The 144,179-nt window shown below is 42.6% G+C and overlaps 4 protein-coding genes and 1 non-coding gene across 6 annotated transcripts in view; 4 read left to right on the top strand and 1 right to left on the bottom strand.

The window, feature by feature from the left end:
• The first annotated feature begins 58,679 nt into the window (after positions 1 to 58,679).
• Positions 58,680 to 89,248, top strand: LOC120063207 (serine/threonine-protein phosphatase 2A 55 kDa regulatory subunit B alpha isoform-like). Of its 2 annotated transcripts, XM_039013426.1 has the most exons (10): positions 58,680 to 58,950; positions 59,457 to 59,534; positions 80,900 to 80,997; positions 81,112 to 81,277; positions 82,347 to 82,459; positions 82,607 to 82,784; positions 83,064 to 83,228; positions 83,448 to 83,617; positions 83,925 to 84,016; positions 86,225 to 89,248. In XM_039013426.1, exons 1-10 carry the CDS (start codon positions 58,944 to 58,946, stop codon positions 86,511 to 86,513), a joined length of 1,356 nt encoding a protein of 451 aa, XP_038869354.1. In that variant the 5' UTR covers positions 58,680 to 58,943; the 3' UTR covers positions 86,514 to 89,248. The 2 variants fall into 2 exon arrangements, with proteins under 2 accessions (XP_038869354.1, XP_038869355.1); XM_039013427.1 differs by lacking the exons at positions 58,680 to 58,950; positions 59,457 to 59,534; positions 80,900 to 80,997 and adding an exon at positions 81,406 to 81,488 and having other exon boundaries at positions 81,261 to 81,277.
• A 414-nt stretch (positions 89,249 to 89,662) lies between these two features.
• On the top strand, positions 89,663 to 102,570 carry LOC120063206 (BCL2/adenovirus E1B 19 kDa protein-interacting protein 3-like). The gene is made up of 6 exons (XM_039013425.1): positions 89,663 to 89,741; positions 95,782 to 96,037; positions 96,148 to 96,229; positions 96,360 to 96,466; positions 96,668 to 96,817; positions 100,307 to 102,570. The coding sequence occupies exons 1-6, from the start codon at positions 89,687 to 89,689 to the stop codon at positions 100,353 to 100,355; spliced, it is 699 nt and encodes a 232-aa protein (XP_038869353.1). The 5' UTR covers positions 89,663 to 89,686; the 3' UTR covers positions 100,356 to 102,570.
• A 2,338-nt stretch (positions 102,571 to 104,908) lies between these two features.
• LOC120063205 (dihydropyrimidinase-related protein 2-like) lies at positions 104,909 to 125,166 on the top strand. Its single transcript, XM_039013424.1, has 14 exons — positions 104,909 to 105,224; positions 112,057 to 112,145; positions 113,741 to 113,925; positions 115,080 to 115,244; positions 115,424 to 115,485; positions 116,267 to 116,347; positions 116,644 to 116,712; positions 117,000 to 117,120; positions 117,351 to 117,507; positions 117,709 to 117,850; positions 118,100 to 118,270; positions 119,030 to 119,209; positions 119,356 to 119,545; positions 122,923 to 125,166. Exons 1-14 carry the CDS (start codon positions 105,183 to 105,185, stop codon positions 123,012 to 123,014), a joined length of 1,746 nt encoding a protein of 581 aa, XP_038869352.1. The 5' UTR covers positions 104,909 to 105,182; the 3' UTR covers positions 123,015 to 125,166.
• A 7,516-nt stretch (positions 125,167 to 132,682) lies between these two features.
• Positions 132,683 to 132,739, top strand: LOC120063596. Its single transcript, XR_005478529.1, has one exon. It is a non-coding gene; the product is annotated as a U7 small nuclear RNA (small nuclear RNA).
• Positions 132,740 to 140,558: 7,819 nt separating this feature from the next.
• LOC120062733 (alpha-1A adrenergic receptor-like) overlaps positions 140,559 to 144,179 on the bottom strand; it is a 7,299-nt gene continuing 3,678 nt past the window's right edge. Inside the window, exon 2 of the mRNA XM_039012794.1 lies at positions 140,559 to 141,070. Coding sequence (XP_038868722.1) covers positions 140,559 to 141,070 — 512 coding nt within the window. The remainder of the gene's footprint in view (positions 141,071 to 144,179) is intronic.

Below are 144,179 nucleotides of genomic sequence, written 5' to 3'. Positions count from 1 at the left end.
GTTGTATTTTTTCTCTATAAAAAAAAGGTGGGATTTTAAGAGTGAAAGTCTGAAAAATCTATAGGTAAACTCATTGAATTTTTGGGGGGAAAATATAGGATTTTTCACACCGGGTGCCTTTCCTACGCTGGGCGGGCCGTTTGGGAGCTTTTTGGCAAAATTTGAGTATACCCAATTCTCTAGGCACCACTAAACCACTGCATAGGGCCGATGGAAAGACAGCCGTCACACACAGCATGATGTTAAAGAATAAGCAGTCCATAAACACAGACATAATAAGCCAATAGGTCCCAATCATAAGAATACAAAACACAACCAATCGAAATTTACAACTATTAATTCCCATTGCAAAAAACATTTAATGTTTAGCACACAAAGTAACCGGTCACCTAAAGTTTAAAATGGAACTGATAGCGTTTTAACTGCTTTGCAGATATAAAACAGACAATTATAATATCAGTCCTAAATATCAAATTCACAGTTTATGCTACAAAGCCAACTTAATAAGAGGTTTGAAAAATAAGTTCAATTTGTCTTACCTTTATTTAACTAGGCAAGTCAGTTAAGAACAAATTCTTATTTTCAATGATGGCCTAGGAACAGTGGGTTAACTGCCTTGTTCAGGGACAGAACGACAGAGTTTTACCATGTCAGCTCGGGGATTCAAACTTGCAACCTTTCGGTTACCAGTCCAATGCTCTAACCACTAGGCTACCTGCCACCCAATGACTCAATGTTCCATGACGTACACTAAGGCATTGTAAGCAGAATAGATGGATACAGTTCAATGCATGATTCATATAATTCACCAGTACATTTCTTGGTAGTCCAAAAAACATTGCCATCAGGTTATAAATCACAGCTGACCTGGTACATTGTTTGCTGCCTCCATTCGGGATGCATTGTTTCAGTTTCAATGACTCAATATTCTGGACAAAAACAAACGAATGTAACTAAGGCTGGGAATGTCAATAAAATCAAGCTAGCAGGGATAATGATCACAAGTCAGTAATAACGTGGTTAATAGGTTAGCGTATCTATTTATGTAGCAAACTATAAACACAGACCCTAACTTTAGCTAGCTAGCTGCTCAGAGGTGTCATGTCATGCTATTGGAGGAGTGGGTGGGTGACTGACTTTTTCCCCTCATATCGTTTTTTCAGTGGCAATACACAGCTAGATATGCAGGTGTCATTTGGTTAGCTAGCAAGAACTTGAACGAGTGTTATACAGTTAACATATCTCTTGCGTTCACAAATTCACTCTGATTTCAGAGCACTCTCATCTAAGTGTGCCAGAGCGCAGAACAACTGATTAATTTACCAACGTGCAACACCTGCTGAATATGACCGGTGTCAGTAAACGTAGGCAAATAAAGTACTAGTTAGTCAAGAATGCTCTAAATAACATGTAAACAGCCTAACCAGCTCTGCTAGGGCGAGTAAAATGGTGAGAGTGAGGTGTTCTCTCATTTGTGTCTGGAAGTAGCTAGCTAGCAAGCTATCCAACTTTAGCCAGTTAGCTTAGGTGTTTGGTTGATACAAGCATGCATTGGCAGGCGAGCTGCAGAAGGACGAGGAGGCTACAATTCTCCATCATGTATCGGTGCAATATTTGTCGGCCAAATAGCTGAAAAAGTTTAAGAAGGTTTATCTAATGTTCCTTTGTTAGATTTTAGCTCATATTGCTCTGGCTAGCATTAGTTGTTGATCTTGTTGTTGTTGATGTGTGTAACCGATGTGAAATGGCTAGCTAGTTAACGGTGGTGCGCGCTAATAGCGTTTCAATCGGTGACGTCACTCTGAGACCTGAAGTAGTTGTTCCCCTTGATATGCAAGGGCCACGGCTTTTGTGGCGCGATGGGTAACGATGCTTTGTGGGTGACTGTTGATGTGTGCAGAGGGTCCCTGGTTCGAGCCCGTGTAGGGGCGAGGGACGGACGAAAGTTATACTGTTACATGTGCCTAACTGAGGGAGAGAGAGCCTACCTTTTCATGGTTGATTGATCAATAGGAATGTAAGATTCTCAAATGTAACAGGACTCCCTTGGTGTTTACATAATTGCAGAAATCCATTCAGGTGTATTTTGTGGCTTTTAGCAAATATGTTCTAATGATCTAAATTCAGGCTGTTGAAACTGCCTGTAAACACACAGTCCAGTTCAAAGTGAATGATAACAGGCCCGTGTGGCAAATGGCTTGTTTGTATAAAGGTCTACTGTAGCTCTGATTGACTATAGTGCAACGGTCTGTGTAGATTCCAGTCCTGTACAAGACAGATGTTTTTATTCTGTTTTATTTACTGCAGTGTCTATTCCAAGATGGCGTAGCAGTCAGACATCTTTTGTCCTCGTCTTGTCGTGTCCCGTGTATATATCTTTTAATATATTTTTCTTCGCATATCTTTTTTAATATTTTTTCTAAAACTCAACTTCAAAACACTCTCCTGCAACCCGCCTCACCCAATGTGGTGCGGATCTGTTTTAAAAAAAAGTATTATTCACCTCGGATCCGTAATCCCCCAACAGAAGCTAGCCAGCTCACTAGCTACTAGCTAGTAGTCAGCTAACCACTGCTAGCGGTCATCAGCTAACCCTTAGCTCGGAAAGCTCTCGCCAGTTTGTACAACGCAACTCAAACCAGAGCATACTGGACCTATTTTCTCTCCATAACCCCGGATTCCTACCGCAAGTTCTGGACATTTTCACCTGGATCTTCGCAGCTAGCTAGCTGCTATCCGAGTACTGGCTAACGTCGGTCCCGGAGCAAGCACCAATTAGCTTGGCCCTTTCTCCTGGCTAGCTAAAGAGGCCCATCAGCCACTCCTGGGCTACAATACCCAGACCCCTTCTACCGCCGGTACAGGGCACGAAACCCCACCGATCCTTCACGACTGGACCACAACGTAATCTGCTCGAGGGGGTACTCAACCGGCCTCTACATCGCGTCGTCCCCTGAATGCCCATACACTAGCCGCTGCCCGCTAGCTGCTATCTGGCTAGAGCATATTGGACTGTTAGCTGTATAGATCCATCGGCCAATTTCTTGGGCCACTATACCTATTTTGCCAATTGGACTTGGACCCCTCTGCTACTCGGAACCCTACTAATCCATCACGACTGGTCTATCGACGTCACCGCACACGGAGGCCAAAACAGACTTTCCTCTGTCGAGATGTCCCTCTAAGGCCCTTCTGCTAGCTTGCTAGCCCCGGTCTGCTAGCTGTCTGAATTGCTGTGTCTCCAGCCAGCCCAACCATTCACTGGACCCCTATTGATCACGCGGCTACGCATGCCTCTCCCTAATATCAATATGCCTTGTCCATTACTGTCCTGGTTAGTGATTATTGTCTTATTTCACTGTAGAGCCTCTAGCCCTGCTCAATATGCCTTAACCAACCATTTAGTTCCACCTCCCACATATGCGGTGACATCACCTGGTTTAAACGTCTCTAGAGACAATATCTCTCTCATTATTACTCAATGCCTAGGTTTACCTCCAATGTATTCACATCCTACCATACCTCTGTCTGTACATTATATCTTGAATCTATTCTCTCACGCCCAGAAACCTGCTCCTTTTACTCTCTGCTCTGAACGCACTAAACGACCAGTCCTGATAGCCTTTAGCCGTACCCTCATCCTACTCCTCCTCTGTTCCTCTGGTGATGTAGAGGTTAATCCAGGCCCTGCAGTGCCTAGCTCCACTCCTACTCCCCAGGTGCTCTCATTTGTTGACTTCTGTAACCGTAAAAGCCTTGGTTTCATGCATGTTAACATTAGAAACCTCCTCCCTAAGTTTGTTTTATTCACTGCTTTAGCACACTCTGCCAACCCGGATGTCCTAGCCGTGTCTGAATCCTGGCTTAAGAAGTCCACTAAAACCCCTGAAATGTCCATCCCTAACTATAACATTTTCCGACAAGATAGAACTGTCAAAGGGGGCGGTGTTGCAATCTACTGCAGAGATAGCCTGTAGAGTTCTATCTTACTATCCAGGTATGTACCCAAACAATTCGAACTTCTACTTTTAAAAATCCATCTTTCCAGAAACAAGTCTCTTACTGTTGCCGCTTGCTATAGACCACCTTCTGTCCCCAGCTTTGCCCTGGACACCATATGTGAATATACTGCCCCCCCATCTATCTTCAGAGCTCGTGCTGCTAGATGACCTGAACTATGACATGCTTAACACCCCGGCCATCCTACAATCTAAACTTGATGCCCTCAATCTCACACAAATTACCAATGAACCCACCAGGTACAACCCCAAATCCGTAAACACGGGCAAACTCATAGATATCATCCTAACCAACTTGCCCTCCAAATACACCTCTGCTGTTTTCAACCAAGATCTCAGCGATCACTGCCTCATTGCCTGCATCCGTAATGGGTCTGCGGTCAATCGACCACCCCTCATCACTGTCAAACGCTCCCTAAAACACTTCAGCGAGCAGGGCTTTCTAATCGACCTGGCCCGGGTATCCTGGAAGGATATTGACCTCATCCCGTCAGTAGAGGATGCCTGGTTATTCTTTTAAAGTGCCTTCCTCACCATCTTAAATAAGCATTCCCCATTCAATTTTTTTTTAACCAGGAACAGATATAGCCCTTGGTTCTCTCCAGACCTGACTGCCCTTGACCAGCACAAAAACATCCTGTGGCGTTCTGCATTAGTCTGGTTAGACTGTAAACTCTCCTTCCAGACTCACATTAAGCATCTCCAATCCAAAATAAAATCTAGAATTGGCTTCCTATATCGCAGCAAAGCATCCTTCACTCATGCTGCCAAACATACCCTTGTAAAACTGACCATCCTACCGATCCTCGACTTCGGCAATGTTATTTACAAAATAGCCTCCAACACTCTATTCAACAAATTGGATGCAGTCTATCACAGTGCCATCCGTTTTGTCACCAAAGCCCCATACACTACCCACCACTGCGACCTGTACGCTCTCGTTGGCTGTCCCTCGCTCCATACTCGTCGCCAAACCCACTGGCTCCAGGTCATCTACAAGTCTCTGCTAGGTAAAGCCCTGCCTTATCTCAGCTCACTGGTCACCATAGCAGCACCCACCCGTAGCACGCGCTCCAGCAGGTATATCTCACTGGTCATCCACAAAGCCAATTCTTCCTTTGGCCGCCTCTCCTTCCAGTTCTCTGTTGCCAATGACTGGAACGAACTGCAAAAATCACTAAAGCTGGAGACTCTTACCTCCCTCACTAGCTTTAAGCACCAGTGGTCAGAGCAGCTAACAGATCACTGCACCTGTACATAGCTCATTGTAAATAGCCCATCCAATCTACCTCATCCCCATACTGTATTTATTTATTTATCTTGCTCCTTTGCACCCCAGTATCTCTACTTGCACATTAATCTTTTGCACATTCTACCATTCCAGTGTTTAATTGCTATATTGTAATTACTTTGCGCCACCATGGCCTATTTAGTGCCTTACCTCTCTTATCCTACCTCATTTGCACATGCTGTATATAGATTTTCTCTACTGTATTATTGATTGTATATTTGTTTATTCCATGTGTAACTCTGTGTTGTTGTATGTGTCGAACTGCTTTGCTTTATCTTGGCCAGGTCGCAGTTGCAAATGAGAACTTGTTCTCAACTAGCCTACCTGGTTAAATAAAGGTGAAATAAAAAATAAAATAAAAATTGTCCAAACGCACGGCCACTTTTGTTGCTATAGAATTTTCATAAATGCCTTAATGTACGTAATTCCCAAACATTCTAAGAATATATGAAAATATGTAATATTCCTGGGGGTGTATATGAACAGATTTTAATACAATTTCATGTTGCTAAAATGCTGTCAGTTCCACTCTCGGTCTTGATTCGGTCTCAGACCTCTTGTTCCCCCTCCGGTCTTGGTCTTGACTTGGACTCGATTTTCTCCGGTCTTGGTTTTAAATCTGTCTCGCTTTAGGTGGTCTCGAACACAACTCTGTGCCAATGACAAGCATACCCGTAACATGATGCAGCCACCACCATGCTTGAAAATATAAAGAGTGATAGTCTGTGATTTGTTGTGTTGGATTTGCCCCAAACATAGCACTTTGTTTTCACGTTTTGCAGTTTTACTCCTTTCCGGCAACTGAGTTAGGAAGGATGCCTGTATCTTTGTAGTGACTTGGTGTCATCCAAAGTGTAATTAATAACTTCACCATGCTTAAAGGGATATTCATTGTCTGCTTTTTTTTACCCATCTACCAATAGGTGCTCTTCTTTGCGAGGCATTGGAAAACCTCCCTGGTCTTTGTGGTTAAATCTGTGTTTGAAATGCACTGCTCGAGTGAGAGACCTTACAGATAATTGTATGTGTGGCGTACAGAGATGATGTAGTCATTCAAAAATCATGTTAAACACTAATATTGCACACAGAGTGAGTCCATGACAATTATTTTTACTCCTGAACTTATTTAGGCTTGCCATAACAAAGGGGTTGAATACTTATTGACTCAAGACATTTCAGCTTTTCATTTTTTATTCATATTCTTTTTGAACATAAATCCACTTTATTGTGTGTAGGCCAGTAACACAAAATCTAAATTGACATTAGCCGATGAAGATTATCTCAAAGAACAAAATGTATAAGATTTCCTAAACCTGTATTTACACACAATACTGGCCTACACACAAAACCCCATGAATGTCAAAGTGGATTTATGTTTTTTTTAAATTCAAAAGTCATTAAAAATGTTAAGCTGAAATGTCTTGAGTCAATAAGTATTCAATCTCCCTGCAACTCTGATTATTTTCAGCGTTGATCCCAACATTTTCCCATAGGCTTTGTCCAACAAACCACAGCGGATTTTGTGCCTACAAAAGATGTCATTACTATTGCTCTCTATAGTAGGAAGCTGCATGTATATACAGTACCAGTCAAAAGTTTGGACACACCTACTCATTCCAGGGTTTTTCTTTATTTTTATTATTTTCTACATTGTAGAATAATAGTGAATACATCAAAACTATGAAATAACACACATGGAATCATGTAGTAACCAAAAAAGTGTTAAACAAATCAAAATACATTTAATATTTTGGATTCTTCAAAGTAGCCACCCTTTGCATTCTCTCAACCAGCTTCACCTGGAATGCTTTTCCAACAGTCTTGAAGGAGTTCCCACATCTGCCCTTATACAGCCTGGAGGTGTGTTGGGTCATTGTCCTGTTGAAAAACAAATGATAGTCCTACTAAGCGCAAACCAGATGGGGTGGTGTATCGCTGCAGAATGCTGTGGTAGCCATGCTGGTTAAGTGTGCCTTGAATTCTAAATAAATCACAGACAGTGTGACCAGCAAAGCACCCCCACACCATCACACCTCCTCCTCCAAGCTTCACGGTGGGAACTACACATGCAGAGATCATCCGTTCACCTACTCTGCATCTCACAAAGACACGGCGGTTGGAACCAAAAATCTCAAATTTGGACTAATCAGACCAAAGGACAGATTTCCACCGTTCTGATGTCCATTGCTCATGTTTCTTGGCCCAAACAAGTCTCAAATCAAATCAAATCAAAGTTTATTTGTCACGTGCGCCGAATACAACAGGTCATTTGTGTAGACCTTACAGTGAAATGCTTATTTACAAGCTCTAACCAATAGTGCAAAAAAGGTATTAGGTGAACAATAGGTAAGTAAAGAAATAAAACAACAGTAAAAAGACAATGAATGCATAGTTAAAGTGACTATGCATATATGATAAACAGAGAGTAGCAGCAGCGTAAAAGAGGGGTTTGGGGGGGCACACAATGCAAATAGTCCGGGTAGCCATTTGATTACATGTTCAGGAATCTTATGACTTGGGGGTAAAAACTGTTGAGAAGTCTTTTTGTCCTAGACTTGGCACTCCGGTACCGCTTGCCATGCGGTAGTAGAGAGAACAGTCTATGACTGGGGTGGCTGGGGTCTTTTTTAGGGCCTTCCTCTGACACCGACTGGTGTAAAGGTCCTGGATGGCAGGCAGCTTAGCCCCAGGGATGTAGCTTTGTATGCGTCTCTGTGTGTGGAGTACAGGTGATCTAGAATTTTTTCCCCTCTGGTTGCACATTTAACATGTTGATAGAAATTTGGTAGAACTGATTTAAGTTTCTCTGCATTAAAGTCTCCGGCCACTAGGAGCGCCACCTCTGGGTGAGTGGTTTCCTGTTTGCTTATTTCCTTATACAGCTGACTGAGTGCGGTCTTAGCGCCAATATCTGTATGTGGTGGTAAATAAACAGCCACGAAAACTATAGCTGAAAACTCTCTAGGCAAGTAGTGTGGCCTGCAATTTATCACAATATACTCTACTTCCGGCGAGCAAAATCTAGACTTCCTTAGATTTCGTGCACCAGCTGTTGTTTACAAATATGCACAGACCGCCCCCCCCTCATCTCTTCTTCTTTATTGGTGTTCTTTAGTAGTGGTTTCTTTGCAGCAATTCGACCATGAAGGCCTGATTCATGCAGTCTCCTCTGAACAGTTGATGTTGAGATGTGTCTGTTACTTGAACTCTGTGAAGCATTTATTTGGGCTGCAATTCCTGAGGCTGGTAACTCTAATGAACTTCTCCGCAGCAGAGGGAACTCTGGGTCTTCCTTTCCTGTGGTGGTCCTCATCAGAGCCAGTTTCATCATAGTTCTTGATGGTTTTTGCGACTGTACTTGAAGAAACGTTAAACGTTCTTGAAATTTTCAGGATTGACTGACCCTCATGTCTTAAAGTAATGATGGACTGTTCTTGTCAAAATATGTACTTGGTCTTTTAAACCAAATAGGGCTTTCTTCTGTATACCAACCCTACCTTGTCACAACACAGTTGATTGGCTCAAACACATTAAGAATAAAAGAAATTCCACAAATGAATTTTTAACAAGGCACACCTGTTAATTGAAATGTATTCCAGGTGACTACCTCATGAAACTGGTTGAGAGAATGCAAAGAGTGTGCAAAGCTGTCATCAAGGCAAAGGGTGGCTACTTTGAAGAATCTGAAACCTGAAATATATTTTATAAAACACTTTTTTGGTTACTACATGATTCCATATGTGTTATTTTATAGTTGATGTCTTCACTATTATCCTACAATGTAGAGAATAGTAAAAATAAAGAAAAACCTGAGTGGGTGTGTCCAACTTTTGACTGGTACTGTAGTGAATTTTCATATTTACCACCAGGTCCTCCAGCCAGGGGAGGGGGTGGTAGGCACAAAAATAAAAGGGGGATCAGAAATTATGCAGTGTTATTTGATAGACTCAACTGTCTGCTAGTTTCATATCTGATCTACTCCCCCCCCCCCCCCCCCCCCCCAAAATATAAAAAATAAAACACTGGAAGTTTGAATTCCGACAGATTTTATTTCAACAAAAGTATCCTGCCGCAACACAGTGAACATTTTTTAAATTAATTTACTGTTCGCACTCACTGGTCGCACTCATTTTATGTGCTTCATAGGCTGCATTAATGAAGGATAGGTAGGTCACTTCATGTCACTTTAGTGGAGGAAGGGGAGATGAGTATCATAAATGTGAATCACAAATCATAAAGTTTTAACTCCTGGAAAGTGGAAGGTTGGCCGAAACTCTGGGGAGATTAAGTGAGATTAAAAATGCTTAATACCTGGCAGCTCTTCATTGGGCAGCTTTCCATGGAGCAGTGACATGAAAGGTGACTTTCAGGCAAAGACTAGAGCTTTATAATGGACTAACTGTCATGTTGGACCAGTTTCCTCCCCAAGAGCATCAACAGGATATTCTCCATCTGTGGTCAGTTCACGAAGCATCTTATTCATGCTTATTGGGATTAAGGGCCCACAAGCAATTGACAACACTTTACGGTTTATTCGTGTATAGTCGTTTTCGATCGTGAATAGTCTATACACATACAGTGCTCTAGACTTAACTTCAATATGTATGGTTGTGTTTTGTAATCTGTTTAATTTCAAGCAGTTGTGAAATAATGCTGTGGGAGGATCCATGTGGTGATGAGCCTTTGTGACTCAGCTAGGAAAGTCACAAGCCAAATGAAACAATGTAGAAACAAAATGTTCCTAACAGATGGGTAAGGTCACCCCTCAAAGTCCTATAATATACAAACACAGGAACACTGACAACTGTTCTGAAAACAAGTGGCTCTGACTCACATTACACTTCCTGAAACCATACAGTGTATTACAAAACACAGCTACATGACAAATTATTGGTACTAGGAATGGTTATGAAATATTAATATTTTACAAAATAGATGTTTGGCTTTGATAACACCAGCTCTACTGTAACCAGTGGTGTAGTGATGGTTATATGCAGGTATAGACCATATACCCACTTTTTTTCAGTGGGCAGTGCGTATACTCACTTCTTAATCCGCACGATGCGTATCAAAGTAGTGTAGTCGAGGTACGCCATATCATTAATAAGGTTGATGGAACAGATCAGAATCTTTAGCTTAAAATGTTGATAAACTGTTATTTTTTCACATTTTAAGCTGCTGAGCAGGCACGGGTGGGCCAGGCCACTGTGGAGCCAGGCCCACCCATTTAGATTAAGCGGTAGGCCTAGGTGTGAATGTTCCGAAATGCAATTTGCTGGAAAATACTGTTCTAAAATGCACCGCACATGCGAGCGGTTTCATGGACAGAAATGGAAATATCCATTCGAAATTTAGAAAGACGGGAGATCTAAAGATGCAAGAACTATCATGGGTTTCTAATATGACTAGGAAAATGCCTTTGGCTGCTGGACAATGAAATAAAATTGATTTGAACGTCAATAGAACAAGAAAGCACATATGAGGAAGTCATTATAAAATAATTGCCTCCATGTTTCTATGGTGGGATTTTTGCTAGGCTACTTTGAAGCAAGATAAGACGCCTCATAATATGAAATAAAACATTTTGTAGATGGAAAGGCTTTCCCAAAAACCTTCTTAATGAAATGTTAACTAGCTACAACTAGCCTACCTAGCAGGATGATATCATGATCAATCCAGTGACCATTTTTTGCATCCTATGTGTGCTACAGAAACATCACTAACCAAACAACAGTGCTAGGTGCCTGTGCAATTGAATTAAAGGGTAACTACAGAAAAAAATTAAAAGTGGTCTCCTGATGTGGTTTAACCATTGTTGTGAACTTATAACATCCATTTATTTTATTTTATTGTTATTAGATTTTTATTTTTTATTTTTTTAACCCTTATGTGATGTTCATGTTTTTGTTATTTACCCAATGTTCGCAGGTCTGATGGACCCACAACATTATTGGGTTTTTAAAACAGTACAGTCATAACAGTTTACATAAAAATACTTAATACTTAGATGTTGACTTATATCAATTACAAACAATATAGACAGCATACATGGTTAATATTTGCCATTTACCTCTGCTAGATCACATTTATCAATAGAAGCGCTATTTGTAATTTTTGCAAAGAAAAATCTATTATAATCAAGACATGGGTGGAATAAATCATGTTTATCTTGAACAAATATAAATGAAACAAGGTTTTCATCATTATTGATGTTTATTGCTTTGAACTGAACAAAATGGAAGGACACATTTTATGGAAATTATAAATGTTCCCCATTGAACACAAATTAAGGCCGGTCTACACACCACATGAGGGATAAAGTTTTGCTGTATGTTTGTTGCAAATGTATTTCTTGCACTTGATGCATGTGTACTGTGTCTTCCTGTCCTTCTTGGGTCCACACACATCGCAGCGATTCATCTTGTTGCTACCGGAATAATGAAAACACTTAGTTCAGGAATTTTACTAACATCTCACTCACATATATAGTTACAGCAGGCCAAGGTAGGAAAGTCAGACACACACTGCAACAACATCACTCACACATACTTCCAGTATTGGAGTTGTTGGTTCTGTGAGACAGGCAGATGGGGCACCAGCATCATCCTCCTGAATCCTCCTCACGATGGCTGGAGAAGCTGGGGTCCTTCGGATATGTTGCCTCCTCTGGATTTGAGGTCTTAACAATGCTTTGCCCAGCTCCTCTGGAGCTTCCTTCTGTTCCAATCTAGGTTTAACGCCATCTAGATGACAAACGTGTTGTACGCAGAGATGTCCAATATGTTGAAGAATATCACAATTGGCCAGCATATGTGACAGGTTAAAGGAAATACTAATAGCCTGTTATACATTAAAAAGTATTAGTAAATTCATAGTATGTGAGGATCTTTAAACATCTAAGGTTAAGAAGATCATGCATTCAGTATTAGTTGATAGATTGATAACATTTATATAATTGTGTTAAAATCCGTCAAGCATACAAAGGGTACGAATTGTGAGAGGAATGTGTAAACGTTATGTTGATTACTTTATGTTGTCGTGGGTAAAAGTGTTAATCTGTGATCTACTAAATGCTCTTAATCTATGAGCCTGAGATCGATTGCTCTGGTCTCCACTCAAGTTCACGGAGAATTCGCGGTCTTTTTCTCATTGCACTAAAAGTTCTCAATGAGTAAACATTAACCTATCACTCTCGTGATTCTTTCTCCCCTTTTTCAGGTACGTTATTGATGATAAAAAAGAGTAATTTAAATGTAATAACTCGCTAACATGTCAAGAGTGTTTAAGGTTTGTCTTAGTAACATATTGAGGAAGTTAGTTAAGTTTGCAGAGAGAAACATGAGCCCTGCTCGGTTGCAGCTAGCTTCGTACTGCTAGGTACTGCTACGTAGCTGCCATTTTATGTCAAGCTTTGTGCTTGACAGTTATATTGAAAATAGTATTTGTTTCAGTGATGTACAAAAAATGATTTGCACTAAAAGTTCTCAATGAGTAAACATTAACCTATCACTCTCGTGATTCTTTCTCACCTTTTTCAGGGGTGTAACACATAGGGTTCTTCTTTTGCAGCTGTAGCCAGTCACCAGCTTGTCTAAATTGTCCACCCCTCCCTTTGTGGCATTGTAATCCATTATGATTTCTGTTTTTTGATGTTCCTGGCCACAGATTCTCCCATCCCTATGCAGCGTACTCATGAGTACCACATTTTTGCCTTTCTTTGGCACGTAGGACACTAGAGACGTGTTTTTTCATACTGTTCCTACCGTCATCAGCTTCCTCTTGAGGAGGTCCTGTCCCAGCTTGTGTGAAGTAAAAAAGTTATTGCATGTGATGTTGTGGCCACGGAGTCCCTGATCTGGCAGCCCAGATCTTGATTCCATATTTTGCAGGTTTAGACGGTATGTACTGCCTGAAGGGGAAATGGCCCCTAAATAGCATAAGCTGCTCCTCAACAGTAACGTTGGGCCCAGTGTTGTAAAACAGGGCAAGGCGGTCCAACCTCTTGTCCCTGTACCAACTTCCGCCGAAGTCGACTCCTCTCCTTGTTCCGGCGGCGGTCGACGTCACCGGCTTTCTAGCCATCGCCGCTCCATTTTCTCATTGTTCCATTTGTTTTGTCTTGTTCCCTGCACACCTGGTTTATATTCCCTATCACACTGCATGTATTTATTCTTCTGTTCCCCCCCCATGTCTTTGTGTGAAATTGTTTTGTTACGTGTTTAGTGTGATGCGCCAGACTGGTTTTTCCCCCCGGGTATCGTATTTTGACACGTTGTATGTATTTGTCATACATTTGTATATTTGGGAGTGTTTTCGAGCTGATTGACTTTTACCTGTGGCTGGAGGATTTTTGACGCAGTTGCGTCTGTCTTTTGTGCTTTTGCCAAATAAAAGTGCGCCTGATCACAACTCACTGCTCTCCTGCACCTGACTTCGTACCAGTAGCGCACAAGCCTGACAGTCCCTCATTGACCTGATTGCAGCTAGCTTGTCTCTCTGCCGCCGAGCTGGTCTGGTGTCTCGGTTATCGAAGCGGATAATCCTGGAAATAATGTGGAAGTTTTCAAGAGACATTGTTGCACGGAAAAGTTCTCTGCCAGTTTCTGCATCCCACAGGGATTCTGTGGATCCGCCATTGGATTGGAAAACACCAGCCATGATAAGAAACCCAAAGTATGCATGTAAATGAGTTTGGTCCATCTCCTTCCATCTCTCTCCAAAAACAAGCCTTCCTTCCAAATTAGTGCAGTCCATAATGATTTTCTGGATGGTGTCTGGGATGAACAGTTCAAAAGAAGACTTTGTCCTGCCCATGAGTAGTGTATGTAAACTTCCGACTTCAACTGTAGATGTGTAGGGGTGTGCACATTGTGCACTCAATTAAAATGTGTTATTTTACATGTTATTCTCAGAAAATGAGCCAAGGGTAATGAATCTCAGGTTGAAAAAATGCCAACCTCTTCTTCTTGCTCAGGGACGAGCGGAGGCTGATACCACCAGGGTTACACTCAAAGGGGGATAGGCCCGTGGCAGAGCAGCAAGGGTGTTGCGGGCGTTTGACCCACACAAACTGCTGGCTCTAGGTGGTGGGGTTGGCGGATACCAGGCAGGGCAGATTAGTCTCTAGGTCCTGGTTGGCCCGCTCCGACTGGCCATTGGACTGGGGATGGAACCCTGGCCGACGAGCCAGGACAGGCTGGCCGACAACCCAATGAGGGTGCCGAACACCTTCCAGAACCATGACGAGAACTGAGGACCCCGGTCAGAGACCATGTCTACTGGTAGTCCATGGATCTGGAAGACGTGCTGCACCATGAGCTGGGCCGTCTCTTTGGCAGAGGGTAGCTTGGAGAGAGGAATGAAGTGGGCAGCTTTGGAAAACCGATCCACCATGGTCAGGATGGTGGTGTTACCATCAGACGGGGGAAGACCCGTGTCAAAGTCCAGGGAGATGTGAGACCAGGGATGGTGAGGGATAGACAGAGGTTGGAGGAGACCAGCCGGAGTTTGCCGAGGAGTCTTGTTCTGTGTACAGACCGTGCAGGCAGCAACGAACGCGGAGACGTCAGAAACCATGGAAGGTCACCAAAAGTGCTGTCGCACAAAGCCAGGGTCCGACGGGAGCCCGGGTGGCAGGCAAGCCTGGAGGAGTGGGCCCACTCCAGGACCGAGGAGCGTCAGGAACGAGCATTCGGTTATCTGTGCCCCCCCCCCCCCCCCCCGGGGTTCAGTTGGGAACGCTGTGCCTCACGAACCTGTTTTCTTATTCCCCAGCTGAGTGCCGTCGCCTGGCATGAGGTGTGTAGGATGGTCTCAGGTTCCGGGGTAGTAGTCGTGGGGCTATAGCGGCGTGACAGCGCATCTGGCTTGACATTCTTGGATCCCGGCCAGTATGAGAGGGAGAAGTTGAACCGGGTGAACAGTAGGGCCCACCTAGCTTGCCTGGAATTGAGGCGCTTGGCAGTACAGAGATATTCCAGGTTCTTGTGCTCGGTCCACACAATGAAAGGGTGTTCTGCCCCCTCCAGCCAGTGCCTCCACTCCTCCAATGCCATCTTCACCGTGAGAAGCTCACGATTCCCCACATCGTAGTTCCTCTACATGGCGTTGAGGCGGTGGGAGAAGGCGCAGGGATGTAACTTGAGGTCCAGGGCAAACCGCTGGGACAGGACAGCCCCCACTCCGATATCCAAAGCGTCGGTCTCCACCATGAACTGGTGGGATGGGTCACGTGGAGCATGTGTTCTTGGGTGGAGCAGGAGAAGACGAAAATGTAATTGAGGTAGACGAAGACGAACCGGTTCAACATGTCACGGAGAACATCATTAACCAGAGCCTGGAACACAGCAGGGGCGTTGGTAAGGCCAAATGGCATGACCAGATACTCGTAGTGACCGCTGGCCATGTTGAAGACAGTTTTCCACTCGTCCCCTTCCCGTTTCCGCACCAGGTGGTAGGCGTTCCGTAGGTCCAGCTTGGAGAATACGGTGGCCCCCTGGAGCGGCTCGAAGGCCAATGAGAGGTAGCGGGTAGCGGTTCTTCACTGTGATGTCATTGAGACCTCGGTAGTCGATGTACGGGCGCAGGGTTTTGTCCTCCATAAAGAAGAACCCTGCGCCGGCGAGGAAGGCAGAATGACGGATGAACCCAGCAGCTATGGAGTCCTCAATGTAGGTCTCCATAGCCTTGGTCTCTGGACCCGACAGAGAATACAGTCGTCCCCGGGGCAAAGTGGTGCCTGGAAGAAGGTCAATCCCGCAGTCACATGGTCAGTGTGGTGGCAGCGAAGTGGCCCGGGCCTTACTGAACACCTCCCGGAGGTTCTGGTACTCTGCGGAATTGGCAGAAAGGTCCAGGGCAACTTCCCAGGAAGACATCCTGGGGTATGCTGCACTGACTTTAGACAATGGGCGTGGCAGAACGGGCTCCAATATAATCCCAATAGCACGGGAACCTGAGGAGACTTAATGAGCAGGAACTGGGTCGTCTTGCTGTGGTTCCCTGACACACGTAGGTTGATGGGGTGGTATTGTGGGTGACCCGGCCTATAGAGCGCCCATCCAGTGCTCTCACGTCCATGGGAATGGAGAGGGGCTGAGTGGGGATATCCAGCTCGGCAGCCAGGGTAGCGTCCGTAAAGCTCTCATCAGCCCCAGAGTCGATGAGTACCCGGAGAGATTTAGACTGGTTCCTCCACAGCAACATGGTGTCATGACGTTGGCCTGGGGGTAGGTTTATGACAGTCATAAAAACCTCTTCCCCCCTTTTTCCCTCTCTCTACCCTACTGATGTGAAATTTGAAAACCTCTTTGTTAACATAGAGATTCTGGGAACATCAGAAAGGTGGGGGGAAATTAACTATATTCTGGTAATCCGACCAATTGAACATATGCGGTGGTACTTAATGTATATTATGTCAGTTCGGTTGTCATCTGGCACATTCTCATCAATGATAGAATGACAAACTCTACAGTGGAAAGTCTACACATCAGAGTTATCGGATTCACATGGAATTGTTGTTCAATTGAAATGTTTGAATATGAAATTATTCGTGATGGGAAGAAATGTGATTTTAGCTTCCAAAATGTGATAATTGGGTTTTCATGAGTGAATTAGGCCCGACTCAGTGGCCCGCCCACGTGAAGAGACATAGGTTGTAAATTATGAAACACACCCCTTTTCTCTCTCCACTATATAAACCCTTGACGGAAATGTAACCTTCCTGTTCCAAGTACGTGAGGTCTGCAGCCTCTGCGTTAAAATGGACTAACATGTCAACTACAGAACTAAGCCAACATCAGCGTGAGCTTTGGTTGCGAATGGTATGAACTTTGAACTTTGATACCTCCTAGACGTTGAGTTAGCAACAGCAGCTGCAAACGTAAATTAGGAAAGAACAGACCGAGTATCCCGTCTACTACACAATGACGTTACTACAACGTATCCAATTTACCAGCAGAGACATTCTTCAAAGGACAAAGGACTCGTTTGGGCAACACGGCCTTCCATCTACCACCAACCTACCGAAGCGCAGCTCAGAGTAAATATTTATTTCATTTTCCTTTTCCAAATGGGCGGTAATTTAGAATGCATAAGATACTGTATTTACGATAGCATGGCTTCTCCCTTGGTTCCTCAAAGTCTTCCCGCTCTTTCACTCAAACCCAGCCCCCTTTTCTTTTGTGTAACCAGCTGTCATATCTGTTCCGCCCGCTAGGGACGTTTTCCTTTATGACGTAATTTGTAATCAAGGTATGATTCATTCTGTGTATATGTAATTCTGTGTGATTAGTTAGGTATTTAGTAAATAAATAATTAAACCCAATTTTGTATTGCTGATTCAACTTGTTAGCCAGGGTTCGTGAAGATAACCAAGAATTTACAACTTTCAGATGAGACTGAAATAAGGTGACGATTAATATTGACTGCTATTGATGTAAAATATTACTAGGTCTTTAAGAGTTTATTCGGAAGATAACAGCTCTATAAATATTATTTCGTGGTGCCCCGACTCTCTAGTTAATTACATTTACATGATTAGCTCAATCAAGTAATATTAATTACGGAGAAACGATTTTATAGAATAGCATGTCATATCACTTAATCCGGCATAGCCAAAGACACGACAATGGCATGAAAAGGGATGCAGGTAAGGGGAGAGGAAAAGTTATCTGTATGGCCCACCAGAGTACTCACTCCTAACGGTGAGCCTCGTCTTTTAGTGAACAGGTGGAGACGGCCTGTATAGCAGTTCAGCTGGAGACAGCCTAGCTCTGCCTAGTTTCATGGGCTCGGGAAGAGGTGAATTGGCAGTCTTTGGAGGCTCTCAGGGGAACTCGGGTAGTCTCTGGTTCTCTCGGCAACGGAGCCGTCGGGGACTTCCGGGATACCTCGGAGGCGAGGTGGAATCCTTGGACGGGCGAGTGAAATTGAATCTCCTCTCCTTCCTTCATTCCCGTAGTCGCCCATCGATCTGAATGGTCAAGGCGATGAGCGAGTCGAGATCCGTCGGTAGTTCCCCGGCAGAAAGCTTGTTCTTTACTTCCTCCAATACTCCGTGCAGGAACATGTCGAACAGTGCTTCCGGGTTCCAGGCACTCTCAGCTGCCAACGTGCGGAAATCAACCGCGTAGTCTGCCACACTGCGGGAGCCTTGCCGAAGCTGGAGTAACTTCCAGGCAGCCTCTCTCCCGGACAATGGAGCATCGAAAACTTTATTTACCTCTGCCACGAACTCCTCCAGACTGAAGCATACTGCCGACTGTTGTTCCCATACTGCCGTAGCCCAGGCGAGGGCCTTCCCGGACATCAGCGTGGTGAGGTACGCTATCTTAGAGTGGTCTGAGGGGAAGGAGGAGGGCTGCAGCTCGAATGATGAGTGAACACTGAACGAGAAACGCCCGACAGATGCCAGACTCTCCATCGAAGCGCTCCGTTGGAGGTAAGCGGGGTTCCCGGGAAACCGGGGTGACCGGGGAGATGGCGCTGCTAAGAGCTGGGTTACAGAGGGGCTGGAAGGTTACCGTCGTGGTAGGCTGCCTAGTAGACAACCCATGGAAGTGCTCCAGCAATGTGTTCAATGCTTGGTTGTGGCGTTCGGCCAAGATCTAGAACCCTTCCATAAGACCACAAAGCAACTCCTTGTGCCTTCCAATGGTGTCTGTTTTGGAGGAGAGGGCATTGCGGAGCTGGTTCGGGTCTGCTGGGTCAGTCAAGGCCAGTTCGTACTATCACGTTTCAGGTATGACCCAGATGCAGACAGTGTCGAAGAAACAAACGTTTATTTCTAGTACAAGGGAAGGCAAACGACAGGTTAAAGGCGGGCAGGGGTCAGTAATCCAGAGAGGGTGCAAAGGGTCCAGAAAGGCAGGCAGTCTCAGGGTCAGGGCAGGCAGGGGTCAATAATCCAGTGAGGTGCGGCAAGGTATAGAACAGCAGGCAGGCTCAGGGCCAGGGCAGGCAGAAGGGTCAAAACCGGGAAGGACTATAAAACAGGAGCAAGAAACAGACAGGAGCAGGAGAACAAACGATGGTAGGTTTCACAAACAAAACGAACTGGCAACAGACAAACAGAGAACACAGGTATAAATACACATGGGATAATGGGGAAGAGGGGAGACACCTGGAGGGGTGGGAGACAAGCACAAAGACAGGTGAAACAGATCAGGGTGTGACAAGCCTACTTGCACAGTACAGCTTGGGTTGGCCTGACTGTGGAAGACCAATATGGTATATCATTTTAGGTCATTCAGAGTACATGTTTGTTTGTCATATTATTTTTCACACAGGGTGCCTTTCCTTTGCTGGGCGGACCGTTTTGGATTAGGGTATACCCACTTATTCAGGGACCACTACACCACTGATTGTAACTGTTGACTTATGTATATATCTGCATGATTCATTAAATACCTATCAATCAAATGATTATCTTCTCACTAAACTCACTTCATAGCTTGCACTACACCTTAACTTAGAACTCCATCCAAACTTTCATAGGATAGGATAGAGTGCAGTGATCTTATTTTCAATTTCTTCTGTACTGTTCCCTTGAATTAAATGGGTTTGTGCACTGGAGAATACAGCAAACCATTTCAGAGAAATTAAATTATTTTGGTACAGTAAGAGCAAAGCATATATCCACTTCTATGTCATTTCTGGGGGGAAATCAATAGCTTTCTGGGGGGAGGGGGTTTCTGCCAACTTGATGGAGGTAGTTGAAGAACAGGTACACAGATAGAACAAGTTTGAAATCAATCAAATTCAAACCACTCCATCTAAGGTGATGGAAAGGTAGGACACAAACTGAGAAGGAAAGTTAAATCAGGTTAGAAAATAGTATTTTCCACATTGTTTTGTGTGGAGGAGTAAACTAGTGATAGTAGGGTAGTAGGATATTAGTAGTATTTGTAATCTATTTTCTCCTGCCTACTCAATATGAACTGAGATAAACGGCGACACTAATTTGACATGTTTATATCACACTTGTTTGACATCTTTATACTGTATCTCTTTTGTGTCCAAGCAGTTGAATATACAAGGGTTGGGTGGTATGGACTTGACCCTTGTTGAGGCCTCTAACCAGATGAGAAACCCAACATTTATCTTTAATGTAGTGTCAGGGCCACTACCACCTCCCAGGTTGTCTATGTCGGGTTACACAGATTGAGCAAGCGAGTACATGACAAGTATGAATGGCTGTTTTTGTGGGTTGGCATAATTGCGTGGATATGAGCCATTAACTGTCCTTCCCAGGTGAGATTATTAACCCAATGGTGTTGAACTAATGAGCAGAGGACTGAGCCCAAGCCGTTGCCGCCGCCGCCGCCGCCTCCTGTCTCAACTCATCTGTATTGCACTTCAGCTCAAGTCTGTAGCACTAACGCAGACAATCTCTATCTGGTGTAATGTTGAGGTAAAGTAGAGCTTCTTAAATATACTAGTATTTAATATTTCGGGGTTTTTCCTAGGGTCCAAACAGAAAACAAAAAACAAGAAATAAAATACATTATATACATAACACTACATAATATAATACATAATGCAATTCAAAATTCAAAATTCAATAGAAAATATATAAAAAATGTCTGTCTCTTCACAGTTGAAGATATCCCTCTAGTGGTGTGGGGGCTGTGCTTTGGCAAAGTGGGTGGGGTTATATCCTGCCTGTTTGGCCCTGTCCGGGGGTATCATCGGGTGGGTCCACAGTGTCTCCTGACCCCTCCTGTCTCAGTGTCCAGTATTTATGCTGCAGTAGTTTATGTGTCGGGGGGCTAGGGTCAGTCTGTTATATCTGGAGTATTTCTCCTGTCTTATCCGGTGTCCTGTGTGAATTTAAGTATGCTCTCTCTAATTCTCTCTTTCTCTCTTTCTTTCTCTCTCGGATGACCTGAGCCCTAGGATCATGCCTCAGGACTACTTGGGATGATGACTCCTTGTTGTCCCCAGTCCACCTGGCTGTGCTGCTGCTCCAGTTTCAACTGTTCTGCCTGCGGCTATGGAACCCTGACCTGTTCACTGTGATTACTATTATTTGATCATGCTGGTCATTTATGAACATTTGAACATCTTGGCCATGTTCTGTTATAATCTCCACCCGGCACAGCCAGAAGAGGACTGGCCACCCCTCATAGCCAGGTTCCTCTCTAGGTTTCTTCCTAGGTTCTGGCCTTTCTAGGGAGTTTTTCCTAGCCACCGTGCTTCTACACCTGCATTGCTTGCTGTTTGGGGTTTTAGGCTGGGTTTCTGTACAGCACTTTGATATATCAGCTGATGTAAGAAGGGCTATATAAATACATTTGATTTGATTTGACAGCCCCCATCCAGCCGTAAGGTATTCTTTCATCTGTTTTTTGGGGTGGCAGAGAGTTCCATGTAGTCATCATGGCTCTATTTAATACAGCCTCTGTTCTGGACCTGGGAACTGTGAGTCCTCTGGCTTTATGTCTTGTGTGGTACCGATGAGCAATGTTCCCTCAGAAGAAAAAAATCGGCACTGAGCAAATTTCAGGTCTGCTGAGCGCAAGCTTGAGCTTTGTGAAAATTCTGTGCAACTTCCAGCGCCGTTTACTGTGAACACTGAGTTTATACCCGCTTTAAGTTACAGCTTTAACAGTGGCCAAGTAGGCTACTGTGGCTATTTGATCATAATGTAGGCCTACCAGACTGGCCTACCATCAAAAACAATGGATAAAATGTATCCCATAACATTTTAACATGGAAATACCTGTTCTATCATTCAGACAATAGCAGCTGCCAATGTGTGGTGTTCAATGTTGGCCTATATTCCATGAGTCCTTTGGGAAAAGAACATGCAGGGCTTGACATTAACCTGTTGTCACGTTCCTGACCTGTTTTCCTTTTTCTTGTATTTATTTAGTTGGTCAGGGCGTGAGTTGGGTTCGTTTGTCTATGTTTGATTTTCTATGTTGGGATGTTTGTGTTCGGCCGGGTATGATTCTCAATCAGAGACAGCTGTCAATCGTTGTCCCTGATTGAGAATCATACTTAGGCAGCCTGGGATTCACGTGTGTTTTGTGGGTGTTTGTATCTCGTGTCTGTATTCGTGCCACACGGGACTGTTTGTCGGTTCGTTTCTCTTTTGTCATTTTGTTTCATTAGTGTTCCGGTTATTTTTGTTAATAAATAATTATGGACACAAACCACTCCGCATATTGGTCTGATCCTTCTCGCCTCTCCTCCTCGTCCGAGGAGGAGGATTACGACGACCGTTACAGAAACACCCACCACCAAAGGACCAAGCGGAGTGGAGAAGGGCGGCAACAGCAGTGGAAGAAAACACAGGACTCGTGGACTTGGGAGGAGATCCTGGACGGCAAAGGACCCTGGGCTCAGCCAGGGGAATATCGCCGTCCCAAGGCGGAGTTGGAGGCAGCGAAGGCAGAGAGGCGCTGGTATGAGGAGGCAGCGCGGCGACGCGGTTGGGAGCCCGAGAGTCAGACCCAAAAATTTCTTGGGGGGGGGGGGGGGGGGCACACGAGGAGTGTGGCAAAGCCGGGTAGGATACCTGAGCCAACTCCCCGTGCTTACCGTGGAGTGAGAGGGCGTCGTACTGGTCAGACACCGTGTTATGCGGTAAAGCGCACGGTGTCCCCAGTACGCGTGCTTAGCCCAGTGCGGGCTATTCCACCTCGCCGCACTGGTAGGGCTAGGTTGGGCATCGAGCCGGGTGCCATGAAGCCGGCCCAACATATCTGGCCTCCAGTACGTCTCCTCGGGCCGGCGTACATGGCACCAGCCTTACAGATGGTGTCCCCGGTTCGCCAGCATAGCCCAGTGCGGGCTATTCCACCTCGCCGCATTGGCAGGGCTACGGGGACCATTCAACCTGGTAGGGTTGGGGAGGCTCGGTGCTCAAGAGCGCGTGTCCTCCTTCACGGTCCGGTATACCCGGTGCCACCTCCACGTACCAGTCCACCGGTGGCAGCCCCCCGCACCAGGCTGTCTCTCCGGGTTCTCTCTCCAGCTGCTCCCACCTTCCCAGCGCTGTCTGAACTGTCTGCCTGCCCAGCGCTGTCCGTCTGTACTGAGCCTTCAGAGCCGTCCAGCCAGGACCAGCCAGAGCCGTCCAGCCAGGACCAGCCAGAGCCGTCCAGCCAGGACCAGCCAGAGCCGTCCAGCCAGGACCAGCCAGAGCCGTCCAGCCAGGACCAGCCAGAGCCGTCCAGCCAGGACCAGCCAGAGCCGTCCAGCCAGGAGCTGCCAGAGCCGTCCAGCCAGGAGCTGCCAGAGCCAGCCAGTCAGGAGCTGCCAGAGCCAGCCAGTCAGGAGCTGCCAGAGCCAGCCAGTCAGGATCCGCCAGAGCCAGCCAGCCAGGATCCGCCAGAGCCAGCCAGCCAGGATCCGCCAGAGCCAGCCAGCCAGGATTCGCCCCTCAGTCCGGTGCTGCCCCTCAGTCCGGTGCTGCCCCTCAGTCCGGTGCTGCCCCTCAGTCCGGTGCTGCCCCTCAGTCCGGTGCTGCCCTTTGGTAGAGTGGGATTGACATGGAGGGTGGCCATTGGGAGGAGGCCACGGAAGCGGGGTTTGACTATGGTGGGGTGGGGACCACGACCAGCGCCAGAGCCGCCACCGTGGACAGACGCCCACCCAGACCCTCCCCTAGAGTTTATGCTGGTGCGCCCGGAGTTCGCACCTTAAGGGGGGGGGTTATGTCACGTTCCTGACCTGTTTTCCTTTTTCTTGTATTTATTTAGTTGGTCAGGGCGTGAGTTGGGTGGGTTTGTCTATGTTTGATTTTCTATGTTGGGATGTTTGTGTTCGGCCGGGTATGATTCTCAATCAGAGACAGCTGTCAATCGTTGTCCCTGATTGAGAATCATACTTAGGCAGCCTGGGATTCACGTGTGTTTTGTGGGTGTTTGTATCTCGTGTCTGTATTCGTGCCACACGGGACTGTTTGTCGGTTCGTTTCTCTTTTGTCATTTTGTTTCATTAGTGTTCCGGTTATTTTTGTTAATAAATAATCATGGACACAAACCACTCCGCATATTGGTCTGATCCTTCTCGCCTCTCCTCCTCGTCCGAGGAGGAGGATTACGACGACCGTTACACCTGTTTATCTACTTGTCCTTCAGACAAGGTGACTGAAAAAGTTGTGTTGTTTGATTCAAGAAACCATTTTACAAAATAAAATGCATTATTATTCCCATATTATTATTAAAAATAATCTGACAAATTATGCTACCCTCTGCCTATTGGCTACTTAACTTATTCAATTCTGTCTCAAAATACAACACTGCCCCTTTAAGACATAAAAAAGCTCTTTACCTGACTTGCATTTCAAAGATGTTTAGAAATGTACACGTTTTGTGCTCTTGTAGGAAGCAATCACTCCCCTATTGCTGACTTCAAATGATCTATAACAGGGCTAATAACTCACTAGCAAAGGATATGAACAAAATGTGCACATGTGGCTACATGATTATTTGATTTAGCTGTGTAGTGCTAGGGCAAAAACCAAAACGTGCATCCAGGGGGGCCCCAAGACCAAGTTTGGGAAACCCTGCTCTATAGCAACTTCCTATGAGAATAGGATTTCGGTGAAGCAGATGAACCTGTAGCCATATTACTTCCACATCATCTGATATGAGATCCTCTCTCAGCCTAACATGAATTTGACTGTGGACCTACAGTACCAGTCAAAAGTTTGGACACACCTACACATTCAAGGGTTTTTCTTAATTTTTTACTATTTTTAGAATAATAGTGAATACATCAAAACTATTAAATAACACATATGGAATCATGTAATAACCAAAAAAGTGTTAAACAAATCAAAATATGTTTTAGAATTTAGATTCTTCAAAGTAGCCACCCTTCGCTTTGATGACAGCTTTGCACACTCTTGGCATCCTCTCAACCAGCTTCATGAGGTAGTCACCTGGAATGCATTTAAATTAACAGGTGTGCCTTGTTAAAAGTTAATTTGTGGAATTTCTTTCCTTCTTAATGCGTTTCAGCCAATCAGTTGTGTTGTGACAAGGAAGGGGTGGTATACAGAAGATAGCCCTATTTGGTAAAAGACCAAATCTATATTATGGCAAGAACAGCTCAAATAAGTAAAGAGAAATGACAGTCCATCAAATTAACTTTTACTCCACGATTCCATATGTGTTATTTCATAGTTTTCCCAATTATTCTGTGAGTAAGTGTGTCCAAACTTTTGACTGCTACTGTATATAGCAACACCTCCTGCATTTCCATTTCTATCTTTCCTGTAAATGCTATAACCATGTATAGCTACTACTGCATCATCAAATAAATGATCTAAGTGTGTATCAGCGATGGACAGAATATGAATGTTTTCTGATGTTAGTAAGTTTTCAATTTCATTAACCTTGTTTCTCAGGCTGCATATGTTAATATGGGCTATTTATAGTCATTTTCTAAGGTCGCTTGTTTGTTTTCAGTACTATTCTGAGAGGCTGATCTGAGCTAGACATGTCCTTGACATTTACATTTGAGCCAATGGTACTGAGTGGGCTGCCCAAAGTGAACCTCTTCCTAAGGCATACAGTTTCAGTGCAAACAGTGGAATTCAATTCAATGGGCATATGATTATTGCTGACAATACCCTCAGAGCTAACAGTTAAAGGAACACTGATTAGGTTACTTACATTGACTGCACTTCTATTTCTCCGGGATATAGTATGATTTCCATTATGACAGGGAGGACTGGAGCGCTACCAAACCCATACTACAGCCTGTTTTCCACCAGAATAAGGTAAAATGCAGTCTCAAATTGATTACTCAACTAAAAAACACAGATCGAGCAAACCATATATATTATATGTTTATATACCTCATTGGTGCAAACCATGCCGCTGCCATGTGTGCTGACAGAGCTGAAGATGATCTGGTGACTTACCAAGCCGATGGAGTGAAAAAAGCAGTCTTCATGTCTGGCAGGACTTTAATAGCACCCACACCTGCTCACCTCCACAATCATTTCGAGCCATAATCTCACACCTGCTGTTGGCTTTTCCTCAAGTGGCTACAACAGGCAGATAAATCAGCAGGCCTGCCACACACACCCACCAGGTGCTGTAGCACACTTTTACTACCTTCCAGCCACCTGGAGCTAATGCTCATGGGAGGAGATTCTTCCTTCTTTATTGAATTATTTGTCTTCTCTATTTAGAGAGGGAGTTCTTTAGAGGAGAAAGGGGAATTGAGATTTAGGCTACTTCACCCTGCGGTGGCGGTACTGGAAGTATGTCGCCGTCCCTTTTTTTAAACCTAAAATTATTATAACGTTTCCAAGGCAATCCTGTTAGCTCTTCCTAATCCGGCTCAGAGCGGCAGACTTGTAGATTGATCTCGGAGTCAGAGGCAGGGTGGGGATTACAGAGTCATGGGAATAGATAACTATGACTTGGACACACTGCTCAACCCCTACACCTAACAATAACACTATGCCAAGCACACTATATAGTTTGGACAGGTATGCATGTATACAGTAACACAGACACTCACATATCATACTACTCAGCAAAACCTACAATCTATCAACCAAGAACATTGCTTCCTGTAAAATGTACACATGTTTAAAATAAATTCACAGAGAAGGGTATGAAGACAATCACATAATCTCAGGCAATCCACACAATTTAATAAAAACAAATATAAGCACTATTAATTGACTGAAGAAACATTGTGCAGGCAGAGTAAGAGCAAGAGAGAAAGTCAATACAGTATAAACATCCAATTCCGGAAAACACTCTTGGAGCCTGGAGACTCACATGGCTGCTGGAGTCTGTCCCTGTCACGCCCTGACCGTAGATTGCTTTGTATGTTTCTATTTTTAGTTTGGTCAGGGTGTGATGTGGGTGGGTATTCTATGTTGTAGGTCTAGGTTTTCTATTTCTATGTGTTTGGCCTGGTATGGTTCTCAATCAGAGGCAGCTGTCTATCGTTGTCTCTGATTGAGAGCCGTACTTGGGTAGCCTGTTTTCCCACTTTTGTTTGTGGGTGGTTATTTTCTGGTTAGTGTTTGTTGCACCTGTCAGAACTGTTCGTCTTGTTGGTCGTTTTGTTGTTTTTGTTCGTGTATTCATATTGATTAAAAGAATTATGGATATGTACCACGCTGCACTTTGGTCCTCCTCTCCTTCAGCCCGCGACGATCGTTACAGTCCCCTTTTATTGTTTATCAGTACTGTATATTCACATGTTCCTCTTGTCAGTCTGTATATGGCACACAGTTGAAGTCGGAAGTTTACATACACCTTAGCCAAATACATTTAAATTCCAGTTTTTCACAATTCCTGACATTTAATCCTAGTAAAAATTCCCTGTTTTAGGTCAGTTAGGATCACCACTTTATTTTAAGAATGTGAAATGAGAGAATTTCTTTCTTTCATCACATTCCCAGTGGGTCAGAAGTTTACAGACACTCAATTAGTATTTGGTAGCATTGCCTTTAAATTATTTAACTTGGGTCAAACGTTTCGGGTAGCCTTCCACAAGCTTCCCACAATAGGTTTGGTGAATTTCGGCCCATTCCTCCTGACAGAGCTGGTATAACTGAGTCAGGTTTGTAGGCCTTCTTGCTCGCTCACGCTTTTTCAGTTCTGCCCACAAATGTTCTATGGGATTGAGGTCAGGGCTTTGTGATGGCCACTCCAATACCTTGACTTTGTTGTCCTTAAGCCAGCACCAGACCCTCCTGCAGCAAAGCACCCCCACAACATGATGCTGCCAGCCCCGTGCCTCACGGTTGGGATGGTGTTCTTCGGCTTGCAAGCATCCCCCTTTTTCCTCCAAACATAACGATGGTCATTATGGCCAAACAGTTCTGTTTTTGTTTCATCAGACCAGAGGACATTTCTCCAAAAAGTACAATTTTTGTCCCCATGTGCAGTGGCAAACCGTAGTCTGGCTTTTTTATGGCGGTTTTGGAGCAGTGGCTTCTTCCTTGCTGAGCGGCCTTTCAGGTTATGTCGATATAGGACTCGTTTTACTGTGGATATAGATACTTTTGTAGCTGTTTCCTCCAGCATCTTCACAAGGTCCTTTGCTGTTGTTCTGGGATTGATTTGCACTTTGTGGAGGTCTACATTTTTTTTCTGAGGTCTTGGCTGATTTCTTTTGATTTTCCCATGATGTCAAGCAAAAAGGCACTGAGTTTGAAGGTAGGCCTTGAAATACATCCACAGGTACACCTCCAATTGACTCAAATGATGTCAATTAGCCTATCAGAAGCTTCTGAAGCCATGACATCATTTTCTGGAATTTTCCAAGCTGTTTAAAGGCACAGTGTCACGATCGTCGTAGTGAGGAGACCAAGGCGCAGCGTGAGAGAAATACATTCTTCTTTTTAATAACGAAGAACACTTAACAAACAATACAAAATAACCAAACGAACGTGACCGCTATAATACTGAGTGCAAACATGCAACATCACATAGACAATTACCCACAAAAGCCTACTGCCTATGGCTGCCTTAAATATGGCTCCCAATCAGAGACAATGAATGACAGCTGTCTCTGATTGAGAACCATTCAGGCAACCATAGACTTACCTAGACACCTACACTCAACACAAACCCATACACTCTACCAAAACCCCCTATACCATACAACCACCCCAGACGAGACAACTATACACAAACATCCCCCCTGTCACACCCTGACCTAACCAAAATATTACAGAAAACAAAGATAACTAAGGCCAGGGCGTGACACACAGTCAACTTAGTGTATGTAAACTTCTGACCAACTAGAATTGTGATACAGTGAATTCTAAGTAATTAATAATAATCTGTCTGTAAACAATGTCCTAACCGACTTACCAAAACTATAGTTTGTTAACAAGACATTTGTGGAGTGGTTGAAAAACGAGTTTTAATGACTCCAACCTAAGTGTATGTAAACTTCCGACTTCAACTGTACCTAGATACATATATATTGGATCTTTTTTTCTGGTTGCTGATCCAGTCTTCATCTGTTCTGCTTTGCTGGCAGTTCCTTATTTCATGCTTTACATAGCCATTCCCTGGAGGCAGCTGTATCTTTTCCAGACAATCCATCTTAGTGCCCATGGCTTATGTTGACACCAACGGGAAAAGGTAAGCATTCACATGACAAATGGAAAGAGGAGGAAAACAATTGACAAGGATCCTGCTTACACTGCTGCTCATTGCAACTATGACAGGTTACGGTGGACCAATGCGTCAGAAAAAAATAAAATCATCATCTTCATGCACTTGCTCTGCATTCATCAGAGAGTAGAACACATTAAAGCTAATTGAGCATATTTGCCATTTGGGCTGTATTAATTGAAAAGCCATCACTGCCAGCCATGCACTAAATGACCACATTAAGTGTCAGCATTATGTTTGACATCGTGCTACATTCAGCCATGCTTGGGGAGCTCTGAGTGGGCTCTTAGCAGCACTAGAACAGAGCTAAGAGTCACAGAGTGTGCCAGTGTGTAGGTGGTCAGGCATTAAGTGATATAACAAGTGGTCCAACTGCTAAAGCCTCCCATTTGATAGTTGAGAGGTGGATTTTGTCATTTCAATTATTCTTTCCAGAACCTTTGAACAAGTTAAGAATCACTCTGCCTACAGTCAAATAACACATACTTGCAAAATGGATCTATCTAGGGAATGTGGTAAAAGGAAAGGAGCTCTCCAGGGTGAAGTAATTGAGTAGTGACAGGAAAGTAAATCAGATATCTGTAAGTCTAATTGACCTGATTTCAGTTCGCTCTCTATCATATTCAATAATTTCACCCTCTTTGCTCCTCCAGTCTTGCAATGCTCCAGTGTCATATCTGGTGCTTTTCAGCTGAGGTACTGTAGCTAGGAAATAAAATGCAGATTACTGTCTCCTTCGGTCTGTCCTACAGTCACTCATGTGCTTGTCTGTGCAGGGTGGTGCTTGTAAGATGACAGCAGTGCTTAATTCTAACATAAAAGTATTAGCTAGATCCTTCTTGATACACTTTAAGTTATGTATTTGTGCAGGCATGAAGTAGAACTGTTCTAATAAGGCTATACTTGTCTCAGAGTTTATTAAAGGGGATTGCTAAACGTCTGGCCTGAAACAGGAGCCATTTCCTCTTACTGGTATGTAGTATTGGACAAAAGGCTGTTTTAGTCTAGTCTAATTAGGGAAATGTGACATAATTTATATGAATTTACTTGACTTACTCAGGCTGAGTTCTGATTTGTTGTATCCATCACTGTCAGTTTGCATAATTGTAATGAAAATCTAAGGTGATGGAACATTTTTGAAAAATTGGAAAACAATATTGCAAGAAAAAGGTGGTGTTCACAAACAGAAAATGTCAACCTATTTCGCTAGCTTGGTGTGTTGAAAGTCAATTTATTTCCCAGTACACATTAGCATACGGATGTGTCTCAAATCAAATGAATGAAATCGTAACGGTACTTGTTTGACTAGGGAGAATAGGACTTATTTTCAAATAGAGTTTGAGCTATTTGGAGTACATCCCAGTGGATGTGCACTTCTGAACTGGGTTCAATCTGTCCCAGCATGTGGACATTCCTGAAGCTGCTGTCCCTCCCAGGGGATCTACTGCATTATACCACAGGGAACCGGGGAGGGAGTCTGAAAGCAGATCCATTGCAAAGACTCTCTTTTAGTGTGGCTTTGTTGCTGTTAACAGGTATACAGCACAACATGCTGCATACAGTATCTTCCTTGGCTGCCTATAGCCATGGTTACTCTCATGCCTTTTGATTATCGTCTGAGATCTGGTTCAGAGAATTAAACTGTTTCGTGTTTAGATTTTATGCTGTACTGTTTATCAGGATATTGCCTACACAGGTCAGTTAATCAATTTAACTGCTGCCGATCCCCGGGCAAATATGGTCATCCTCTTTTCCCAGGGGACATTATAACATCATGTGGTTTTGTTTTTCTAACAGCCAGATGATTATAAATGCTCTAGCTTTTTTCCAAACTGATAGAAAGGAAATAGGTACATGCCTTCATGGGTTAAGAAATGTGCCCAAACGTTCAGAGGCAGAGATACACAGACAATGCTTATTTCCCAACAGCCAGGTTGTAATCCTATTAAATCAGCCACACTGCTCAGACAAATGAAATCATCTGCTTCAACTGGAGGGAGGCCAAGTTTACATAAATAAATTAAGAAAGAAATTCACTTCCACCCCCTCTGTGATTGCACCTGGATTCAACCAAGTAGGGACATAACATATCAAACACAATAACTGACTTTTAATAAATTCCTCTCACGTGGAATTAGTTCTCACTGGGTCTTTATGTTTTGGCCTATGGTGTCACCATTGCCAGTGATTTGCTTCTTATAAAAGACTGCAGTTTGAAGCCAACAAGTATCTTGTGGTTTATATCAGATAACATACCTGGTAGCTTATTTGTCTGTTTTTGTAAAGGTAACCATTTTATGTCATACATAATCTTACATTTAATGTCCCTCTTCTCCCTTAGTGTCTCGTTGACACTTTATTAGCAACAGTTTGCCTTTCCAAATGTGTACCATTCTCACAACAGTTTTCTTTGAACACTCTCAAAATGGTTAAGTAAGTATATTGGAAATGGAGATAATGTCCTTAAAGTGTAATTGCATCTCTTTTTAGGTCCATTACTTATCCATGTTTGTATTAAACACACAAGATAAATTGAGGGACCACATCTGTCTGTGAAAGTGCTATGAAGCCTCTATTTTACTAGGCAAAGTCAGTTAAGAACAAATTCTTATTTTCAATGACAGCCTAGGAACAGTGGATTAACTACCTTATTCAGGAGCAGAATGACAGATTTTTACCTTGTCAGCTCGGGGATTCGATCTTCCAACCTTTCAGTTAATAGTCCAACGCTCTAACCACTAGGCTACCCTGCTAGGCTTCTAGGCTCCCCTACTTTCAATCAGGTCACATGTTTAAAGCAATCATGTGTTAGTCATGTGATATTTTAAGAAGTGCAGTCCAAGGACATGCCTGCAATCATGCCTCTTAGTGCTTGCCTAATTGTAAACAGTCACAAACATAGCCACTATCATAGGCTTGGCAAGGATTGTACCTCCCATCTGCTAACTAAATTCCCAATCTGGCCCTCATACCATCATTGCCACCTAATCATCCCCAGCTTCCAATTGGCTCATTCATCCGCCCTCCTCTTCCCTGTAACTATTCCCCAGGTCATTGCTATAAATGAGAATGTGTTCTCAGTCAACTTACCTGGTAAAATAAGGGTAAAAAAAAGCTTGGATTTTCTCACTGTCTCCGTGCTCTGGCAAAGAGCCACTTCAAAGGACTCAGAAGTCAATGTCTCGCCAAGTAGAGACCTTGCTTGAGAAGAGAACCGTGTGTTGGCTGGAGAAGCTGTACATTTACATTTAAGTCATTTAGCAGATGCTCTTATCCAGAGCGACTTACAAATTGGAAAGTTCATACATATTCATCCTGGTCCCCCCGTGGGAATTGAACCCTGGTCCCCCCGTGGGAAATGAACCCACAACCCTGGCGTTGCAAGCGCCATGCTCTACCAACTGAGCCACACGGGACCACATTGTGTAGTGACACAATATTAATGCTTTCTTCTGAAGTATTATCAACTGATGAAGAATAATGAGAGTGATCAATACCCACTAGCTTGGAAGTATTGAATCACTTAGAAATTCATTAATACAATTCTAAATCCCCTGTGGAACATTCTCCCAGTGAGAACTAGGAGGGCCTATAAACTGCCAATAAAGGGTATTCAGATCGCTACAGTGATTTCCTCTGACATATAACACTTGCAGATTAAGCTGGTCATTCACAATGGGAATTCTATCATAGGGATATCTAGGTAAATAGTGTTGTTCATTCCCTGCATTGTGTACAGCCTTTTACACCATACTTTTGCTCTATGAATAATTGTCATCAAGTGCAGTAAATACATCATTTGCATCTGTGTTTAAAGGTCTTGTAGCTAGTTGTTCTGTTGGTTTGTTTGTTGTTTGTTGTTTTTTTCAAGGGGCCTGGCATTGTGCCTGTGTCTATCCTCTTGAAGTTAATCTATACTTGTGTGTGATTGCCAATGATTCTGGTGTGTAGACTGTGTAGTGTTGAACCTGCAATGACAGCCCTCTTTTTTCTCTGTTAAACACCCCTGCTTCATTTCCTGAATAAGATATGATGAGTGAATCACATTTTCAGTTTAAAGCCCTGCAAATGGGGGAATATATTGGCAAACATTTCATTATCCTAGCCCTGAAGAAATGATCCAATAAATTATATAAAGTGGGATTGAAATGAAGAATTGGCTGACACAGTGATAATTTCTGTTAGTGGGCAGGGGAATGAAAGACATATGATCAATGCCCAGGATGAGGACGCTATGTCTTTCACCTCTTTCACCAAGGTCTTCTTATGCATGAACTATGGATTAAAGCTTTTCTTTAGTTTTTCCAACAAAATAGGCCCACTAAAGCAGTGATGTCTGTTTTTTTATTAAAGTTTTTTATTATAATAGTTTGGTCGTTCCACGAAAACAGTTTATATTATAAGTAGAAATGCGCACCAATATTGCATTTTAAAAGCTTGTTATATTAAATAAATCAAATTTTTTATATGAATAAAGACTTTTTATTTTGACATGTTCTCTGTCAACCCTGCGTCACTTCTAGGAAGCTTTAACACACACAACCCCAACATTTCTCCAAGTTTCTCAAATCATTGTAAAGCCATAGCAATTGTGTTGATTTGACAAAGTAATTTCGTAAGATGATTATTTATTTAATGTGATTAGGGATTCATTTACCCTCATTTTTTTGATCAACTCTGTTAGGTGAACTGAACTCTCATTTTAATATGGTGAAACTAAGTGAAATATTAAACATGTAATAGTCAAATCATAGTGTAAAAGCAGGTGAGCTTTTAATCTTTTTGAACATTTTCTGGTGTTTTGTGGTTGAAAACTGAGCGTGTCGAGCATAATATGTCGACCCTGTTACCCATAGATCAACAGGCAAGAAATGTTTTAACAATTTAAAACATTTGTGACGCCTGCTTTCAATTTCAACTCCCTGTTGCACACAACAAGCTTCCATTTCTGTTGTCTCAAGGGGATTTATGGCTGATTTAAAATGAAATAATCAACCCTGTTACTTTATTTGGCACTTCCAGTGCATTCGGAAGTATTCAGACCCCTTGACTTTTTCCACATTTTGTTATGTTACAGCCTTATTCTAAAATTGATTACATTTATTTTTTCCCTCATCAATCTACACACAGTAACCCATAATGACAAAGTGAAAACAGTTTATTAGAAATTTTTGCAAGTCTATTGCAACTATTCAGACCTCTTGAAAAAAAAAACAGCAATGTCTTATTTACATAACTATTCAGACCCTTTGCTATGAGACTCAAAATTGAGCTCAGGTGCATCCTGTTTACATTGATCATCCTTGAGATGTTTCTACAACTTGAATGGAGTCCACCTGTGTTAAATTCAATTGATTGGACATGATTTTGAAAGGCACACACCTGTCTATATAAGGTTCCACAGTTGATAGTGCACGTCAGAGAAAGAAACAAGCCATGAGATCGAAGGAATTGTCCATAGAGCTCCGAGACAGGACTGTGTCGAGGCACAGATCTGGGGAAGGGTACCAAAACATTTCTGCTGCATTGAAGGTCCACAAGAACACAGAACATCATTCTTAAATGGAAAAAGTTTGTAACCACTAAGACACTTCCTAGAGCTGGCCGCCCGGCCAAACTGAGCAATCGGGGGAGAAGGGCCTTGGTCAGGGAGGTGACCAAGAACCTGATGGTCAATTTGACAAAGGTCTAGAGTTCCTCTGTGGAGATGGGAGAACCTTCCAGAATGACAACCATCTCTGCAGCACTCCACCAATCAGGCCTTTATGGTGGAGTAGCCAAACGGAAGCCAATCCTCAGTAAAAGGCACATGACAGCCCCTTGGAGTTTGCCAAAAAGCACCTAAAGACTCTCAGACCATGAGAAACAAGATTCTCTGGTCTGATGAAACCAATATTGAACACTTTGGCCCAAATGCCAAGCGTCACTTCTGAAGGAAACCTGGCATCATCCCTAAGGTCAAGCATGGTGATGGCAGCATCCTGCTGTGGGGATGTTTTTCAGTGGCAGTGACTGGGAGACTAGTCAGGATCGAGGGAAAGATGAACGGAGAAAAATACAGAGAGATCCTTGAGGAAAACCTGCTCCAGAGCGCTCAGGAACCTCTGACTCTAAAATCCTGTATTGTGTGAAGATTGATTAGGGAAAAATACTATTTAATCAATTTTAGAAAAAGGCTTTAACCTAACAAAATGTGAAAAAAGTCAAGGGGTCTGAATACTTTCCAAAGGCACTGTAGGTAGGGTAGTGACTAGGCAACATGATAGACAATTAACAGTAGCAGCATCGTATCTCATGAGTCAAATGAGTTAGTGCAAAAACGGTCAGTGCAGATAGTCCAGGCAGCTATTTGGTTAACAGTTTAACAGTCTAATGGCTTGGGAGTAGAAGCTGTTCAGGGTCTTGTTCGTTCCAGACTTGGTGCTTTGGTACCGCTTGCCATGTAGTAGCAGAGAGAACTGTCCATGACTTGCGTTGCTGGTGTCTTTGACAATCTTTAGGGCCTTCCTCTGACATCTCCCTGTTTACAGGTCCTACATGGCAGGGACCTCTGCCCTAGTGATGTACTGGGCTGTACGCACTATCCTCTTTAGCACCTTGTGTTCGGATGCCAAGTAGTTGCCATTCCAAGTGGTGATACAGCCAGTCAAGATGCTCTCAATGGTGTAGGTGTAGAACGTTTTGAGGATCTGATGGGCCCATGCCAAATATTTTCAGCCGCCTGATGGGGAAGAAGTGTTATCATGCCTTCTTCACGACTGTGTTGGTGTGTGTGGACCATGTTAATTCCTTAGTGATGTGGACACCGAGAAACCTGAAGCTCTCGACCTGCTCCACTACAGCCCCATTTCCTGTAGTCCACGATCAGCTACCACCATTGTGTCATCAGCAAACCTAATGAAGGTGTTGGAATCATGCTTGACCACGCGGTTGTAGGTGAACAGGCTGTACAGGAAAGGAATAAGTATGCACCCCTGAGGGGCTCCCGTGTTGAGGGTCAGCGTGGCGGATGTGTTGTTGTCTACCCTTACCATCTGAAGGCGGCTCATCAGGATGTCCAGGATCCAGTTGAAGAGAGGTGTTCAGTCCCATGGTCCTGAGCTTAGTGATGAGCTTGGAGGGCACTATGGTGTTGAACGCTGAGCTGTAGTCAATGAATAGCATTCTCACATAGGTGTTCCTCTTCTCTAGGTGGGAGAAGGCAGTGTGCAGCGCAATAGAGATCGTGTCATCTGTGGATCTGTTGGGGCAGTATGCAAATTAGGGTGGGTCCAGGGTGTCTGGGATGATGGTGTTGATTTGAGCCATAGTCATTTAGACAGGTTACCTTGGCATTTTTGGGCACAGGGACTATGATAGTCTGCTTGAAACATGTAGGTATTACAGACTGGGTCAGGGAGAGGTTGAAAATGTAATTGAAGATACTTGCATGCTCAGTGCATGCTCTGAGTACACGTCCTGGTAATCCTTCTGGCTCCACTCTCATGCATGGTTCACTATTGCTTGACCTCGAAGTGAACATAGAAGCATTTAGCACATTTGGTAGGCTCGCGTCACTGGGCAGTTCGTGACTGAGTTTCCCTTTAATTGGTGGTATAGTTTGCAAGCCCTGCCACATCCGATGAGCGTCAGAGCCACTGTAGTAGGATTCGATCTCAATCCTGTATTGACGCTTTGCCTGTTTGATGGCTCGTCGGAGGTTGTAGCGGGATTTCTTATAAGCAGCCGGATTACTGTCCTGCTCCTTGAAAGCAGAAGCTCTCGCCTTTAGCTCAGTGCGGATGTTGTCTGTAATTCATGGCTTCTGGTTGGGATATGTGCGTACGTACTGTACGTATGGTCACTATTGGGACGATGTCGTCGATGCACTTATCAATGAAGCCGGTGACTGATGTGGTAAACTCCTCAATGTTGTCGGATGAATCCTGGAACATATTCCAGTCTGTGCGAGCGAAACATTCGAAGATGTGCTTTTTATGACAGAATGTAAATATTATGTAAAAAAACAAACATAAATTACCCTTTTTAAAAGCTACCAAAATGCAAGAGAGCTCCCCATTTCCCAGTCATGTTTTTCACACCTACACTGTACTGTGTTTGAATCGTGCACTGGGATGCCGTTTCTGTGGTGTGGTATTTGATAAAGCAGTATTTTAATGGTTTAACCAGTACAGACAACTATATCAAAAGCCCAGTAATGACCCCCTGGGTATTGCATTTGAATGGCATTATTATAGCAAGCGATTACAATTAGTTCATCAGCAGAAAGGGGAGACCATTCTAAATGTTTCAACTCCATGATATAATGACAGTAAGAGAAGCTGGCAAAGCAGGAAAATGCTGTGCTCTGGAAAATAAAACTCAGTGTCTTCCATAAATGATTACATACCAGTATGGAGGTAAAATGTAGGGAGGATTTGCCTAACAGACATTGCATGAATAATTGTTTGAAAAACAGACATTAATAGGCTGTTTATGTGGTTCTCCTCTCCATGGGTCCACCTGTGAGTCTATTGATAAGGGCATTTGTGCGCCTCAGTGGCACTATAATTCATGGGTGGTATCTATACTGTCACAGAGGCCTGTGGCCTATGATAGGACTATCAGATGGAAAGGTGGGGTGGTTGTGATGGGATGCTGTACAGCCGCTGTGCTAGTCACCCGTTCACTGACATCAATTACACTCACATGTGACAGGTAATCCTCCACTCACTCCTAATGGTTTTATTAATGAGTTGAGATAGTTGAGATACATTCCATCATAATAAAAAGGTGACCATTCTCCCAGTGAAAACTGAGAGGGCCTATAAACTGTCAATAAAGGGTATGGCGATAGTGAACAGATATAACCATTACATTTTAGGTTTTTACTCTGTAATATAAGACATAATGTATTTAAAGAAGCCAAATCAGGAGTAGACCTATAGAGAAAAATGTTGTCGTGAGCATATGGCAAGGGTGTGTGGGGAGGGTTGGGAGGTGGTAATTGATTGCTGCCTATTGAATTCCACCTGCTCTGTTTTCATTTTAGAGTTAAAATGACTCCAATGGTTGGAGACCGTGATGTTTTATTTCATCCCCATAGCATGCATTCTGATTTAAACCACTAGACAGGAGAGGCACTAATCAGTCAGTCCCTGTCCAGTTTCATTACCATAAAGAATCGTGCAGCCTTTGTTGCTTCTTTGATCTTGTCACTCCTTAAAAATGATACATGGCTTGCAATTTGTAAAATCAATTATTCGGAGAACGGCGAGACGAAGAAAGCACAATAGCGAGAAACTGTGGGTGGTTTGAGAAAGGTGTCCTTGAGGCTTTTCATGGAAGAAAAAAAGTGCACAAAGGTGTGTACAAAGTCCCTCTCTAAGGGTAGTCCATTACGTAACTCCCTTTGAGCTTGAAAAGCTGTTCTTGTAGTTCCATTTATATACTTGCCCATTTCTCCTTCACTAACTGACTAACCTGTGTCCTCACCAAACCTGCACCTAACAAGTCATATGCTAAACTGACTCAAAAACTGAAGTAAATTACAGATTGAGATATCACATTTTTCTATGCATATATCCATACAGCAGACAATTGAAACAAGTCTGTCAATCACATTTTTTTTATTGTGTTTTGTTCTCCTTCAGTTTTTACCACTGTTGTCATACAAGGCCATGTCTGTTCAGTAAACAATCCAAAAATACATGAACAATGATGGCAAAGGGAAAAAGCAGTTGCCAGCTATAACAGAATCTCCAGGCAAATAACCTTAGCCAGCTCACTCAAAACATTTCTAACATCAATGCACTGAATCTAGCTTCCCGTTTTGCAGTATAAACTCCCTAATCCTAACTTCAGCACCATGGGCAAGACCTCCTCCCCCAACAGCATGTGCAGTGCCAAGTACAGAGCAGGTAAATGCCAAAGGCAAGTTGACCTAAGCTTCTTCTGTTACAAGTCAGCTGGCTAAAGTGGCACATAGCACAACATGATATAACTATTTCATTTTCCTCTTTTACTCTGTAATATAATACATAATATTTTAAAAGAAGCCAAATCAGGATTAGGCACATACAGAACAATTGTGGCGTGAGCATATGGCAAGGGTGTTGTGTACAATTAACCGTAATACTGTACTGGCTGCATCTTCTGATGAGAAGGCTGTTAACTCCTGTGGTGTAAACGTGAAATAGGCCATGAAGATTGAGGGAAGAAGAGGGCATTTGTCTTTTAGGGAAGAGGGAGACATAAAAGTAGCAAGGACATGACTTTGACGTAAAGTAAATCCCACTGCTACCTAAGGCAGGCAGTCGGTAGTTTACTGTACATCGAGCTGGATATTAAAAACCTCAGATGTTCTGCTGTTCAGCTGACATTTTAATCCATTTAGAGCCACCAAGCGGGGAGTCATAGTAAGCTGACCCAGGGCCAGTGTGCACAGAGCTCTGTCATATGTCACAACAGCCACAGTAAAAGACTACTGAAGGATGAACTTCACAGATCACTAATCATTTCTTTATCATTTGCTCTTTGGTCATATTTTGCTCGACTCACCCTCAGGACAGCTTCCTTTACTGTTTCTCAGTAGCTGCCATATGACATTGGGGACCAAATGGACAGTGAGAGGAGTGCAAAGAGAAAATTACTGAAGATCCTTCTCTCTTATGTGTATCACACGGGCTGTTTACAGGAAGAGAACCAAGAGCATAGTTTAAAGAAAGATAATGCCAATAGATACATCTCTCCTTATCCACCTAGCATTTTGCAGCTGCAGATGACTCCAAATAAACCCTCTGTTTAACTATAACTGTTGGATAAATGCATTGGATAAGATCACTATGAGCCGTGCGTCTTCAACATACAGGGGTGTCATGCACCCATTATTTTATAGGGTGCACAAAGTATGTGAGGATGGATGGGGGGGTTCTGGATTTTTGGATTGTGCATTTGCAAACACCTGAAACAACTTTTACTACAATGTACAGTTGAAGTCGGAAGTTTACATACACCTTGGCCAAATACATTTAAGCTCAGTTATTCACAAATCCTGACATTTAATTCAAGTAAAAATTCCCTGTCTTAGGTCAGTTAAAATCACCACTTTATTTTAAGAATGTGAAATGTCAGAATAATAGTAGAGAGAATGATTTACTTCAGCTTTTATTTATTTCTTCACATTCCCAGTGGGTCAGAAGTTTACATACACTCAATTAGTATTTGGTAGCATTGCCTTTAAATTGTTTAACTTGGGTCAAACGTTTCAGGTAGCCTTCCACAAGCTTCCCACAATAAATTGGGTGAATTTTGGCCCATTCCTCCTGACAGAGCTGGTGTAACTGAGTCAGGTTTGTAGGCCTCCTTGCTGACACACGCTTTTTCAGTTCTGCCCACAAATTTTCTATAGGATTGAGGTCACGGCTTTGTGATGGCCACTCCAATACCTTGACTTTGTTGTCCTTAAGCCATTTTGCCACAACTTTGGAAGTATGCTTGGGGTCATTGTCCATTTGGAAGACCCATTTGCGACCAAGCTTTAACTTCCTGACGGATGTCTTGAGATGTTGCTTCAATATATCCACATAATTGTCCTTCCTCGTGATGCCATCTATTTTGTGAAGTGCACCAGTTCCTCCTGCAGCAAAGCACCCCCACAACATGATGCTGCCACCCCCGTGTGCCACAGTTGGGATGGTGTTCTTCGGCTTGCAAGCCTCCCCTTTTTTCCTCCAAACATATCGATGGTCATCATGGCCAAACAGTTCTGTTTTTGTTTCATCAGACCAGAGGACATTTCTCCAAAAAGTACGACCTTTGTCCCCATGTGCAGTTGCAAACCGTAGTCTGGCTTTTTTATGGCGGTTTTGGAGCAGTGGCTTCTTCCTTGCTGAGCGGCCTTTCAGGTTATGTCGATATAGGACTCGTTTTACTGTGGATATAGATACTTTTGTACCTGTTTCCTCCAGCGTCTTCACAAGATCCTTTGCTGTTGTTCTGGGATTGATTTGCATTTTTCACACCAAAGTACGTTCACCTCTAGGAGACAGAAGGCGTCTCCTTCCTGAGCGGCATGACAGCTGCGTGGTCCCATGGTGTTTATACTTGCGTACTATTGTTTGTGCAGATGAACGTGGTACCTTCAGGCGTTTGGAAATTGCTGACAAGGATGAACCAGACTTGTGGAGGTCTACAATTTGTTTTCTGAGGTCTTGGCTGATTTCTTTTGATTTTCCCATGATGTCAAGCAAAGAGGCACTGCGTTTGAAGGTAGGCCTTGAAATACATCCACAGGTACACCTCCAATTGACTCAGAAGCTTCTAAAGCCATGACATCATTTTCTGGAATTTTCCAAGCTGTTTAAAGGCACAGTCAACTTAGTTTATGTAAACTTCTGACCCACTGGAATTGTGATACATTGAATTATAAGTGAAATAATCTGTCTGTAAACAATTGTTGGAAAAATCACTTGTGTCATGTACAAAGTAGATGTCCTAACCAACTTTCCAAAACTTTAGTTTGTTAACAAGACATTTGTGGAGTGGTTGAAAAACGAGTTTTAATGACTCTAACCTAACTGTATGTAAACTTCCGACTTCAACTGTAGATACATAATTATGCCTAATTCTATGTAAAAAATACATATTTTTCTGAGTAGGTTTTCGAAGCATGCGTCTTTACCTGTTCAATTGTCATTTTAATTAATGATACACATTGATTCTTTAAGAACTTTTAGTACAATGGCCACACTGGTATATAGTATCATAACCCAAGAATTAAAGTAATTTTGCCAGCTAAGATAGTTAGACAAGCTACTCTAACTTAATTGATAGCCTGAAATGGCTTGGTAGCTAGTTATGAAGATGGGAGATCTAGCTGGCTAATTGCTAGGTGGCTAGTATTACAGAGAAACAACAAAACATTTTCATTGTATTCATTCATCAAGCAGGAATCAATGGAATTCATACAGTAGCTTGATCAAATAAATTTACAAACGTACCTCCTGGAAGTCCTGTCCATCACCGGCAGCTAAAATCAAATCAAACGGTCACACAACACTCTCTCTCATCCTCCACTGACAATCCTGTCTGCACACACTAGAGTATCTAACGTCCTGCCCAGCATATCTAAGGGGGGTAGTCTTTGTCTGGTCCAGTCAGTGTGCCTCCTCCACAACTACAGCTGCTAGTGTCACGACTTCCGCCGAAGTCGGCCCCTCTCCTTGTTCGGGTGGTGTTTGGCGGTCGACGTCACCGGCTTTCTAGTCACCACCGATCCATGTTTCATTTTCGTTTTGTTTTGTCTGTATTACACACATCTGGTTTCAATTCCCATATCATGTTCCTTATTTAACCCTCTGGCATACATTTCTATTCTGTCCGTGATTGTTGGTGTCTTAGTGGTTGTAGTAGGTGTTAGTTTGTATGTATTTTCCTATTTGGAATATTGCTTGTATTTTTTGTGAGTAAACTCAGTTGTGTTGCTCAAACCTGTGTCCTGCACCTGACTCCGCTACATCTCTGCATCCAAACGTTGACACAATCATGGACCTTTCAAATGGAGTCAGCAGGTGCAGCCAGCCCTTCTCTCCCAGTAGAGGAGCACGTCTAGCAGCATGCGACCATGTTACAAAGTCTCGGGACAGCCATGGATCGCGTGCTGCAAACAATGGACAGATGGGAGAGAGGAGGCTTTCCTGTAAATACAACATCATCACCTCCACCCGCACCTCAACCTACACCGATGTCCACCCCTCCGTCGTCAGGACCCAGTGTGATTCGGCTCTCGCTCCCGGGAGCGTATGACGGAACAGCTGCCGAGTCTCAGGGGTTCCTACTCCAGCTGGAGCTCTACCTGGCAGCTGTTCAGCCGGCCCCTTCGGGACGCGAGAGAGTGAGCGCCCTCATCTCCTGCCTGACTGGAAAGCCCTGGAGTGGGCCAACGCCATCTGGGGAAGGGAAGGCCCGACTCTGGTTGACTACGAGGACTTCTCCCGCCGCTTCCGGGCAGTTTTTGATCATCCACCTGAAGGGAGAGCGGCGGGAGAGCGATTGTTCCATCTGAGACAGGGGATGAGGAGCGCTCAAGAGTTCGCACTGGACTTCAGAACTCTGGCAGCTGGTGCGGGATGGAATGAGCGGGCCCTGATCGACAACTACAGGTGTAGTTTACGAGAGGACGTTCGTAGGGAGCTAGCCTGCAGGGACACCACTCTCAACCTGGACCAACTGGTGGACTTGTCTATCCGGCTGGATAACCTGTTGGCCTCCCGCGGACGTCCGGATCGGGGTCCGTCCGTTCCATTTCCCAGCACCTTGGATCCAACACCGATGGAGTTGGGAGGAGCTGCTATGAGGGGGACCGGAGGGGGGACCATTCCCTGCACCAGCTGTGGCCACAGAGGGCACACTGCTGGTCGGTGCTGGGGTGGTTCTCCAGGAAGTCGAGGTAGCAGGCGGAGCGCTGGTGGGTCATCCCAGGTGAATAGGCACACAACTCACCCAGAGCCCCCTGTTGCACACATGTGGTTACCTATAGAATTTCCTGAGTTTTCCCCGCATTCCCAGCATAAGGCGCTAGTAGATTCAGGCGCATCTGGGAACTTTATTGACCGCTCCTTGGCACATAGATTAGGGATCCCTATTGTTCCTGTTGATGTTCCCTTCCCTGTACATGCCTTAGGTAGTCGTCCTTTGGGGTCGGGGCTAATTAGGGAGGTCACAGCTCCCATTGCTATTAGAACGCAGGGGGGTCACGAGGAGAGAATTAGTCTCTTCCTGATCGACTCTCCTGCGTTTCCTGTTGTGTTGGGCCTTCCCTGGTTGGTCTCTCATGATCCTATTATTTCGTGGCAACAGAGGGCTCTCAAGGGATGGTCCTGTCAGTGTTCAGGGAGGTGTGTAAGTGTTTCCTTAGGTGCCACTACGGTGGAAAGTCCAAACCAGGTTTCCACCATGCACATTCCCCCCGAATATGCCGATTTGGCACTCGCCTTCTGTAAAAAGAAGGCGACTCAATTACCACCCCATCGACAGGGGGATTGTGCGATAAATCTCCTGGTAGGCGCTGCACTTCCCAGGAGTCACGTGTATCCTCTGTCACAGGAGGAGACGGCGGCAATGGAAACATATGTCGCTGAATCTCTGGAACAGGGATACATTCGGCCTTCCACTTCACCTGTCTCCTCAAGTTTATTTTTTGTGAAGAAGAAGGATGGAGGTTTACGCCCATGTATTGACGATCGAGGTTTAAATCAGATTACGGTAAAATACAGTTACCCGCTACCTCTCATCGCCAGTATGACAGAGTCATTGCACGGGGCGCGCTTCTTCACAAAATTGGACCTCAGGAGCGCTTACAACCTGGTGCATATCCGGGGGGGGGGGGGGGATGAGTGGAAGACGGCATTTAGTACCACTTCTGGGCACTATGAGTACCTAGTCATGCCGTATGGGTTAATGAATGCTCCATCAGTCTTCCAATCCTTTGTGGATGAGATTTTCAGGGTCCTGCACGGACAGAGTGTAGTGGTGTATATAGATGACATTCTAATATACTCCACTACTCGCGCCGAGCATGTGTCCCTTGTGCGCAGGGTGCTTGACCTATACGTCAAGGCGGAGAAATGTCTGTTCTTCCAACAGTCCGTCTCCTTCCTAGGGTACCGCTTTTCCGCGTCAGGGGAAAAAGAAACTAGCTCCCTGGTATACAGAAAATACCCGAGCTCTGAAGCAAGCTTCCAGAAAATTGGAACGGAAATGGCGCCACACCAAACTGGAGGTCTTCCGACTAGCTTGGAAAGACAGTACCGTGCAGTATCGAAGAGCCCTCACTGCTGCTCGATCATCCTACTTTTCCAACTTAATTGAGGAAAATAAGAACAATCCCAAATTTATTTTTGATACTGTTGCAAAGCTAACTAAAAAGCAGCATTCCCCAAGTGAGGATGGCTTTCATTTCAGCAGTAATAAATTCATGAACTTCTTTGAGGAAAAGATCATGATCATTAGAAAGAAAATTACAGACTCCTCTTTAAATCTGCGTATTCCTACAAAGCTCAGCTGTCCTGAGTCTGCACAACTCTAACAGGACCTAGGATCAAGAGAGACACTTAAGTGTTTTAGTACTATATCTCTTGACACGATGATGAAAATAATCATGGCCTCTAAACCTTCAAGCTGCATACTGGATCCTATTCCAACTAAACTACTGAAAGAGCTGCTTCATGTGCTTGGCCCTCCTATGTTGAACATAATAAACGGCTCTCTATCCACCGGATGTGTACCAAACTCACTAAAAGTGGCAGTAATAAAGCCTCTCTTGAAAAAGCCAAACCTTGACCCAGAAAATATAAAAAACTATCGGCCTATATCGAATCTTCCATTCCTCTCAAAAAAAATTGAAAAAGCTGTTGCGCAGCAACTCACTGCCTTCCTGAAGACAAACAATGTATATGAAATGCTTCAGTCTGGTTTTAGACCCCATCATAGCACTGAGACTGCACTTGTGAAGGTGGTAAATTACCTTTTAATGGCGTCAGACCGAGGCTCTGCATCTGTCCTCGTGCTACTAGACCTTAGTGCTGCCTTTGATACCATCGATCACCACATTCTTTTGGAGAGACTGGAAACCCAAATTGGTCTACACGGACAAGTTCTGGCCTGGTTTAGATCTTATCTGTCGGAAAGATATCAGTTTGTCTCTGTGAATGGTTTGTCCTCTGACAAATCAACTGTACATTTCGGTGTTCCTCAAGGTTCCGTTTTAGGACCACTATTGTTTTCACTATATATTTTACCTCTTGGGGATGTCATTCAAAAACATAATGTTAACTTTCACTGCTATGCGGATGACACACAGCTGTACATTTCAATGAAACATGGTGAAGCCCCAAAATTGCCCTCGCTAGAAGCCTGTGTTTCAGACATAAGGAAGTGGAAGGCTGAAAACTTTCTACTTTTAAACTCGGACAAAACAGAGATGCTTGTTCTAGGTCCCAAGAAACAAAGAGATCTTCTGTTAAATCTGACAATTAATCTTGATGGTTGTAAAGTCGTCTCAAATAAAACTGTGAAGGACCTCGGAGTTACTCTGGACCCTGATCTCTCTTTTGACGAACATATCAAGACTGTTTCAAGGACAGCTTTTTCCCATCTACATAACATTGCAAAAATCAGAAATTTTCTGTCCAAAAATGATGCAGAAAAATTAATCCATGCTTTTGTTACTTCTAGGTTAGACTACAGCAATGCTTTACTTTCCGGCTACCCGGATAAAGCACTAAATAAACTTCAGTTAGTGCTAAATACGGCTGCTAGAATCCTGACTAGAACCAAGTAATTTGATCATATTACTCCAGTGCTAGCTTCCCTACACTGGCTTCCTGTTAAAACCTGTTGAGGACAGAGGGCGCTGTTTTCACTTTGGGGGAAAAACGTGCCCAATTTAAACGGCCTCGTACTCAATTCTTGCTCGTACAATATGCATATTATTATTACTATTGGATAGAAAACACTCTCTAGTTTCTAAAACCGTTTGAATTATATCTGTGAGTAAAACAGAACTCATTTGGCACAAACTTCCTGACCAGGAAGTGGAAAATCTGAAATCGATGCTCTCTTCTAGGTCCTGCCTATAAATGGGCATGATACGTATTAGTATACATGCACGTCATACACCTTCCCCTGGATGTCAAGAGGCGGTGAGAGAAGAAATGGAGTGTTTATCTTGGTCTGAAGTGGAATGAATCCTCTTGGAATGACGTGTCACCCATTTCCTGTTTTCAGGAAGGCGCGAGGTTGGACCTGGAATTGCCTTCTGAAAAGCTTTCGTTATAGGCGACTACTATCTCCGGCTTTGATTTTATTTGATACATGTGACCATATCATCGTAAAGTATGTTTTTTCAATATAGTTTAATCAGATTATTGAAATTTTTTCGGGAGTTTTGCCGTGTTCCGTTCTCTTCCGTTTGTTGACATGGAGAGATTCGTGCCACTTGGCTAGTGTGCTTGCTAAATCGAGAGGGGAAAAGGCCGTTCTAAATCCAAACAACGATTGTTCTTGACAAAGGACCCCTTGTCCAACATTCTGATGAAAGATCAGCAAAAGTAGGAAACATTTTATGATGCTATTTCATATATCTGTCGTACATGTGAACTAGTCGTTGGCGCCCAGCTTTTGGGTACTCTCTAGCTATACCGAAGCTGTATGTCGTAATGAAGTTATTTTTAGAATTCTAACACGGCGATTTCATTAAGAACTAATGGATCTATAATTTCCTATACAACATGTATTTTTTAGTTATGTTTATGAATAGCTATTTGGTCAGAATATGTGTGTCAGAAAAAGTGTCAGAAAAATATCTGGACGTTGTGGGAAAAAGTAGCTACGTTAGCACAATGTATAACCACTGATTTCAGCTCTAAATATGCACATTTTCGAACAAAACATAAGTGTATGTATAACCTGATGTTATAGGACTGTCATCTGATGAAGTATATCAAGGTTAGTCAAAAATTATATATCTTTTGCTTGTTTGTTACGATCGCTAACTTTTGCTACTGGGAAATGGCTTGTGTTTCTGGCTATTGTGGTAAGCTAATATAACGCTATATTGTGTTTTCGCTGTAAAACACTTAATAAATCGGAAAAATTTGCTGGAATCACAAGAAGCCTGAATTTCATTTGCTGTACACTATGGATTTTTCAGAAATGTTTTATGATGAGTAATTAGGTATTTGACGTTGGTGTCTGTAATTATTATGGCTGCTTTCGGTGCAATTTCTGATTGTAGCTGCAATGTAAACTATGATTTATACCTGAAATATGCACATTTTTCGAAAAAAACATAGATTTATTGTATAACATGTTATAAGACTGTCATCTGATGAAGTTGTTTCTTGGTTAGTTTGGTTGGTTCTTGGTTAGTTAGGTTGGCTTTGTGCATGCTACCTGTGCTGTGAAAAATGTCTGTCCTTTTTTGTATTTGGTGGTGAGCTAACATAAATATACGTGCTGTTTTCGCTGTAAAACATTTTAAAAATCGGACATGTTGGCTGGATTCACAAGATGTGTACCTTTCATTTGCTGTATTGGACTTGTTAATGTGTGAAAGTTAAATATTTCTAAAAAATATATTTTGAATTTCGCGCTCTGCCTTTTCAGTGGAATGTGGGAGGAGTTCCGCTGGCGGAACGCCAGAGCAGTACAGGTTAAGGCAAGGGCTGATTTCAAGGTTTTACTGTTAACCTATAAAGCGTTACATGGGCTTGCTCCTACCTATCTTTCCGAGTTGGTCCTGCCGTACATACCTACACGTACACTACGGTCACAAGACTCAGGCCTCCTAATTGTCCCTAGAATTTCTAAGCAAACAGCTGGAGGCAGGGCTTTCTCCTATAGATCTCCATTTTTATGGAATGGTCTGCCTACCCATGTGAGAGACGCAGACTCGGTCTCAACCTTTAAGTCTTTACTGAAGACTCATCTCTTCAGTGGGTCATATGATTGAGTGAGTCTGGCCCAGGAGTGTGAAGGTGAACGGAAAGGCTCTGGAGCAACGAATCGCCCTTGCTGTCTCTGCCTGGCCGGTTTCCCTCTCTCCACTGGGATTCTCTGCCTCTAACCCTATTACAGGGGCTGTCACTGGCTTACTGGTGCTCTTTCATGCCGTCCCTAAGAGGGGTGCGTCACTTGAGTGGGTTGAGTCACTGACGTGATCTTCCTGTCTGGGTTGGCGCCCCCCCTTGGTTTGTGCTGTGGTGGAGATCTTTGTGGGCTATACTCGGCCTTGTCTCAGGATTGTAAGTTGGTGCTTGAAGATATCCCTCTAGTGGTGCGGGGGCTGTGCTTTGGCAAAGTGGGTGGGGTTATATCCTTCCTGTTTGGCCCTGTCCAGGGGTATCATCGGATGGGGCCACAGTGTCCCCTGACCCCTCCTGTCTCAGCCTCCAGTATTTATGCTGCAGTAGTTTATGTGTCGGGGGGCTAGGGTCAGTTGGTTATATCTGAAGTACTTCTGTCTTATCCGGTGTCCTGTGTGAATTTAAGTATGCTCTCTCTAATTCTCTCCTTCTCTCTTTCTTTCTCTCTCTCGGAGGACCTGAGCCCTAGGACCATGCGTCAGGACTACCGGGCATGATGACTCCTTGCTGTCCCCAGTCCACCTGGCCTTGCTGCTGTTCCAGTTTCAACTGTTCTGCCTGCGGCTATGGAACCCTGACCTGTCCACCGGACGTGCTACCTGTCCCAGACCTGCTGTTTTCAACTCTCTAGAGACCGCAGGAGCGGTAGAGATACTCTTAATGATCGGCTATGAAAAGCCAACTGACATTTACTCCTGAGGTGCTGACTTGCTACACCCTCGATAACTACTGTGATTATTATTATTTGACCATGCTGGTCATTTATGAACATTTGAACATCTTGGCCATGTTCTGTTATAATCTCCACCCGGCACAGCCAGAAGAGGACTGGCCACCCCTCATAGCCTGGTTCCTCTCTAGGTTTCTTCCTAGGTTTTGGCCTTTCTAGGGAGATTTTCCTAGCCACCGTGCTTCTACACCTGCATTGCTTGCTGTTTGGGGTTTTAGGCTGGGTTTCTGTACAGCACTTCGAGATATTAGCTGATGTACGAAGGGCTATATAAAATAAACTTGATTTGATTTGATTTGAGATGGAAAATGACCGCATTTCAGCCGTGCGTAATTGGCCGACTCCAACCACGGTAAAGGAGGTGCAGCGGTTCTTAGAGTTTGCCAACTACTACCGGAAGTTTATCCGGGGTTTTTGTCAGGTAGCGGCTCCCATTACCTCCTTGCTGAAGGGGGGACCGGTGCGACTGCAGTGGTCAGCTGGGGCGGACAGGGCTTTTGGTCACTTGAAGGCTCTGTTTACCTCGGCTCCCGTACTGGCTCATCCTGATCCCTCCTTGGCATTCATAGTAGAGGTGGACGCGTCCGAGGCTGGGATAGGATAGGAGCTGTGCTGTCTCAGAGCTCGGGTACGCCACCGAAGCTCCGCCCCTGTGCTTTCTTTTCGAAGAAGCTCAGCCCGGCGGAGCGAAACTATGATGTGGGGGACCGGGAGCTGTTGGCTGTTGTCAAGGCTCTGAAGGCGTGGCTAAACACCCTTTCCTCATTTGGACTGACCACCGCAATCTGGAGTACATCCGGGCGGCGAGGAGAATGAACCCTCGCCAGGCAAGGTGGGCCATGTTTTTCACCCGCTTTGTTTTCACCCTATCCTACAAACCAGGTTCCCAGAATGTTAAGGCAGACGCACTGTCCCAGCTGTATGATATAGAGGAGCGGTCCACGGATCCCACTCCCATAATTCCAGCTTCTCGCCTGGTGGCACCGGTGGTATGGGAGGTGGACGCGGACATCGAGCGGGCGTCACGTGCAGAGCCCATTCCCCCTGAGTGTCCAGCTGGGCGTCTGTATGTTCCGTTTGATGTCCGCGATCGTTTGATCTGTTGGGCTCACATGTCACCCTCCTCTGGTCATCCTGGCATTGGTCGGACGGTGCGCTGCCTTGCTGGGAAGTACTGGTGGCCCACTTTAGCTAAGGACGTGAGGGTTTATGTTTCCTCCTGTTCGGTATGCGCACAGTGCAAGGCACCTAGACATCTGCCCAGAGGGAAATTACAACCCCTTCCCGTTCCACAACGACCGTGGTCACACCTATCGGTGGATTTCGTGACGGATCTTCCCCCGTCGCGGGGTAACACCACGATCCTGGTCGTTGTGGATCGGTTTTCTAAGTCCTGCCGTCTCCTTCCTTTGCCCGGTCTCCCTACGGCTCTACAAACTGCGGAGGCCCTGTTCACCCACGTATTCCGGCACTACGGGGTGCCTGAGGATATAGTTTCTGATCGGGGTCCCCAATTCACGTCTAGAGTCTGGAGGGCGTTTATGGAACGCCTGGGGTTCTCGGTCAGCCTTAGCTCAGGTTTCCACCCCGAGAGTAACGGGCAGGTGGAAAGAGTCAACCAGGATGTGGGTAGGTTTCTGCGGTCCTATTGCCAGGACCGGCCGGGGGATTGGGCGGTTTACATCCCCTGGGCGGAGATGGCCCAAAACTCCATCCCCTGGGCGGAGATGGCCCAAAACACTCGGAGGAGACATGGAACGCTGTCCATGTGCGGCTACAACGGGCTGTCAGGAGGCAAAAGGCGAGTGCCGACCGCCACCGCAGTGAGGCCCCGGTGTATGCAACGGGGGATCGGGTCTGGCTCTCGACCCGAAACCTGCCCCTTCACCTGCCCTGCCGGAAGCTGGGTCCGCGGTTTGTGGGGCCATTTAAAGTCCTGAGGAGACTGAACGAGGTTTGTTATAGGTTACAACCCCCCCCTGATTATCGTATTAACCCCTCGTTCCATGTGTCTCTCCTCAGGCCGGTGGTGGCTGGTCCGCTCCAGCAGTCTGAGGTGCGGGAGGTTCCTTCGCCCCCTCTGGACATCGAGGGGGTCCCGACGTATACCGTACGAGCCATCATGGACTCAAGGCGTCGGGCGAGGGGCCTTCAGTACCTCGTGGAGTGGGAGGGGTACGGCCCGGAGGAGAGATGCTGGGTACTGGTGGAGGACATCCTAGATCCTTCATTGCTACAGGAGTTTCACCGTCTCCACCCGGATTGCCCTGCGTCCCGTCCTCCGGGTCGTCACCCGAGGCCGGTGTCGGCGCGCTGCTGGATCCGCGCGTCAAGGGGGGGGGGTACTGTCACGACTTCCATCGAAGTCGGCCCCTCTCCTTGTTCGGGTGGTGTTCAGCGGTCGACGTCACCGGCTTTCTAGTCACCACCGATCCATGTTTCATTTTCGTTTTGTTTTGTCTGTATTACACACACCTGGTTTCAATTCCCATATCATGTTCCTTATTTAACCCTCTGGCATACATTTCTGTTCTGTCCGTGATTGTTGGTGTCTTAGTGGTTGTAGTAGGTGTTAGTTTGTATGTATTTTCCTATTTGGAATATTGCTTGTATTTTTTGTGAGTAAACTTAGTTGTGTTGCTCAAACCTGTGTCCTGCGCCTGACTCCGCTACATCTCTGCACCCAAACGTTGACAGCTAGATTTTTAAAAATAAATAATGATGATGAAATGTGGTCTTAAAAATGAAGTTTAGTAATTCATTCAACATTTGGATTTTTTAAAAAACAGAACAAATCTGAGGGGGTACGTGCCATTGTGCCTCCTATTGGCATGACACCTCTGTCAACAGAGATGCATACTCCTCACCCACATGAACAATATTGAATAAGCTATCTTCCAACACTCTCAATCGCTCCTTTTGTGCCATCATACTATTAAGGATTTATGGACATATGGACATACAAGATATGCCTCTTTTGTTGGAGAATTTTATCAATACTTTGTTTAATACTATGTCATCCCTGTTTGTGAACTGGGTTGTGGTATGGCCCACTTGAAAACAACATTCAAATATGCAAGAGAATACATTAGACAATTATAATTCCAAGGATGAGGTTGAGCACATGTCATGTAAGTTCTGCAACTCCAGGAAGTGATTGGATGTTTTAGCATTTCATTTCCATAGAGAGTGGCAAGTCTCTTCTGATGAATAGGTAATGCCATCCCTTCCAGGCACCGGTCGGATTGTGGAAGGATTGCTGTAAATTCTGTTTTTTAAATAACTACGTAGACTACACTTGCTTGCTCCAATTTCAAATTACCACTTTTTCTTGGGGCTACGGACAACCAATTTCACCATAAGATGTTTAGTGACTGTTTTTACTTCAGCAGTTCCATACAACATCTGTGGATGTGAAGAAGAAAAAAATCCAAAATGCATTTTTCAAGTCCTTAAAAAATGTCTCTAGTAGGACATTAACTATACATCACATGGACTACAAAGTTCTGCACAGGAAAAACTTTGAAGGTCAAAGGCAAAAAAATCTATTTTTATAAATGGAGTGACTCAATTGGGTAATTAATAAGAACATGTTCTAATATCATACAGTACAGTAATATTGGCTGGGAGCAAAGGAGTCTGGGGTGACCTTGATGTCGCCTTACATTCAGTATAAGCAAAGAAGGCAACATAAACCAAAACATATGGAAGAAGCAATAGATTTGTCTTTTATTAAAAACATGTATTCAAAAAGTAACTTTCATAAAGGAAACAGAGTCAAACAAAGGAAACTTATTCCAGAAAAGTCATTGATTTTCCTCTCCTTTCAAAATGACACAAAGACATCTTGTTTAACCATTAGCAGTTGCAGGGCTCACTGTTGAGTCTATGTTAAAAAAAACACACAGGACAGGCAGATGGAATATCCAGAGGATATCTATTTGTAACGTTTGTCGTCGGGAGAAGGAGAGGAGGACCAAAGTGCAGCGTGGTACGTATCCATAATTACTTTTAATCAAGATGAATACACGAACAAAAACAACAAACCGACCAACGAACAGTTCTGACAGGTGCAACAAACACTAACCAGAAAATAACCACCCACAAACAAAAGTGGGAAAACAGGCTACCTAAGTACGGCTCTCAATCAGAGACAACGATAGACAGCTGCCTCTGATTGAGAACCATACCAGGCCAAACACATAGAAATAGAAAACCTAGACCTACAACATAGAATACCCACCCACATCACACCCTGACCAAACTAAAAATAGAAACATACAAAGCAATCTACGGTCAGGGCGTGACACATTTACATTTTACATTTACATTTAAGTCATTTAGCAGACGCTCTTATCCAGAGCGACTTACAAATTGGTGCATTCACCTTATGATATCCAGTGGAACAACCACTTTACAATAGTGCATCTAACTCTTTTAAGGGGGGGGAGGGGGGGGTTAGAAGGATTACTTTATCCTATCCTAGGTATTCCTTAAAGAGGTGGGGTTTCAGGTGTCTCCGGAAGGTGGTGATTGACTCCGCTGACCTGGCGTCGTGAGGGAGTTTGTTCCACCATTGGGGTGCCAGAGCAGCGAACAGTTTTGACTGGGCTGAGCGGGAACTGTACTTCCTCAGAGGTAGGGAGGCGAGCAGGCCAGAGGTGGATGAACGCAGTGCCCTTGTTTGGGTGTAGGGCCTGATCAGAGCCTGAAGGTACGGAGGTGCCGTTCCCCTCACAGCTCCGTAGGCAAGCACCATGGTCTTGTAGCGGATGCGAGCTTCAACTGGAAGCCAGTGGAGAGAGCGGAGGAGCGGGGTGACGTGAGAGAACTTGGGAAAGTTGAACACCAGACGGGCTGCGGCGTTCTGGATGAGTTGTAGGGGTTTAATGGCACAGGCAGGGAGCCCAGCCAACAGCGAGTTGCAGTAATCCAGACGGGAGATGACAAGTGCCTGGATTAGGACCTGCGCCGCTTCCTGCGTGAGGCAGGGTCGTACTCTGCGAATGTTGTAGAGCATGAACCTACAGGAACGGGTCACCGCCTTGATGTTAGTTGAGAACGACAGGGTGTTGTCCAGGATCACGCCAAGGTTCTTAGCACTCTGGGAGGAGGACACTATTTCAACGATTTTAATAAAACATAACATTTTGACAAAACCTTTAACCTTCGGCAGCTTTTGCAATAAATGTTGGTAACTGTGAATATTTCACAAAAAAACATAAATTGATACAAAGCTTTTATATATTACATAATTGTTGCTTATGGATTTAATATCACTGATAGAAGAAAACACGTGAGCATGTGAAAAATGTTGTTGGCCACAATACTTTTACAATGTTGTTGTTGTAGTTGTTGTGGTAGTTGCTGTTTTTGTTGTTCTTGACAGTCCTTGGAAACCAACAGAACATATGATTTTATTCAGTAGAGATGGACAGTTTATGAGTTGCATCTTCTGATGAGAAGGCTCAGTGTTTTCTTGGATTTAGCCTATGAAATGTGCCAGAAAACAGCATAAAAGACAACAGCTGTGTTGTTACAACATCTTCATGGTGATTTTGTCTGGGGATGATATCAATGAAGGTTTGGCACATATCTCTATTAATAAAAGCTGATTTTACAAGTGTTTTTGTCATCTCTGGAAAAAATAATCAGTACATTTGTGACTGCCTAAAATGTCAGATGACATATTCCCTTTGATTATCTGTTATGTGCCTCCTAAGAGGAAGGAGGTGCAGGAGTCAGGAGCAGGAGAGCAAGGAAGTCCCAGTAGCAAAATCGTTTATTAGAAGTCACAAACTACACAACAACAGGTGGAGGAACACGCCCAAACGAAGTCGCCACACACAGGGAATAAACGCAACACACGGAGGAGAAACCTCTACTCCTAAACAGTCCAAAACGGTACAACGACCGTAAGAAGAAAAAAAACCTGTGGCGCAAACCCGCACCTCTAACAGCAACAACAGCAAATAATCCCGCACAAAGAATAGCAGGACGCGGAGGTTAATAAACCCACCGAATAAACTAATAGGACACAGGTGTAAGGAAAAACCAGACAGACACAAACGAAAAGGAAAAATGGATCGGTGGCAGCTAGCTTGCCGGCTACGATGACCGCCGAGCACCGCCCGAACAGGGAGAGGAGCCACCTTCGGGCCTCTTCATCTATTCTAATCATAGAGGGGGCTAAGTCTTCATTAGGATGAAGGTGGCTGTGTATTTGAAATTAATATTTCAGACAACAAAGCATAGGCTACAGGTACTGCTGTAATCTAAAAGGTTTGAAGGATTAATCCCTGCCGTACCAAACATCACACCTGAAAGTATTTTCTCACGCATATTGGAACTCGTTTCAGAAAGTCAATAACTTGGCTAATTAAGTGTACATACTCACAAACAGTATGCATATATTTAGTGACAAAACAGTAAACTAAATTATCTTTCAAGCTTTACTGAAGGAGAACCAAAACTGTGCTGTGAATGATCTAACCCTTCAATCCAGGGGTCCCCAACTACGTTTTTTCCTTGAGCGGATGGTCGGGGGCCGGAACATAGTTCTAAATCATTTGTACACTGCAAATTGACTACAAGAATCCCAAACAGATATAGAATAATTTCTTGATTCTTGATTACATTGGGATCCAATCAAATATGTCACTTTGAGCTGATTTCCTGGTGATTTTAGTATTTTATGTCCAACAACAAAAATGATTTGCGGGCCGCCTATTGGGGAACCCTGCTTTAATGAAATAACCATAGGCTCTGGGAAATGAAGGCTGGTTTGGGTGCACATCAGGTAGGCCTGGATGCTATGTGGTTTCCTGCACTGTCATTTTCAATTTTCTGCTGAATACACTCACTTAATGAGTCCTCTATCAAAGTTATCTATTTATACTTGTAAAGTTATCAAAAGTTCAATCAAATGTGATTGGACATTAATATTTAATTCCCAACATGCAGGTCTATCTTCACTCTCATTGACATTTAATGACTTGCATAGATGGGGAGATCAGGATAATGAATAGATTTGGCAACATGAGATTGCGGTATTGCAGATTACAACCAATCAGGGGTATTGTGCAGAAGAAACATTATGCAGCCCATTATAATGTACAAGAGAGTAGGCTACAGGCAACAGTCTCAGTCATGTTATCTGTCAGACTTTACCACAAGGATAACATACATCACCACACTTTGAAGCAAACAAATAATATATATTTTTTAAAATCTTTATTTAACTAGGCAAGTCAGTTAGGAACACATTATTTTCAATGACAGCCTAGGAACAGTGGGTTAACTGCCTTGTTCAGGGGCCGAACGACAGATTTTTACCTTGTCAGCTCAGGGATTCAATCTTGCAACCTTCCGATTACTAGTCCAACGCTCCAACCACTAGGCTACCTGCCGCCCTATTGGTGGAATCAAACTCATAAATATGATTTAGGCATATATTTTATCATTGTACAGCAAAGAGAAATTGTCCGAGCTGGAAATGAACTGGAACAAAGATAGATTCCACATATAAGTAACATGCTTTTCGAGTCTGTAGCCTACCTTTCTTTGATAACCTTAGTGAAATGGGATTGTTGGGGAGTGTAACAAATGATTTACATTTTTATCAAGAAGAGCCTCCTGGATTGAAAAGGTATATGACATATGGATAATGGCTGGCATCTATGTTACTATGGTACACACAGCTTTTACCTACTAGGGGAAGGTAGAGCTGTGTTGAAGTGTTGTTTTGCCCTCTTTTTTCAAATATGCAGGTTGCCTGATGGAAGAACCAGTTTGGAAACACAGATTACATGTTACATTATTGCCATCTTGTGGTTGAAGTTGTTCTATTTTCTCCCTGATGGAAATCAGGAATCAGGATACTGGGTTCATCGCATGAGATATATTATATAGAATACCTTTGACTAATAGTTAAATGTATTTACCCACATTCATTTAAATTAGCGGAATGTTTGGAAAGTTGTTGTTCAACACACCATTCTAATACCATTAATAACATTAAACAATAACATAGGGTTGTTCCATTTGATTTCAACAACTTTTTGACCACACCCCTTTTGATTGGAACAAAACTTTCCATACATTTTTGTCCATGGTAGAAGTGGTCAGAAAGGACCTGAATGCCAAAACATTTAGAAGATAGAGGTGCTCAAAGTTGACCCGTATGCCATGAGACATAATTGTCTTCATCACAAAGCTTGAGATTGATATAATTTAAAAGCTTACAAACAGGGTTATCAAACTATTTTATAATTTATTGTTTTTTAAATAAAATGTGGTCATTTTTTGACCTTTTACATCAATTATCTAAAAATGTATAAACTCAACAACAACAACAAAAAATCTGCAAATGTTGTAGCTTAGACCCTATTATTTTCCATCATCTGAGGTGTTTGTGTTGTGCCCCCCATCAATAGAGACACAGCATACTCTTGAATACAGGGTGGGTGTCATTTCAATCATAGAAATAGAATTCATAGAATGGACATATCTATTCAGACCAGTGTAATTTAGCTGGTACATCATTGAATTTTAAATTGCATTAACATTTTAACTTCCAATTACTACCACAAAGATGGCCGCATGTTATTTGGATGACCTGTTTGAATCATAGCTGGTATTATTGTTGAATGCTTTCCAATGCATTTTTCTGATTGGTGATAGCAAAGATGGTCGCTGCTCTTTCTGATGATAGACAACTATGTAGTGGATCTGTACTATAGGAGTGGATCACCGACCATTTGTCAGATCAGTGATTCCGTCAAGGAAAGGAGGAAGGATATTATTTAGTATTCGAAAGGGGCCTGTTTTGGATATGGAATCACTTTAAACTGTTGGGAAGCGCGCACCTGCCTCTCACTGACGTTAGTGCAGGACCAGGTTGCGCCATTTTGAAAGTAGAAGCAGTGAGAGGGAAATAATAGTTGCAAAGTGATCCGAGGAAGCGTTGCTGATTGTCAAAGCATTGCTTAGCAAGATAAGTGACAGGAGAAGTTGAAGAATAGCAGGGGAAAAGAGCCACACCCTCCATTGCTTCACTTGCACTCTCAGCGAGATTCAGCTTGTACACACCCTAGCCCGGCAAACTGGAAAGATAAGCAAGGGCCCCAACCAAGCCCTCGACAGAGATTCCCTCTCACCATGGCAGGTAAAGTTAACTAGCAAGCTAATAATGTCTGATGCATAAATTGAATGGGGCTTGTTTATCGCCCATACATTTGCTAAGTTGTTTATGTGTATATTGTCCGCTTTCTTGCCATTTGGAGAGAAGCTAGCTAGCTAACATTAGCCTCCCCCGAGTTGGGCGTGTACTCTGCATGTTCTCCGGCGTATCGGATGCTTCCGCTAGATATAAAGTTATAGTAGTTAACTGCACCACCAACAACATTAGCTAGCTAGTTAATGTTAACTAACTAGCTAACTAACTTTCTATATTTGCTATCACTTTCTCTGTATTGAAGCTACCAAACAATGATGTCAATAAATTGCTTAATGGTGGTCTTCTCTGATTATGGAAAGTTAGTCAGTAACGTTACTAGATTAGATAAAAGCTTGCTAACTAGATATAGAAGATTCACATTAATCGTTGACATCAAAGCCATGCACGATGCAGCTTTTGAGTTCTAAAGCGTTGCTCTGTTTGTGGGGTTCCAGGAGCCGGCGGCGGGGGCAATGATGTGCAGTGGTGTTTTTCTCAAGTCAAAGGAGCGATTGATGACGATGTTGCTGAAGGTAAGACTGGTGATTCAGGCTCTCAAGACAGCTAGCCACGTTAGTTGATGTAGTCTAGCTAGGGTGTAGTCAACAATGCATTTAGCTAGCTACTGTACAGTGCCTTCAGAAAGTATTCACACCGTTACTTAGTTTGGATTTAAAATTGATGAAATTGAGATTGTGTGTCACTGATCTACACACAATACCTCATAATGTCAAAGTGGAATTTTGTATGTAGACATTTTTTTAAATTATTAACCAATTCCAAGCTGAAATGTCGAGTCAATAAGTATTTAACCCCTTTGTTATGACAAGCCTAAATAAGTCCAGGAGTAAAAATGTGCATAACAATTCACATAATAATTGGCATGGACTCATGCAATAATAGTGTTTAACATGATTTCTTAATAACTACCTCATCTTTGTACCCCACACATACAATTATACAATTATTTGTACGGTCCTTGTCTTGTTTTGCATGCTTTGTACAAAGTAATAAAATGCAGTACTACAGGATATGTATTTATTAGCTAGCTATAACTGGCATGTTCAGTGTCTCATACCATGATCAAATTAAGATGACCTCTCCACCGGGGTGGTCTTAACCAATCATAGCGCAGTATGATACGGGGGTAAAATGCATCCAATTACAATTCAGTATGTTTACACATTAATATTACATCCCCCCTTTTAAAATAAAAATGATTTACATATTCTAAGTGTTTCTTTTGAATACATGCTCTGTAGTTTGAAGGTAAGTAACCATTTATACTGAATACTGCACCAACTGAATCAACATAACAGACTCTGAAACAATGATTCAGCATACTGTTATGAAGGATTCACTGTAGCAATGACATCTTAACATTTCAAACAAATACAATACCAAAGCATTTCAAGTCAACTTTTCAATAACAAGTTTACAGTCTGGAACTCTTTTAGGGCAGCGATCTGCCAACACCCGTTGACATTTCATAGGTTTAGGACAGCTCTGGGCTTGACCTCTCTTCCTGACTTTGTGTGATATGATGCTGAGCATGCTTCTGTGTCAGTCAACAGTTCTTGTGGTGTTGCAGGTAAGTATGTTGTGTGTGTGTGTGTTTAGTCCATCACTTTCTCTGTCAGGGGAACAGTTCATCTCGTCAGTGTATTGTTCTTTTGTGTTAAGTAGGCGACGGCGATTGCGGCGGTACACCGCTCCCCCTGCGGTGCGGACGTGATATGAACGTTCAGTGTCAGCTGGCTGGATGACGACTGATGGTTTCCAGTGGCCTTGCTCCTGGATTCTAACTGACTCTCCGTCGATCAGTGGTGGCATTGGTCTCGCTGACCTGTCATAGTATCGCTTTTGTTGTTGTTTCTGTGTACGTTTTTCATGCATTTCCTTGTAGCTGGCGACCTCAGGTTGCAGCTGTTGGTTGGTGCTGGGAAGGATTGAACGAAGTCTGCGGCTCATCAAAAGCTGGGCTGGTGATTTGAAGTTGTCAACTGGAGTGTTACAGTATTCAAGGAAACTGAGGTAGGCGTCTCTCGTCTGCTTTTGCTTTGTCCTTGAGTGATTTAGCAATCTGCACCGATTTTTCAGCAAGGCCATTACTTTGAGGGTAATGCGGGCTTGTGGTGATGTGTGAACTCCCATGCTTTTGTGAAGGATTCAAACTCATTTGATTTATAACAGGGGCCATTGTCAGATATTAAAGTCTCTACAATGCCATGCCTGGCAAATATTGCTTTCAGCTTGTGTATCACAGCTGCAGATGTGCTGTGAATTTTGTCGAGTTTGAAGTATCTGCTGCAGTAGTCCACTGTTACGATGTAGTCCTCGTTTCCATGGTTGGTCTGGGATACAGTGAGGTAACGTTGGCTCTTTGGTGTTTGAGGGGCGTCGTTCAAGACAGGTGGCACATTTACCAACAATGTTCTGTATTTGTTTGCACATTCCAGGCCAAAAGAGTGCTCTCTGTTTGCACTCTTCCAGGCCCATGTGTCCAGCATGGATCTTTTTCAAAATCTCTTCTCTGAGACTGGCAAGAATTATGATTTTCTCTCCTTTGAAAATGATTCCGTTGATCTGTGATAGTTCATCACGATGGTTCCAGAACTCGAGAAGCTCTGAGGGCATTTTTTTCCTCTCCTCAGGCCATCCATCCTGTATGACTTTCCTCAGCTGTGTGAGTTGAGTCCTTTTCTGTTTCTGCTCAGATCTCCTTCAGTTATGGTTCACTATATTGGATCACTCCAATATATTGGTATCACTCTGCGGCGGAGGGATACATTTGAGGTGAGGATTTACAGATGTACTCCTGTGTACACCTGTGTCACGGCTGGGGTCCGCCACTATATACACACAGTGCCTTGTGAAAGTATTCATCCCCTTGGCGTTTTTCCTATTTTGTTGCATTACAACCTGTAATTTTAAATTCATTTTTATTTGGATTTCTTGTAATGGACATACACAAAATAGTTCAAATTGGTGAAATGAAGAAGAAAAATACTTGTTTGAAAAAATGTAATAAAAATGGAAAAGGGGTGTGTATGTATTCACCCCCTTTGCTATGAAGCCCCTAAATAAGATCAGGTGCAACCAATTACCTTCAGAAGTCATATAATTAGTTAGATTGCACACAGGTGGACCTTATTTATGTGTCACATGATCTCAGTATATATACACCTGTTCTGAAAGGCCCCAGAGTCTGCAACACCACTAAGCAAGGGGCACCACCAAGCAAGAGGCACCATAAAGACCAAGGAGCTCTCCAAACAGGTAGGGGACAAAGCTTTTTTTAAATGGAAAGAATATGGCACCACAACTAACCTGCCAAGAGAGGGCTGCCCACCAAAACTCACAGACCAGGCAAGGAGGGCATTAATCAGAGATGCAACAAAGAGACCAAAGATAACCCTGAAGGAGCTGCAAAGTTCCACAGCGGAGATTGGAGTATCTGTCCATAGGAGCTGTAATTGCTTCAAAAGGTGGCTCTACAAAGTATTGAATTTGGGCGGTGAATATTTATGCACGCTCAAGTTCTGTATTTTTTGTCTTATTTCTTGTTTGTTATACAATAAAATAAATGCATCTTCAATATGGTAGGCATGTTGTGTAAATCAAATGATAAAACCCCCCCCCCCAAAAAAATTTTTTAATTCCAGGTTGTAAGGCAACAAAATAGGAACAATGCCAAGGAGGGTGAATACTTTCGCAAGCTACTGTAGACCCCATGGCTGCGACACACGTTCTCTTTCATTTTGTCGGTGGATGTCCATATGGTTTGAGGTACAAACTTTCTGATGTTAGCTTGGTAAGTGTAATATCTTCAGTGGAAGTATACTCACTGGCTGTTTGCAGCCTGGAGCAGCTGGCCTAATGTCCAGACCCTCTTGAGTGCTCCACCCGCTGCGCGTGGTTGATCTGTCTCTTCCGTCCGTGGTTTGTCTTACTTGTGTTTTGTTAGTGTTACACTATGACTCCGTGTGCATTCATTAGTATGGTGGCTCTTGCTTTCATAAACTGTAATTGACCATGCTCAACTTGCCGACTGGCTTGTTCTAGGTGTTTGTTGTGAATTGCTTTAACATGCTGCTAATTATCCTGCAGGTTTTTTTTCTTGTTCTTACCCCTGCAGAGTGTAAGTGTATTGTGGTGGGCTTCCACTATATTGAGACATTAACTTTGGAGTTTCTTAATGGAGTTACTCCATCATATAGTGCTGTTTTTACTGCTTGAATATTAAAGGTAATATTGTAGTCAAAAAAACAACATATAAATCAAATCTATTACCTGGTTGCTGTTTTTTTTTTGTGCCTGTTTATCCCACACGGGTCTTCCCCGGTTTTTGCAGAGTTGCTGGGTAATTTATCCCTCACTGGGTTCCTATTCCTCCAAGAGGGTCACGACATAAGCTCTCCCAGGGCGTCGGACCCCTGCTCCGTGGCCTTGTTGGCTTGACTGAGCTTATTGCTTCCCTTTGACAGGTGTGATGGTGGCATTCCCCCTGGGGATCTGCATACTTTGTGTGTGCACTGCCTGGGTTTGAGCCACACGGAGAGGGTGGTGGAATGCCCTACTGGATGCCTGTTTTGTGTGGTCTCAGAACGCCTGCGCCTCGCACGATTTGGAGGCCATGCGCGAGTGTTAGTCCCTCTACTGGGCCCAGTACCCCTCCCAGGAAGCATGGCCGGAGCCACCGCAGGCCTCTACTGGACTGCTGGGACCACCTTGAATGGAGGGTGCATGCCCTCAGTCAGGAGGTTGCTAGCTTCGATGGTGACGACAGCTGTTCCCTGTTGGCCAGTGATAGGCTGTTCCTGGGGGATAATGCTGGCGCTGTTTACTACCGTGAGCGAGGCTGACAGGCCATCAGAAGCTGGCAGCGGGGCTTCATCGTCCCCAGCAGCTTGAGAGGCTAAGAGCCTACTCACTTGGGTAGCCACTGCACTGGACATCAAACTGGTGGACAGTGATGACTCTCCATCTGTCCCCATCTCTGCTGAGATCCGCGAGGCCTTGCAGGAGAGCTGGGCCTCTGCCATGGGGTGCTTCCGACTCACAGCAGAGACTAGACCATGGAGTTATGTTGTGGGCGTGGAGTCACTCGGCCTCCTGGAGTACCCGACTATGAATACCATGATAGCTGCCATGGTCCTCCCGGACTGGAAGATTATAGGGCGGAACCCGCGACTGAAGACGGGACCCCCCCCCCCCCCCCCAGAGTCTTTGATATGGACTTGAAAGCCACATATGGGTCCCTCTGCTCTCTTGGAAGCTTTACCAACACAACCATGTTGTTGGCTTGGCTGAGCTTATGGCATCCCTTTGTGACAGGTGTGATGGTGTCAACCGTCACCGCCATAGGGGCGTGCCTGAGGGACCCAGGTGCTCGGAGCGCCAGAGGAGAGGTGGGCCCGGGCAGGACCTATAACACACCCTTCCCCACCCTCGGTCACTTCTCCCGGTCTCAAAGGGCAAAGTGGGGTACCCACAATGCTCGAGGGGTACCGACTCCAATTCCGGCGCCGGCCACTGTCCTTCAGGGGCCTTCGTGTCACCACGGTGGCCGACCCCCTGAAAACCCTGCGGCTAGAGATCTCCTCACTCCTGGACTCGAGACATCAGAACGGCTAATTGGGTTCTACTCCACTTAATTTGTGGTCCCAAAAATAGACTGAGGGTTTTGGCCATCAATACACTAGAGTTCTGAGCTGTACTGCTGGCTCTGCGGTGTTTCCTTCCACATCTGAAGAGAAGACATGTCCTGGTGAGAACGGACAACACCACAGTGGTGGCTTACATCAACCATCAGGGTGGCCTGAGGTCCCACCATCCATCTTTTGGCACTGGAGCTCCTTCTCTGGGCTCAGGGGTGTCTAGCATCTCAACGTGCAGCACACGTACCTGGCATCCTGAATGTGGCAGCGGATATGCTCTCGAGGGAGGGCCCGCCACCTTGGGACTGTAGCCTACATCCCCAGGTCGTGCAGCACCTGTGGGACAAATTTGGGAGGGTGCAGGTGGATCTGTTTGCCTCCCTGGGCAATGCACACTGCCCCCTGTGGTACTCCATGTCGGATCCACCAGGGCCTCTGGGCTTGGATGCTCTGGCTCACGATTGGCCAGGGCTGGAACTTTACGCATTCCCCCCCACCTTGGTATCTGCTCCTGAGACCTGACCTGCCGGGGGAACTCTGTGGCGACCGAGAACGGCTCCAGTGGTCCATGTTAGGACTACAGGAGTGAGTAATGAACACCATGCTGAGCGCAAGGACACCGGCTACAACCGTGGCATACCAGTTGCGCTGGTGGTTGTTCTGCTCTTGGTGCACAGGTATTGAGGTTGTGCAGTATGTCCTCCAATACCTACAGTCTCGCTTGGATGAGGGCTTGGCAGCCTCTACTGTGAGAGGGTATTTGCCCGCTATATCTGCCCGCCGTGTACCGATATAGTGGCGTGATCCAATATAGTGAAACATAACGAAGGTTACGTATGTAACCACGGTTGTGTGAGCTATATGGATCACTCTAATCGTCTACGGCGCTATAGATGCCTCAAATTATGTAGAGAACTTGTGTCGCGCCCATGGGGTCTATATATAGGGGCGTACCCCAGCCGTGACACAGGTGTACACGGGAGTAAATCTGTAAATCCTCACCTGGGATGTATCCCTCCGCCGTGGAGTGATATCAATATATTGGAGTGATCCATATAGCTCACATAACCGTGGTTACATACGTTACCTTCGTTTTGTGTCATTAACTGGTAAGTTCTTGTACACAGTGTGCACTTGCATGTCCATGCCTTCACTGAGGCTGCTGTCCTTGTAGGTAAGAAACTTCCTGGAGTTCCTGTCTGTGACAGGGATGTCTTTGCCTAAACGGTGAGTGATTGTAGTCGTATTTGTGTAGTTACAGGATCATTCTCTGTAGCCTTGGCAGGGCTGCGGGCCTGCGGTTTCCTCATGATTGACTCGAGGGGCTTGTGGTTGGATTCCACAATGACTTGTCATTTCATATACCTACTGATGGAAACGCTTACATCCAAACAGAATGGTGTACAGCTCCTATTCGGATTGAGCATAGTTGATTTCACAGTCTGAGATATTTGGAAGCGTAGCCCATGGGCTTTCCTTATTGCAGTAGCACTGCACCTAGTCCATACTTTGACGCGTCCACTTGGAGTCTGAGCTCTTTGTTGGGGTCGTAGCAGGCAAGGATTGGTCCTGGTTCTCTTGTGATCAGGTCTTTCACTCTGGAGAGCAATGTCTTGCCGCTTGTCCCAGAGGAACTCACTGGACTGCTTTTGCAGCTGACGCAGGGGTGCATTAGCATTGGAGAGGCTGGGTGCAAACTTGGATAAGTAGTTGACCATGCCAAGCACTGTTTCCAGTTCTTTGGTGGCTCCATTTCTTTTATGTCTGAGATCTTCTGTGGATCTGCCTTGATTTCATTCGCTGTGAGAAGATGTCCGAAGTAGCTGATATCTGTAGCGCCGACTGTACTCTTCTCGGGGTTAAGCCGGACTCCTCTCTCGTGGGACATTTGCAGCATTGCGCAAAGGTTTCTGTCGTGTTCCTCTTTGGCTCGACCATAGACAAGGATGTTGTCCACAATTGCCACAACTCCGTCGAGGCCTTGGTACACTTCGTCCATCTTTCGTTGAAACTCGTTTTGGGCTGAGATAATCCCAAAAGGCGATTTTGAAACCTGTAGTGTCCAAACAGTGTGTTAAAATTTGTGAGCTTAGATGAATCTGCTGTGCTCTTGATAGCCCAGTAGCCTGATCTGGCATCCATGACACTGAAGTAGCATGCTCCCGCTAGCTTGTGATGCCATCTAACATCGGTAAAGGCTAATGGGGGTGTTTGATAGCCTTGTTCAAGTCTCTTGGGTCAAGACATACTCTGAGCTTGCCTGTGTGTGGTTTCTCCAGCACCACAAATGCATTTACCCAATCTATCGGTTCTGTAACCTTGGTGACTATGTCAGATTGCTCCATGCTATCCAACTCTTTCTTCAGATGGGTGTGGAGAGCAAGGGGAATCTTTCTCGGTGGGTAGACCACAGGGGTTGCGTCTGGGCCAAGATGAATGGCACATTCCCCTGAAATAGTCATATTCCTTTAAAAACATCAGCAAACTCCTCCATTACATTTTCTGTCTCTACTGGTGCTTTCACTAATATAACTAGCTTGATGAGGTCCATGTCTAAACATGCTTTAAGACCTAGCACTGCAGGTGCTTGAGTGTCAACAATGTAAAAGTCCAACATCATGTCACTTTACTTGTATTTGCATTTGGAAGTGCATGTGCTTTTTAGTAGGGGCTCTTCACCACCATAACCAGTCAGTCTGCAGCTCGCACTCAGATGTCAAGCTGCAGTACTTATTCAGAGGAATAATGTTTACTTGTGCACCAGTTTCTAGTTTGAACTTTAGCTCTGTGCCTTGTGTTCCTGTCTCAATGTCAGCAAAGGCTTGCTCTTTCTGATATTAGGTTTTACTGTGTCACTGAATCAAACAGTTCATCAGCATTTGACTCTTTGATTGACATTTCATCTTCACTCACTACGTGTACTGTTTTTTCCACGGTAATCTCTGCACACTTTTGCAAAGTGATATCATTTTCAACATTTAGTACACTGTTTGTCATTAGCTGGGCAATTTCCCTGTTCGCCATGCACTTTGTATCCACGATATCCACATTTTTTGAGTCTGTGTCGCTGTGTTTTGGAGTTCTCTCTCTCCGTTCTGAAGCGCGCTCTCTGGGCACCGGAGGTGTGCTTTGACGTCTGCCTGACTGCGTGCACTGCTTGTTCAAGTGATGTGCTCTTGCTGCCGCACTAAATGGTTTTCATCTGAACGTGTGTTAGCTCGTGAGATCTGGCTATGTCGATAACTTTGCCCAGCGTTAGCTCAGACCCAACATTCAAAAGTTTCTCTCTCACTCGCGGTGAGTGTATTCCAAATACAATACTGTCCCTGACCATCTCATCCTTGTTTGCATAATCAGTCTTTCACAAGCACACACAGCTCAGTCACAAACTGTTCAAACGATTCGCTAGCTCCCTGTACTTTCTCATGGAATTTGTACCTAGTGAAAATCCTATTGGTCTATGGCACAACATATGCTTCAAAACGATCGTAGTATGTTGTCAGTACCTTTTTTTTGATTCAGTCTCGGTAAGTGTCCATGTGTTGTTGTAAATATCTCTCCCTTTTTCACCGATCCAGAGGGGCAGGTATCTGCACTTTTCCTCTTCTCTTTCCTTCAGCGGACCCGTGAGCATTAGCTCCACATGCTGTTTGAACTTACGCCATGCATCGGGTAAGTTTGTAGGCTCCCAGTCCATTCGCTACCTGCCGTTGGTGCGGCAGGTAGACTATTGGTTAGAGCGTTGGGCCAGTAACCTAAAGGTTGCTAGATTGAATCCCCAAGCTGGTAAAGGTAAACATCTATTCTGCCCCTGGACAAGGCAGTTAACCCACTGTTCCTAGGCTGTCATTGTAAATAAGAATTTGTTCTTAACTGACTTGCCTATTTAAATAAAGGTTAAGTTACAAAAAAAATTGAGGTGAACGAACTCCAGCAAAGTCCATCTGTTAGTCATTTTACTCTAACACCATGTCTTGTTTTGCATGCTTTGTACAAAATAATAAAATGCAGTACAACAGGACTGCATTTATTAGCTAGCTATAACTGGCATGTTCACGTCTCATACCATGATCACGTCTCATACCATGATCACCCGAAGATGACCTCACTACCTGGGTGGTCTTAACCAATCATAGCGCAGTATGATACAGCGGTAAAATGCATTCTATTACAATTCGGTATGTTTACACATGAATATTACAGTCCCTCAGTCAAGTATTGAATTTCAAGCACAAAGACAAGGGAGGTTTTTCAATGCCTTCCAAATTAGGGCACCGATTGGTAGATGTTTTAAAAATCAATACAGGCGTCCTTCCTAACTCCGTTGCTGAAGAGGAAGGAAACTGCTCACCTGTCAGGTGGATGGATTATCTTGGCAAAGGATAAATGCTCATTAACAGGGATGTAATCAAGTTTGTGCACAGAATTTGAGACAAATAAGCTTTTTGTGAGTATGGAACATTATTGTTCAGTATAGTTATTCCACAATACGAACCTAAATAACAAAATGAAAAGAAAGCCTGTATAGTATACAAATATTCCAAAACATATATAAACAATTCCTGGTTACAAGCATCCTGTTTGTAACCAGGAATTTAAGTAATACTCCAAAAAATGTGGCAAAGAAATTAAGTTTTTGTCCTGAATGCTCTCAAATCAAATTGTATTTGTTACATGCTTGGTAAACAACAGGTTTAGACTAACAGTGAAATGCTTACTTACTAACTATTCCCAACAATGCAGAGAAAAATAATAATAATTAAACAGGGAATAAATACACAATGAGTAAGGATAACTTGGCTATATACACGGAGTACCCGTACTGAGTCTGTGCAGGGGTGCAAGGTAATTGAGGTGGTTATGTACAAATGGGTAGGGATACAGTGACTAAGCAACAGGATAGATAAAAAAGTAACAGCAGCGTATGTGATGAGTAAAAAATATATATATTTTAACTAATCATGTAACAATTAACTCATTAGGAATTTGGGGCACCACGGAAGAAGTTGTTTAACGTGTTACCATCTCCCGAATTAAACTCAAGATATATTTAAGATATGTTTAAGTAATTTACTAATCATTACCTCATATCAGTCTTATTCTGAATGTCGCAGACTTCTTGAATCTGCAAGAGCCCAGGCTTTTCTGATTATTCAGTACTACACAAATTGATTTACTAACTCAATAATAGCACAGAATACACATACACACTTGCGAAAGCTTGCGAAAGTATTCACCCCCTTGGCATTTTTCCTATTTTGTTGCCTTAAAACCGGGAATTAAAATGGATTGTTTTGGGGGATTTGTATAATTTGATTTACACAACATGCCTACCACTTTGAAGATGCAAAAATATTTTTTGTTGTGAAATAAGACAAAACAGAACTTGAGCGTGCATAACTATTCACCCCCCTCTCCAAAGTCAATACTTTGTGGAGCCACCTTTTGCAGCAATTACAGCTGCAAGTCTCTTGGGGGGTATGTCTCTATAAGCTTGGCACATCTAGCCACTGGAATTTTTGCCCATTCTTCAAGGAAAACTGCTCCAGCTCATTCAAGTCGTGTACAGCAATCTTTAAGTCATACCACAAATTCTCAATTGGATTGAGGTCTGGGCTTTGACTAGGCCATTCCAAGACATTTAAATGTTTCTGTTTAAACCACTCGTGTTGCTTTAGCAGGATGCTTAGGGTCATTGTCCTGCTGGAAGGTGAACCTCCGGCCCAGTCTCAAATCTCTGGAAGACTGAAACAGGTTTCCCTCAAGAATTTCCCTGTATTTAGCGCCATCCATCATTCCTTCAATTCTGACCAGTTTCCCAGTCCCTGCTGATGGAAATACATCCCCACAGCATGATGCTGCCACCTCCATGCTTCGCTGTGGGGATGTTGTTATTGGGGTGATGAGAGGTGTTGGGTTTGCACCAGACATAGCATTTTCCTTAATGGCCAAACAGTTATATTTTAGTCTCATCTGACCAGAGTACCTTCTTCCATATGTTTGGGGATTATATCTCTAGGCTAGGGGGTGGTATTTTCACGTCCGGATGAAAAGTGTGCCCAAAGTAAACTGCCTGCTACTCAGGCCCAGAAGCTAGGATATGCATATTATTAGTCGATTTGGATAGAAAACACTCAAGTTTCTTAAACTGTTTGAATGATGTCTGTGAGTATAACAGAACTTATTTGGTAGGCGAAACCCCGAGGAGGACAAACCCCCCCCCCCCCCCCCCCCCCCCAAAAAAAAACTGGATGGAGGTCACTCTCTTTTCAATGGGTTTTCTATGTGGATCTAGATTTCTAAGGCACTTACTTGCAGTTCCTATCGCTTCCACTGGATGTCAACAGTCTTTAGAAATTGGTTGATGTTTTTCCTTTGAGAAATGAAGAAGTAGGGCTGTTCAGAACAAGGGTCGAGTCTAGTGTACTGTTGTGGTTGAGGCGCACAACCTGAAAGGTCGCTCCACTTTGTTTTTATCTGCTATTGAACGCAGTGTATCCCGTCTTAAATTTTATTGATTATTTACGTTAAAAAAATACCTAAAGTTTAATTAGGAAAGTTGTTTGGACAAAGATTTCAGGTAACTTATTAGATATTTTGTAGTCATGTTGCGTGAGTTGGAACCGGTGTTTTTCTGGATCAAACGCGCCAAATAAATGGACATTTTGGAGATATAACGACGAAATTAATCGAACAAAAGGACCATTTGTGATGTTTATGGGACATATTGGAGTGCCAACAGGAGAAGCTCTTCAAAGGTAAGGCATGAATTATCGTTATTTCTGAGTTTTGTGTCGCGCCTGGCGGGATGAAATATGATTGTATGTGTTTGATGGGGTGCTGTCCTCAGATAATCGCATGGTTTGCTTTCGCTGTAAAGCCTTTTTGAAATCTGACACCGTGGCTGGATTAACAAGACGTTAAGCTTTATTTTGAAATATTGCATGTGTATTTTCAAGAATGTTAAATATTTACAATTCTGTAGTTTGAATTTGGCGCCCTGCACTTTCACTGGATGTTGGTCAGGTGGGACGGTAGCATCCCATCTAGCCTAGAGAGGTTAATGGTGCTCTGTGGGATGTTGAAAGTTTATTTTTATAACCCTGATCTGTACTTCTCCACAACTTTGTCCCTGACCTGTTTGTAGAGCTCCTTGGTCTTCATGGTGCAGACTCTGGGGCCTTTCAGAACCTATGTGTGTGATATATTATACTGAGATCATGTGACACTTAAAGTCCACCTGTGTGCAATCTAACTAATTTTGTGACTTCTAAAGGTAATTGGCTGCACCAGATCTTATTTAGGGGCATCATAGCAAAGGGGGTGAATACATAGGCATGCCCCACCATTTTTTTCTTTTCACCAATTTGTACTATTGTGTGTGTGTATTACATGAAATCCAAATAAAAATCCATTTAATTACCGGTTGTAATGCAACAAAATAAGAAAAAGCCAAGGGGTCTGAATACTTTTGCAAGGCACTGTACATGATACAAAAGTCCCTAATGGACTGACAAGATATGACGGCATGTTACACATATTGAGAGGCAGGGGTAGATAGAGGGAGAGACTTATCGTACATTTGGAAACTATCCTCAAAGTAATCAGAATACTTAGCATCCTATCCACCGCCCATTTGGATAAGAAATGCATTGTGTATATGTACGCATAGATGTATTTGTTTGTCCTCTCTCTTTTTAACCAATCAACCCTTCTATGGGGACGGGGTAGTTGTAGTTCACGTTTCCGTGTAAGGCTTGTCTACCAGAGGTCACAAGCTCTACAACTAAAGGACATTATCTGATAGTGGAGGGTTCAAATAGAACAGACTAAAATGCACCAGTGATTGTCTGAGATGTGATTTCTTCCTTCCCATCTTGTCTTTAGTCAAAGTTCTAGGACCACTTTTTCATGCACAGCTGCAGACTGAATGTTTCTGGTCTCGTAGTGGAGGTTATTTTCTCACCTCGTGTTGGTTTTCAAAGTTTCCAACCATTTCGTAACGTTCAGCTCATGCTGTCCATCTACTGTCTCACATTTTCTTGTCTGATTTGTTAATTCTTAGCGATTCCTTTTAAGCACACTGGTCGGAAAGGCGGTTCAATCACACTGACATGCTCTTCTGATCTCATTAGGGGTGTGTCTTTGTGTGCAACGAACATGAAAAAACATTATCTCATTAGAAAACCAAAATCACATTCCTATCATAACACACAGTTTAATTGTTCTTCATATTGTTTTAACCTCCTGTTGGATGGAAACTTCACAGCTAGAATGTGTTTCCTTCCTAAATTAGTATTGTCGTTATACAGTTTTTAATGACATCACACAATGAAAAGCAGTATGACAAAATTATTCTTTAGGTCCCCACGGACCATTCTTAACATTCCTTTAGGAATATTGTTCCCATATTCACTTTATGGACAAAAAAGGCAGTGACCCGGTTGGGGCTAACGGTTGTATTACACATGTGAGAGTGCCTCAAATATTGACATGACCAAAACGTGTCCCACAGTCGCTGGACTCTGGTGGCATCCCAAACACTTGGTCAACATTTGGGTATATTTTTGCCAATCTGTCATTTGAGTAAAGAGACGGTGCAAACCTTAATTTTGCATAAGGCATGGGCTTAATCAGTTTGTGAGGATACGCTCAATACTTTGCCATATATAATCGGGTAGCTTGACACCTACACTACCGTTCAAAAGTTTGAGGTCACTTAGAAATGTCCACTTTTTTTTCTTTTCTTCGTTTTAAAATAACATCAAATTGACCAGAAATACATTGTTAACGTTGTAAATGACTATTGTAGCTGGAAACGACAGATTTTATTTTAATGGAATATCTACGTAGGCGTACAGAGGCCCATTATCAGCAACCATCACTTCTGTGTTCTAATGGCACGTTGTGTTAGCTAATCCAAGTTTATCATTTTAAAAGGCTAATTGATCATTAGAAAACCCTTTTGCAATTATGTTAGCACAGCTGAAAACTGTTGTCTGATTAAAGAAGCAATAAAATTGGCCTTCTTGTTGAGTATCTGGAGCATCAGCATTCGTGGGTTCGGTTACAGGCTCAAAATGGCCAGAAACAAAGAACTTTCTTCTGAAACTCGTCAGTCTATTCTTGTTCTGAGAAATGAAGGCTATTCCATGCGAGAAATTGCCAAGAAACTGAAGATCTTGTACAACGCTGTGTACTACTCCCTTCACAGAACAGCGCAAACTGTCTCTAACCAGAATAGAAAGAGTGGGAGGCCCCGGTGCACAACTGAGCAAGAGGACAAGTACATTAGTGTCTAGTTTGAGAAACAGACGCCACTCAAGTCCTCAACTGGCAGCTTCATTAAATAGTACCCGCAAAACACCAGTCTCAACGTCAACAGTGAAGAGGTGACTCTGGGATGCTGGCCCTTTGGGATTTGGCCCCTTTAGATATGCTTTTAACGACTCCCACACAGTAAAGTGAGACACGTCAGGGTTGATCTGTAAAAGACATCAATTGATTTTTTTTATTTTTTTTAAGGCACTACAGGATAGTAGTAGTGGGTCAAGTCGCCACACGCGTTGCGACACAGTACTATCCGGAAAGCAGATATCTAGCTGGACAGGGCTATGGTCTGAAATAACGATACTGTGATATTGGCTATTAGTTACAAATGGAAGAATTCTATTGTCCAGCAGGAAAAAGTCAATCCTAGAGTTTGAGCGGTGGACTGGAGAAAAAGGGAGTACTGTTTGCCAGTGGGATTCCTCCTCCTCCATGGATCAGACAAATTATAGTATTCTAGAAATGAGTTGATTACTGCGCCTGATTTTGAAATTAAATTGTTGAGCTTTGGTCTGGATCTGTCTAGACTTGGATGCAATACACAATTGAAATCTCCGCCCAATATCAAATGATGAGAGTTAAGGTCGGGAAGTGTTGCGATGAGGTCAGAGAGAAATTGAGCGTCATCCCAATTAGGACCATAGAGGTTAGCCAGAATAACCTGTGTGCTAAACAATTTCCCCATCACTATAATATATCTTCCATTAGTATCTGAAATTACTTTGGAGACAAACGGGGTGCCTTTTCTGATGAGAATGGCTGCCCCTTAGCACCAAAGTTGGAGTGAAATATTTGGTCTACCCATCCTCTTTTAGTTTGACGTGTTCACTGGACCGAAGATGCGTTTCTTGGAGAAAAACAATGTCCGGACTTAAGATGAGCATACACTCGGCTATGCTTGACCACCTGGTTAATTCCTTTCACGTTCCAGATGATAAAGCATGTGGAGCCTAGAGTATGTGAATTAGGCAGTCATAGTAATCAGAAATGAATGTTAGTACGATCACATGGCCAGTGTGCTGAAAGGTCAGAGTAATAAAATATAAAGGAAATAAAAATTTTAAAAAAGAAGCTAAAAACACCCAGAAAACCTTGGACCCCTGGAAGGCTGCATCTGCCTCTCCTCACACTAGCATTTTGCTCTAGTCCAGAAGACAACATGGGGTACATAATCAATTTTAGAATCTTAAAGGGGCGGTAGCATAAATTGGGTGTCCGTTTTCAATTACAGCATTATTTAATCTGCAGTTAATCTTCTGGTATTTATTCTGTTACTATTAACATGTAAATATTATTGGTATCTTCTGATTGCGTTTAGTTTAATGACAAATTGTAATCTATTAGCTACCAATATGTAACTACTGATAAATCATTTTGATGCAATGGCTTATCCTGCACTTTGTAAAAACCCAGAGTTCATTGGGTGAATGTTGGGAAAAAATCTTGGTTCCTTTCTAAACAGCAATGTGAATGCAAAGAGGACTCAGACCACCAAATAAGTGAAGTGGACTGGCAAAAGAGTTGAGTCCTCATTCAAAGGGAAGTGTGAATACAAAGATAACGCCGTTCTTTAGCTTTTTCTTACCCCAGAGTTAACTTTAAAGAACACTGAGATCGGTTATTTTAAAGAGGATGATATGTGAAAACACCCTATGACTTGGGTGGCTGGAGTCTCTGACAATTTTTAGGGCCTTCCTCTGACAACGCCTGGTATAGACGTCCTGGATGGCAGGGAGCTCGGCCCCAGTGATGTACTGGGCCGTACACACTACCCTCTGTAGCGCCTTGCGGCTGGATGCCAAGCAGTTGCCATACCAAGAGGTGATGCAGCCAGTCGAAATGCTCTCAATGGTGCAGCTGTAGAAATCTTTGAGGATGCCAAATTTTTTCAGCCTCCTGAGGGGGAAGAGTTGGTGTTGTGCCCTCTTATAAGCACAGGAAAAATCCTAGAGGAAAATCTGGTTGTCTGCTTTTCAATAGACCCTGGGAGACAAATTCACCTTTTCAGCAAGACGATTAACACAAGGCTAAATCTACACTGGAGTTCCTTTCCAAGATGACATTGAATGTTTGTCATCTATGTTTGTCAAAAATCTATGGCAAGACTTGAAAATGGCTGTCTAGCAATGATCAACAATCAACTTGACAGAGCTTGAAGAATTTTTAAAAGATTGGGCAAATATTTTACAATCCAGGTGTGCAAAGTTCTTAGACTTACCCCAAAAGACTCACAGCTGTAATTGCTGCCAAAGGTGGTTCTACAAATTGTTAACTCGGGGATGTGAATACTTATGTAAATGAGATGTCTGTATTTATTTTCAATAAATGTGCAAAAAGTTCTAAAAACATGTTTTCACTTTGTCATTATGGGGTATGGTATGTAGATGGGTGAGGGGAAAACATATATTTAATCCATTTTGAATTCGGGCTGTAACGCAACAAGATGTCGAATAAGTGAAGGGGTATGACTACTTTCTGAAGGCACTATGTTCAGACTGGCAATCAGTCACTGATTCACTTCTCCTCACCAAACACCATATACCCACCAAAACATGTCCACAAATAAAGGGGCATGACACTTTTTCAGATGTTTGAGGATGCATTAATTGTGTGGCTCAATGGAAAGGTAAGATCATGTTGGGTGATGCTCGTGACTGATCTACAGTCTCACCCACTACATGCGGTTTTTGCATGTAGCCTACTTCATCACATGATGCGGGTAAATAAAGCATTGGTTAATAGCCAATGGTAACTGTTGTGGTTTTCCACTTTTTAAGATGATGGTACCACCATGGAAATATGCTTTTTAAATTGAGAGCTTGTAGCCTACTTGGGTTTCTAGGCTGCATAGACGGTGCGCTTAGTTGCCCATAAGATAAAGGGTAAGGACTAGTAGGTGCCTTTTTTGGCTGACCTCCGTTGAAGTGTATGAATGGCTAGAGCTGAGTGTGCTTGATTGTGTGCACTGGAGGTCGACCGATTAATCGGAATGGCCGATTTCAAGTTTTCATAACATTCGGAAATCGGTATTTTTGGGCGTAAATTGTGCGATTTAAAAAATATATATATATATATTTTTTATTTATTTATTTTTTAATACATTTTTTTTACACCTTTTTTTATTTAATCTTTATTTAACTAGGCAAGTCAGTTAAGAACACATTCTTATTTTCAATGACGGCCTAGGAACATTCTGCCTCGTTCAGGGGCAGAACGACAGATTTTTAACCTTGTCAGCTCGGGGGATCCAGTCTTGCAACCTTACAGTTAACTAGTCCAATGCTCTAACACTGATTACATTGCACTCCACGAGGAGCCTGCCTGTGCCGCGAATGCAGTAAGCTAAGGTAAATTGCTAGCTAGCATTAAACTTATCTTATAAAAAACAATCAATCAATGACTGTCATTGCTCCAATGTGTACTTAACCATAAACATCAATGCCTTTCTTAAAATCAATACACAAGTATATATTTTTAAACCTGCATATTTAGTTAAAAGAAATCCAGGTTAGCAGGCAATATTAACGAGGTGAAATTGTGTCATTTCTCCTGCGTTCATTGCACGCAGAGTCAGGGTATATGCAACAGTTTGGGCCGCCTGGCTCTTTGCGAACTAATTTGCCAGAATTTTACGTAATTATGACATAACATTGAAGGTTGTGCAATGTAACAGGAATATTTACACTCTTGGATGCCACCCGTTAGATAAAATACGGAACGGAATAAACGTTTTGTTTTCGAGGTGATAGTTTCCGTATTAGTCAAAGGTATATGGTTTAGAGAGAAATAGTCGACGCGTTATAATTCCTGTAATAACTTGCGGCTGAACTTGAAAGGGGTTCCTTCGTTATTTTACCGTTCATGTCTTCCATAGAGAATGTCTTGATCTACTTCAAATAAGGTCTGTGTTTCGTGCAGGCTTAAACCGCCTCGACTTTTTGATACCCGTGTAAATCTCACTAGGATAAGGTAACGTTTGTCAACATATTTTCATAAATCCACTCTACAAAAAAAATGATCTTTGCTTATATTTAGCCAATATTGATCAGAGTTACCTTGTCCTATGGATATCTACACAGTTATAAAATTGGCAAGGTGGTGTAAGCCTACACGAAAAACAAACCTTATTTTAAGTGAATCTAAAAATATCCTATGGAATAAATGAAGGAACCGCTTTTCAGATTTTGCTAGAAGGTGTCATGGGAATTATGACTCGCACTTTGGTCGTCAATTCTTACCATGCCCATTATTAAAATAGGATTTCCTGCATATAGAAATGACAGTTTTTTTTGTTTTCAACATTCATCACAGGTAACTTAAACTCTATTTTTATTCAAACAGTTGAGAGTATTTGTCTCCTAAGCAGACTCTTCAGTATCATTGTCACTTCAGAGCTTTGTGTGTATTTATGTATTATATTAAGTTAAAATAAAAGTGTTCATTCAGTATTGTTGCAATTGTCATTATTACAAAAATGTGTATGATATATATATATATATATATATATATATCATTTTTTTATTTTTATAAATCGGCCGATTTAATCGGTATCGGCTTTTTTTGTCCTCCAATAATCGGTATCGGCGTTGAAAAATCATAATCGGTCGACCTCTAGTGTGCACATTAAAAGATTCTGTTTACAGTACAAACTTTGCCTGAGAACAAGCATAACAAAACAGATTAGATCAGAATCTGAGAACAAGCAAAACAAAACGGATTAGGTCAGAATCTGAGAACAAGCAAAACAAAACGGATTAGGTCAGAATCTGAGAACAAGCCAAACAAAACGGAATTAGGTCAGAATCTGAGAACAAGCATAACAAAACATATTCGTTCAGAATCTGTGTGTGTGCCTGTCCCTTTTTGTTAATCACACACTTTCAGACATACAAAAGCAAGACTCAGACTGGCTATGTGGGTTCTTCAACGGTGTTCATGCTGCTGCAAAATTGTTTCTTTCTGCTTGTTTCCTTTCCCCTTTGTTTATTGGAGGTGTGGGGAGGCAGTGTGTGGCTGTGGCAGGAGCAGAGGTCAAGCACCTCCATAGAACTCCTATTATGTGGGGGATAGCACTGCACAACCCTACATTATCAGGCTTGTGCCAACCTCGGTCAACAAGGGAGAGATTGAGTTGAGCTAACAACTTCTATGGAAGTGGTTAGCTGCAGATATATATATATTTTTTTTTTTACATTTTCCCTCTGGGGTGGTTATGTACATCTTGCTTTCCACAACTTCACAAAATCATATATACTTTAGTAGTTAGGCTCAGTAGTTGTGAAATCAGTGTGGCACAGCAGGGAGCTAGATTACAGTGCATTTGGAAAGTATTCAGACCCCTTGACTTTTTCCACATTTTGTTACATTACAGCTTCTTTCTAAAATTGACTAAATCGTTTCCCCCCCTCATCAATCTACACACAATACCCCATGATGACAAAACAAAACGTTTTTTTTGCAAATGTATTAAACAAATTTTTTTTAAGTAGTCTTAAGTATTACATTTACCTAAGTATTAAGACCCTTTACACAGTACTTTGTTGAAGCACCTTTGGCAGTGGTTACATCCTCAAGTCTTCTTGCGTATGACACCACAAGCTTGGCACATCTGTATTTGGGGAGTTTCTCCCATTCTTCTCTGCAGATCCTCTCAAGCTCTGTCAGGTTGGATGGGGAGCATCACTGCACAGGTATTTTCACTCAGACATGCAGAGACTTGTACCGAAGCCACTCCTGCGTTGTCTTGGCTGCCTACTTCGGGTCATTGTCCTGTTGGAAGCTGAACCTTCTCCCCAGTCTGAGGTACTGAACACTCTGGAGCAGGTTTTCATCAAAGATCTCTTTGTACTTTGCTCCGTTCCTCTTTCCCTTAATCCTGACTAGTCTCCCAGTCCCTGCCGCTGAAAAACATCCACACGCATGATGCTGCCACCCATGCTTCACTGTAGGGAAGGTGCCAGGTTTCTTCCAGAAGTGACGCTTGGCATTCAATCTTGGTTTCATCAGACCAGAGAGTGTTTCTCATGGTCTGAGAGTCTTTAGATTCCTTTTGGCAAAGTCCAAGCGGGCTGTCATGTGCCTTTTACTGAGGGGTGGTTTCCGTCTGGCCACTCGCCCATAAAGGTCTGATTGATGAAGTACTGCAGAGATGGTTGTCCTTCTGGAAGGTTCTCCCATCTCCACAGAGGAACTCGGGAGCTCTGTCAGAGTGACATTGGGTTTTTGGTCTCCTCCCTGACCAAGGTCCTTCTCCCTCATTTGGCCGGGTGGCCAGCTCTAGGAAGAGTCTTGGTGGTTCCAAACTTCTTCCATTTAAGAATGATGGAGGCCACTGTGTTCTTCCCCAGATCTGTGCCTAGATGCAATCCTGTCTCTGAGCTCTACGGACAATACGCACTGCGAATACGCACCGCATCGATTATATGCAACGCAGAACACGCTAGATAAACTGGTAATATCATCAACCATGTGTGGTTAACTAGTGATTATGATTGTTTTTTTATAAGATAAGTTTAATGCTAGCTAGCAACTTACCTTGGCTTCTTACTGCATTCGCGTAACAGGCAGTCTCCTCGTGAGTGCAATGTAATCAGGTGGTTAGAGCGTTGGACTAGTTAACTGTAAGGTTGCAAGATTGAATCCCCGAGCTGACAAGGTAAAAATCTGTCATTCTGCCCCTGAACAAGGCAGTTAACCCACTGTTCCTAGGCCATCATTGAAAATAAGAATGTGTTCTTAACTGACTTGCCTAGTTAGAATAAGGCTGTAACATAACAAAATGTGGAAAAAGTCAAGGGATCTGAATACCTTCTGAATGCCCTGTACCCCCAAAACATTACAAATGTTGTTCCTTCTATTATTTAGCAATAAGCAATTGAACCTACTAATTGCCATGTTATCTGTGACAGCTGACATCATATCCACTGTGGAATTCAATCACTCTGGGGAGCTACTAGCCACTGGGGACAAGGGGGGCCGTGTTGTCATCTTTCAGCAGGAGCTAGAGGTAAGTGGAGGTTACTGCTCAACACAGTCCACTGTATTTAAACACTGGACAGAGTCTCGTGTCAGTAGTGTATTTATTTTTGACATGACTGTTATGCATGTTGTCATCGAGCAGAGTAAGAACCAGCCACAGTGCCGTGGAGAGTACAATGTTTACAGCACCTTCCAGAGCCACGAGCCTGAGTTCGACTACCTGAAGAGCCTTGAGATCGAGGAGAAGATCAACAAGATCCGGTGGCTGCCTCAGAAGAACGCTGCACAGTTTCTCTTGTCCACGAATGGTCAGTAGAGCATTGTGTGCATGTAGCCTTAGCCTCCCCAGCCCTTTCCTCTGTTGGGGACGGGGCGGACCTGACAGGACTCTAGATAAGCTGTTCATTACGTTGACTCATTTGTATGTTTTGAATAGGAGAGGGATCAACGGAAATACAGACCTGCCAACATGCACGCATTTTGCGTACCAACTACGCACTTCTCTGTCCATGTACGCAGGTACGAGATCCGAGTTAAAAGTACGCAGAATTGAATAGGGCCTGATTTTAAATATATATATTTTTATTTTTTTAATTGTGTGTGTTTTAATAAATAAAAGATTTACTCAGCGGATTTTAACATCCTGATTCTCGACTGCAACACACATACATGTATTGTGTTTGTGTCTACGCACATGGAGATTAATACATCATTATTCGACGTAGCTAGTACCCGGTGTCTGCCCCTCCTGTTTGTTGTGACGCTGAGTTTGCCGACTGTCAGCTGTACATAAACACATGGACAAATCCCTTTTTGACTCCGTGTGTTGTGGGAAGGTAAACACATTGTCTCAAGCTAACGTTATCGAACATAATATGGACATTCAGTGGGCTCTAGTGCCAGCAGTTCTCGCATTTGCTAGTGAAAGAAATTAAATGTAAATACCAAAAATAACTGGCAGCGTTTGTGTGAGTGTGATTTAATTCTGCGTCCCATTAGTTGAATTTTCCACGCAACCTGAGACTGTAACTGTAATTATGATCTACTTCACAAAAAGCATTACAAAAGTATAATCAAAAACAAATATAAACATCTTGGCATTAAATGGAGTGGGAGTTTAGAAGGCCGCGCGATGAAGAATGAGTGTCCGGTATTAGCTATTCGGTCCTATTCTGTAATTGCGATCTGACTCAAACAGCGTGCGGACGAGCGGGTGGGGGAAAGAGAACCCTGATTCGGCGTGTGCGATCCGTGCGAGTTGAATATCCAATTTGCAGAGCGCGTCTGGGACTCTAAAAAGTTGGCCAGGGTTGGCAGGTCTGGAAATATATTGCTGGTGCAGAAGCAGCGTTGACATGCATATGTGCTCTCTTGCAGATAAAACTATAAAGCTGTGGAAAATCAGTGAACGGGACAAGAGACCAGAGGGGTACAACCTGAAGGAAGAGGATGGGCGTTATAGAGACCCCACCACTGTCACAACACTACGGGTGTGTAGACTTTCACGTACATATACCCTGCACACTCAGATGCCCCAACATTGACTCATTCTATACACCTCATCCTATACACTACGCACAACTCGTACACCTGGCTAGAGAGAACCTGATACATCTCCTCCTTCCTCTTCACCATAGGTCCCAGTGTTTCATCCCATGGACCTGATGGTGGAGGCCAGCCCCAGACGAGTGTTTGCTAACGCGCACACCTACCACATCAACTCCATCTCGGTCAACAGCGACTGTGAGACCTACCTGTCTGCCGATGACCTTCGCATCAACCTCTGGAACCTGGAGATCACTGACCGCAGCTTTAGTATCCTCTCTGTGTTTGGTTCCCATCACTTTTCCTTTTTGTCTCTGCTGAGCACTTCAGAAGGTCTTCTTGGTGATCTTGTTCCATCTTGATTTAATGCTTTACATTTTTGTTAATTATGTGTTGAGTTTGCTTGGATAGCACTGTAACTCATTTTACTGAGACAGTTCAACAAGGCACAGTTAGTCATTTTTGGGTCAAGAGTAGTTCAGGAGCCCCATTTCTTATCTGTGGTGTCAGAGCTGTTATGTTTGCCCTTGACCTCCCTGACCTCCTTAGACATTGTGGACATAAAGCCAGCTAACATGGAGGAGTTGACGGAGGTGATCACAGCAGCAGAGTTCCATCCTAACCAGTGCAACACCTTTGTCTACAGCAGCAGCAAGGGCACCATCCGCCTCTGTGACATGAGGGCATCAGCTCTCTGTGACCAGCACTCCAAGCGTAAGTGGCATGTGACAGTGCAGTCCATGATATTAGTTTCAGACAGAATTCTGTGCCCTGTGGAGACAACTAGGTAAAGTTTTTCAGAGACAGATTAAAAGTACTGTTTAGCCCAGCAATTTCAGAGACCTCGGAAGCAGATGCTTCAACAGTCCATTGCTGTCTTTGACTACTCCAATGAAATGACTGAGCTAGCACACCTCTCGTTGTTTCATTCAGTGTTTGAAGAGCCTGAGGATCCAAGCAACCGCTCATTCTTCTCTGAGATCATCTCCTCCATCTCTGATGTCAAGTTCAGCCACAGTGGGCGCTACATGATGACCCGGGACTACCTCACCGTCAAAATCTGGGACCTCAACATGGAGTCCCGTCCAGTAGAGACTTATCAGGTCAGCTGGTGTCTGTGTGGTGGGATGTAGTGACATCATCATGGATGTTGCATCCAAAATTCAATTTGCTTGTCAGCTCTAAACTTCTAGTTTGATAAGTACATCCTCCACTAGGGGGAGATGTTATGTGTAAATGTGTCCTGTCCTGTATTGGGCCCTGTTGTATCTTTTATTTATTTATAGCAAAGATACATTCACTTCAATGTTATCATTTGAAGGTATGCTTATATTAGACTGAACCAATGTGTTTTTTTGTGCAAATATTATGTATGCGTGTCTTGATTCACTATCATTTTCCTCCCAACAGGTTCATGAATACCTCAGGAGTAAACTGTGCTCACTCTATGAGAATGACTGCATCTTTGATAAGTTTGAGTGCTGCTGGAATGGAAACGACAGGTGAGGGTTGTCAAGTTTTGCCATCAATTCTAAACTTGATACTGGATCTATGATTTGAGCCTGACCGATACGGATCTGATTTTATGGTGAAAATATTCACGATAATCGATATATCTGCCGATGTTTTTATTATTATAGCTGGAATGGGGGGGGGAGAAAAAAGCGCTTTCTGTATGCATTGTGCTTAAAACAGCCCTACAAAGATACTCAGAAAGATGCTCTTAAATTTGAGGAAAGAACATTTGGAAGCCGAGCATTTATGATAAATGGTTACTATTAACTTTTGTTTTTGACAAATGAGGCTGTGGTGTTTGCTTATGGTCATTCTGTGTATTCTTAAAGTAGATCATAAATAGTACGTCTGCACAGTATGAATGGATCATGATTTATTTTTTCAGGTATCAGTGCCACTGCGGACTCATTAGGGGTCATTATCTGAATAATTAAACAGTAAGCCAAAATAACATAAAATACAGATAGCTGGACATAATAGAATTATGTAAAATGATTAAGGAAGCTTTGGATTTGTGCCCTAAAATGTTAGACACCACATAGATTAGGTTTTGTTATGGAAAAACTGTTATTCTAGTGAAAGGAGGATAAACTGCACTAATTCCAGCAAAACATGAGCTTCTGAGAACTGAGCTGCCTCATGCTAGCCAGCTGGACAACAATGACATAGCACAGATTTTCAATGTATTGGTATTTATCTATGTTTTTATTGATTGTAGGGCTGTAGCCACTGAATTCTGGGAGTTGTCACTTTAAGGAAAAACATCAATCAAAAAATGAACTGCTGGCACCGCGCTGCCTGTCGCTCCAAGCGTTGCCTCAGTGAATTGTCCTCGTTCTCCGGCATCCTTGGGACATCCCTACCCCATTGAAGTTGACATTTAAAATGGTTAGGGCAGGGATGTCCCAAGGATTCCAGATGGCACTAACCCTCAGTGAACGGCGTCAAGTACTCTCACTCAGCTAGTTAGTGCTTGTCGTAGAAATAGGGGTGGTGAAACGTGAATTTGGACCAGTCCCTGACAAGTGACAACCCATACATCAAAACGTAGCAACGAAGCGCTACTTTGTAACCTGATATGTTGTTTTCTTGGTTTCTGAAAACATTTGAATGACAAAGGCAGAGCTTGAGGAATTCCCTTCTCATAGAGCAAATATAACACACCAGATTTTGTGTGCTTCACTAAGGGGCTGTAACGGTAACATTGCCATAGAGTTGAACGTTCTTAGCACATTTGGGCATAGCATCCGTTGTTTGTCATGACATCCAACACCCTACCATGACACTTCACGCAACAGTGTGATTTTTGGCACTTTATTGAGCTGGTGTGCTTCTATCTACTCACCGTAGAAGCAGTAGGCCTAACAGTTAGTTCACAGTATTTCACTCTCTTCTCCAACTGGTATAGTTGCGTTGTGAAAAGTGTCCAGTCTGTACTGCGCCAAGGCAAGATAGGCTTATAGCCATATAAAGAGCTCCCTCTTCGGGGCAAGTAATAAAATGCCCAAATAATTCTATCAACAGCTTTTTTACAGAGCGTTTTGTCCGCATCTTAAATCGGTCCTTTTCGGTGGATTAAACGCTGATACAAATACATCCTCATATCGGTCAGGCATTAAATATTAATAGATGTCTGACATTTATCAGGAAGTTGATGCGGTACGATACATTAGATCAATGTTTGACATCGAGGACACTTACTCATCAAAGTAATAGTTGTATTAATTTATAAGTTGTACATAGTCACTTTATGTTCGGCCTACAGAAGAAAGGCTGTAGCTACTGTAAGACACTATATTGGGATGTCCCCTCATCTGAACTTAGCAGCCCAGCGCTTATCAAAGGCTGCCTTTATCTCTGTCAAACAGAACTCAAGGCTGCCCCTTGCATTACGTCTGTAATGGTGGACTCAAGGTGGATCTGTCTGTATTAGCTTGTTAATACATGTTTTTTTTTTACTCATTCACCGTACACGTTTAGGTTTCTCATCCTGCACAAACTCCACTGGATTGCCATTATACAGACTGTTGTTCCTGTCTCTTGACCTCATTGTATACATGCCACAGTACACTTGAATGTTATAAGGGCTGATTTAATGAATGTGTTGGTTAGATTCTGTGATTGAAAGACTCTAATTGAAATCACTAAGTCTGCCACTACCTCTGAGTCTCATTCCCCACCCTTGTCCTCCTCAGTGTTGTGATGACGGGCTCGTACAACAACTTCTTCCGGATGTTTGACCGAGGCTACCGGCAGGATGTGACCCTGGAGGCGTCTCGGGAGAGCAGTAAGCCTCGCTCTGTGCTCAAGCCCCGCAAGGTGTGCACAGGTGGGAAACGCAAGAAGGACGAGATCAGTGTAGACAGCCTGGACTTTAACAAGAAGATCCTCCACACGGCCTGGCACCCCCAGGACAACATCATTGCCGTGGCCACCACTAACAACCTCTATATATTTCAGGACAGACTAACTAGTATTCAATGAACCCTTCAGATCCCACTTTAGCCCCACTACTCTGGTCACCAACACCTCATCTGGAGAAGTGCAGAAAAACACATCTGTTTTGATGGCTTTCTTAGTCTTATTTCCTGTTCAGGGGGCTCCAACAGTACCACACTTCTCCTGGCACATTGCAACTGATGTCCACTACATCCCAAAGGGAACACTTTTCTAACACTCTAGTCTTTTGGTGGGATATTGTTTATTTTGCTAATTTCCTATGTTGCTAATTTCACGGTTTTGGTGCCACAAGCATTTTTATATGAACAAGCATTTTTTCTTTTGATAGGGAGTTATTTCAACTGGGTTTCCACCTCCAACCCTCTATTGTTGACACCGATTACAAAATGCCATTCTGCATTGACCAAATTGACAAGCTGTCAGCTCTCCATATTTGTCCCAGGCTGTTTGTCAAGTTGCCAAGTTTCCTCACCCTCATCTTTCACATACAGTACACACTCACTCTTAACATCGATGTAGACACACACAAAGCTCAACTCAGTTGGTGGATTGGTTTGGGGGTAATTTCGAGACAACTATGCCAAATGCGCAGTTGTTATCCAGTCTGAGACTACAGACAAGGCTTAACAGTCTGGTAAACACAGATTCCTTCTCCAGAGGTAACCTGCAGTATGAAGCCTTTGCTTTTCCAAGTAAATAGTAGTGGTCAGAGGTGCTGCAGGCAGCCTAATCTCACATGGAAGGGACTGGTCCCTCTTGCACTTAGTGCCACCATGTACAGCTCAGCACAGAGGCGCCAGTGCAGTTATTGTAAGAGAGTCTTCAGGCAGAGGCATGCCTTGGCCATATTGTGCTGACCTGCATGACTTGTCAGTTTAAATGTGAGAGGCACTCATTTGTACCTCTGCTGCTAAGTTCCATGCATGTGTCTTGGCTTATGTTTCTTATGAATTGTTTCCCTCTGGATCAAGTTTTTTGTTTGTATATTTTTTAATGATATTTTGTACTTCAGATAAATAATAATCACTATAATTAGTTTATTTTTGTATGAACTAAGACAGAAATATTGATAACATTTAACCCCCTTACACTACTTGGTTTAGTCTGATCACTGTTGTCTGTTAAACTGTAGGTTTTGGACTGATCTGTAGACTGAAAGATTACTTGAACTGGTGATATTTAATGTGACTTGTGTTAAATTCAAGTGGGCCGCTGGTCTAAATATGGAGTGCATATTAATGTACCATTAAGAAAGGCTTAATGCATGTTGATGTCCAAAGAGCAGTCTTTTCAGGTATCCGTGCCACTGCAGACTCATTAGGGGTCATTATCTGAATGTTTTTGTATTTAGGTTACTGTAACTGATATTGACTGGAATGGATTCAGTTGCTTCAGTTTTAGTTCATTTGCGCGAATTGTTTCAACTCCATTTGTGTGTGCCATGGCTATGTTTTCTAAACATTTGCACTGAGTGAAAGATCATTAATAATAAATAGGCCATTGTACAGTGAGAATGGGCAAGGCATTATCTGTTTTCTCTGCTTCAGTTTGACTGAAGAAACACTCTTAACCACATTCACTCTGAGGAGAATCAGGTTGATTGACTAGACAGGTTTACTGACATATTTTATAATGAGATGTTTTCTCTTCGATTGTGCATAACAAGTTCTTTATGCAGGAAACAAAGTAACTGTTAAGTGTATCATTGGATGAAATTACTGGTTAATGTCAGCTCAGGGCATTGGAGACAGTATTTCAAACGTATGGCATGTCCAGCATTTGTACTGTATTTAGTTGGTGGCATTATTTGTTAAGGATGTTTTGGGAGGTTGTGTCTGTAGTACATTTGTTTATGTATACACTTGATTGACGAGATGCCAATTGTGAGCCATTGGATCATAATAAGTTAGCATTAAGCTTAAGAATTGAGGCTCACTCACAAGTAACGCTACCAATAAGCACGATTGCAGACTGTCTGCAATCAAGGTCATTAGCTCTACTGGTGTTGTCACTTCCTTAGGACTCTGCCAATGTCCTTGTTGAATACTTAGATTTTCTTATGTTTTGTGGACAGTTTATAATGGCTGTCAATTTGTTAGCTGTTGTGAGAATGTGTCATGACATGAGGAACAAGAGTAGCCTACTGTACATGTTTTGTCATGGTTAAGATGTCAAATGCTCCATAGGAGAAGCCACACGTTATACCCCTATCACACACTTGGTATCAGAAACATCAAGGCTCAGTTACGGTACAAATGTAGTTGTCAAAATGGGCTTTTTTATTTTTCTTAAATTTACTGTCAGTTATTCTAAAGCGTCAATACATGGAGACACCTAAACAAAATAAATAAGTACTTTTCCCCCAACACACTCCTGTTTTCACAGCTCTTGTGCAAAGCTACCAAATGTCATTCAGAAGGACCTAATTGCCTTTTTCATAGCAGAGGAAATAATGAGATAATCAAGTATGTTTCCTGAAGTGACTGGCGGCAGTTCAGGCACGAGACTGCTCACGGGAACTTAAATATCATGTATTCACAGAACTCGCAACAGAATGCACTTTTTTATTTTTGTGAATTTCATTGATTTGTATGTTTTGTTTTGAGGGGCTCTTGATAAAGATTGGGGGACATTTTGGGTGATTAAAAAAATATCAATATAGCAGTTTTAAAGGTTTACTGTATAGGTCTGTTTGCCTTTGTCAAATGGAATAAAATATAGTTTAGATTTAATGAGTAATAAAGTATTTCAAAACTGAACTATGAATACAACACTTTTTATAATTAGTTTTGACTATTCTATCAGATGCTGAGTTACGTTGTAGTTGTATGTCCTCATAGTGTATTATCATACAGGCAATTATCTTGGCATTACATGCACAAGCAACATGACTTTTTTTTATATATTTTTTAAGGATCAAGGAGACCAGAATATTGGTATGTGAAATACAAGGAATATGCAATGCAAACATACATCAAATATGATTGGTATTTGTGCTAGGCTACACATACTCAAATAACTTGTGCCCAAACAATATGCATTATATTGTTTTCCCTGCTTTTGTTTTGTTGCATATTTTGGGACTAGAAATTAAAGTTTGAAATAATTGTGATAAATCTCCCTCGGTGCCATTAAATAATTATGCGCCTGCGCGCGCCATTGCTTGCGTCATGTTGACGAACACTAAGGTAGGCAACATGTCCACCACCACTGCTGCTCAGCAAAACAATAACGGGGAGCCTGGCCTCAACGGTAAGTACAATTGTAAACCTTTTTGAACAATCTCAAGAGTTTTAAATACATTTGCAACGAATGGGCTTGCTTTTCGTGGCATGTGTTTATAAACAGAAGGATATAGCAATATTGACCATACGTAAACTTTGCTGCTCCAATGGATTGACTTTAAATATTTGAGTGACACGATTTCAACCAATCATGGATAACTAAACGCTGGTTTGCCTGGAGGCAGGCTTAACCCATATCAAAATAAGTCCAAATAAAATGAGAAAAACACAAACCAATTTCGTCGAATCAGAGCCAATTCTTAGTTTTTAATTGTGTAATATATTTACTTAACTCAATTTCCAGCTATTCATAAAGATTTTTTGTTTATATTGTCTGTTGCACTCTGCCTGCATTGTCGATTTTTTTTTTTTTTAAACCACAAGGCGAACGATATTCTTTGGAACTGCTTGTCTCCTGTGTAAAGAATGCAGTGCAACACCACTGACTACTAGACAATGTAGATTCCAGATTAAATATTCTAATTCATTCTAGATTAAAAAATAATTTGAACAACTATAGGCCCATCAAATGCCCATAATACTAGGTGATACTGAGTGTCATCATACCATATCCTTAGGCTTTCTCATAAAATGTATACTAAAGATAGGCTATTCAATGTAATCCGTAAGAAAAATAAACGATTTCAAATGTATAGTTAGCATTGAATTATTTAACGCAATAGGCGTATAACCTACTTCAACCCCCAATGACAAGTACTGTATGCTGAACAGACTCAATATTCATATGACCATCAGATGCAGTCTCAAAACTGCCCAAGAAGTCCACTTTGGAGGAAAAAGCACAAGGTTAAAATGGTATATGTTTTAATTATCGGTGTCCTTGTATAGTACTTTCTGTCACGGAGGCTCTGTCCCTTTACACGGTATGGCGATGCAGTCGGTTTCTAGTAGCATGCACTGGGAATTTCCAAGAAGAGGTTTAGTGAGTTGAATGTTGCTCAGGCTAAACTGGTTAACAGACAGGGGTGTGGGGAATGGAGCTTTGATTTGATGCTTTAGCTTAGCTTCCAGAGATTGCATAACTCTCCTCCCTCTTTCCTGCCTGTCTGGGAGCAGTCTGAATTCCATTAGGGCAGGCTGCTGTGAGAGGCAGTACCACTATCATGAAATGCAGGCTATCGGCTGTATGGTGTGTTATTTATAGACAAACTGATAATGGTAAATTATGAATGATATAATAGGCATACTAACAGATAATGGACCTTACTCCTGCACATTGATCTGCTACTGGGACTCCTTATATATAGCCTCATTCTTGTGTATTGTATTCCTTTTGTGTTTTCTTTTTATTATCATTTTTTAACTGCATTGTTGGGAAGGTCTGGTAATCAAGCATTTCACAGTAAAGTCTACACCTGTTGTATTCTTCTCATGTGACAAGTAACATTTAATTTGTTAATGGATATATATCCTCTGTATTAAATAAACACATTTTGTATGCTATGTCTACATTTGATAGAATATGCACATTATTTAAGGGCCTATATTGGAAATTGAACAACATAACGTCACTGGTACAGTGGAATTTAGGCCACCCAATTACAATTGATGTCCCTCAAAGAGAGGAAATAAGGGATATTTTAGCTTAACCCTCCTGCTGTGTTCTGGTCGAATTGGACCGATTTACAAGTTTTCTCTCTGAAAAAATGTAGTTCATTTAATCTTATTGTTTTATGGTTCCATGACTTTGTCCACACAGGGCATCTGAACACACAAAATACATTTTGGTGTTCCCTGTCAAAAATGACCGATCTTTAGAAATGAATGGGTGAGACTACAATTAGTGTATGAAATTGAGTTCAGGCACATGCCCATTCATCAGATGGACACACTTCCTCTCCCAGACCCTCACATGCATGTGTGTTTGAGCACACACACACACCTCACTCCCCTTCTTGGCTACCATGGCAACCACCACGGGAAATAGAATCTTTCCCCAAAGGGATTCACACCTGTTTGCATTCTCACAAACAATCGCAACATTGTTTTAATAATATATAGAAATTTTCTTGCAGCTCTGGTATATAAAGCTTTTTTGAGGCCTTGCGCACAATTCATTCTGTGGCAGCACAATGACCAAACGATATACTGTATGTGAGGATCTTGTGAGGAGTCCTTGTTAAACTTTGACACAAAGTAGTCTGAGATAAATAGCACTATGTTTAATCTGAGTATTTGTTATAGTCAAAATAATCCAAACATTTTTTTTTACTCAAAGAAGTTGTATGAGCTCAGGTGAATGAGCCCTACAGGCCACAAATAGCAAATATAAGTTAAACACTTGTAATGTTCAAAATAACTTAAGTTGATAAAAAGATCTAGCACAACATTAGGTGATAATATATGTATTATTATGGATTTATAATCAGCTATAATGGGGCGGTCATTTTGGACCGGGAACAGAATTAATTAACATGAAGCGAACACAACAGGAGGGTTAAAGGGCAACTCCACCACTCCACTTCTCATTTTCATTTTCATTAACTCCAGCACAATGCCAGCGTCTTCATATGTGAAAACAACGCATTTCTACATTTTGTAGAAACTAATATGAAGGAAAAAAGTTTAACATCAAAAGTTAAAAATGTAAAGAGGATGCTTTTCAAACACTGAGATTCATGGTTATGTCGGGACTAAGAAAATACACTCACTCTGGCTAGAAACTCGTTGCAGGTTTTGAAAACCACTGCTTTTCTTACTTTTAATCCTGCCTTGAGATGTCACAGAGATTTTTTAGGACCTTATCTTTTTAACCACAGATCATAGAAACGCACCGTTTTCACATTTGTAGACACTGGTATGGTGCTGGAAATAATGAATATGAGATTGAAAAGTGGAGGAATTGCTCTTTAATAGGCATGGGAGCTTGTTTATGACTTGAGCAAAGACTGAGAGCATGCTTTGTTCCAAAGTTGCAGCTTAAAGCAGGCTAGACTTAGTCCAGGGCCATGTTTTAAACTGAACTCTCCTGAAGTACAGTATGTTTGTTTTTATTCATGGCGTCACTTGTTTCAGTAATATGCACATGCAGCCTTTTTGTACAGAGAACCTCTACTGGTGTCTTTGACATCTAAAAACCTTGCATCCACATCCATTTTTAGTTTTACAAAATGATTCTGCTTTTGTGCATGTGCATAACTTCAGGGAAGTTCGGAACCATTATACACAGGCAGTTAGGAAAGCAAAGGCTAGCTTTTTCAAACAGAAATTTGCATCCTGTAGCACAAACTCCAAAAAGTTCTGGGACACTAAAGTCCATGGAGAATAAGAGCACCTCCTCCCAGCTGCCCACTGCACTGAGGCTAGGAAACACTGTCCCCACCCATAAATCCACGATAATTGAGAATTTCAATAAGCATTTCTCTACGGCTGGCCATGCTTTCCACCTGGCTACCCCTACCCCCAGTCAACAGCCCTGCACCCCCCTCAGCAACTTGCCCAAGCCTCCCCCATTTCTCCTTCACCCAAATACAGATAGCTGATGTTCTGAAAGAGCTGCAAAATCTGGACCCCTACAAATCAACCGGGCTAGAGAATCTGGACCCTCTCTTTCTAAAATTAGCAGCTGAAATTGTTGCAACCCCTATTACTAGCCTGTTCAACCTCTCTTTCGTATCATCTGAGATCGCCAAAGATTGGAAAGCTGCCGCAGTCATCCCTCTTTTCAAAGGAGAAGACACTCTAGACCCAAACTGTTAGAGACCTAAATCCATCCTGCCCTGCCTTTCTAAAGTCTTCAAAAGCCAAGTTAACAAACAGATCACCGACCATTTCGAATCCCACCGTACCTTCTCCGCAATTCAATCTGGTTTCCGAGCTGGTCGTGGGTGCACCTCAGCCACGCTCAAGGTCCTAAACGATATCATAACCGCCATCAATAAGAGACAATACTGTGCAGCTGTATTCATCGACCTGGCCAAGGCTTTCGACTCTGTCAATCATCACATTCTTATCGGCAGAATCAATAACCTTGTTTTCTCAAATGACTGCCTCGCCTGGTTCACCAACTACTTCTCAGACCGAGTTCAGTGTGTCAAATCGGAGGGCCTGTTGTCCGGACCTCTGGCATTTTCTATGGGGGTGCCACAGGGTTCAATTCTCGGGCTGACTCTCTTCTCTGTATACATCAATGATGTCGCTCTTGCTGCTTGTGATTCTTTGATCCACCTCTACGCAGACGACACCATTCTGTATACTTCTGGCCCTTCTTTGGACACTGTGTTAACTAACCTACAGACGAGCTTCAATGCCATACAACTCTCCTTCCGTGGCCTCCAACTGCTCTTAAATGCAAGTAAAACTAAATGCATGCTCTTCAACCGATCGCTGCCTGTACCTGCCCGCCCGTCCAATGTCACTAATCTGGACGGTTCTGATTTAGAATATGTGGACAACTACAAATACCTAGGTGTATGGTTAGACTGTAAACTCTCCTTCCAGACTCACATTAAGCATCTCCAATCCAAAATTAAATCTAGAATCGGCTTCCTATTTTGCAACAAAGCATCCTTCACTCATGCTGCCAAACATACCCTCGTAAAACTTGACTATCCTACCGATCCTTGACTTCGGCGATGTCATTTACAAAATAGCCTTCAACACTCTACTCAACAAATTGGATGTAGTCTATCACAATGCCATCCGTTTTGTCACCAAAGCCCCATATACTACCCACCACTGCGACCTGTATGCTCTCGTTGGCTGGCCCTCGCTTCATATTCGTCGCCAAACCCACTGGCTCCAGGTCATCTATAAGTCTTTCCTAGGTAAAGCCCCACCTTATCTCAGCTCACTGGTCACCATAGCAGCAGCCACTCGTAGCACGCGCTCCAGCAGGTATATTTCACTGGTCACCCCCAAAGCCAATTCCTCCTTTGGTCGCCTTTCCTTCCAGTTCTCTGCTGCCAATGACTGGAACGAACTGCAAAAATCACTGAAGCTGGAGACTCATATCTCCCTCACTAACTTTAATCACCAGCTGTCAGAGCAGCTCACAGATCACTGCACCTGTACATAGCCCATCTGTAAATAGCCCATCCAACTACCTCATCCCCACACTGTTATTTATTTATTTTCCTTTGCAACCCGGTATCTCTACTTGCACATTCATCTTCTGCACATCTATCACTCCAGTGTTTAATTGCTATATTGTAATTATTGCATCACTATGGCCTATTTATTGCCTTACCTCCCTTATCCGACCTCATTTGCACACACTGTATATATACTTTTTCTATTGTATTATTGACTGTATGTTTGTTTATTCCATGTGTAACTCTTTGTTGTTGTTTGTGTCGCACTGCTTTGCTTTATCTTGGCCAGGTCGCAGTTGTAAATGAGAACTTGTTCTCAACTAGCCTACCTGGTTAAATAAAGGTGAAATAAATAAAATAAAAATGTGGAGTTAGGTCTAATCCTCAAGAGCATAAGGCAGCCATCCACCATGACTCTCCTTGTTAACATGCACTGCTGTATGTTCCATACAGTGACTTTGCTTTACACATACTGTGAGTGGCTGAGTGCCAGACAAAGCACAGGTCTCGTGCATCTGAGATAAAGGGTCCTAAACAGCAGAAGGGATGCATTGCTCTGCCAGGGGCTCTCTGCTGTAGACCAACCTGAAATGCAAATGTCTGCTGATTCAGGATCTATAGCCTAGATCTCCATTCAGGCTGAGTAAATATTTTTGTGTCATGATGATTTCTGTCTTCGTTGACCACGTAACTTCAATTGCAAGCACTTACAGCAGATATTTGGCCTTTTCTGAAGTACCACTGCCTTCTTTCTCCAGCTTGCTCATTTGAATTACAATAGCCACATAATAAAACAACAGTGCTACAAGTTATCTTTTTAAAATGTCAATGTTTTGGTGCATTGAGTTTGAGAACTTGTCAATGCATCTTTACCATGGACTTATGTCACTATTATCAACATTTGTACTGATACCCACACTTACTCTGATCCCAATTTTATGCTTGTGTTTTCAGGGTCGTGGGTAGAGCTGGAGATGAATGGAAACAACAGGAACCAGGCTCTGCTGCCAAACCCCAACACGGAGAATGGGAATGAGGGGGAGAGTCAGGCCCCTCAGGCTCTGGAGGTGGTGCCAGAGGAGGTGGAGGAGAGTCTGACAGGGGGGCTGGGGCACGTGCCCTCATCCTCCTCTATCCACAATGCAGACATGAAGAAGATCCTCCTGGATGCCCAGCACGAGTCCAGCCAAAGCAGCTCCTCCTGTGACAGGTAGGAAGGGAGTGTCATGTTTTTGGTGAGCCCCCTCCCTGATCTCTTTCCTCCATGTTTGGGTGTTTGTATAATTTACGTGTTTATTTTCTTCCTGTGTTGTGCCTCAGTCCTCACAGACCTTCCAGTCCAGATCAGGATGACAGCCAGGTCACCTTTGACGTGGAGATGTCCAGGAGGCGAGGGAGCCAGGTACGTAAACCCAGTCTGCTCTCATGTGTCTGTTCCTCCATCCATGCCCCTGACATCACTGTTACAGTATAGGCCTACAGGACCTCTCTGCTCACTCACCTGTGTGCTCTCTCTTTCTCCACATCTACAGTCAGAGGAGGAAGGCCTAGAGAAAGACAGAGAAGATGATATCCTGATGAACAAAGGTGCGGACTGGGTTGCAGATTGGTCCAGTCGGCCCGAAAACATTCCCCCCAAGTAAGGAGACACTGCACACAATCTAACATAAATAAACTTGTAGTCTAAATCATAGCGAAAATAGACTAAACGTATTCAATTCCATATCAGTCCATGTAGAACGTTAAAGCATATAATAGAAATTATCATTTTCTGTAGGAAGCCAGTATAATTCAAAATTGCCAACATGTTCAGTGATATTTTTTTATATTTTTTTTGTAGGGAGTTCCACTTCCAACACCCCAGACACTCAGTATCCCTCAGCATGCGAAAGAGTGGAGCCATGAAGAAAGGGGGTGTCTTCTCTGCTGAGTTCCTCAAAGTCTTCATCCCCTCCTTAGTCCTGTCTCACATCCTTGCCCTTGGTATCGGGTGAGTGACTGTACCATCTTACACAACTAGCAAATCAATTGGATGTATGAGTATTTGTACACTGAAGAAAAATATAAACGCTACATGTAAAGTGTTGGTCCCATGTTTCATGAGCTGAAATAAAAGATCCCAGAAATGTTCCATACGCACAAAAAATATTATTATTTCTTATTTCTCAAAAATGTTGTTCACAAATTTTTTTACATCCCTGTTAGTGAGCATTTCTTCTTTGCCAAGATAATCCATCCACCTGACAGGTGTGGAATTTCAAGAAGCTGATTAAATAGCATGATCCTTGTGCTGGGGACAATAAAAGGCCACTCTAAAATGTGCAGTTTTGTCACACAACACAATGCCACATATGTCTGAAGTTTTGAGGGAGTGTGCAATTGGCATACTGACTGCAGGAATGTCCACCAGAGCAGTTGCCAGAGAATTGAATGTTCATTTTTCTACCATAAGCTGTGCCTCCGACGTTGTTTTTGAGAATTTGGCAGTACGACCAATCTGCAACCCAGTCTGCACCTTTGTTCATCAGGATATCATCTTGTCTGTCTTTCTCTGGGCCTTCCTCCTCTGACTGGCGGCTCCCGAGTGGTGCAAAGGTCTAAGGCACTGCATCTCAGTGCTGGAGGCGTCACTACAGAATCCAGGCTGTATCACAAGCGGACGTTATTGGGAGTACCATAGGGCGGCGCACAATTGGCACAGCGTCGTCCGTGTTTGACCGGTGTAGGCCGTCATTGTAAATAAGAATTTGTTCTTAACTGACTTGCCTAGTTAAATAAAGGGAACATTTTAAATTATACATTTAATTTCAAAAAAGTCAAACCGGCCTCTCAACCACAGACCACGTGTAACCACGCCACGTCCGGCTTCTTTCCCTGCGGGATCATCTGAGACCAGGCCACCTGGACAGCTGATGAAACTGTGGGTTTGCACAACCGAAGAATTGCTGCACAAGCTGTCAAAAATCGTCTCAGGGAAGCTCATCTGTGTGCATGACCTGACTGCAGTTCGGCGTTATGCTCACCTTCGATGTCTACTGGCACGCTGGAGAAGTGTGTTCTTCAAGGATGAATCTCAGTTTCAACTGTACCAGGCAGATGGCAGACAGCGTGCATGGCATTGTGCGGTCAAGCGGTTTGTGGATGTCAACTTAGTGCCCCATGGGTGCGGTGGGGTTATGGTATGTGCAGGCATATGCTACGGACAATGAACACAATTTTATCGATGGCAATTTGAATGCACAGAGATACCATGATGGGACCCTGACGCACATTGTTGTGCCATTCATCCGCCGCCATCACCTCATGTTTCAGCATGATAATGCACGGCCCCATGTTGCAAGGATCTGTACACAATTCCTGGAATCTGAAATGTCCCAGTTCTTCGATGGCCTGTATACTCACCAGATATGTCACCCATTGAGCAGGTTTGGGATGCTCTGGATTGACGTGTATGACAGCGTGTTCCAGTTCCCGCCAATATCCAGCAATTTCACACAGCCATTGAAGAGGAGTGGGACAACATTCCACAGGGCACAATCAACAGCTTGATCAACTCTATGCCAAGGAGATGTGTTGCACTGCATGAGGCAAATGGTGGTCACACCAGATACTGACTGGTTTTCTGATCCACGCCCCTACTTTAGAAAAAAAGGTTTCTGTGACCAACAGATGCATATCTGTATTCCCAGTCATGTGAAATCCATAGATTAGGGCCTGATGAATTTATTTAAATTGACAGATTTCCTTATACAGTGGGGCAAAAAATTATTTAGTCAGCCACCAATTGTGCAAGTTCTCCCACTTAAAAAGATGAGAGAGGCCTGTAATTTTCATCATAGGTACACTTCAACCATGACAGACAAAATGAGGGAAAAAAATCCAGAAAATCACATTGTAGGATTTTTAATGAATTTATTTGCAAATTATGGTGGAAAATAAGTATTTGGTCACTTACAAACAAGCAAGATTTCTGGCTCTCACAGACCTGTAAACTTCTTCTTTAAGAGGCTCCTCTGTCCTCCACTCGTTACCTGTATTAATGGCACCTGTTTGAACTTGTTATCAGTATAAAAGACACCTGTCCACAACCTCAAACAGTCACACTCCAAACTCCACTATGGCCAAGACCAAAGAGCTGTCAAAGGACACCAGAAACAAAATTGTAGACCTGCACCAGGCTGGGAAGACTGAATCTGCAATAGCTTGGTTTGAAGCTTGGTTTGAAGAAATCAACTGTGGGAGCAATTATTAGGAAATGGAAGACATACAAGACCACTGATAATCTCCCTCGATCTGGGGCTCCACGCAAGATCTCACCCCGTGGGGTCAAAATGATCACAAGAACGGTGAGCAAAAATCCCAGAACCACACGGGGGGACCTAGTGAATGACCTGCAGAGAGCTGGGACCAAAGTAACAAAGCCTACCATCAGTAACACACTACGCCGCCAGGGACTCAAATCCTGCAGTGCCAGACGTGTCCCCCTGCTTAAGCCAGTACATGTCCAGGCCCGTCTGAAGTTTGCTAGAGAGCATTTGGATGATCCAGAAGAAGATTGGGAGAATGTCATATGGTCAGATGAAACCAAAATAGAACTTTTGGGGAAAAACTCAACTCGTCGTGTTTGGAGGACAAAGAATGCTGAGTTGCATCCAAAGAACACCATACCTACTGTGAAGCATGGGGGTGGAAACATCATGCTTTGGGGCTGTTTTTCTGCAAAGGGACCAGGATGACTGATCCGTGTAAAGGACAGAATGAATGGGGCCATGTATTGTGAGATTTTGAGTGAAAACCTCCTTCCATCAGCAAGGGCATTGAAGATGAAACGTGGCTGGGTCTTTCAGCATGACAATGATCCCAAACACACCGCCCGGGCAACGAAGGAGTGGCTTCGTAAGAAGCATTTCAAGGTCCTGGAGTGGCCTAGCCAGTCTCCAGATCTCAACCCCATAGAAAATCTTTGGAGGGAGTTGAAAGTCCATTTTGCCCAGCAACAGCCCCAAAACATCACTGCTCTAGAGGAGATCTGCATGGAGGAATGGGCCAAAATACCAGCAACAGTGTGTGAAAACCTTGTGAAGACTTACAGAAAACGTTTGACCTCTGTCATTGCCAACAAAGGGTATATAACAAAGTATTGAGATAAACTTTTGTTATTGACCAAATACTTATTTTCCACCATAATTTGCAAATAAATTCATTAAAAATCCTACAATGTGATTTTCTGGATTTGTTTTTCTCATTTTGTCTGTCATAGTTGAAGTGTACCTATGATGAAAATTACAGGCCTCTCTCGTCTTTTTAAGTGGGAGAACTTGCACAATTGGTGGCTGACTAAATACTTTTTTTGCCCCACTGTATGAACTGTAACTCAGTAAAATCTTTGAAATTGTTGCATGTTGCGTTTATATTTTTGTTCAGTGTAGATTATGTCTGCTGTTGAATCATTGTCATGCTGTACTTATTCTCTCCTTAGGGTCTACCTTGGAAAGAGACTCACCACGCCTTCCACCAGCTCTTTCTAAACCCAAACTAAAGCAGTGCCAGGAAGTTGTCCTGTCTAAAAAAAATACTTGTACCTCTGCATCCATTGTTTTCCTAGCTAGCTTCCTCCTCCCTTTTCCATTCTATTCATCCATTCTATTCATCCATTCTATATTCTGTTTACTCAGATTTTTTTCCTATGTTTTTACCACTTTATCTGACACTGACTCACCCCAGTTTTTTTATGTTGGGTGCTTTTGGAAGGTTCACAATTCGTCAACGTTTGGGACCCTTTACCTTTTGACATAGATTGGGCACAGTGCGAACTGTAGCATCGGACAGTAATGACCACTATCAACCCATAATAGTTCACAGCCCCTGCCTGAACCTGAGTGTGGTACTTTTGGAACAAATGATTCTCAATTCAGCTATTGAAATCCTATACTGCACAAACACTGAGGTGGCTGGTATTGGATGGCAGGGGGCCTGAACCTTTGGGAATCTCTTTGAGATTTCCATATAGATGCCTTAGCTTAGACAGAGATTGTGCTGTGAGAGGTCAAGTGTCTTGGAGTGTTTATCTTCCTGCTCCTTACTCCAAGTCAGTTAATTGCATAGTGACTTGCACCTGAACCAAAAATAAGCTCCATATCTGAAGTACACCTTTCAAGAGTTGCAGTGACTCTGAATCAAGTGGTATTATTGTTCCGTTTTTGTTTTTTTTGCATGGAGTTTTGATTTTTTTTTTAAACCCAGACTTTAATTCAGCAGAAGTTTGGTTGTAATTCCACCCTATTCTAGTTATACCTAATTTTTGTCATATTTTAGTAGCTCCAATTTTCTCTAAAGAGGGTGGTCTCTTGGTGAAAGGATGTGAATATTTATGCTAGTGGCTACTGCAGGTTTCCATTGATTATCAGGAAAACAACTGAGCAAATAGTTATACAGATGGGGGTGTTGATGCAGAAAGAGTAGCATGTCTAAATGCTATGCAGTACATGGTGAAGTACTGTAGTAGTAAGGAGAAGGGGAAAGTTTGAATGAAGATGTCATTGTTTAATGTAGATATAATATAGTAGATACAAATATACACAACCTGCCTGCCTGCTGTTCAGTAACTCAAATGTGTCAATGCTACACATTCTTCCTCTCTTTTGTCATATCTTATTTGTTTTTTTCAAGCTGATTCTAGAAACCTTTGAATTGAAGTTTTCCTGTTTGGCTGCACACCCTCAGAGTGAGATCCAGTGTATAGGTCCAGCCACCATACTGAGTTGGATGTGTTAGCGGAATTATGATATAACTGGCCACAAATGACTACTGCATATTGCCAAATATAGATATATTTTCATCTCAGCGCTTTCATTGCATTGGAAAGGTACCACTGACACTGATCTCTCAACTATTGGAGAAGTTGAACTATAGGGTTAGACAAACTCAAACAGCGACATGCCCTCCTATCTCCAGCAAAGTCATCTACCTTGTTTTGACATGTCCTTTGGTGATCTATTTTATGTAAGCATGGGCTCTATTCAGCCATTACCAATAGGCAGACATTATCTACCTTATTAGGGTAACGTAAGTAATGCTTTTTGTATATGTGTTTAACACTGACCTATTTTAAGAATTATGATAAATGACCCTTTTTTGGCAATGGTAAAAAACATGTTTTCTTTTCATCACACTAGGTAATCACACTAGGTAATTATCCCAGGAACTCCCGGGAAAGTGGCTATACAGAACCAGCACTCCTCCACTGTATTGAGTTGCTTGGTGATTTAGGGTTTTGTATTGTATGTTTAGGGGGAAGGTTGGTGGGCAATGGGGATAGGTGTGATGACATGAGTGGGGTATTTTTTTTTTTCTGAGTGGGATTTTTTTGTGTGCCTTTTCTTGGTTTGTACCAACTCAAAGTAACTCCCATTGCATGCATGCCCTTAGTTTGTAATTGGCATTTACGTAGTATAATTCACGAGATGCCAAAGGTTGTTATAGCTTTCATTAAAATTGTGAAGTCAGTCCTTGTTTGTAAGGCAGAAGAAGTATGCACATTATCATTGATGTTTTTTTCCTTCTGATAATCCAAAATACAAACTGAAAGATGCTTTTCTTGTTTGTATGGAGGGCAGGGCCCTCAGGAATTCATTGAACATGCTTGTAAAAAATTATTACAGAAGCAAGAAGTTTCAGCCATGTAGATTGATTCATTGTAATCATATTGAAAAAACTGACATTAAAATGAGAAATTAACCACAATACTCTCAAGCAGAGTTTTTGAAAGGAAAAAACAGAGAACATAAATGTACTGTAAAACACAACATGTTGTACAACAAAATGATGGAAATAATATTGCTTGTTGTGAAACCCCCTCCTACCAAATACACACCCACTGCTTTTCATGCTCCCATTTTAGAATACCCTTTCCAGGGGAGGGGGGTTATAAGTGGGAAGAGCATATTACAACCTTTTGAATAGGAAAAGCAGGAGGGCAAAATTCTGTGCTCTCATATCAAGTGAGAATGAGTGAGCAGTAGAGGATTGATGATTTCCAAATATTTGAGTTCCTTATAAATGCATGTCAACAGAAGAGGAAGGTAGGTGATAGATTAGTGTTAACGTGTTTTTTTGGTGGCTTTACATTGCTGACCGGGATGCATGAAAAGTACAAAGAATAGCAAGGACATGTGCAGAGGTCTCACATTATTAATTGGCTGATGTTATTGAACCTAGACAGCATAGACTGGGTAGATGTAACAGTGCCTTCTCTCCATATTTTCAAACAGTGATGCACAAAATCAATAATATGGGTCAAATGGGCCAGTAACCGAAAGGTTGTTAGATCGAATCCCCGAGCTGACAAGGTAAAAATCTGTCGTTCTGCCCCTGAACAAGGCAGTTAACCCACTGTTCCTGGGCCGTCATTGTAAATGACGAATTTGTTCTTAACTGACTTGCTAAGTTAAATAAAGGTTAAATAAAAATACATTTAAAAAATTGACCATTAAGCATTTATCTTAATATCTGTGAAGGGTTATAGATTGTTGCAAGGTATGTCGCCGTTTTGTCTGTCATGTAGGCCTAAACAATGTCAATTTCTCCCCTTTTACCACGTTACGGAGCAGTTTATGTTGAGGTTTAGAGGAATTATTATGTAAATAGAAAAGTACTGGATTTGGATGTGTCTGTCCTCTAAGCTTCAACATGAAATGTGACTAAATTAATGTTTACATTTCTTTGTGATTTTTTTTTAAATCTGTGTGTATGCCGGAACAATGTTTTGTAGGAAAGAGATCCCTCTTGGTTCATCCCATTCATGTTTCCATTGATTATTGTATACTCCATTAAAGGGACGAATACCGGTTATGGCTAGCTGGGATACAGTTTGTCAAATTGAAGTCAAAAGTAGATTTGTTTGCATTTTAGCTAACCCTAACCTTTTCCTAACCATAACCTAAGTATCCTAACCTGCTACCTGCATTATCCTAACCTGCTGCGTAAGTTCTAACCTGCTACTAAAAGTCAACTCTGACATAAACTGTAAACCGGCACTATCTAGTCAAAACCACAAATCGTAAATCTCATCGTAAATCCATGGCAACAGAGGGGTTTGGGGATTTCAGACATTTTAATTGGCTAACCGCTAACCGTAGAAGTTCTGAGGTTGAAGTAGGTGTTATGTGTTGTGATTATTTTTTCCCACCCGATTAGACTACAAGGGTGTGATTTGTTATGATGATTTCTACCTTTTAATGGGGTAATTAGTCTAATCGGGTGTCTTTCCTGGGGTTTGAGACCAAGTTGTTTGGATTTGAAAATCCAACTGTTGTATTGGAAGGGGGCGCTCGGGGCTGTTTGTGCTGGTCCATGTTGGTGTTTGAGTGAGAAAGACACAGAGAACCAATCAGTAAAAAAGCACATCCTCTTCATTATCGATGCATCGTGCCGACAACATCAAAATAGCCTTTCCAGACTGAAGTCAGGAGGACTTCGAGTTAGGTGTTAGGCAGACTAACTGGGCCTATACAAGTGAATGGCCTCCTTGTTTCATTTTATTTGTAAGAAATAAATGAAATTGCTTTTTTTAAATTAAGGAATTAATTAAATCAACATGCACTTCACTTTCATATTGTTTAGTGAAAAATAACAGCATTTAATCCATAAGGCTTCCACACACAATATGTCTTACTAAATAAGCACAACATTGGTTTCGATCAAAGGTGGTGGTTAACTTTAAACCTGACAGTACCATGTCATAATAGTTGGTATAGGAACATCAGTGTGTGGGCCTTTTCCTCACTACATTAGTAACATAGTAACATTCATGTTGACCATGCACAACTTGATTATACAGGTTAGGGTTATTCGTAACACACAGCCCTTTTGACTTTGTTTGTCCTTTCTGAATAAAGGAAGTTGCATTGTTTCAGACAAGTCAAATCAGCATCAGTGTTACTGTTACTTCTCTCATGCTCCAGACTTGCTGGTAGCAGGTGAGCTGGAGAGCGAAGATGGGAGCAGGGTGGGGCGTTGCGCATGCACGGTGGCCATGGCCCTCATCACCAGTTATATTCTCGCTCCCTTTTGGTGACTGACTGTCTGGACAGGCTTGGCTCAGCATTGGAACGTGAGGAAAGACTGTCAGACCGTTTAGGTTCATTCAGCAAACCTCTTTGGACGTTGGAACGGAGAGAGTTATTTCACGAATTTAGTCATTGGTTCTGTTGCAGGCGATAGCTGCAGACACAATTTTGTCTGGGCGTGGACTGGTCTCAACACATCTGAGCATCCATTCCTTTCATTGCTAGCGGTCTAGTTAACATAAGTGTGGTGACTACCATAATCGAGGAGGCTGACAACGCGCGGCTAAAATGTCCGGGTACCAGGGAAAGAAAAATATCCCACGCATTACAGTGAGTATTGTGTTTTAAATGCTTATACTTTTACAAAATGGTATGTAAAATCTAGACCGGCGATGCATGGCTGAACAAGCTAGCAGTGGGGATTACACAGTTAGCTTGCTAGCTACAGCCAGCATAGTCTGAGGAGGAGTGGGTCCATTTGTACAAATGCAATGTCACCACTTGCACTGCTATAATAAACAAAGGCACGGTAATTGGTCATACGAAATTGAACGCATTGTAGCTCGCTCTTGTCATTGGAATACTCATTGGGACGCGTATTTTATTGTGTGCATCCTATTTTGCAGCCATTCCATATCCTACCATGTTAGACGATTTAGCCTAGCGGCAGGTTTAGGGAAATAAATTGATGATTGGGACATTTTGTACTTCTTCCTCCTTATATTCAGATTGATTATATTATACTTTTAATGCAGTATTGGTAATACTGTAGTTATAGACGTTGGGAATACCATCATATAAAATCAAATGTGAGGAAAATCCCAGCAACAATAGCATTTCTTTTAGCTAGGCCTCATTATTTTCCAAATTGTTTGGAAATATATTAATTGAATAAATATGTATTTGTCACAACAATTCGTCCTATCAACCCTAGACAGCAAAGGGTTGATTTGCCATGATGACATTTGGGGATGGGGACAGTAATTGAAAGGGCAAAAAACATTTCTGTAAAGTAGGTCATTGGATGAAATCCATCCTTGCTTTTTGCTGTGATCGTGAAGGCCTGGCTTTTGACTATATGCTGAAATATACTGTAGATACAGTAATGACATTTAGGCATTTAATGGCTTGAATCAAATAACAAACCACACATGTGTGCGTTCCTCTCTAAAATATATGAATTATTGAAATAAAAAGGTTCTTGATAGCTGTCCATTTTTGTTTCTGCAAGGGCAGCATGGAGGGGAACTGGGATTGAGGGGGTGTTATTTTCAGGCAGCTGTCGGATCTCCCTCACAACTGGAGGAGGCCCCCTGACATCTCAGGCATTGCATACAAACGGCTCAATTCCAGCAGCCCCCAGCCTTCAGATGACAGCATGGTGTGGCTTTAAAAGGGGGCCCTGTTATTTGCATGAACTAGGCTACTCTCTCACCCCACCTAAGCAAAGAGATATGTTATGGGATGCTGGTAATGTACATGGATTTGGCTGTGGGGAGGTATGCTGAGGAGTAGTTTTCTCCGCTCTGCTGAAAAGTAATTATTATTTTTATTGTCTTTATATTTTTTATCAGGGGGTTCTGCGTAACCTGATTAGGGAGTCCTCCCACAGAGCTCAGAATGAAAGAATCACATTTGATTACGATAATTCATATTAACGAAACATGCAAGTCGAGGATGCAATGATGTGCAGTCCTTCTTACCAAATTCTGATGTGCACATTGAAGATGCTAGAGTAACGGGCCACATTGACTTTTTCTCAGCCAACAACACGAGTAACGAACAGCAAAATCACTAGCCTATGTCAATCTACTATCCCCAATAGTAGAAAAGTTTACCTATTCTATTGGTCAGCTTGTCGAGAAGGAAATAGCCTATTCCAAACAGACTTTGGGACAGTTGTGGGATGATAGATCAGAATGTTTAGCTTAAAATGTTGATAAACTATTATTTCCTCACATTATAAGAGTAGCAATGCGCACAAGGCAGTAGGCTATGGATGAATGTTTATTCCACAATGCAATTAGTGGGAAAACACAGATGTCAAAGGCACATGCAAGCGGTTTCATGTGACAGAGATGAAAATGTCCGTTAGAAATTTAGAAAGAGGGGAGTTCTAATATTTAACAACTAGCATGGGTTGCTAATATGACTAGGATTGTGCCTTTAGCTACTGGACAATGAAAAAAAGTTTATATAAAATAATTGCCTCCGGATATGGTCTGATTTTGACTGGGCTACTTTGAAGCAAGGTCAAACATGCCTCATAATATGTAGTAAAACGTTCAGGTTTCAGACAATTAAGTGTATGTTTTCAAAATGCACACTGTCTCCAGCCCAATGCAAAGTGGTGTGTGATGCGCTGAGGAAGCCTGCCTCCCGTTGCCTAGGCATTTTCTGTTTGAGATGCTGTAGCAGCTGCTCTCGCGCTGTCTGACAGATTTTCAGCTCAAAGCCTCTATCTGCATTTTGTACACGTGTGATTAAATAAGATACTTAACGAATATACAGTACACATGCGCCAATTTAATTCCTCTTATGCAAATTAAGCTATAGACCAATAAGCATGACCAGTCAAATGTATTTACATTGACTGGTATTTCCATCAATGAATAGGTTAAAAAGCATTATTTCGAAACACGTTTTTTTTCCTTCTCGGACAATTGGCGGACGCCAATTTTATCGACTTTTCTCTTTTTTTTTATCGTCCAAAAGCCGCCTATTATCGGCTAATAGAAACCCTGTGTTTTACCTCAATTAGCCACAAAATCCCTAGTTTGAAAGCAACTGTTTTTCTGGAAGCTGTGCGGTGCCGTTTTCCCTAAATTTTTCCCCACATGGGCCAGCCCCCTAGCAATTTGAGTTCAACCAATGAGCTTCAGCCCCTCGCCATTTGAGTGACAGCTAGCCAGATGCACATCATTCACACAGCAGAGACAGCAGTGACATAGTTCACATATCTGCACATATGTGACGTAGTACGCAATTTTCAGGGGCCACTTTATGCTTGTGAGCGCTACTTTCAGAACTACTGGCTAAAATGTATACAAAAGTACCAGAGAGAAGGATCACATAATTCCATCCAAGTCACCAGAAGGGATCAGCCAATAAATTATACTAGTGAGGAAACATTCCATAACTGCAGGGGGCAGTAAATTGCCAACCTTGGCTTCATACCTATTCAAACAACACACTCTAGGTGGCAGTGTGCACCCTTTCAGTTTGTTTGCCAACTCATTTATTTATTTATTTTCACTAGGCAAGTCAGTTAAGAACAACTTCTTATTTACAATGACGGCCTAGGCACAGTGGGTTAACTGCCTTGTTCAGGGGCAGAACGACAGATTTTTAACTTGTCAGCTTAGGGATTCGATCTAGCAACCTTTCTGTTACTGGCCCAACGCTCTAACCACTAAACTACCTGCCGTCCCAAAACTCATATAAGTAGCAGAATAAGAAAATTGACTACTTCAAAATGGAGATGGCTTTAATGGCGCTGCCCATGCTCTCACATACACCATAATGGGACAGATACAATGATGCAAAGTCTATGGCTGTAGCCTAAATAATTCCAGGAGAGTGTTTGGTACAGAATAATTTCCGTGTCACAAAGATTACCCATCCACTCATCCACAGAGCCCATCCAGCTCAGCATTTTACTGGGCTGGGCTCACTGTACATGAGGCAGGAGGATGCCTTTTAAACTGAGGATATGGATCTTAATTACCTAACTAGTCATAATGCATGTTCTAAATGCCATTCAGTGGAGTGGTTGTGTTTAATTTCCCTCTCACTTCATCACTGTGTCAAGCATTTGCACAGCATGGAGTTGCTCAGATTTTTCACAATTATACCCTGGGCCCAATTGTTAACACCATTACCATTACCATGACATAAATCAGTTATATGCTTGCCCTTGAGGCTTTCAATCTCAGGGATGTTTATTTCTCTGAATAAATAGTTTACCTCCACTGGTGCTTTTAGGTGGGACAGAGATTCATGAAGTCATTCTGTTTGTGAGGTGTTTATTTAAAGATGCTTCAGTTATCACCTGCCTCTGCAGTGGCAAGACATAGATTAAAACACAATACATCAGTGTTTTGCCTAGATCTCCTAAGACTATTAAAGATACAGGTATTACTATGGATGATGAACAGAGGACGATAAGTAAGACAAGATCACTCATGGTTCTTCAAAGACATATAAAAGAGGATATTGGAACCAGTGGGCTTTATTCTCTGCATTCAGGCCTGTTATTAAAAATGTTCCAGTTTGAGTCCAGAAATGTAGCATAATCTGATGTCAATTGACCCACTTGACAATAGTATGTTAGATCATGATGGAAGAATGCCATTTTGGATTGCCTTTAATATTCTGAGGTTTGTCTAAAGTCTTCTCTGCGGCCATTAGTGGTTGGCTATAGGTCACTGTCTGAAGGTGGAAGTGGTCAGGTCAGGGTGCTAGCTAGGGGATACTAACATCCTACATCTTGTGTGCTGCTGTGCAGTCTGGAGAGAGCCTATGTCAGCCTCATTACAGTAGCTACCCAGCCCACACTCACCGAGGAAGGCCTGATGAGAAGTAGGCCAGCCCGAGCCTACACTAGCATGCTCTCCTTAGATGGAAATGGGATTATTTGTCCTACTCTTAAAGGTGCATTGTGCAGAATTCACTCCTCCATTTCCTTGTTGCTAAAATTGTGATATACTGAACAAAAATATAAACGCAACATGTAAAGTGTTGGTCCCATGTTTCATGAGCTGAAATAAAAGATCCCAGAAATGTTCCATATGAACAAAATGCTTATTTCTTTCACATTTTGTGCACACATTTGTTTACATCCCTGTTCGTGAGCATTTCTCCTTTGCCAAGGTAATCCATCCACGTTACACATGTGTGGCATATCAAGAAGCTGATTAAACAGCATGATCATTGCATAGGTGCACTTTGTGCTGGGGACAAAAGGCCACTAAAATGTTCAGTTTTGTCACACAACACAATGCCACAAATGTCTCAAGTTTTGAGGAAGCGCGCAATTGGCATGCTGACTGCAGGAATGTCCACCAGAGCTGTTGCCAGAGAATTTAATGTTCATTTCTCTACCGTGAGCCATCTCTAACGTCATTTTAGAGAATTTGGCTGTACTTCCAACCGGCCTCAACCACTGAACACGTGTAACCATGCCAGCCCAGGACCTCCACATCTGGCTTCTTCACCTGCAGGAGATCGTCTGAGACCAGCAACCCGGACAGCTGATGAAACTGTGGGTTTGCACAACCAAAGAATTTCTGCAAAAACTGTCAGAAACCATCCCAGGGAAGCTCATTTGCGTGCTCATCATTCTCATCAGGGTCTTGACCTGACTGCAGTTCGGCGTTGTAACCAACTTCAGTGGGCAAATGCTCACCTTCAATGGCCACTGGCACTCTGGAGAAGTGTGCTCTTCACGGATGAACCCCGGTTTCAACTGTACCGGGCAGATGGCAAACAGTGTATGGCGTCGTGTTGGCGAGCGGTTTGCTGTTCACAACCTTGACATCAGAATGCCCCATGGTGGCGGTGGGGTTATGGTATGGGCAGGCATAAACTACGGACAATGAACACAATTGCATTTTATTTATTGCAATTTGAATGCACAGAGAAACCATGACGAGATTCTGAGGCCCATTGTCATGCCATTCATCCGCCACCATTACTTCATGTTTCAGCATGATAATGCACGGCCCCATGTCTGTACACAATTCCTGTAAGCTGAAAATGTCCCAGTTCCTCCATGGCCTGCATACTCACCAGACATGTCACCCATTGAGCATGTTTGGGATGCTCTGGATCGACATGTATGACAGTGTGTTCCAGTTCCCGCCAATATTCAGCAACTTCGCACAGCCATTGAAGAGTGGGACAACATTCCACAGGCCACTATCAACAGCCTGCTCAACTTTATGCAAAGGAGATGTGTCGTGCTGCATGAGGCAAATGGTGATCACACCAGATACTGACTGGTTTTCTGATCCACACCCCTACCTTTTTTTTAAGTATCTGACCAACAGATGCGTATCTGTATTCCCAGTCATGTGAAATCCATAGATTAGGGCCTAATGAATTTGTCAGTTGACTGATTTTACTTATGAACTGTAACTCAGTAAAATTGTTGCATGTTGCGTTTATATTTTTGTTTAGTGTAGTTCGCCTAATGTAGAGAATCATTGTACCATCTACACTGCTGTGAAATATATTTTCAATAACCATAAATATTGTATTTTCAGTTTGAAGCTGGTGTACAAAACCAAAAGTAAAAGATGAATTTGGTCAGGTTGCCCAAAAAGTTACGTATTGCAGCTTAAGTGCATGCTCTTGGTCTTCCATTAACCCATGCTCTAGTCTACACAGCACTTTCCTCTGCATCTCAGACTGAACTAAGCTACCCCTCTGATCTAGGCTATTCTCCATGATCTGAGCTGTTTGTGATCGGGGTGGAATATCTTATGACTTAATGTATAAAGCCTGATTCTATATGAAAGATATTGCCTAGGCTAGTAAAAATGTACAATCCGAGTGCTGTCTGAGTAGATTATGGATGTGGTTGCTTTAATAAGGCTTTTCTGTTGGACATTAGCCTAATCTTTGCACTCACATAATATGGAGACACGTTATGAGTATGTGTTAACTGCATCACTAGTTTGACAGAGAAAGAAACAGCTCTGGTTGGGAATAGTTGGTTATGAAAACTTTGCAGAAAGAGATAAAGAAAGAAAGATGTGGCCATAAACCTGTGTCCTTTTGTTTGAAAATTTTTGTTACTTTGTTTTTGACTTAGCTCTGCTTATGCATTGTTGTTTGGGGTTTCTTGGCAGACAAGACAATGGCCATGTCTTGGCAAATCCCTAGTGCTGTTCTATACAGGAATGCGTGCTGAGGATTCTATCCTTGTGTGCAGCTTGTTCTTTAGCTACTCATGGAACACCTCTGTGCTTCTATTCAGTGTGGTTCTGTTAAAGCTCTCCTGGACGGATGGATGTGCCGGGGTTGAGTATTGGCTAGCTTACCTTTTCATGGCAAATTTGTTCAATGTGCAATATGCTTTTTAATCAATGGGTTGTGGTGCTCATTGCTATAAACACAATCAAGTCAAATGTAAATGAAATCCTGTCTCTTCCCACAGAGTGATCGTCTCCTAATCAAAGGTGGGAAGATTGTGAATGATGACCAGTCTTTCCTTGCTGACATCTATATGGAGGATGGAGTCATCAAGTAAGTCATCAAGAGTGCCCTTGTCCTGCCTGCACCTTTGTTGGTTATATAAACTCAGCAAAAAAAGAAATGTCCCTTCTTCAGGACCCTGTCTTTCAAAGATAATTCGCAAAAATCCAAATAACTTCACATATCTTCATTGTAAAGGGTTTTAACACTGTTTCCCATGCTTGTTCAATGAACCATAAACAATTAATGAACATGCACCTGTGGAACGGTTGTTAAGACACTAACAGCTTATAGACAGTAGGCAATTAAGGTCACAGTTATGAAAACTTAGGACATTAAAGACGTCTTTCTACTGACTCTGAAAAACACCAAAAGAAAGATGCACAAAGGTCCCTGCTCATCTGCGTGAAAGTGCCTTAGGCATGCTGCAAGGAGTCATGAGGACTGCAGATGTGTCCAGGGCAATAAATTGCAATGTCCGTACTGTGAGACGCCTAAGACAGCGCTACAGGGAGACAGGACGGACAGCTGATCGTCCTCGAAGTGGCAGACCACGTGTAACAAAACCTGCACAGGATCGGTACATCCGAACATCTCACCTGCGGGACAGGTACAGGATGGCAACAACAACTGCACGAGTTACACCAGGAACACACAATCCCTCCATCAGTGCTCAGACTGTCCGCAATAGGCTGAGAGAGGCTGGACTGAGGGCTTGTAGGCCTGTTGTAAGATAGGTCCTGACCAGACATCACCGGCAACAAACCTACCGTCGCTGGACCAGACAGGACTGGCAAAAAGTGCTCTTCACTGACGAGTCGTGGTTTTGTCTCACCAGGGGTGATGGTCGGCTTTGCGTTTATTGTCGAAGGAATGAGCGTTACACCGAGGCCTGTACTCTGGAGCGGGATCGATTTGGAGGTGGAGGGTCCGCCATGGTCTGGGGCGGTGTCTCACAGCGTCATCGAACTGAGCTTGTTGTAATTGCAGGCAATCTCAACACTATGCGTTACAGGGAAGACATCCTCCTCCCTCATGTGGTACCCTTCCTGCAGGCTCATCCTGACATGACCCGCCAGCATGACAATGCCACCAGCCATACTGCTCGTTCTGTGCGTGATTTCCTGCAAGACAGCAATGTCAGTGTTCTGCCATTGCCAGTGAAGAGCCCGGATCTCAATCCCATTGAGCACATCTGGGACCTGTTGGATCGGAGGGTGAGGGCTAGGGCCATTCCCCCCAGAAATGTCCAGGAACTTGCAGGTGCCTTGGTGGAAGAGTGGAGTTAATATCTCACAGCAAGAACTGGCAAATCTGGTGCAGTCCATGAGGAGGAGATGCACTGCAGTACTTAATGCAGCTGGTGGCCACACCAGATACTGCTTGTTACCTTTGACCCCCCCCTTTGTTCAGGGACACATTATTCCATTTCTGTTAGTCACATGTTTGTGGAACTTGTTCAGTTTATGTCTCAGTTATTGAATCTTGTTATGTTCATACATATATTTACACATGTTAAGTTTGCTGAAAATAAACGCAGTTGACAGTGAGACATTTCTTTTTTTGCTGAGTTTATATGAAGAAAATCTGTATTTTTTTGTAATACCCTTTGATAATTTCTCTCAATCCGTTTCTCCTTCTCTCAGGCAAATTGGAGAGAACCTGATTGTTCCTGGTGGGGTGAAGATCATTGATGCCCATGGGCGCATGGTGATGCCCGGGGGCATAGATGTGCACACACGCTTCCAGATGCCAGACAGGGGCATGGTGTCAGCAGATGACTTCTACCAGGGCACCCGAGCTGCTCTGGCTGGGGGAACCACCATGATCAGTATGTACTAATGAAATGCTTCATCCCCACTGGCACACTTGACAGAAACCCATAATACATGTGATGTCTAGGTAGATTCTGACTTACTGATACTTGGTACTAACATCCTAGATGGTAAATTGCTGAAGTTGGTAACGGAATAATTTTTCCCCCTGTTTGCCGCATCTTCAATTTAAGCTTAGAAGACGGTGTGTGCCCTCAGGCCTGGAGGGAGGCAAAGGTCATTCCACTGCCAAAGAATAGCAGATCACCCACTGCTGTTTGAACCATTAATCAGCCTGTTAATAGTGTTTAGCAAACTTTTGGAAAAATCGCTTTTTACCAAATACAATGTTATTTTACAGAAAACAACAGACTTTCAGCATGCTTATAGGGAAGGGCGCTCAACATGCTCGAAACTGACATAAATGACTAATGATTGGCCGAAAGAAATTGATAATAATAAGATTGTGGGAGCTCTTTTGTTAGATTTCAGTGCAGCTTTTGATATCATTGATCATAACCTATTGCTGACAAAACGTAGATGTTATGGATTTACATTCTCTGCCTTATCATGGATTGAGAGTTACCTATCTAATAGAACAGAGGGTTTTCTTTAATGGAAGCCTCTCTAACATGCTGACCAGACGACCTGCGCGTGTCCGTCCGTCATTGTGCGCATGTTTAGGAGAGATTGATTGCATCACTATTGGTCTTTGTGCGAGGTGTTGATGGGTTAAAGGTACAGAACTGTCTGTTCAAGCAGTTTGCACACATTTCGGGCACTCATCAGTACAACACAAGACATGCAGCCAGAGGTTTCTTCACAGTACCCTGGTCCAGAACAGAGGCTGGGAAACGCACAGTATTAAATAGTCATGACTACATGGAACTCTCTGCCACCCCGCTAACAGTAAAATAGATAAAAGAACACCTTACGGCACAACAGGGACAATATTTTGTACTGTATTTTTAATTGTGTTATGTATTTTATTTGTATTGTTTTGTTTCCTGTTTGGACCCCAGGAGGAGTAGCCACTGCCTTGGCAGTGGTCTAATTGGGGTTCCTAATAAAATACTAAATACCAGATGTTCACGTTGTCTCATGATTTTGAATATATCTGGCCTCTGTAAAATGTGATAATGTTACTGCTAGTGTGTGTGTGTGTGTGTAGTTGATCATGTGGTTCCAGAACCTGGTGTGAGCCTGCTGGCAGCGTTCAACCAGTGGAGGGAATGGGCCGACAGCAAGTCCTGCTGTGACTACTCTCTGCATGTGGACATCACTAACTGGCACAAGGGCATGCAGGGGGAGATGGAGAGCCTGGTGAAGGACCACGGTACGCCGCTAACACAATTACACAACCCATTCTCCCTACATTCACTCATGTCAGGGGGTTGGGGCAGTTATTACTTCTACTAAGACTCTTTCTGGTTTATTTCCTTCCTGTGACTGTCCTTTCCTCTCCCTTTTCTATCCTTTTATTGCTACTATTGCTCATAAGTTTTCTATCTTTAGGTGTCAACTCTTTCCTGGTCTATTTGGCTTATAAGGATGTTTTCCAACTTTCCGACTCCCAGGTACGATTTGAAGCATTTCAGATTGGTATGATTTACTGGCGACGGATGGAGGAGTCAACATTTCTGGAGGCTTGTGCCTTTTTAAAGTAATGATTGCATTGCACTTTGTGTAACTAAATTGCATGACAGAATTATATTCTGTATTACATTTCTGATAAACTCTTTGAAGGCTGAATCCTAACTATAGATTAGCAGGCGTAAAAAGTAGTTGTTGACGTAAAATGAGAGATTTGCACGAGTGTTCAAGTTACGCCTGCGTATCTTGCTTGCTACAGTACGTCACTGCTCCAAAAATTCAGAGATTATTGAAGACCTCTTCACCTCTTCTGGAAAGTCTACTGCTTTCTGAATGCTAGGTAAAGGATTGTCTGTCTGGGGTGAATGATCACTCCCATGTGCCTCATGTCTTTCTGTGAGAGCTTTGTTGTGGGCCAGTATTGAGTTTTCCCACTCAGCACAGGCTGGTTAGTGTTTAGGACTGACACTGGGGATGACTCTTGCAACACGTGCTGAAAGATTGCCTGACCGTTTCCTGTGGCCTATTGCAGCTGTGAATACCTAGTTGATTGCCGTGTGAATTCGGAGTTGAACAAAGTGGTCCAAGCTAAAGAGAGAAGTGGAGTAAATGAACTAATCTGTGCATTTAGCGCTCTCCTTCTGATTCTCATCCAAGACGTGTTGCTCTGATAAAGAGATCTCCAGTCATCTTGTAAATGTCCTCATTGCTAAAGCCTCTGGTTTCCTGCCCTGTGTGTGACCGGCTGCTTTCCTCCTCCTGTAGATGTACGAGGTGTTCGGTGTCATCAGAGACCTGGGTGCCATCGCTCAGGTGCACGCAGAGAACGGGGACATCATTGCCCAGGTAACAGAACCTCTAATAAACCCTAGCACCTTTTCCCAGCTTGCCTTCTCCGCTGGCCAAGTGCAGGTAGCCTAAGGGTTAGAGCGTTGCACCTGTAACTGAAAGGTCGCTGGTTCGAATACCCGAGGTGAAAAATAGGATGATATACCATTGAGCAAAGCACTCTTATCCCTAGGTTGTTCTAGGGGTGCTGTACTACTATGGCTGACCCTGTAAAACAACACATTTCACCGTTTTATTGTATGTGATAATAAATTATATATATTTTTTAAAGCTGTTGTCTGATGTGTTTGCAGGAGCAGTGCAGGATCCTGGAGCTGGGCATCACTGGCCCTGAGGGTCATGTACTGAGCCGCCCGGAGGAGGTATGACCTCTAGCCAAGTCCTGTGCTTCTATCAGCCTTCTGCTTGTATTTGATGTGTGCCTTTGGTTGCTTTACATGGACGTTAGGGAAGAGGCTGTATGATATTAACAGAATTCACTACAGATGTAAAGTAAATGAGTGAGTCAAGTGTCTGAGTGTTCTTTCCTATCCTTGCTGCTTCCAGAATGCCTAGAAGCATTAAAGCTAGTCTCTAACTCAACATGAAGGTCACTGAGTCTGGTCTGTTTGGACTGAAATCCCTCTCTCTGTGTCTGTCTGGTGTGTAGGTGGAGGCAGAGGCAGTCAACCGGTCAGTCACTGTGGCCAATCAGACCAACTGCCCCCTGTATATCACCAAGGTGATGAGCAAGAGTGCTGCTGACGTCATCGCCCTGGCCAGGAAAAAGGGTACTAGTAAAAAGGAGAAAGAAGTGTGGTGATGGACTACTGCAACACGTTTTTTTGTATTGATTGCTCTCTGGTTATAGATACACTAAATGTCAAATCCCACATAAATGATTCCACTTGTAAATCAGTCCTGCCTTGGAGACAGGGCACGAGCACTCTGAGGTGTATAGAACACTGACTCTCCTTGCCATGCTGACCTCGTGTTTTGCTGTGTTTCTGTGGTACTCTAGGTGCTGTGGTGTATGGAGAGCCCATCTCTGCCAGCCTGGGCACAGATGGCACCCACTACTGGAGTAAGAACTGGGCCAAGGCAGCTGCCTTCATCACCTCCCCACCCCTCAGCCCCGACCCCACCACCCCCGACTATCTCAACTCACTGCTCTCCTGGTAGGTACACCATTTACACTATGTACCTCTACTCAACACAGCTATGCAGTAATCATGTGTTACTTACACACATCTTCCACCAGAGGGCGGTATGTCATCCTAGCCTCCTGGAAAGTCATATCATTCAAGACAAAAAGATCAAACATAAGACCTGTCAGTAGTCTCTCTCCCTCTTCCCCTCCATCCTTTGTTCCTTTCCAGTGGTGACCTGCAGGTGACTGGTAGTGCTCATTGCACATTCCACACCTCCCAGCGTGCCGTGGGTAAAGACAACTTCACCCTCATCCCAGAGGGCACCAACGGCACTGAGGAGAGACTCTCCCTCATCTGGGACAAGTGTGTGGTGAGGCACACTACTGACTTTTCTGCCGGGTTTCCTACAATCAAACATACCCCAATCACACATGCTTCTTTTAAATGTATCCTGTTATTGTAAATAGACACAGATATTGTGGTGTTAACAATCAATCTACTTTCCCTGTTTGTGCCACAATTATTAATGTCATCAAGCGGTTGTCTCAGTTGGTGGTGAATGTTTGCAGCTGTTTTGTTAGAAAGGAAGTGACAGCGCCTTGTCTTCTGATTCCCTTAGGTGACTGGAAAAATGGATGAGAACCAGTTTGTGGCTGTGACCAGCACCAACGCAGCTAAGATCTTCAACCTGTACCCCCGTAAGGGCCGCATCGCTGTGGGCTCTGACGCCGACCTGGTCCTCTGGGACCCAGACGTCAGCAAGATCATCTCTGCCAAGAGCCACAACGTGGTAAGAGCCTGGCCAACCCACACTGTATTGACCATGTCATGGTATTTATACATGGTTTTAGTCACACCTACTGTATGTAGGACTCATTTTCATATGAAACATTGAAGCTCTTTTACCAACAAAGCTTTGATACAACCTAACAAGTAAAAATCTACTCACCTGAAATGACTTGTCACAGAACACCTCATGCAGACTGTTTGGTAGCCTAGCGGTTAGAGTGTTCGGCCAGTAACTTGTCGGTTTGGGTTTGAATACCCGAGCCGACAAGGTGAAAAATCTGTTGATGTGCCCTTGAGCAATGCACTTAACCATAATTTGGTCCGGGGCGCTGTACTGCTATGTCTGACCCTGTAAAACGTCACATTTCACTGCACCTATCTGGTGTGACAAACGATTTGTATTATTATTATCGCTCACTGAGTCATCACTACTCTTCATTTAGAGGAGCTAGCTGGCTACATTAGCACTAGTTTCCCATTAATATGTCAGCTGAATGTCAGTGACTCACTGTGTAACAGTCAGTCTTTCTCTCTGGGCATCTATATTGATGTGATTGATGGCCATCACCATGCTGGCACAAGTCATTGAAAGACTAAGGCCCAGACTGAAGTTCATATGGAGAAAGGCCTCAACTTGTTTAAATGTGTTGTTGTTGTGTGCATGTGAAAGTAGTCTTGGTGTTCTCTTTCTATGTTATTTGCCCTCTTGTACTGTGTCAGTCTATTTGTCACTGTTCTCATCAGAGCTGTTCTTCTGCAGGCTGTGGACTATAATATCTTTGAGGGCATTGAGGTGCGTGGAGCTCCCCTGGTGGTGATCAGCCAGGGCAAAATCGTGTTGGAAGAGGGCGACCTCCATACCACTGAGGGATGTGGGCGCTATGTGAGCCGCAAGCCCTTCCCTGACCATGTCTACAAGAGAATAAAGGCTCGCAGCAGGGTGAGTCTATAGTGCTGTGAACTTGACACAGAATAGATTGTTGATTGTTTATGACCATTCCCACTGACAGTGATGATCGCAGAACTAGAACAGCCGAACTGCTGCTGTCATCTTGTCTGTCTGTCTCTCTGTTTGTCTCCTCCAAGCTGACGGAGCTGAGGGGGGTCCCCAGGGGTCTCTATGACGGGCCGGTGTGTGAGAATGTGACACCTAAGGTAATGACTCCGGTCACCTCGGTGAAGACCTCTCCAGCCAAGCTGCAGCAGCAGCAGCAACAGCATCAGCAGGGTCCTCAGCCAGTCCGCAACCTGCACCAGTCTGGCTTCAGCCTGTCTGGTGAGTACAGCTCAAAATGTCTCTCACAGCTCTTACATGGAACATCAGTAGGAATAGCATAATCCTAAAACATGTACAGTCATGGCCAAAAGTTTGGAGAATGACACAAATATTAATTTTCACAAAGTTTGCTGCTTCAGTGTCTTTAGATATTTTTGTCAGATGTTACTATCGAATACTGTATAAGTATAATTACAACCATTTCATAAGTGTCAAAGGCTTTTATTGACAATTACATGAAGTTGATGCAAAGAGTCAATATTTGCAGTGTTGACCCTTCTTTTTCAAGACCTCTGCAATCCGCCCTGGCATGCTGTCAATTAAATTCTGGGCCACATTCTGACTGATGGCAGCCCGTTCTTGAATAATCAATGCTTGGAGTTTGTGGGTTTTTGTTTGTCCACCCGCCTCTTGAGGATTGACCACAAGTTCTCAATGGGATTAAGGTCTGGGGAGTTTCCTAGCCATAGACCCAAAATATCGATGTTTTGTTCCCAAAGCCACTTAGTTATCACTTTTGCCTTATGGAAAGGTGCTCCATCATGCTGGAAAAGGCATTGTTCGTCACCAAACTGTTCCTGGATGGTTGGGAGAAGTGTCTCTCGGGGGATGTGTTGGTACCATTCTTTATTCATGGCTGTGTTCTTAGGCAAAATTGTGAGTGAGCCCACTCCCTTGGCTGAGAAGCAACCCCACACATGAATGGTCTCAGGATGCTTTACTGTTGGCATGATACAGGACTGATGGTAGCGCTCACCTTGTCTTCTCCGGACAAGCTTTTTTCCGGATGCCCCAAAAAATCGGAAAGGGGATTCATCAGAGAAAATGACTTCACCCCAGTCCTCAGCAGTCCAATCCCTGTACCTTTTGCAGAATATCAGTCTGTCCCTGATGTTTTTCCTGGAGAGAAGTGGCTTCTTTGCTGCCCTTCTTGACACCAGGCCATCCTCCAAAAGTCTTTGCATCACTGTGCGTGCAGATTAGAGGTCGACCGATTAATCGGAATGGCCGATTTCAAGTTTTCATAACAATCGGAAATCGGTATTTTTGGGCGCCGATTTTTTTTTTTTTACGCCTTTATTTAATCTTTATTTAACTAGGCAAGTAGGTTAAGAACACATTCTTATTTTCAATGACGGCCTAGGAACGAGGCAGAACGACAGATATTTAACCTTGTCAGCTCGGGGATCCAATCTTGCAACCTTACAGTTAACTAGTCCAATGCTCTAACACTGATTACATTGCACTCCACGAGGAGCCTGCCTGTGCCGCGAATGCAGTAAGCTAAGTTAAATTGCTAGCTAGCATTAAACTTATCTTATAAAAAACAATCAATCAATGACTGTCATTGCTCCAATGTGTACTTAACCATAAACATCAATACCTTTCTTAAAATCAATACACAAGTATATATTTTTAAACCTGCATATTTAGCTAAAAGAAATCCAGGTTAGCAGGCAATATTAACCAGGTGAAATTGTGTCATTTCTCCTGCGTTCATTGCACGCAGAGTCAGGGTATATGCAACAGTTTGGGCCGCCTGGCTCTTTGCGAACTAATTTACCAGAATTTTACGTAATTATGACATAACATTGAAGGTTTTGCAATGTAACAGGAATATTTAGACTCATGGATGCCACCCATTAGATAAAATACGGAACGGAAAAAACGTTTTGTTTTCGAGGTGATAGTTTCCGGATTAGTCAAAGGTATATGGTTTAGAGAGAAATAGTCGACGCGTTATAATTCCTGTAATAACTTGTGGCTGAACCTGAAAGGGGTTCATTCGTTATTTTACCGTTCATGTCTTCCATAGAGAATGTCTTGATCTACTTCAAATAAGGTCTGTGTTTCGTGCAGGCTTAAACCGCCTCGACGTTTTGATACCCGTGTAAATCTCACTAGGATAAGGTAACGTTTGTCAACATATTTTCATAAATCCACTCTACAAAAAAAATGATCTTTGCTTATATTTAGCCAATATTGATCAGAGTTACCTTGTCCTATGGATATCTACACAGTTATAAAATTGGCACGGTGGTGTAAGCCTACACGAAAAACAGACCTTATTTTAAGTGAATCTAAAAATATCCTATGGAATAAATGAAGGAACCACTTTTCAGATTTTGCTAGATGTCATGGGAATTATCGCACTTTGGTCGTCAATTCTTACCATGCCCATTATTAAAATAGGATTTCCTGCATATAGAAATGACAGTTTTTGTTTTCAACATTCATCACAGGTAACTTAAACTCTATTTTTATTCAAACAGTTGAGAGTATTTGTCTCCTAAGCAGACTCTTCAGTATCATTGTCACTTAAGAGCTGTGTGTGTGTGTATTTATGTATTATATTAAGTTAAAATAAAAGTGTTCATTCAGTATTGTTGCAATTGTCATTATTACAAAAATGTGTGTGTGTGTGTATGATATATATATATATATACAACTTTTTTTTTTTTAATTTATAAATCGGCCGATTAATCGGTATCGGCTTTTTTTGTCCTCCAATAATCGGTATCGGTATCGGCGTTGAAAAATCATAATCGGTCGACCTCTAGTGCAGATGCACTCACACCTGCCTGCTGCCATTCCTGAGCAAGCTCTGTACTGGTGGTGCCCCGATCCCGCAGCTGAATCAACTTTAGGAGACTGTTCTGGCACTTGCTGGACTTTCTTGGGTGCCCTGAAGCCTTCTTCACAACATTTGAACCTCTCTCCTTGAAGTTCTTGATGATCCGACAAATGGTTGATTTAGGTGCAATCTTACTGGCAGCAATATCCTTGCCTGTGAAGCCCTTTTTGTGCAAAGCAAGGACGACGGCACGTGTTTCCTTGCAGGTAACCATGGTTGACAGAGGAAGAACAATGATTCCAAGCACCACCCTCCTTTTGAAACTTCCAGTCTGTTATTCGAACTCAATCAGCATGACAGAGTGATCTCCAGCCTTGTCCCCGTCAACACTCACACCTGTGTTAACGAGAGAATCACTGACATGATGTCAGCTGGTCCTTTTGTGGCAGGGCTGAAATGCAGTGGAAATGTTTTTTGGGGATTCAGTTCATTTGCATGGCAAAGAGGGACTTTGTAATTCATCTGATCACTCTTCATAACATTCTGGAGTATATGCAAATTGCCATCATACAAATTGAGGCAGCAGACTTTGTGAAAATTAATATTTGTGTCATTCTCAAAACTTTTGGCCACGACTGTAGGCACTCCAGTATTATCATTTGGCCTGCAATTTTACAATATATTTAATCTGTTACAAATAAACAATTTATCATGTTGTTTTTTTGTCAGGGAAATCAGAGCGATGTCTCATTCAAATCCCCTTTAAGATTAGACTTTTTTTCTCTCTATCTCTCATGCCCAGGTGCACAAGTTGATGATAATATTCCTCGCCGCAACACCCAGCGCATCGCGGCGCCCCCTGGTGGGAGGTCCAACATCACCAGCCTGGGTTAAGCTCTCCTGTCAGCTGAGCCAGGGAGGAGATGAGCGGGAGAATCCACCCCAACTCCCAGAAAAACCTTCACAACCAACAGAGGGCGCTTCATCTAATGTGATCCTTCTCCCTGACTCAACTGCACCCTGGTCAAAAACACTTAATCTTCATCCATATTTAACAGCTCTGTCACCTCATTCAAAGAAAAAAAACAAGTGATAGCACTCAATGTTTTGTTTTGTATGACCTACATGCCACCTTCATTTTTTTTTTTTTAAAGGAAGAGTCAAGTGAATTTAGACCGCTTGATGTTTTACAGTTTTGTGACAAATATATTTATATCCAATTTAAGTTTGGGCTTTGTTTACATTTTGGCTTTTAATTGTACAAGAGGAACTGTGGATTGCAGTCGTGGCATTTGATGTATCTGCTATTTAATGGGCCTTGACACGCATTGTTTCCAAGAAGTGATAAATGTCGTTATGAACTACGGAGACACTGAATTGAATCATTGTCAAAGACACGTGGCATTTTTTATTAAAATACATCTTTATTGTTTTCCTTCTATCCTATAAGTGAATGGAATGGTTTCTTGCATTTGGCATATTTTTAAGGCTTTAGAGTAGTGTTGTTTAAGTAACTGAGAGGACCTTTTAACCTCTGTCGGTTTGCAGTATTTGAATGACTTTAAACAGCTGTGAGTTCTTGGTATTATCCTCCCAGTCTTTCTGGTCAGCATTACCACAGAAGTTTCAGCTGAACAAATTCACTTTATTCTTCCTTTCTCTCATTGCTGCACTTTTTGTATTGTTGTAATATTTTTGTTGTTAATATTCTACATTTTCAATCGTGTCTAGAGCTAAAACACTACTGTAATCTCTGAAATATTGACTATTAGATCTTAGCTTGTTTGCCTATGGAATGCACAGAAGTCAAAGGTGAGAGTATTGTAGGGTTAAACCATTCATCTCCTCACTCAGAACACCTTTGACACAAAGCATGCACAATATGACAGCAGGGAGAACCTTCGGCAAAAAAAACAGACGAGAGATATTTTGCCTCTTATTTCATCCCTTTTCTTCTCTTCTCTAGCTGTCCAAAGTTAAAGCTCGCCAAAACACCAGGCTTCCTATAATCACACTGCTGTTTATTTCTAATGACACTGACAGCCATGCTGGATAGAAGGTTGCCCTTAACAGCCTCTCTGGTGCTATTTGATCAATGCTGTGTATGTGCAGATGGTGGTGCCTACTTTTTCCACTCAACCACACAAATTCAAGCTTTGTGAAAACCACTTTACGGGGGAAGCGGGGTTAGCTCTTAACATTCCTCTATCATGGTCTCATACGTCACAGGTCTTCATTTTCTATCTGCTAAAGTGCAAAAGGTGAATCTGTGAAAATGTTGATTTGTATTAGATGTTTGTTTTAGTTATTCTTCAGAATGTTTGTTCAATATCACTTGCCTGCCTATTCTATAAAGTATTGATTGATTGCACACTATATGAACCATGTATTTATGAAAAATATATCTTAAGCACTGTCAGTGACAAAGCTAGTACAAGTGGTGCTTTGAGATCCAGTGAAAAAAGCTATGATAATGAAATCCATTATTTACAGTGTGCCGATTATGTGGTTTGACTCCTGTCCTTATTGTTGGAGACATTAGAATAGCATCTCCTTGTAGCTCTGTGAGTGTTGACGATGGGAGCCACTTTTAACAGGTGCTCCATCATCACTCTCTTTACCCTCTTACCTATTCACATTAGACCCCACTGTTAGTGCCACTCATCAGGGTATGGACAATGTTAGTTAACCACTCACTAAGCACTCACTGTGTGAAAGGTACAGTAGGGACCTTTTACAGTAGGCTCCTTATTCATCTGATCAATTTTCTGTATAGCATTGTATTCTTTCCTCCTTGCCTTGTTTAGGTATAGGTCATTATGCCAAGCTTGTATGTGATGTAAGTGAATTGCAGATGGAGAGGTTTCCTATAGTGTTTGTTTTTATTTCTGAAGTTTAGCACTGTCATTGCCCTCCCTCCCCTGCCATCTAGTGATAAACTGTTGACCATGTATGTTTTGTAGGCTACTGGGATTTTGGGGTACTTATTCCTTGACGGCATTGAATCCCATCGGTGTTGATGTAAATGGTTTTAAACATTAAAAAATTCAACAAAATTCTGTGTCTCTAACAGTTATTGAGCTAGCAGATACCGGTTTAGTTTTGGTCATAAAATAGAGGCGCAACTTTAGTTTTAGAATTGGGGGGGACATACACATATATATCAGTCAAAAGTTTGGACACACCTACTCATTCCAAGGTTTTTCTTTATTTTTACTATTATCTACATTGTAGAATAATAATGAAGACATCAAAACTATGAAATAACACATATGGAATCATAACCAAAAAACTTAAACAAATCAAGATATATTTTAGATTCTTCAAAGTAGCCACCCTTTGCCTTGATGACAGCTTTGCACACTTGGCATTCTCTCAACCAGCTTCATGAGGTAGTCACCTGGAATGAATTTCAATGAACAGGTTTGCCTTGTTAAAGAGTTTGAGCCAATCAGTTGTGTTGTGACAAGGTAGGGGTGGTATACAGAAGACATCCCTAAGTCCATATTGTGGAAAGAACAGCTTAAATAAGTAAAGAGAAATGACAGTCCATCATTACTTTAAAACATGAAGGTCAGTCAATCCAGAAAATTTCTCGAGCTTTGAAAGTTTCTTCAAGTGCAGTCGCAAAAACCATCAAGCGCTATGATAAAACTGGCTCTCATGAGGACCGCCACAGGAAAGGAAGACCCATAGTTACTTCTGCTGCAGAGGATAAGTTCATTAGAGTTAACTGCACCTCAGATTGCAGCCCAAATAAATGCTTCACAGAGTTCATTTAACAGACACATCTCAACATCAACTGTTCAGAGCAGACTGCGTGAATCAGGCCTCCATGGTCGAATTGCTGCAAAGAAACCACTACTAAAGGACACCAATAAGAAGAAGAGACTTGCTTGGGCCAAGAAACACGAGCAATGGACATTAGACCGGTGGAAATCTGTCCTTTGGTCTGATGAGTCAAAGTTTGAGAATTTTTGTTCTAACCGCTGTGTCTTTGTGAGACGCAGAGTAGGTGAACGGATGATCTCTGCATGTGTGGTTCCCCCTGTGAAGCATGGAGGAGGAGGTGTGATGGTGTGGGGGTGCTTTGCTAGTGACACTATGATTTATTTAGAATTCAAGGTACACTTAATCAGCATGGCTACCACAGCATTCTGCAGCGATACGCCATCCCATGTGGTTTGTGCTTAGTGGGACTATCATTTGTTTTTCAACAGGATAATGACCCAAAATACACCTCCAGGCTATGTAAGGGCTATTTGACCAATAAGGAGAGTGATGGAGTGCTGCATCAGATGACCTGGCCGCCACAATCATCCGACCTCAACCCAATTGAGATTGTTTGGGATGAGGTGGACCGCAGAGTAAAGGAAAAGCAGATAACAAGTGCTCAGTATATGTGGGAACTCTTTCAAGACTGTTGGAAAAGCATTCCTCATGAAGCTGGTTGAGAGAATGCCAAGAGTGTGCAAAGCTGTCATCAAGGCAGAGGGTGGCTACTTTGAAGAATCTAAAATATATAATATTTTTGGTTACTAAATTATTCCATTTGTGTTATTTCATAGTTTTGATGTCTTCACTTTCATTCTACAATGTAGAAAATAGTAAAAAATAAAGAAAAACCCTTGAATGAGTAGGTGTGTCCAAACTTTTGACTGGTACTGTATATATATATATATATATATATATATATATATATATATATATATATATATATATATATTGTTTTGGGGAGGGGAGGGGGTGGATCAGCTTTAATATTGAAGATAGATTGTGGCGTCCATCAATGTAATTGTCTGCATCAATTCCAATCACCCATATATTTTTTTGTAAGTATATATATTATTATTTTCCCCTAACACTACCTTCCCTCCCATAATTGGAGTAAACTAATGGACAACAACACTTAGGCTTCTACTTCCAGCATATACATACTATATATATTTTACGGACACAGTATATTTTACAATAGTTATCTTTTGTTTGTTTTTAGTCCCATCCTTCAGCTCCACTCAACCTCTCCCATCTATCTCTGAACACCATCCACTTTTAATTTCTATGTGCACTTAACTTTTGATTATCTTTAGGATATCCTGTATATCAAATTTCAGCCAGACCGCCCAGCCAACCCGAGCAGCCTACATGCCCGACCCCCACCAGTCTAGTCAATAACTGAACTCTCCCAACACAACATCTTTTTTTTTGTCTCAGGGGAAAGGTTTGGAACACAAACATGTAATGAAAACACACATGCACCTACACATTAACACACAGAAACAGCACATCTTCCGTATAAGTCATATCATCGGCCTAATAGTACTGTGGAGCTCGTTTTACTTGCACACAATATAGCTGGGTCACCTCATCCTGTCCCTAGGGGTCCACGGCCCTGTAGCGCCCCAACCCAACACACCCCACTCAGCTTTAGGATCTTAGTGAAACATTCATAATTTGTTTCAGATGTGTAAGATCAAGGCCAGAGTGACAACAGTACAGCAGACCCCCAGGGCCAGGACTGAGCAGCCCAGCAGCTAGGGATTGCCTAAATAGGTATCTCCCCTGACGTGGGCATGTTTTCAATACAGACTCCTTTTGTCTAACAGTATTCCATATAAGGCATCCAAACCTAATGAAAGTTGCACAGTGTACCCTTAATCCTAAAACAAATCTAGTGATACTGTACATAACTTGACATTTCTTCCATACATTGTGGGAGGATAACCATCCTTCCAATTACTGACAATGCATTTATTAGCCACTGTAAATGCTAGGTTACACAGTTTCTTCTGATAACAGTGTCCAGTATCAACATTTCCAAGTTAACAGGGAGAAGGGAGAATCTGTAGACTTGCTGAGATAAAAGAACATACTCTTTGACAGAATTCAGCCAGCCTTCACAAGACCACAACATATGCAAAAATGTTCCATTTTGTGCTTTACACCTCCAGCAGAATAATACAATTTCTGAGTGTATGATATTCAGTTTCCCTGGCATATAGTACGTTCTATGGATGTTCTTAAACTGCAGTAATTTATGTCTGAGATTCTATGAACATGACTGTGCATTCAAATATATTTGTATCCATTCATCATCATCAATAGTGTCTCCCGGGTCTTCCTCACATTTTTGCTTTACATGTTTTGTGTCATCAGGAAAAGCCTCTATCAACCCTTGATACAGTTTGGAAATCAACTTTGGAGGTTTGTTAGACTACCTTAAAATAGCATCTGGCTTGTCCAGTGTTTGCTGGACAGAGAGAATAAAGTGTTGTGTCTGCAAAAATTAACCTCACCTCTGTCACACTGGTCTTCCCTGGCTGCCTTACCCTGCTGAGAAACCCTGTCACCATTTGATCCTCCTAAAAGTAGGCATGACAAAGAATTACCTTTGTGTACAATTATGCATTATATTATCCAAGAATATAATAAATGGTTCAATAATTTAAATGATGATTATACTCAGATCTCAGACTGTAGCTTTAAGCTTAATCTGCTGTCATGTAGCTACTGTAGATCTACCCATCAATTCAAGATGGAACTTTGTATCATTCACTAAACATACTGCGAAATTCACCTGAGCTCCATAGACTGGTCTTCCCTGGCTGTCTGACCCTGCTGGGAATTGTCCTACTCCTTAAAGGTAGACTATAAAAATAGCTCAAGATAAAGTGCAAGACTCCAACTTTGCTCTCTTCAAACTGCATCTATCATATTGGCTGATATAGCCCAGTAATACAATGTAAGGGCCATGTGAGAATCTCTTGTAATTTAACTTATTTCATAAGTTATTTTTGCGCATTTGATATTACCTATAGGGCGCAAAATTGCTGGGACCATGGCTGGCAAGTGAGCTGCGTCAGATATGCCTAAAATAACATTGCGGGACTGCGGTCGGTTCTGGGACCAGTTCTAGCGGTAGCGGTTGAGAGTGGGACAGAAAGCCAGCGGGTGGTTTCATTATTTGATTCAGGTCTAGTTGATTGAGGCAAAAATAATAGCTAATGAAAGCCAACTTTTGGTCAGTTCTCTCTCTAATGGTACATCAACTGGCAAAAGCTTGCCAAGTTAATTTACTCCTGAAACAGGACAAAACAAAGGCAACAAAACATTTACATACCAACAACTGTTGTTAGATAGCGATATGAGGTGGCAATTATTACTATCTGACAGATAGCTAGAGGCTAGAGCTAACCTGGCTGTGGTAGCTACTCACTAGCATAGCTTATTCATTCACCTCAGTCGAGAGGGGATGAAACATTAGCTAACATTACATTTCAGTTACAATACTAGCTCAGCACTCCAAATAAACACTAGTTTAGTTTTTTCTGTTAAGTTAAACAGCAGTTACCTTGCCAGCCTCATCAGTCAACTGAAGAGTAGCCAGTTTCTGTTCTGCTACCTTTTACAACTTGGTGAAAGAGCACTACACGTACACACTAAACCATGCTCAACTCTCCTATGCTGGTCCAGCCAGCCTTCCAGAAGCTTTGCCTTCACACAACCTGTCAGCCCGCTCTGTGGGGTCCGAGCGGTCCTAAAGTCAGTCGGCTAAACACTCCAAACAGCCTACGTGACTGCTCGGAGGCGTCCGCATGGTCCTAAAGCAAATCGTTGCCGCATTTTGTATCACATTTGAATGCTAAACCCGGGGATGACAAAAATGCAATTTCAGAATGTGGGGAGGACATCCCCAGTGAAAGCTGCACCCCTGTTGCGCCCCTGATAAAACCAGTATGTATGTATATGAATATGAGAGGATAAATAAACACATTCATTATATAAATATTACAATAAATAATGACAAGAATCTCATGTTCCCATTGTAATGACTACTATTTCAAATGTATTTTCAGCGTTACATATAATCCTGTAATTATAAATCACTGTTCTCAATCTAAAGGCGAATAGTCAATGTTGTTCATTGTAGTAGTTTGCTGTTCATTAGATTTGTCTTGAATTATTTTGATAAATCATGCACTTTAATTATATTTATTTGCTAATAACATCTCTGAGATGCTAGAGTTTCAGAAATGATGTAGAAAAAATGGAAGTGTAGGCTACAGGAAAGAACACTAGGTGGAGATAGTCCGCTTTGTGTGGTCAATCTCAGAATAGCCTCTACAAGCTCGTCATAGGGCTGCAGGTAGCCTAGAGTTTAGAGCTGTGGACCAGTAATCGCAAGGTCTCTGCTTCGAGTAGCCTGTACTACTATGGCTAACCCTGTAAAAAAAAAAAATATTCACTGCACCTATCCGGTGAATGTGACTTTAAAACTTTATTTTTATTTTTTCAAGGGCGCAACTTTGTTTTTGAATCGGGGGGGGACATATTTATTATTTTTGTCGGATAAACACTCCAAACAGCCTACCTGACCGTTCGGAGGCATCCGCATGGTCCTGAAGCACACCGTTGTCTCGTTTTGTATCACATTCCAATGATAAAACTGGGTGGGAGAAAAATGCAATTTCAGAATGTGGGGCTAAAACAACATGGGCTATTTACTCCACCAGCAGTTTCATGATTATCCACGACCATGCAGTTGTCCAATTACAACTGAATCTAGTTATGTGAGGGCACACTAATTGATAGTGTAGTGGAGAAGGGAGAGCATCAGGTCGATCAATCCACCCCCACAGACGAGAGGTTCTGAAAACAGACACTGTAGAAGAACTTCAATGGAATAAAGCTCCAGGGGAATCCTATATGTGCACATGTAGTCATCATCAGTGAGAACTGCAAACAGTGAGAACGTGACAGTCACTATTGACCAGCATGTTCTCTCACACACACATTTCTCATTCATTGCACATGCAGTGCCCATATGAAGATAGACTACACCGTTTACTATATAATACTACAGTACATACTATAGAATTGTATAGTAAACTAGTATACTGTAGAATACTATGCTACCCACTGTAGTAACCCTAGATCATGTGTAGTACTTACTATAGAATGTTGTAGTATACTGTAAAATACTAAATACTTCCATATTATCCCCCAAAAAACTGTTATAAAAACTCCAGTAATATCTGCAAAATATACTTCATTTTTTATATATGAATACTACAGTATTTAATTTGCATATACACCCCCACCAATGTTCCAGTTTGTGTCACCCATAAGTGAGAAACCTACATGCCAAGTATAGACCATATACACTACATGACCAAAAGTATGTGGACATCTGCTCATTGAACATCTTGTTCCAAAATCATGGGAGTCAATATGGAGTTCATCCCCATTTGCTGCTATAACAGCCTCCACTCTTCTGGGAAGGCTTTCCACTAGATGTTGGAACATTGCTGCAGGGACTTGCTTCCATTCAGCCACAAGAGCATTAGTGAGGTCAGGCACTGATGTTGGGCAATTAGGCCTGGCTCGCAGTCGGTGTTCCACTTCATCCCAAAAATGTTTGATGGGTTGAGGCCAGGGCTCTGTGCAGGCCAGTCAAGTTCTTCCACACCAATCTCGACAAACCATTTTTGTATGTACCTCGGTTTGTGCACGGGAGCATTGTCATGCTGAAACAGGAAAGGGCCTTCCCCAAACTGTTGCCACAAAGCTCAGAATCGTCTAGAATGTCATTGTATGCTGTAGAGTTTAGATTTGCCTTCACTGTAACTAAGGAGCCTTGAAAATCAGCCCCAGAACATAATTCCTCCTCCACCAAACATACATTTGAGGAACTGACTTGTTGGAAAGGTGAAAGTTTAGATTTGAAAGTAACTGAGCTCTTCAGTAAGGCCATGCTACTACCAATGTTTGTCTATGGAGATTGCATGGTTGTGTGCTCGATTTTATACACCTGTCAGCAACGGGTGTGGGAGAAATAGCCGGATCCTCTAATTGGAAGGGGTGTCCACATACTTTTGTGTATTGTGTTCCCTACAGATTATAGTAAAGAGCAGGAATGCTGAACTATTTATTCAGCAGTGGTGGAAAAAGTTCTCATTGTCATACTTGAGCAAAAGTAAAGATACCTTAATAGAAAATGACTCAAGTGGAAGTCACCCAATAAAATACTACTTGAGTAAGAGTCTAAAAGTATCTGTTTTTAAATGTACTTAAGTACAATGGTGGAAAAACTATTCAATTATCAAGTGAAAAGTACAAGTAAATGCTATTCATCAAATTCCTTGTATTAATCAAACCAGATGGCATGATTTTCTTGTTTGTTTCAATTTACGGACAGCCAGGGGCAGACTCCAACACAGACATAATTTACAAATGCAGTATTTGTGTTTAGCCAGTCCACCAGCTCAAAGGCAGTAGGGATGTCAACATGTTATATTGATAGGTGTGGAAATTGGACCCTATTGCTGTCCTGCCTGAGCATTGGAAATGTATAGAGTACTTTTTGGTGTCAGGGAAAACGTATGGGAGTAAAAAAGAACATATTTTCTTCAGAAATGTAGTACATTTAAAATGTGTCAAATATATAAATAGTATAGTAAAGAGACCCCCAAAAAACTACTTAAGTAGTGCTTCAATGTATTTTTACTTAGTTACTTTACACCACTGCCATTCAGACCCCAGTCCTACCTACCTACAGGTTATAGAAAATGTGCTCTTTTAGTATTTCTCTAGTAGGTTTCTTCAAGGAGAAAGCCTCCACTTCTATGTCAAAGATATATTAAATACTACAGTAATGTCCGCAAAAACACTACAGTAAATACTACAGTATACTACAGTCAGCAAAAACACTCCATTAATTACTATTATGTGTACTACATATTATTTTATTACAGTATTTATGCTATAGTTAACTATAATTACTACAGTATACTACAGTGAATACTACAGTTAAGTCTGTAAAAACACTACACTGAATACAAAACAAATTCAAATTAAATAAAAATATTTGTCACATGCTTTCTAACAACTGTCACGACTTCCGCCGAAGTCGCTTCCTCTCCTTGTTCGGGCGGCGTTCGGCGGTCGACGTCACCGGTCTTCTAGTCATCGCCGATCCACCTTTCATTTTCCATTTGTTTTGTCTTGTCTTCCTGCACACCTGGTTTACATCTCCTACTATTTAACATGTGTATATGTAGCCCTCTGTTCCCTCCATGTCTGTGTGGGGTGTTGTTTTTTTTTGTCAAGGTTGGTACGCTTCTGGCTGGTTTGCGCCGGATTTTTTTCATACCCGTGCTTTGTGGCAGCCGGTACTTTGTACTTGGGTTTTGTACTTTGTGCTGCCTCACTTGTTCTTTGGGCATTTGTGTTGTGATGCGGTTGCGTTCTGTATTATGATTGCCTAAGTAAAGTGCTTTTTCATCTCTGCTCTCCTGCGCCTGATTTCCATGCACCAGCTACACCCACCACTGACAACAACAGGTGTAGACTAACAGTGAAATACTTACTTAAGGGCACTTTTCAACAATGCAGAGAGAAAGAAAATAGAGAAATAATAGAGAAGTAAAACACGTAATAATGAATACATAATGAGTAACGATAACTTGGCTATTTACACGGGGTACCAATACTGAGTCAATGTGCTGGGGTACGAGGTAATTGATGTAGATATGTATATACAACTAGGAATAAAGTGACAGATAATAAACAGTAGCAACAGCGTATGTGATGAGTAAAAAAAAAGAGTCAATGCCGGTTAGTCCAGGTAGCTATTTGGTTAACTATTTAGCTAACTATTTAGCAGTCTTATGGCTTGGGGGTAGAAGCTGTTTAGGGTCCTGTTGGTTCCAGACTTGCATCGGTACCGCTTGCCGTGCGGTAGCAGAGAGAACAATTTTATGTCTTGGGTGGCTGGAGTCTTTGACAATTTTGGAGGTCTTCCTTTGACAGCGCCTGACATAGAGATCCTGGATGGCAGTGAGTTCGGCCCCAGTGGTGGACTGGGCCGTATGCACTACCCTCTGTAACCAATTTTCAATTTGGGCTGTAACAGAAAAATTTGGGAAAAAGTCAAGGGGTGTGAATACTTTCAGAAAGCCCTGTATATACTGTATACTATAGTATTTTTTTCATGTGGGTGAAAATGCTTTGGGAGTTTTTTGGAGTCTAAAGGTTATTTCAGGACCATGGCAGTTAGGCGTGTGTGTCTGAGTCTCAGTCTCTCTCAGAGAAGGAATAAATTAACAGCGTCTTTGCCCTCGTGGGAACTTCGTATCGAAGTATTTCTATGGAAGTCTATCCTTCGTATGTCACAAGCACGTCACATTGGGCTGAGTCAAAAGTAAAATCAGCAGGGTCTGGTTCACATGTCATTGCAACAGAGGATGGAAACTTCTATTTTTCCACTCTGATCCCTTTTCAGCCAAAGCTCTATTAGTGGAATTCATTAGAAGTGTTGTATTTCAAAGACCGTAGAACATTGAAAACCAGAAGCAGAGGGTAGAGCAAAGAGAGACTTAAAAATGTGTAATGCCTTTCTCAGTACTTATTTTTTGTATTATTTGATTGACGATACTAGTGTGCTACCTGCATGACTATTTTATCTTTCTTTGGAAGCTACAGCCCACGCACCCACACACTTCTTATTCAGGAAACTGGGAGCATCTGCATAGGAGGGGTATCTACTCGGTACTGGTTGTAGGTTTTTACCCACAACTTTTCTATGTTCAGAAAAAAAGCAATTGTGTGCTTTTAATAATGCAGGTTCGATTGAATTGGGCTCTTAGTCTCTTTGTATCTCTCTTTATATCTCTCTTTGTATCGCTCTTTGTATCCCTCTCTCCAGCCCAGAGAGCGAGAGACAGTCAGTTCATCATCAATACCATCTGTGTTTTGAGCCAATAGCCTCTCGATTACGTCACCACTGAGACAGTATGACTCACAGAGAGAGAGGCACATTCATGCCAGCCAATGTCAATGGGGACAGAGTGTCTGCTGGCTCAATAAGTATTTCTGGCCACTCCCTCAGGTCAGCCTGTCCACTTGGCTGCCAGGACTTGCTGGAGATACTCATCTTCATGCCGGGAGTGACGATTGTCGTTGCAATGCCATTCACATTCCAAACGCACAGAGGAAGTACATTGTAACACCCAAGAGAAAATAACCATAGGAAAATCAACCAATACTGCCTGCGCTCCATCCACTGTTCACTACCATGCTTCTGCCTTGATGTAAATGACAGATAACCCCTCTGTAGACATTATTATTATTATTATGCCCACAATGTGGTCAGTGCATACCCACATGAGGAAACCTGGTTGAGAAAATACTCAGAAAGCAAATTTTCTGTATCAGGTAGGTGGTAGGCAGGTCAGAATGGAAAGTTCATTATTCTGCTGTTTTCTATAACCTGAAGGGAACACAATATATGGTCTATACTTGTCATGTATGTCTCCACCTTTCATTTTCCATTTGTTTTGTCTTATCTTCCTGCACACCTGGTTTACATCTCCTACTAATTAACATGTGTATGTAGCCCTCTGTTCCCTCCATGTCTGTGTGGGGTGTTGTTTTTTTCTGCTGTTTTCTATAACCTGAAGGGAACACAATGTATGGTCTATACTTGTCATGTAGGTTTTTGACTTATGGGTGGCACAAATTGGGATATGGGGGAGGGGAATGGGCAAGGTATATGCAAATTAAAAACTGTAGTATATTCTAGTAATTACTGTAGTGTTTTTGCGGACATCACTGTAATATTTACTGTAGTGTTCTGCGGTCTGTAGTATACTGTATTATTTACTGTAGTATTCTACAGTATACTACAAAATCCTATAGTAAGTACTACACATGATCGGGATACTACAGTGTGTAGTATAGTATTCTACAGTACTGTATATTACAGTTTACTACAGAGTTCTATAGTATTTACTGTAGTATTCTATACTAAACGGTAGTATTTTTTCACGTGGTGTCACGTTCCTGACTGGTTTTCTGTTATTTTGTATGTGTTTGACGGTCAGGGCGTGAGTTTGGGTGGGTAGTCTATGTTATGTGTTTCTATGTTTGTTAAAGGGTGACCTGATATGGTTCTCAATTAGAGGCAGGTGGTTTTCATTTCCTCTGATTGAGAGCCATATTAAGGTAGGTGTTTTCACATTGATTGTTGTGGGTGGTTGTCTCCTGTGTCTGTGTTTGTCGCGCCACACGGGACTGTCTCGGTTTGTTTGTACGTTCGTTCTTTTGTGTAGTCATTTTCCTGTTCGTGAGTTCTTCGTTACATGTAAGTTCGCATGTCCAGGTCTGTCTACGTCGTTTGTTATTTTGTTAGTTATTCAAGTATAGTTCGTTTTTGTCTTGTTTAAATAAATTCATTATGTCCTATTCCAACGCTGCATTTTGGTTGAATCCTTGCTCCTCCTCTTCGGATGAAGAGGAGGAGGAAATCCGTTACACGTGGGTATTCATGCAATCACTTTTATTTGTGTGCTTGTGTAAGTGGCGGTCGGTGATGTTTAAGATGAGGGAGGACATTATTTTTTCTTATGAGCATGGCCTTATTTCTATTACAGCATATTGGATGACTGTCATTCATATTCCATTCACCCAGCTTGATGTAACATCGATTGGTTTAGGCTACTAAATTATACTCTAATTTTCCCTATAGCCATCATGAGGTTGCTACAATCTAGCCTATGAATGAAAGTTTACAACGTAGGTGCACAGGTCGAGAGAAAGATTTGAGTAGTCAAGGTGACAGACAGTGACACATTCAATACCGCCTTGCACGCTTTTGTCCGCATCTAGCTAATCTAGGGTGTAATCATTAGTCCAACAGTTGCAAACAAGGGTTTCTATTGGTAAATTCAGATAAGTTTTTTCCCGTTTTGTTCCGTTTGCTTCTGTTTAAGAAACGTTTTGCAACAGAATCGGTGGAATGAATACACCCCTGATCACATGCAAACACAGTTCACTTTCATAGCAGCCACACAGAAAGAGCATTATATTTTTGCTCGTTGTAGAATTCCTTCTCGCATCTACGCACTCTACTCCTCTCACCTTTTCCCTCCGCTTGTGGACTTCAGTGCACAACACATCAGCTGTCTGTCACCAGGCAGAACATTTTTTCCAAGCAAAACCTTCATATCATAACCGCTACACACAGCCTACATCGTTGTCACCATGTTAGCTAATGTCATAGCTAGTAAACATAGCTACTAGAACTAACGCATTAGTAAATCCGCTACAATCATGCAGTAAAGTGTACAGTCAGCAAGAAGTTTAGCAGTTACATCAAGGGGCCCTGTTGACAATAAATGTATAAAACCAAAAGCTTGCCTTGACTTGAAAGCGTTCCAGTGTTGGACAGCCATAGCGTTGGATAGCCATCCCTCTCCAGTGTTGGATAGCCATCCCTCTCCGTTTGAGGTGGGTGTTTGAGTAGTCTAAACTAGCTAGCTGCATTCACTAGCTAAGTGAAAGTGAAAGAAATTACAATGATATATACAGTGCTGTAAAAAGGTGTTTTCCCCCTGTCTAAATTTCTCTACTTTTGCATATTTTTCATACTGAATGTTATCAGATCTTCAACCAAAACCTAATATTAGAGAAAAGGAACCTGAGTGAACAAATAACACAACAATTGCATACTTATTTCCTTTATTTCATAAACAAAGTTATGCAACACCCAATACCCAATGACCCTGTGTGAAAAAGTAATTGCCCCCTTACACTCAATAACTGGTTGTGCCACCTTTAGCTGCAATGACTCCAACCAAATGCTTCCTGTCGTTGTTGATCAGTCTCTCATGTCGCTGTGGAGGAATTTTGTCCTTGTCACGCTCGTCTGACGAAGAAAGAGTGGACCAAAGCGCAGCGTGGTACCTGTTCATAATATTTTAATAAGTTAGAACACTTGAACAAAAATAACAAAGAGACAAATGAACAGTTCTGTACGGTAACTAAACTAAACAGAAAACCAACTACCCACAAACCCAGGTGGGAAAAAGGCTACCTAAGTATGATTCTCAATCAGAGACAACGATAGACAGCTGCCTCTGATTGAAAACCACACCCGGCCAAACACAAAGAAATAGAAAACATAGAAATAAAGAAACTAGAATGCCCACCCTAGTCACACCCTGGCCTATCCAAAATAGAGAATAAAAACCTCTCTATGGCCAGGGCGTGACAGTCCTATCCTTCCATGCAGAACTGCTTTAACTCAGCAATATTTGTGGGTTTTCAAGCATGAACTGCCACAACATCTCAATTGGGATTAGGTCTGGACTTTGACCTGGCCATTCCAAAACTTCAAATTTGCTGCTTTTTAGCCATTTTCATGATTGTGTGTTTTGGATCAGTCTTGCTGCATGACCCAGCTGCGCTTTAGCTTCAGTTCACAGATGGATGACGTTCTCCTGTAGAATTCTTTGATACAGATTGGGTGGACAACATGTCAGTTCATGCTGCAAGAACTAGGTTGGAGGAAATCATCCAGAAGTTGTCATAATTACTGTGTAAGTCTATGGAAGGGGGTGAGAATCATGAGCCTCCTAGGTTTTGTATTGAAGTCAATGTACTCTGAGGAGGACGGAAACTAGCTGTTCTCCGGCTACACCATGGTGCTACCCAACTGTTGAGTACTGTTGAGCACTGTTGAGGCTACTGTAGACCTTCAATGCAAAACAGTGTGTTCTATAAAATTATTTGGTGACGTGAATATATTTAGTATAGTTTAATCTGAAAAGGATCACCTTTTTAATTTCACTATTTTTATGAAATTCACTGAGGATGGTCCTCCCCTTGCTCCTCTGTGGAGCCTCCACTGTGTGGATGCAATTTGCAAATGGTTCCATAAAACTGGAAAGCCTGAGCTACAGTATGAAGGCAAATTTCTCACTGGCTTATGGTGGATTTAGAGGCTTGGGAGCAGTTATGAGGTCAAAACCCATGAAATGATCCCTCAGAATTCCAAAGTAGGAAGTTAATCTTCTGTCTGGCAGTGGAGATTGGAAAGTGGTATCGTGGGAATGTTGGAGTACAAAGCAATACTGTTCATGCGTGTTTATGAAACATGTGTGTCCATGAAATCACAAAAAAAGGATTCTCAAAGTGATGTTTCAACTCCCAAACTGAGAATATCTCATACTATTTTTATTGGAATACGTGACATGGAGGAACAGTATCCTCTTGGGTTCCAGCCTTCTGTGGACAGTATGGTGTGATTCATTTGTGATGGGCATTGTGCCTGCCCTCTGACTCCCCAGGGAGACTGGGAGTGATGTCACAGTATCACACAGTCACACACTATTTTCACAACGGGACAAGAGCTTGGTAAAGGGTAAGACACTGGGAGAAAGATTACAATTTTGAACAATTTGTGAGGTTACCACCAATTACATATGTACAGACTTCACCTATTATGCATTGGTAATATTCTTTGTAAGTATACAACTTGTAAACATTACACAAGGAACATACAATTTGGTCCTTCTTAAGAAATACCTTCACAAACCCCAATATCTTATCAGAAATATCTGGAATAAATAATACATATATTGATATAGCTAAAGTGTAGACCCCAGTAAAATTACTGAGCTCCCCATGGAAAACTTTTTTCTAACATGTATATTTAAAAGGGGAGAGGGATATATTTTGCTCTTGGGGAACTATCACTTTTGGCATTAGATTGGAATAATAATTTGGACTGTTTTCTTTACTATTCAAATCAACTGGATGCTGAAGTGTGAAGAGTGGCAAAGACCACCTGAGAGAATGTGCACTTGTCTTAAAGGCCCAGTAAAGTCAACAACGTGATTTCCTGTGTTTTATATATATTTCCACACTATGAGGTTGGAATAATACTGTGAAATGTGAAAATTATGATGATGCCCTTTTAGTGTAAGAGCTGGATAGAGTTGTGGCCTGTCTGGTGGCATCACCAGGTGGTAAATTAGTTAATAGACCAATAAGAAAGAGAGTTCCAATAACAGCTAATTGTCCATTTTCCCCTTCCCACTCAGACCACTACCAGACAGCCTTAGCAAAATTCTTGCTTGAGAAATTGCTCTTCGCCAAGAAGCTATTTTAGTTTCTCACTAGTGTAAGATGCTATGATTAAGAACATCTGCTAAATGACTAAAATGTAAATGTAATGTTACTTTTTGATCATTTTAATTTAAAACAATCACAGCAAGGTACTTAATTGTTACCCAGAAATGAGTTGATATGTAGATAATAACTGCTGCATTGGACCTTTAAAGAGTGTCAATATCTCAAGGTAAAACCTTGGTTTAGTGTGTAAAAACAAACAGTCATTAATTTAAACACTGCCATTGTGTATCTGCAGTCAGTGTATTCCAAATATTTGAGAATTTCATCGACCATCTCCACCAGCTATTATTAATGTTCCATCATTGTAAACTCCACTAGGCTTAGAAATGTATTCACTATTCACTTTAGTTTCCTTTAATAGCACTGGACCTTGAGGGTAGACCATGCTTTGTTTAAGAGAAGATGAGATACAGTATTCATACCAGAGACATTCAAAATAATTTACTCCATCATTATCTCTGGTTATACGGCCTCTCCCTTTTCACATAAAGACAGCTGGTGGATCTTAATGGTGGGCAGGGCCCTGTGTGGAGAGGGCTGGGGATGGCTGGGCTCCTGGTTGAGGCTCCCGTCTCTGATGCAGCAGCAGGTCTTCAGCAGACTCCTACTGCACAGTTGGGCCACCTTAGCCTGTCCTGTCTCTATCTTCCACTCTCTGTCATCCCTAGAGGAGGGTGTGCGGGACAGTGCTATGGAGGAGGAGGGGCTAAGACGGGAGGGGTCACCTCTGCCATCTACTCTCAGAGTGAGAGAATGACCCTGGACCTGGGCTTGACTGAGGCCTGGACCTAGGTGATGAGTGGCTCTGGGCTGGGCTCTCAGACAACGCACTCCCAGAATACTCTGGAAGGCCTTCTTAAACTCCTGGTTGGAACAGGGGTAGATGATAGGGTTGATGCAGCTGTTGAAGTAGCCCAGCCAGAAGGTGATCTTGAAAACGGTGTCCGAAGGTCTGTATGCCGGGAATATGGAACCTATAATAGGCCACACACACACACAGAGAGAGAGAGAGAGAGAGAGAGAGAGAGAGAGAGAGAGAGAGAGAGAGAGAGAGAGAGAGAGAGAGAGAGAGAGAGAGAGAGAGAGAGAGAGAGAGAGAGAGAGAGAGAGAGAGAGAGAGAGAGAGAGAGAGAGAGAATTAGACACGGACACACATGCCACACATACAAAGGGAAGAAAACTGATTAACATCAAGGTACTGACGTCAAGGTATCAGTTGTATTAAAATTGCCTTCATAAATCCTACTGCTTCTGATTACAGGGGCTCATGGGAGAAAGTGTGAGCTGCACACTTAATAGTGAAGTAGATTAAATGGTTTAACATGCACATTACATGAAGGACTTTTTACAGCCAATGCTCGACACATTAAAATAATTAAATGGCTAATGTCTTGGATGGACTTGAATTTGAGCATCTATCTTCAAAGGTAGGCTGGGCGAGCTGTCTTGTGAAATTCTTTAATGGAGAAACTGTTAGGAGAACTTTTAGTGATGTGGAGATGGATAGAGAGGGGGAGAGAAAGAAAGAGACCGAGGGAAAGAAAGGAGGTGAAGTTTGAGTAGATATGATTCCGTGTCAAGTACATCTCAGATGACTACTGTGCAACAAGCAACAGCTATTCTACTACTCTTCTTACTACTGAATTCATACATCCTGGAAACTTGATTGCCGTTACTCAGGAAGCCTAATTTTTCTATGAAAAGTTGACACAATAAAGACATTGATGCAAAACATGTTTTTTTAAAGAAAGCTAAACAAATCATTTGGTGTCATTCTCTCCCTCTACTTCACCAAACAGAGGGTATACAGTGATGTATAGCGACGGAAAACAAGATAGAGTGAGTAATAAATAATGGATGACCAATAAATGTGCTCACTTCCCAAGTGAGACGTTGCCATACATCCAGGAAGACAAAGAAGCACACTACTGCTCTAATACTGTAGCTCACTACCAACACCCCCAAATATAATTCATAATGTCAATAATGATTTAATATAACAATACCAAAGATGCATGGTAGGCACAAGTGCAACTACCGACTAACGACCGCAGCACCAGCAGACAAAATACCACTACCTTGTGAACATGTGAGTAAACAGTTGCTTAGCTCTTGGCCATGCCTTTTTAAATAGCTACTGGAACAAACCAGTCTCAAAATAAACACACTGCCAAGACAGTGATAGCCCTCTTACCCCTTTTGACCCACTCAAATCCACACAAGGGTAAGTTTCCCTCTTGAAGAAGAAATAAAGCCTGTCCCAATAAACCAAAGCAAACAATAATAACCATCCCCAGCCGAACACAATCAATCTTAACTTGAAAACCGTTCTGTGGTTTAACAGGATAATAATACATAACATTGTGACATGTTGTCCAGACATGGTAAGGGAGTAGAATCACCACCCTAGCTCTTGCTCACCCTAGCTCTTGCTATATTTCTGAGCATGAGAGTGTATAATAAATCGGAACCCTGAGGGGTTAGGAAGGAGTTGACTTGATCTTAAATTTGATTTGATTTGTATTTTCTTCCCACATTCATCCTATACTGAAATGATTAAACTAACAAGCAGACTTTATCTTTCCTTCCTGCTGTGATCACATTGATGAGAATGCCTCTATGTGCAGGAGAAACAGATGCCGAGAGAGAGAGAGAGATGGAGAGTGAGAGAGAGAGAGAGAGAGAGAGAGAGAGAGATAAAGAGAGAGATAAAGAGAGAGATAAAGAGAGAGAGATAAAGAGAGAGATAAAGAGAGAGAGATAAAGAGAGAGAGAGAGAGAGAATGGTTGTCTGAAAAGTGTGTGTGAAATATGACCAAAAGAAAGTTTCCGACAGCATGTGCTCAGCACTCCTAACTTTATGCAGCTCACTCCACCCATCCCCCGATGTTGCCAGAGAGACTAGGGGATCATAAACTGGCTCCCCAAACTCCGAGTGACCTCTGCTACCAGGCCACCTATAGGTTGCTAGGGAGGTTGCTAGGGGGCAGGACAGCAAACAGTCCTTTTGCCTGCTCAGGTCAGAGCCTCATCAGTCTTTCTCCAAGTGGAATGCGTGGACAGACGTGAGTGATGTTGTTATTGAAACTTGTGTGCATTTACTGTTGGTTGTTACTAATGCCAGTCATTAATAGTAGTTGATGCTACTACGTGTTAAACAGTCATTGTCATGTTATGTTTATTATGTATAGTATATTCATTCATATTTCTCTTTGTACAGAACCACATACATTGCATATGTCCTCTGGAAATGAATAGTTTCATTCACAGAAATGTTGGTAAATTTGCTTGTATTGTTTAAAGACATTATGAATGAGATGAATGTGTTTTTTTTCACTATCTACTCATGGCATGGGGGTTGTTCAATGACAGATACGTATTTGTTTAAAATCTGTCATGTCATGGTTTAATTTCAGAGAGACAAATAATCGTGTTTTTTTCTTCTAAATGCTATATATTCACCTCACTCTCAGAGAAATAAGTAGTACTACTAGGTTTTACACAGTCACATGGAACAAATAACTACATCTTTAGTAAAGAAATGTACAAATTATATTTTTGCGACATCAATATCAAAAAATATTTGAAATATAATTAAAGACAGTAATATGAGATCTGTGTGTAAAACATTTACATTTGACATTTTAGTCATTTAGCAGATGCTCTTATCCAGAGAGATATAGCGTTCAACTCTTCAAATACAGTTTCTTATGTGTAACTCTCTGTGAGGTTGCCTGATTCACAGACCAGCCAAACTGGAAAGCCGCTCTCTTTCAACCACAGCAGCTCTTTGATCACACTGAGAAATGACTGGGACAGAGGCTGACTGAAAGTGACCACCCACCCATGCTGAGAGTATCTCTGTTGTCTGAAGAATCCTATGATGACCCAGTACCAGACCCGGTCAGACCCAGTCACAGCTTTTACCTTTGTTGCCTGCACTGCATCACTGAGACACCTGGCCCAAATTGCAGTAACTCCTCAGTGGCCTTCCGAAAAACCATTCAATTAACACCAAAAAGTATTAATTTCACAAGCACTTATGGCTGGATAACAAAAATCGACAATGGTGTCTTGGAAATG

Source organism: Salvelinus namaycush, chromosome 18, assembly GCF_016432855.1.
Source record: "Salvelinus namaycush isolate Seneca chromosome 18, SaNama_1.0, whole genome shotgun sequence".
Lineage (NCBI taxonomy): Eukaryota > Metazoa > Chordata > Actinopteri > Salmoniformes > Salmonidae > Salvelinus > Salvelinus namaycush.
The sequence above is the reverse complement of the archived record's forward strand: the minus strand, read 5'-3'. Positions and strand labels throughout refer to the sequence as shown.

Excerpts from the sequence above, each read along its gene's own strand:
- LOC120063207 (XM_039013426.1), top strand. Across the intron at positions 81,278-82,346 it reads GTTTCTCTTGTCCACGAATG|ATAAAACTATAAAGCTGTGG; the intron begins GTCAGTAGAGCA and ends GCTCTCTTGCAG. Across the intron at positions 82,785-83,063 it reads GATCACTGACCGCAGCTTTA|ACATTGTGGACATAAAGCCA; the intron begins GTATCCTCTCTG and ends TGACCTCCTTAG.
- LOC120063206 (XM_039013425.1), top strand. The coding sequence starts at position 89,687 with ATGTCCACCACCACTGCTGCTCAGCAAAACAATAACGGGGAGCCTGGC. Across the intron at positions 96,230-96,359 it reads CCAGGAGGCGAGGGAGCCAG|TCAGAGGAGGAAGGCCTAGA; the intron begins GTACGTAAACCC and ends CCACATCTACAG. Across the intron at positions 96,467-96,667 it reads CCCGAAAACATTCCCCCCAA|GGAGTTCCACTTCCAACACC; the intron begins GTAAGGAGACAC and ends TTTTTTTTGTAG.
- LOC120063205 (XM_039013424.1), top strand. The coding sequence starts at position 105,183 with ATGTCCGGGTACCAGGGAAAGAAAAATATCCCACGCATTACA. Across the intron at positions 117,508-117,708 it reads CTCAACTCACTGCTCTCCTG|TGGTGACCTGCAGGTGACTG; the intron begins GTAGGTACACCA and ends GTTCCTTTCCAG. Across the intron at positions 117,851-118,099 it reads TCATCTGGGACAAGTGTGTG|GTGACTGGAAAAATGGATGA; the intron begins GTGAGGCACACT and ends TGATTCCCTTAG.